At 43.5% G+C, this 144,179-nt stretch overlaps 1 protein-coding gene across 1 annotated transcript; it reads left to right on the top strand.

The window, feature by feature from the left end:
* The first annotated feature begins 34,758 nt into the window (after window positions 1-34,758).
* On the top strand, window positions 34,759-112,193 carry suclg2 (succinate-CoA ligase GDP-forming subunit beta). The gene is made up of 11 exons (XM_084463998.1): window positions 34,759-34,864; window positions 51,400-51,541; window positions 68,039-68,138; window positions 69,472-69,562; window positions 71,032-71,184; window positions 72,190-72,279; window positions 72,791-72,887; window positions 75,533-75,694; window positions 77,026-77,168; window positions 103,569-103,689; window positions 110,930-112,193. Exons 1-11 carry the CDS (start codon window positions 34,781-34,783, stop codon window positions 111,040-111,042), a joined length of 1,296 nt encoding a protein of 431 aa, XP_084320124.1. The 5' UTR covers window positions 34,759-34,780; the 3' UTR covers window positions 111,043-112,193.
* Window positions 112,194-144,179: the final 31,986 nt, after the last annotated feature.

The raw sequence follows: 144,179 nt of genomic DNA, 5'->3' as shown, positions 1-144,179 counted from the left end.
AAGAGAGAGAGTAAGCTTAGAAAAATAGAAGTAGGCTGAATCTCTGGCAGTTTGGCTGACAGTCTTCCAGGCAGAAGATGGTGTTGTTTGAGGGGGGGTTCATTTTACGGTCAGGATGGAAAAACCTTTACAAAAACATTCAGACGGCCTACTGTGTATTCACTCTATAGAATTTCCCTTAATTCGGCTTTAGTCTCTGTCTGCTCTATGGTATTGGGCTTGCGAGGCATGTGATCTGGTGGAATTCAGAAATCCCAAAACTGAAGACTTAATGATTTTTAAACTCTCACTAAATGGTGGAAAGTTATCCTTTAATAGGAGCCAAGAGCATGGATCCCTGTAATGAGGCACCTGGTCTGGCAAGCAGAGCAATAGAAAGCTGAGGTGTGTCTCTGTGGGAGCCTGGTTAGGAGTTTGAAGAGTTAGAGGCACTGTGTCGAATACATCCTTGTAAAATGTAAAATGTCCATGAAGATTATAGATGGATGATTTCCCTGGTTTTAGAAACATTACCAAACATTTTTGCGTAAATGCCAAATCCTTTGTCTTGTTTTGCCCTTTCTGACTGTAGCTGAATGGGAAAAAAGTTAATTATAAGTAATGTATGGCCATTGCTATGACATGGCTGGGGACATCGCTCACTCTGTTAAATGTCCCCTAAAAACGCCATTCATATTTCAAAGAGAAAAATAATTGGATCAATGTTTTCACTTTCTCTAACTCAACCACTGTCGATTTGCTAACCCATCATTAAACTGGGTAATTAATACATGAAAAGAAAGCTTTCTGGTGGAAAGTGAACTGTCTATATAATGCAACAGCATACGCATGCACGGTAATGCAGTAATTTTTTCAGAATTTTCCAAGATTAGACTATTAACAAATCATGAGCTTCTCCCCCTTTATGCCTTATGCATACCTCTTCAGTCGTTAACTCACTGCACCCAAATCATGTCTAGGCTCACACAGTTATGGGAATACCACTTTATAAATTCCACATAACTAATAAGTAATGGAGTACTAGTCCCCACTAAAACAAGGAGCTGAGAAGAAATCAACCATTATTTTCGATGTTGAAAGTCACATCTTTCCTCCAACACCTCACCATGTACTTTCATTCTTGTTTCTTGAAGTATTTTTGCATATATGTGATTTGGTGATTTTTTGCCATGCTAGCACCTTGTTGTCAAAAAGCAACTTCACAGGATGGCAGATGAATGAGGTTGCCTTGGCTGTAAGCTGCATCGCGCCTGACTAGCTAATCCTTTGTGTGGAACTGGGTTTCATCAGACCAGGACTCAATCTCAGGGAGCCTGCTAGCTCACCGGCTAGATTGATATTCTGCCACTGGTGTATCGGAGCCGCGTTTAAGCATATGGCAGGAAACCAGAAATAGTTCTGACCTAGTTGGGACTTCTGCACTTTGTTATCACCTTTCTATCTCACTCCAGATGCTGCTTCCCTATGCAATGGGCACTGGAGGCAGGCATTCCAACCGTCTTTCGCCCGTTAATCTTGCTGTCACCTCCAACAGGCACTCGTTTCTCAAAGACAGTATTTAAGGACTTGGGATGTTTGCTTACTCCATTATTGAAACACTGTGTTCCCATTAAACCCGGTGTGATCGAGGGCGTGATGCTTGCTCCACCACATATCAAGATGGATGTTGTGTTTCTTTGTTGTGTGGTAGATCATTGAAACCACATTAATGGTGATCTGTTGATACCACTACTTCAGTGGAAAGCTTCATCCATAAATCATTGGTTGTTTTCAAAACTGAATACAGACACAATTAATACTGAATGTTTATTGATTATTGATTTATACGTTTGCTTATTTGATTCTCTTAATTTCATCTTCCATCACTTCATCGATATTCTAGTAAAAGCTATCTCTGTTAAAGGTCTCTTAAAAGCAGGTGAACACTGAGTGTCCAAAGTTCAATGCTGCATGATATTACATTCAACCCTGTGGCTCTCATTCTGTGCTTGGTGATTTATTTGGATGTAGATCGAAGGATCCCAGCTGTAGTTCTGCCTATTGATTGGTCAGGCCAGGGGTTCTAAGAGCTTTGACAAACAGATATAAGTGGAAATAATCCATGCAGGCCACATTGAGGGGCTGTCCATTTTTATACACAAAGGTCAGACAATCGATGGTGGGTATTAAAACAAGCAGCACAAGGTGATGTTTTGACAGATCGATGCTTTAACAATCCATCCCACAACGCCAGCTGCTGCATGTTCTGACCTTTTCGCTTCAACTCTAAATCTTCTGCTTGGTACGCTCACTGTATTTATATTGTTTGCTCTTAAGCATTCACTCAATCTCATCTGAACTTTTGAATGTAACAGTCCCTGAACATTGAAACAAGATGTTCCAGTATTTATATAGATGCTATCAAGATTCCAAAATATTGTTGCTAAATTAACAATTTATTAAAAAGCTATGCAGCTGTTCATTTTATTTAAAAAATAATAATAATACAAATAATAAATGTATTAAAAAATGTCATACAGTTACTGACAAAAAAAAAATCACAAATTGCTTTGCAGCGGTTTAGGACATTGGCTATATCGGTATCAGCACAATGGACAGCTCCTTAGAACATGCTTACCGGTGTTTCAGAACCCTGGACAGCTCATTAGAACATGCTTACCGGAATTCAACTTGTTTCAGAACCACGGACAGCTCTTTAGAACATGCTTACCGTATTCAATGTGTTTCAGAACCATGGACGGCTCCTTAGAACAACCCGACCAGTATTCAACGTGTTTCAGAACCAGGGACAGCTCCTTAGAACGTGCTTATCTGTATTTAACGTGTTTCGGAACCATGGACAGTGACTTTAAACCTGCTTACCGGTTAACAAGGACAGCTCCTTAGATCTTACTTACCGCTATTCACCATGGACAGCTATTCACTGCATTTCAGCAACCCAGAAATAATAGCCAGCAGCCTTACATGGGAGCAATGCCACTCTCCTCATGGTGAGATTGCTCACTTTTCTAATTTCCACTTAATTACATGAACCCACTCCAACTGGTTCCTCACTTTGTCTGTCCTTGCCTGGCCTCCTATAAGCCCAGCTCCAGTGGTCTTGAATCTGTTTAAGTAAAGTCTGAAACTCTGGCCTTGGGCTTTTTTATAGAACATTGAAAATATGAATGCAATTTCATCTCCCTGGGCGTAGTTTGCAGAATTATTATGCACAGGGCAAATTTGATTAAAAATGTCACAATGGACAGTCCAAGAGATAGGTACCAGGTGTCATTTTTTCCTTATTTTTTTTCCCACACTGAGCTTGCTTCTCTTTTGTTTTTTCTCTCTGGCATCTAGTCGTATGAGTCACCAAGTACACATGTACTGCAGATGGCTGCAATATCAGGCAGTTGTACCACCTGATGCTGTTCTCTTGCTTGTCGAGCGCAGTGTCGTGATGTGTGTCTGTCCGTCCACAACAGCAATATATCAAAGGCAAACAAGTTTGTCAAACATACCCGCCGTTATGGTCGTTATGGTGTCCAACCGACGACATGCTGGAGCTGTTGGTTTTTCTTGTTCCTTGTGGTGAGTTTCTAATAAAGGGATTCTAATGACCCAGAGTCTCTTAGATTGCCCATGTGTTATGTTAGCAGCTCAGGTCAAAAGGCTGTGTAAGGAGGGCCGGTTGTTGATGTGAAGCTCAGGTGTGATGACTGGTTGAGCTATAAGGGCCTGTTTGCTTCTGCCTCCTCCTCTGCTGTAATTAAGATGAATAAATAAAAGATAAATAAATAAGAAAAGGCTGTTCTCTGCCTTCAGGCGTTGATCTGCAGCTCCAGGGGTTATTTTCAGCACTATAAAGACTAATACTACAAATTTGTTTTATTAACTGACACGGCTTAGATAAAAACCATTGCCTCCTTGCAATTGAAATGCATTGTCGCCACCCCTCATCTCTCTCATTAAGCCCTCCCTGTCCTCCCTCGGCCCTGCAGTTCTCTGCCCTGCTGTCCACCTCCTCCTCACCTCTCTTCTCCTCCTTCTCCTCCTCCTCCTCCATCTGTTCCTCAACCTCCCACCTCCTCATCTCCCCTCTCCTCCTCCCTCACCTCCTCCTACTCCTCCTCACCTCCCTTCTCCCCTTCTTCTTCCACCTCCTCTTTCACCTGTCCCTCCTCTAAACTCTAACTATTACTATGTTTATATCGGATGCTTTTAAGCATCAAATAAATCTCATCTGAACTTTTAAAGGTGTTTTAATGATGCAAGATGTTGCAGTTTTTATATGGATGCTAATTATGAAAAACACAGACGATTAAAAACCTTAGCAATTGCTTTGTAGACTTTAAAGTCTGCTAACTCCTCCTCACCTCCCTCTACTACTCCTCCTCCTGATCACCCCCTCACCTTCTCCTCCCCCCCTTACTCCCTTCTCCTCCTCTTCCACCTCCTCCATATCCCCTGCCTCTTCTCCCTCACCTCTCCCTCACATCCACAGCCTCCTTGTCAACCCCTACTCTACCCGGCTTACCTCCTCCTCACCTCTCTCTTCTCCCACTCCTTATTCTCTCCCTCTCACCTCAACCTTCTCCCCGTCCTCACACCCTCCTCTTCCCCTTCACCCCTCTCCCTCCCTCCCACCCTGCTTACTGCCAACCCTCCACCAAAGCACATCCTCTACATCGCTCCTTTATCTCCAGCATCACCCCTCGCTTAGCCTTCCTGCTAATTAATTCCCTTGCAGAGTAGCACTTCATTAGCCCTGTGAGCTCCTGAGAACAAAAAGTACACTGCTGTGAAAGCATATTTTTATTTGGGCAACAGCATCAGTTTTCCTCATCACTTCCTTTTTCTCGTTTTCCTTGCTCTGCTGCTTATGTCTGGAACATTGTTTACAGAATCATCTTCATTTGTGGTTTGCGGTTATGAATGATAGGAGCTGCTGTATCCAATATTATCAACGGATAAAGAAATATATAACATTAAATATATAATACATGGTTCCTCAAAGGGCAAATAACTGCAGAAAAAATCTGAATGAAATCCTTTTGTCTTTAATCATTTACTTATGTATTGTAAGTTACTATGTAAGTTCGCTTTTTCGAAAAAGGATTTGTTGGAATATTAAACTGTTCTTTATCATCCAGTCCATACCGCATGCAAGCAACCCATTATGAGGAATGTATTGATGGAAATGTGTTGCATGGAACACGTCAGAGCAATATCCAAGGTCACTGAAAGCCTGCACGCAAATACGAACACGTGGGCGCCCACATGCACGCACACGCACACACAGACACACACATGTGAGTGTTCTACATCCAATACTTCACTCCCGATCCCTCTCTGTCGCCACCAAACCCTGGCAGTCCATCCCTCCCGCCCTCCTCCACCTCCTTCTTGGCTCCTGGTCGAGCCTCATGTCATGTTAAACATCCTCCTTCTCCTCCTCCTACAAGAGGAGGAAGACTTGTTTTACAGGACTGTACCTCACCACCCCTCCTCCACACCCACACCCTCACAGTCTCTGCTCCTCTGTTACGCAGTGTTCACACTACACATGCCCATCAACGGATGTTTTATTTTTGACAGGTTGTATTACAAAGGCGATTTCATTGGACAGTGTATTTGTGTATATTTCCATAACTCGATCTGATTGGCCGACGGATCCGTCGCTGCCTGAAAAGTTGAACATTTCCCAACTTTTTGATGCAGACAACGGAGCCGAGGGTAACACTTTATAATAACTATCCGTTATAACTAGTTAATAGATCATAAGTAAACTGTTAATTAATGAGTTATTAATGACTTGTTAAGTGTTTGTTAACAGTGTTTGTTAAGGATTTATAATGATGCTTTGTAGATAGTTAATAGATCATTAATAAACTGTTAGTTAATGAGTAAAATGTGTAAAATAAAATTATAAATGACTTGTTAACTGTATGTTAATGATTTATAACTATACCTTATAAATTAGTAATAGATCATGAACAAGCTATTAGTAAATTACTTACTAATGACTTGTTAAGTATCAGTTAATAGTTTATATATGTTATTGGGACGTTATTCTAAAGTTGCAACTATTCCTCATTTATTAACTGTTAGTAAATGAGGAATAGTTACAACTTTAGAATAACGTCCCAATAACATACATAAGCTAATAACTAATACTTAACTAATATATTAACTCACACTTTACAGATCAGTAGTTAATAGTTTGTTAACCATCTACTAATACCAGTGAAACTTTGTAGAACAGCAAATGGGTGGAACAAGTTCAAGGTACAGAAATTTGATGTGATGTTTAAAATATAAAATTTTTGTACCTCAACCTTGTTCCACCCATAGGCTTTTCTGTGTACTGTATTTTACCAAAGAAACACCACAGATGAAATGTTGAACATTGTGTTTAATGTATAGAAACAGAACAGCAGTATACAGCAGTATACAACAGTATGATGTAACGGTTACCGGTGTAACGGTAAACCGCGATAAAAAATGTTGTCAATAACAATTACCGTTTTCATTTCAAATAAAATTATTATCGCGGTGGATAACCGCGCCCGCGGTGTGGAAACCGTGTGCTTAAATCCTTCCCAGCGCTTCATCCGAGCAGTGTTTGGAATAACGCCGTTTAAAATAACGGCGTTAGGTAACGCCGTTATTTTTTCAGTAACGGGTAATCTAACTAATTAATTTTTCCGTCGTTACAACGCTGTTACTGACAGTTAAATGCGGTGCGTTACCATGAATTGATTGAATAAACTGCGTAATCCGAACGCACCCCTGGCTGCACACACAAACTGCTAGTGAGGACGGAGACCGGGTGGGTTAGCGATTATGATTGGCTAAGGCAGAGTCGTGTTTCATGGTAGCCAATCGGAGCCAGTGTTTTTACACACAAGCCAGGATACGCGTGCCACACGCACACGCACACACAAACACCAAACAGATTCGATGAAGCAGTAGAAATGGCGAGTCCGGAGCAATCCGATGAAAAGTTGGTATTTTTAAGGTGGAGATATAAGCACTACTTCAAATTCATTGAGGTCAAAGGCAAGAATGTGCATGTAAAGTGAACATTATGAGGTTGCGGTCACGGCGATCTGCGGAGGAAGTGTCGGCGGGAGACGGAGAGCGCGTAATTGTTTACATATTGTTCTTTATGTCTTGAATGTTTGGATTAAACCTGCACTACTGTAAATGTTCCTGATAAATAAGCTGTTTACATGCTGAACCCTTGTTCCTTTGATGTTAAAAGTTGCACTTTTGATAATATAAATAAATATAATAAACACTTTTAACTATTTCAGTTTCTGTAGGCCTATCAGTGCTTTCTGAACATATTGAACACACTTTTAAAAATACCGCGATAATACCGAAAACCGGGATAATTTTGGTCACAATAACCGTGAGGTTAAATTTTCATACCGTTACATCCCTAATACAAACCCATGAGGTTTGTGCACTTTTTGTGCAGGACATGAAAACAAAATAAATCAAAATCAAGCCATTGGCATTATTGATATGAACATGTCTTAGCACAACTTGGACCCTCTATACTTAGTGAACCAGACCCGAGCTACAACCGAACTGCTCTAGGGCACCAGCCCACAGTGACACAACACCTAAGCTTTCTTCTTCTTCTTCTTTTTTCTGTTTTCATGTTTTCACAAAAAGTGCACAAACCTCATGGGTTTGTATACTGTTCTGCTGTTCTGCCATGTGATGGCTCAGTATGTGTGTTTCTATACATTAAACACAATGTTCAACATTTCATCTGTGGTGTTTCTTTGGTAAAATACAGTACACAGAAAAGCCTATGGGTGGAACAAGGTTGAGGTACAAAAATTTGATATTTTAAATATCACATCAAATTTCTGTACCTTGAACTTGTTCCACCCATTTGCTGTTCTACAAAGTTTCACTGGTATTAGTAGATGGTTAACAAACTATTAACAACTGATCTGTAAAGTGTGAGTTAATATATTAGTTAAGTATTAGTTATTAGCTTATGTATGTTATTGGGACGTTATTCTAAAGTTGTAACTATTCCTCATTTACTAACAGTTAATAAATGAGGAATAGTTGCAACTTTAGAATAACGTCCCAATAACATATATAAACTATTAACTGATACTTAACAAGTCATTAGTAAGTAATTTACTAATAGCTTGTTCATGATCTATTACTAATTTATAAGGTATAGTTATAAATCATTAACATACAGTTAACAAGTCATTTATATAATTATAACATTAACTAACAGTTTATTAATGATCTATTAACTATCTACAAAGCATCATTATAAATCCTTAACAAACACTGTTAACAAACACTTAACAAGTCATTAATAACTCATTAATTAACAGTTTACTTATGATCTATTAACTAGTTATAACAGATAGTTATTATAAAGTGTTACCGACGGATGCAGTGTGAACACAGCGTTACAGGACTGTACCTTACCACCCCTCCTCCACACCCACACCCTCACACTATCTGCTGCTCTGTTACAGGACTGTACCTTACCACCCCTCCTCCACACCCACACACCAGAAGATCAGAGGAGCCTCTGATACAGGACTGTACTCACTACTACCCTCACCAGATCTCAAAAATGTGTGCAGTTTCTCAAACAGTGGGTTGTGGGCCAGCACTTTCCACAGCAGCTGTAGATCAAGCTAAAAAAAATTGTTATATTCTATCATTGACTGTTAAAGCCCATGCTTGACGTTTGTTGATATGAGCACTGCATACTCACCCTGGAAACTGATTGAACCAGCTGCTGATTGAAAAATACTTGATTAACTACTTCATTAATCAATGATAATTTGTCAAATCTAATTCTGTCAATACTTGCATACTTCTGGAGGTCTCAGTAGGACACTGGTTTAACTTAGTTTAAGAAAGGCTGCTTGAGGTCTTCAACTGCCCCTTCTCCCTCTGGAAATACCTCCCTGTGGACTTTTGCAAAATTCTGTCATCTAATTGCAGAGTGTCTGAATGTTATTGGCCTATGTTATTGCCTTGGGTAACTAGTCCATGTTGATGAAGAAATAGTAGTATTAGTAGTAGTAGAATAAGTAATATTTGGAGAAGTAAAAGAGGTAGCAGTAGTAGTAGTAGTAGCGGTAGTATTAGTAATATTGGTAGTAGTAGCAGTAGTAGTAGTAATATTGGTATTGGAAGTAGTATTAGTAGTTTTTTGCAGTCGTATAAGTATTTTAGATTTATAGCAGTAATATGATGATATATGTCATTATTATTAATAATATTATAGTAGTACTAGTAGTTTTAGTAGTAGTAGTAGTAGTAGTAGTTTAGTACTATAGTAGCAGTAGTAACTTTGTATGGTCTCCACCTCCACCACAATATAGTTTGTGTCATGAGCTCTTTAAACATGAACACACACACATACACACAAACACCCAAACGCACACCCAAACACACACACACACACACACACACACGCACACACACACACACACCAACACATCCACACCCCACGGGGCCCGTCGGAGAAGCACAGTGGGGATTTACTTTGCTCTGTGCAGGGTATTGGCGGATCGAGGAGGGGGGCCTGTTGGTGCCACTAATGACCTTTTGAAGTTGAGAGTATGTGGAAGCTGCCCAGCTGATCCTCTGGCTGAAACATTACATATTAAATTATTCTCCCAGCCAAACAAGAATTTGAAGGAAATAACAAGTTTGGTCTACACATATTTATATTATTTATACCAAGAGTTATAAATAACAACATATAATAGAGAGAGCAACACGCATATGTTGTGTGTGCATGGCACAACATGTCTTGAGGTGACATTATGACCACAGCAGCAAGGACACCCATAGCAATAAGGCAACCAATGCTCCAGCACACACAAGAAACCTTTCATTAGCCCTACTGTTTAAGTGTATTGAGTGTAAGAAATGCATAATGTAGTGTCGGGGGTGTTTACTGCAGTATGCAACTATGTAGATATTACGCTACAATTCCTTCCAAGACATAATGACTCTTGGATAGTTTGAAAAAAAAAAAGCAACAGTTACCTTGACATAAGACATTACCTTGGTCTAATCAGACACAGACTGACATGCTGGAGAGAAAGAGTGAGTGAAAGTGAAAGTGAAAGAGAGAGACAGAGAGGGAGAAGGGAGACAACTTCTTTCTCTCTGAAGTACTTCTTTCTACATTTACATTTCAATCGCCGGTGGCCTCCAGAGGGCCTTCCTCCTTCCAGCATACCTTCCCCACACCCGGCCCATTGTCAACACTGGTTAGCATCCCCCGCCGCCGTGGCTTAACATCTCCATGCGTTGCTGTAACCACTCTGCTCACTTTCATTTCCTAAACCAGCACGTGGTCACACCACCGAGACGGCCTTGCACCACTTACATGCAGCACAAGATCTAACCCCCTCCCCCCCCCCCCCCCACACACACACACACACACACACACACACACACACAGACACAACCACACTCGCCAGCATGTCGCTTCCATTCTATTCATTTATCCCTCCTTCCCTTTCTTTTCCTCCTCTTTCCCTTGCAGTCCCTGGCACGCTTTCCCTCGACCACTATCTCCATCTCCATCTCCATCTCTCTCTTGCTCGCCCTTGGTCTCACTCTCTTGTCACACTCCCTCCTGTGCAAACACTTCTCAGCCTGGAGGTGTTTGCACTACAGTACCCGATGGTTCATATCAACATACATATCATGTCACCCTGGCCCAGGGCTCCACCGAACCCGCACTCACTGCCGCCGCCACCGCCGCCACCGCCGCCGCCACCGCCGCCGCCGCCGCCTTCTCTTCACTAAGTGGAGAATGAGTGAATGTATGTAACACAACACTTCAGAGCTGCTGAGTTTATTCTCTGAAGTCCGCTCCAAAGATCCACTGGCTCTCAGCCGCAGTCAAGGGTCATTTAACTTTTTCATCGTGTGTAAGCGTCTTGGGGGTGCTTGGGAACTGATTCCTATCGGGGAGCCTAATCTACCCAACTATAATCTGGTTGAAAGGGTTTGTGGGTGTTCACCCTACACTACCATGTACCCCTCCACTACGTTGCCGTGGACTGTGTGTGTGTGTGTGTGTGTGTGTGTTTGTTTCTGGAGAGGGTTGTGATAGTGAAGTGGCTATCTCTCGCTCTCTCTGCCTGTATGTGGGCTGCACTGATGCTTGCTGACATAAATGGGCCCTGCATATATAACACATTGCCTGGATATATTTGGATGTGTTGCAATAAAACATCTATTTGCTCTCTCGTCCCACTCCTTTTAACTCTCTCTCTAGAACTCCCTGAAACCTCTTGTTTCCTTTCTTCTCTCTCTCTCTCTCTCTCTCTCTCTCTCTCTCTCTCTCTCTCTCTCTCTCTCTCTTGCTCTGGCTCTCGCTCTATCTCTCTCTGGCTCTCTCTCTTGCTCACTCTCACCCTCTCACTCGCTGACTTGCGCGCTCTCTTACTCGCTCACTTTATTCAGGACTTTTGTACTGAATAAACTCTGCCTACTGCAATGTGTAACCGATTTTATCACCCCGCACAACAACTTGGACTTTTATGTATTCTCACTATATTTTTCTGGAGTTACTGGAGGCAGGGTCAAGGGTTACCTGGGATGGTTGAGGGCCGCTGATGGGGCGATCATGTGCGATTTCCCCACCCTACTTCTCTCTGGTTGGGTTGTCGATACTGTTAAGTAAGATGAAGGAGTTGTTGAAGTGAAATACAATAAAGACAAATATGCCTACGGGCCCACTGGCCTATAATCAATGATCCCCAGCCATGTTTTACCGTAACTTACACACATAAATACATTATAGCTCACACGCACACACACACACACACGCACACACACACACACGCACACGCACACACATTCCCAAAATAGGAGTGCTTAAATTGTGAGGTCTACCAGTCATTCCACAGTGTAAGGTCTAAGGTTTAGTGCCATGTGATTATGTTACATTGGATTATGAAGCTTCAGGTCAGAGTGGGGCCTGTGGGTAACGATCTAAAGCTAAAAACAGTGAAGCTGCACGGATGTATATTTGATAGACCGCCAAGGGTTACGTGGCAACCTCGCAAATTATGAATCAACCACTGTGCATTCTCTAGTGCTAAATTGGATATTAAGAGTTTGTCAGGCATTGCTTGTTTTTGCCTTACCCAAATGACTCTCTGCAGCACCTATCTCGGGTACATACAAAACTTAAATGTCAGTGCAAACACAATCGGCAGGGATTGTCAAATGGTATTTTGCTTGTCAGAATTTGAAGGAATAACACACTGTACTAACACCAGAGGAGTGGAATCAATATCACTGAAAAGATCAGAGACTCTAACTGTGAGACTAAATGACAGAACACTCACAGAACCCCCCCCCCCCTTGCACTGTTCACCCACTGATCCTATACTTGTACTATCAATGGATCATGCCATGCGATGGAACGTGAACTTACCTTGTGTGAACATAAGTAAGCAGTGCACTTACGTAGATGTACTACGAAGTTAGTAAGCCGTGAAAGTAGCTGCCTCGCCAGCTACGCAACTCTCTCTTCCACTGCGCCCTACACACTGTTTGCTAATGTTGTGTTTGTTTGCATTCATTTGCGAGTCTGTTTTGTACTGAACATGGACATTACTGGTAAAGGATTTTGACTTCATGACTGCATGACCACACCAGGTCTTTCTATGAAAGAATAACACATAATTGGTTTACACTAGCAATGTTTAGTATGTGATGCACACTTCACACAAGATCAGGTCTGACCCAGGCTCCCATCATTCTCATACCCCATACATAAATCATATTTACAACATACAGTATATCAATCAGTCTCTTTCTCTTTCTTTCCAGTAAGGAATCATCCCACAATCCCTCCGGCAATCAACTCACATCCAGAATGAGTATGACTCAGATAAAAGACTTGAGGGTTGTGAAGTTATTTTTGGGTGAGTTACAATGGCATCCAAATAGGTCCCTCTTGAGCAGGCTGACATGTTAAAAGTCATGAAACTGATGATAAACATATGTCAAATCCAAGCAAGACCAATCAAAATACTGTATTTCGTGCCTGGCAACACAAACACACACGTCACACACACACACACACACACACATAAGTACATCAAACCAACGACACACTGTTCAAAGGGTAGGTTTCAATCATTACTAAAAGATACACAGAGGCGATGGATCAAGATCTCATTTTGATCATTGCAAATTATTTGACATTTGGCAGATGGACCGTTATCTGGCTCTGATATCCCATGTTGTCCATTACTTTTTCTTCTATAAAGTCATTTCAAATGGAGAACAGACCTTTGAACAACAAATGCATTCTGATTGGATGAAGTAATAAGGTAGTCTAGCTGGTTCTATTTAGTCTGCAGTAGCAGCAGAGGGAAACCTGCAGCCAGGAGAGTGTTCAGAGCTCGGTGTATCCTGTCTGGTGCACCTGCTACCTGGCGACCAGGCTGTTTCCTCTGCCACTGTCTGGGTTGAGACGGAGGGAAAACACATGGAGGGAGAACACGGCCATATTGCTCATTATCTGGCCACTCTTTTCCCTGGGGCGAGGACACACACACACACACACACACACACACACACACACACACACACACACACACACACACAACCACACAGAAAAGTAGTAGTTGTCTTTCCCACACACACAGGAAAGACAAGGGGTAAGATACAAGATACAAAGATGTCTATACAATTGTTCTATAATTGGGCATGATTCATGGCCACTTCAAATATAGAATCCTGCTTCCATTGAATATTAGTCCCACTGTGAAGATGCATGGCCACATCAAATATAGAAAGTATTGTCTAGCTTCCGTTGAATGTGAGCCCCTCTGTGTAGATGTCTTAGTAAAGAGTTCCATAATAACCTTGAAAATGTTTCAATTCCGAATACAAGTAGTGGCATTTGTTCTTGTTGTCTCTCATTAAGTAAATACGCTGCCTTCCTGCTCCAATACTACTGAGGCTGTATATGTGGTATCTTAGTGTGAAAGTTAGAGCCAGAGAGATGAAAGTTTGTGTGTGTGTGGGGGTGTGTTTGTGTGTGTGTGGTCTGAGTAGAGTGGATATGAAAATATATGTACACATATGAATACATAATATTATATTCATAAGCACTGCCTTATGATATTAGCTGTGAATAAGATTACCACTCGCACTAGATAAAATATGAATAAATTTAAAGGTCATTAAGAAGCCACATGTAAGCCTACAGAGTTGTCTGAGCAAAACAACACTCACTCCGCCTGTTACCAGAACCACTGTTTACTTCCTTTGACACTCTTGTGGTTTTCAGAGAAGCTAAATATGCCAGAGATATTTAGACCTCGGTAATGTTGATGTGGCAATGAGTTCATTAAAAATGCATGCCTGCATGTCACACGTTATAAATGGCTCTCTCTCTCTCTCTTTCTCTCTCTCTCTCTCTCTCTCTCTCTCTCTCTCTCTCTCTCTCTCTCTCTCTCTCTCTCTCTCTCTCTCTCTATGATATATATAATAAAGTATAATTTGTGGTAACTAATGTTCACAATCAGCCCTGCAGATTTGCATTCTGCCAGTTTGAGGGAATGATTTCCATATGGGCTCACAGTACAGCCTAGCATTCAGAACGAGTGTCACGCATAACAGACTTACGGACTGAGTAATATTTGTATGTCCAAGGAAATTAACATTTCTATGTTTAGTATGGACTTTACGTGCATGTTTCAAAGATTCCAAGGGTATATAAGGGTTTTACCTGCACTTTAAGGTTGCAGTACTGTATGTAGACACCTGTTGTTTACTCTGTGTGTGTGTTTGTGTGTGTGTGCGTGTGTGTGTGTGTGCGTGCCTGCGTGCCTGTGTGTCTGCATGCGCACGTGTCAGTGTATGTGTATGTGTCTGTTTGAGAGAGAGTGCAAGCTCATGGCTCTAGTTTCAGTATTGATATTGTACTCTTTCCACCCGAGGCACCGAACTGTCTGAATGCTTTAAAGAAAATCCCCTTTGCAGCAATTAAGCTTCCTATTTAAAAAGACACAAGTGCATATACTTTCCAATCAATTACTGACAAGCCTTACCGTTCAGAAAGCCCTTGCTCCCTCACTTGAAGGTGCAAAGACATTGACCACTTACACATTATGCGCCTCCCTATTCCCGAATCCCTTTTTTCTTTTTCTTATTCCCGGCTTGGTAACCATGCCGGACATCCACAACTCCCGGGCTGAGGCCTCGACATCAAAACGGTTATAAGACAGAGGACGGCAGAACCCGGGTGCCTCCTCATCCATGATGCATGAGTCACTACCGAAGACTGTCACAACCGAGAGCGCCGGGAATGTGGTGGAGCAAGCGGGCCGGGCCGTGAGAGGTCACAACCCACTAATCTATTTTCCCGGAGTTTTCTTGTGATAAAACCGGGGCTCCTTTTCCTTTTTTGTTTGACTTTTTATTTTCTTTCTCTTTTGAGCTATGAAATATTTCTTTCTGCTCCCCTCCATACATGTTTTTAATCTTGGCTTGCGAGGTACCTGGTTAATATTTTAGGGCATGGCTCTTGCTGTTTGGTTGGATGTTGGGCCGGCGTTTATTTATTTGCTTCTCTTCTGGCCCCTACGAGCTCTCTCGTACTGCATAATGAACATTTCAGAAACCTTTCAGAAAATATATCCTCAACATCCATTCACACTATATATAGTATATATCTATATTCATTGTAAGGATGATGCATGATCCTAAGGCAGCAGCAGGGGACACTGCATTGAGTGCTGGCAGAAAGGGATCAACTCTTTCCCCTCCATTTCACCACCTTTCGCCATCCTCATTGGGAGAGCAAATTTGTCTTTCAACACTTTAGTGCACAATTGAGATAAGTCGATGCACACGTCACGAATAATCACACTGACAACAAAAGGAGTGTGAGACATGATGAGTCTCTTAGATTGATTTTTTGGCTTGAGTCATAGGTGCTAGGGCATCATAGGGTTCAAGGCATGACACTTATCAGCTTGTAGGTGCTCATTCTTTTTCTATTATTACACCGCTAGGTAATATGGGGTCGGGGTGGCTGGGTCGTTAATTAAAAGCATGTGCTTTGCAGAAGCACCGTCTACCCACGATGCTATTAAACACGTTTATAGGCCTCTGTCCCCCACCATACTTTCCCTCTCTTTGGTCTGTATGACAGAGCGCCTTCGCCCTGGTCAGGACATAACTCTCACACTCTGCCAGGATTACGACTCTGGGATACGTGTGTGTGTGTGTGTGTGTGTGTGTGTGTGTGTGTGTGTGTGTGTGTGTGTGTGTGTGTGTGTGTGCATGTTTATGTGTGTCTGCTTCCATCTTTGTGTGAATAGGTTTGTGTGAGTGTGAGTCTGTGTGTGTGTGTGTGTGTGTGTGTGTGTGTGTGTGTGTGTGTCCATCTGTGTGTGAATGGGTTTGTGTGTGTGTGTGTGTGTGTGTCCATCCGAGTGTGAATATGTTTGTGTGTGTGTGTATATCCGTGTACGTGTGTGTGTATCTGCGTATGTTTAATGTGTGTGTGTGTGTGTGTGTGTGTGTATGTATGTGTGTGTGTGTGTGTGTTTGTGTGTGTGTGTGTGTGTGTGTGTGTGTGTGTGTGTGTGTGTGTGTGTTTTTGTGTGCGTGTCCATCTGAGTGTGAAGATGTTTGTGCGCGTGTGTGTATATATGTGTGTATGTGTGTGTTTCTGTCCATCTGCGTGCAAATTAATTTTATTGTATACATGTGTGTGTGTGTGTGTGTGTGTGTGTGTGTGTGTGTGTCTCTCTCTCTCTCTCTCCGGGGCAGGGGGGGATTTCCTATCTCTGCTGCTCCTACTGAGAGGAAGTGTACCGCAGGCGGAGAAATCCATGGGGGTGAGGGAGATGTTTGAGGTAACACAAGAAGAGAACAGCATCACGGGGGTGGGGGCGATAAACACTGCCGCCCCTCAGCCCAGCTTGATGCTACGGCCATCTGATGTCCCGGCCTCTCGGGCTGACTCGCCTCTCTCCCGTCAGCGGGAGGGTAGGGGCAACAGAGAGCGGGCCGCGGGGCAGGTGTCAGCTGAATGATACCATTGGAGACCTGGCTGTCGCCCCTCACACACATCAGTTTGTTGTCCCCTCCCGCTCCACTTCTCCGGTATACACACACACACACACTGTCCGGCCCCTCGGACAGTGTGATTCTGTCTGTCCGTCGGTTCTGTTCATCCGTCTGTCCGTCTGTCCGTCTCTTGGTCCACCCGTCCTTCTTCTGTCTTGTCTGAACCGCCTGCGTCTTGCCTTCCCTCCAATCGCTCTCTCTCTCTGTCTGGTTATCTCTCTCTCACTCTCTCCCCCTCTCTCTCTTTCTCTCTCCCACTCTCTCTTTCTCCCCTCCCTTGTTTCTCCCCTCTATCGATCTTGCTATTCTAACGGCATGACTTGGTCCTCGCTCTCAGAAACTAGATCTTGTCCTGTGAAACCTGACGGATGAATGCAGACTCCTTTTAGAAACGACTTAGTAAACAAAACCACACAATTGGCTTGTTTTTCCTCCCTGAGTAGAGGATGAAAAGGGGAAGAAGGCTTACCCCCATTCCTCCCTCCCTTCACTCCCTCCCTCCCTTCCTCCCCTCCCTCCCTCCCTTCCTCCCTCCCTCCCTTCCTCCCCTCCCTTCATCCCTTCCTCCCTCCCTCCCTCCCTCCCTCCCTTCCCTCCCATCCCTGCCAAGGTCACTGCAGACCTGAATAGACCACCTTAATATGTTTTGGTGGTGCGCCACGGCTTCCCCCATTCAGTCTGTTTTGCATCGTTCTCGCCGTCCAGGTGTTGCTTTCAGATTACAGCGTGAGCCGCCGTGGCCCACGTGCAGGCCCTGTAATCAGGTTAGCTCCATAAAGAAGAGACACGGCTCTTCAGCCTCTTCATGAAATTACAGCCATTGTGGAGCGCTCCGGACTTACTTCCCTGAGTGTCTGTGACACGGATACACAGAGCTCAGGCGGAGGAGGCGGAGTGGAGCTGCGAGCTGGTGCAAGTGCGTCCCCCCGACCCGACTCCTCCATCTCCCCCCCCCCCCCCCCCCCCCCCCCGATCATCTAAACCTTGTTTCATTCACCCGTGGTATCTGGCACTTGACCCTCTGGAACGTCTCTCAGTGATTGCCGGACCCCTTGTGCTAATGCTGGGGGCTGATCTCGTCAGGTATCGACGATGCACTCACTTGTGGTTTTACGTGCTGATTTCCCGTTGCCTTGTGTCCCACGTGGGCAGTAAGGAGGCATGAAGGAGATTTGGATTAGTACCGTTTTACAGGGTGACCTCACCACACATGTGCTGGAGATAATGAAGGGTGTTGTGGGAAGTGGAGACACACCATTGTTGACTTTCATCGCTATATTTCGCAGGAGTGGGAGAAATAGGAAGAAATAGATGAAAAATAAGTGTCAGAGTCATACCAAGGGAGATTATTATGAAGATGCACACAGACCTCTCCTCAGACCTATACACTCCTATACACTCACTCTCTCTCTCTCTCTCTCTCTCTCTCTCTCTCTCTCTCTCTCTCGTTCTCTCTTGTGTATCTGCGTGTGTCTCTCCCTCTCTGTCTCTCTTAATATCTCTCTTCCCCCCCTCCCCTTAATCAGGGTCTAGAAAAGGAGTTACATAAATATGTGTGGTAAGAAATGTATTTTACACAAAGACACACAAAGACCATAGAAACAGAGAGGTAGTTAGGAGGGGTACAGGGGAATACTATAGTTACACTTCACCTTTGCACAGCACACTGCATCGTACCGCAAGTTACACGCTTATGCATGCAAGACGAGTCATGTATGTACATGCATTTGCATATAAATGCCATTTCCCCTTTTTTTTAGGTCTCTTTAATTATTTGGTGGCTATGTATTCACCCCCCAGTGCTACGTTACAGCATGGAGTGTGAGGGGGCGCTGGCTGTACACCACGCAACTGGAGGCACTCATCTGCAGCCGTCTGCCTCAGGAGTCCGGCTCTCTGCATGCCAGGGACAGTTACCCATAATGCCTTGCGCTTCCATACAATGAGACGCTTGCACGGATTTTGACAGAAGAAGATGGCTGTGAAGGACCACAGCTAATCTGCACCTGTAATAATAAGTGGATTAGAGGCTGGTCTGAGTTATTGTTTTTTCCTGCAAAGCATTTAACAATAAAAGCAATTAAAATAATGACACACAATCCTATCTGGAGTGTAAATGTTTCATCATGCGATGAATAATATACGTGATTTGGCTCCCTGGGGGGAAGTATCTCTGCTCAGCACCCCCGCGTGATGCTTACAGTCAACTCAAAGTGAACTTTTTGGGGGGATAAACGCCATCATGTTGAAAAGAACAAAATGAGACAGCGGGGCGCACATTTTAGTTATTAACTTCTGGTGTAGCTTAGCGTACCCTTCTCTTGCCTTAGAAGTTTATAGAAGCGGGACTAAAATGCAGCGCAATAACACTTCCAAATGTTAAAATAAAGGGCAATATGGGTGCAATTTGCGATATATAAAGCTTAACAGGCGAAGCCGCACTGCTATAATGCTCTGTGTGCATACTTAGTCGACTTCACATTAATAATAATCCCTCGAGGAAAACCTAGTGTCAAAACAATGTCTACGCCTCAGGATATCAACATGCATGCTTGGTCCAATTATTATTACAATCAAGATGCCTATGTATAATATACATTAGTGTTTTCATATGTTCTCCTCGGTGCAGAGAACAGTGTTGATGACTGTTGTAGAGAACTGTATGGTAATAATTAAGGATGCAAAACACAGGTATATAATTTATGCAGTGGCCATGGTGGAAAGTGGTTTTAAATGTGTGTGCGTTGTGTGAGTTTTTCCCACAAAAGAAGTGAAAGGCTCTTTTCTATGCTGCGAATCTGTGCATACATTCTCTTTTTAAGACAAAGGCTTCTTTTTGTTCTGTTTTGGCACAGCTCATCTAAACTAGTAAGCAGTTTATGTTGAAACTAAAACAAGGCATTGATTTAGGCCCAGAAACTGCTGGGAACCATAATGCACTCTTCAAATAAAATAAACTACTCTGGCCCCTGGCTACAACCCAATTATTTATTTCCAATTCTGTTTACCTACTCCGTGAATGGTGCAGTCATCTATGATAACTCAAAGTGCCTATCTCATGTGACAGTCCTTCTTAATGCCAGGATCATCCTGGAACTGATACACAAACCCTTTGGAAACACTTGGAAACACACACAAAGTGACTGCCACCTGGATCCGATTGACTTTGGGTTGCATCCCTCACCTCTCTCAGCCGTGTCAGTTGCTACAGAACAGTCCATTACATTTGGCTGTAGTGTGTGCTGCTGTGCCACTGGCAGGCCTGTTGCATGTCTTGCCACTGCGGTCCCTGTGGTGCAGCAAGTACTCTGCTGCCTGGGGCTGCTTAGTGTACATTGCCTACCAGGGGTCATGTAGGGGTGAGAACCAGGGGCAGCTGAAGTACTAGTGGCGTATAGTGTATTCTAGCCTCTTCTCCCCCTCTCTCTATGTCTCTCTCTCTCTCTCTCTCTCTCTCTTTCTCTCTCTCTCTCTATCTCTCTCTCTCTTGCTCTCACTCACTGTCAAAAACACACACACACACACACACACACACACACACACACACACACACACACACACACACACACACACAAACATTCGCCCCCCTCTAGACATCCTGCCAAAGACAGGAATGTGTTCCACTCCACCGGTGACATCTCTGACCCAGTGTGGGACTACAAGTGAAATCTATTTATGTTATTTATTTCCATCGTCTTGAGCAATGGCTGGCATTCTAAAATCTGAAAGGAGGGGAAAAGACAAAAGGTAATGGCTTTTTAATTAGGAATGCTGCTGTGATCGGTATTTCGCAAATCTTTGCCACCCATTTTGTTACAATTTGCATTAATTTGATTGAGACTGGAACACTCCCACCCTAGTAGAAGGGCAGAGAGCCAATCACACACTTTTTGCAATAGCACGGAGAAAATCATTTTGAAGTAAGTTGAAACACAATATATTTTGGGAGATGTTTGAAGCTGGAAAGCAGCTGTCTCTTACATAATGGAGATGATGATGAAGATAAACATGGTGCCAAGTGAGCTGTTAACAAATTTGACTTACTACTTTCCTGAACGAAACATAAACGTTTACGTTTACTTTATGTTTGTTAACGTGAATATGTGTATGATTGGACATGCATCAATCCCTTTAAATGGAAGTGGTTGTATTTCCTAAAATGAATTATTACCTAAAAGTATTACCTAAAAAATTAGACCTTCCTCTCTGCATTGCGTAGAACAGCCTGTGGGATAGTTTTGCGGAGAAAAAAAAGTCTAAGTGCACTCCTGAGTACCCTGGTATGTAAACAAGAGCTAGCTTAGGCAAGTTGATGTTATTCAAATTAGTTGTGTTTATATTGTGTTGCTATGTTTGTATTGCTCCAGGGCTTTCAATGTGGAGCTGGAGCAGGCTGCAGTTCACTTACGGCCAGAGGAGTCAGTCATGGGAAGGAGGTATAAAGGACGAGTATAATCGCATGCTAAGATGGATCCGTTTCCATAACAAGTCTCCTTTTATGTTTGCAGCATTAGGTCCTGGACTAGATTACATTGCATTTGGCATGTATAAATCACTGGCATCTTTCTTATTCCAATTAAGTCCCTGCTTCAAGCCAGTACCAATGTTAACATGCATGTGTGTTAATGGTTTTGTTTGCTCCTTTAACAAAAATAATCACCTTCCTATGAGCCAAATGTAGATATTTGAGGGAATCAGCCTCATTTCCAAAAAATGTAAATAATTAATTAATAAAAAAACGAATTTGTCTGCCTTGTCCTATCACAAGCTGACCAACCCGGCTGTTAGTGCCCCCCAACTGTCAAACCAAATATGCACCACTGTGTCAACTTTGACAAAACGTAGCTTAGAGAAACCCAGAAAAGAGGCTGGTATGAGATAAACTGATGCAAGCAGCAGACATTGAAAGAAAAAGTGTGTGTTTGTGTGTGTGTGTGCTTGTGTTCGTGTTTGTGTGTGTGTGTGTGTGTGTGTGTGTGTGTGTGTGTGTGTGTGTGTGTGTGTGTGTGCGTGTGTGTGTGTGTGTGTGTGTGTATGTGTATGTGTGTGTGTGTGTGTGTGTGTGTGTGTGTGTGAGAGAGTTTGTGCTTGCATGCATTTGTGTGTGTGTATGTGTATTTCCGTCTTTTTGTATGTTTGTGTGTGTTATTTTCCCCAGCAGAAGCTACATGAGCATTGGCAATGGATGAGTTGGCAGCGATGGATGAGTTGGTTGCGGTATTGTTTGCTGCATGTTCTGCTTGCCGGGTGTGGCCCCTCCCCCTTGCCTGCTGAGCTCAGCCCACTCATCTTCGCTGCTCCAGCTTCCTCCTATACAAAATAAAACAAAAACACATCCATGGTTGAGTGGTATCTTGTGTGTTATTACCGTTAGTTCTATGTACAGGTGGTGGGAGGGCTAATGGTCAAATGTCAAAGAAGTAACACACTGGGACCTTTCACTCTAATGAGGGGCTGAAGCGTTGTTTGTGTGGTATTTAAATGAGTGGTAATGTGCGTCTGAATAATGACTCACATGGTCTGTATGAGTTCTTACTTCTGTTGCAATTCCTGGATAATAACACTTCAAAATAGTTTTGAAAGGCATATGCTTAATGTTTACTGTCCAACAAGATTCCTAAATATTCATTAAGCACTGTAATTTATTAGTTAATGTAAAGGTTTTTTTTGTATATTGTATATTTTTTGTTTTTATATTTCTTATTTATTTGGTTTGTTATATCATAGGCAATAGGCAATAGGCAAGTCAAGGCAACTTTATTTATATAGCACTTTTCATAAACAAGGCGGACTCAAAGTACTTTGTCATACAATAAAATGAAATAATAAATAATGATAAATAATATAGATATAGAAGTAAAAGAAAACAAAGGCAATGTTAGAAAAATGCATTGTAGATATTTAAGATTTAGCAATAGTCCTGTACCTAGTCATCTCATCCTGGATAGCGAAACCTTGCCTTGAACGGGTTTGCTAGAAAGCTGTTCCCACTTATTATCAGCTACTGGCATTCACTAAATAATCCACTAAATGGATTTCCAACCATCTTCATCTCTGTCCACAAACATGCAGAAAGTAAGATCCTAAAACTGTATCTTGTGTAGTTCTGTCCTAGGCCACTGCACAGACATGACAAACTATGGGTCCAATATTTCATATTTATTCCTAAAGGGATTGTCGAGGGATGTCTAATGCGCAAAAAAAATACATCAACTTTTTTCTATATGAAGTTATACAATGAACTGCAATGTTGTAGTCCAACATTTTTTCATGTTCTCTTAAAGGGGGAATAGTATGCCACCAGGTGTGAGTGTGATTAGCCAGTCACCTAGATGTATGATGGATAGATAAGTAACATTTTCTAAAGTCCACTGTGTAGGCTGGTAGACTGATCTATATAGCATACATCTATGTGGACACTCCCACTTGTGATGTATAACTGAATAACAGAGGAAAAGGAAGATTTTTAAACGGCTTGTAACGGCTAATCACACTCACATCTGGTGGCAGAATATCACCCCTTTAAACAGCGCTCGGAAAAACATTCTGTTCCTTTGCAGAGCAAGCAGTGTATGGAAACTCCTTGGAAATGCCTGAGAGCGCCTCCTTCTATACCTGCTGCAGAGAAAGAGCAGGAGAGAGAGAGAGAAAGAGAGAGAGAGAGAGAGAGAGAGAGAGAGAGAGAGAGAGAGAGAGAGAGAGAGAGAGAGAGAGAGAGAGAGAGAGGACAATAAAGAGAGTAAGATGGAGAGAGAGAGAGGGGGAGAAAAGATGAGCGATAACGTCAGGGAGTGATAGAAAAGGAGAGGGATGGAGCATGGATGGAGGAGCAGAGGGGTTAGAAACACAAAACAACATCGAAATGATAGAACCAGTGAAATCCAATTTAGAGGGCTAATCAGAGGCGTGGTAAGGGAGCAGCAGAGGTGAAGGGTGGAGGGTGTGTCTGATGAAATTCTGTGGACACACATCAGAGCTGATGCATTTCCAATGGCATGGACCAGAAAGTGATTGTATGCCTGCCTTTGGCAAACCAACAGAATAGTGGAGGAATTTGACATAGTTATTAAACACAGAAGCTTGGTTCAGGTTCAAATCAAATTTTTGAACTCTCCTCTTTCTATGTTGTGTTTCTCTACTCTTTATGTGCTGACTGGCCAATTGTGTATGACGGATGAACATATAACAAGCTTTTGATTGTTTTGCCATTATCATAGTTCTCATCACATTATTGTAAATAGTATCTATCATGTTTCATAGCTGAAAGGTTATCATCCTTTCTTCCACAAACAAGCATATTTTAAAGGCTGACATCATCACGCCCCTGAAAAAGAGGGGCATTGTAAATGCTCTTTCAATTCATATATCATGTTTTCATTGGAAAGAGGGAGGGCGAGAAAGTGTATAATCAACTATGTTTAACACCAGGGACTCGTAGCGCTGTCACTGGGCGTATTTAAGTGTGGCTAATCTGTTGTTGTGAGTCGGCGTGACGTGTGTGTGTATATCAAGCTAGCGGTTACAGCCCTTGTTATCATCAGAGAACATCATCAGGGACCCCAGCGGACTCAGAGGCGAGGCGAGGTGTCTTCTATTAACAACCACCCCCCACCGCCCCCCAACCCCTTCTGCCATTATGTCACGCCCAAAGGGGCACATTGCTGCTCCTTCTGTCTATTAGTTTACACTCAGTTTGGAAGCCGAAAAAATGTGCAAGAACCAGAGGGTCAAGTGAAGTTTATTCGAATGGCCTTTATCATAGTTACAGTCTCAAAGGGATTCGCAGGCCCGCATTCAGATGAAGTTTGACAGCTACCGCTAGCCCCGTAGCCTTCAAACAAGCAAGGACAAACACGCACTGAAATCAGAAAAGGATGGAACCTTGAACAGAGCACATAAGAGTGCCATACATGAGAGGTGGGTACACATGGGATATGGTAACCGAAGCAAAAACACATGGACAACTGGACAAATGACTCATTATAAATAGGATTATACCACTGAGGTTAACTGATATGATAAATAAATAATGATAACTAAATAATAATTGTCATTATGATAAATAATGATAATGATAAATAAGGTTCAATGTTATGTGATTGTTAAAGTTAATGATAATGTTAATGATAAATAGGTGTGGTGTCATTCAATTGTTAAGCTTTCTAGAGAAAAATCTGTCCTTCTCATCATTCTATTATTGTTTTCCATATCATTGCCATAGTCCTCTTCCTTTATTAAATTAGTGTTTTCTGATTTGTAAATTTGAATTCAGATCTATATTTTCACTTAAATTACATATTGTGAAGTGAAATTATCTTTACATTTTGGTAAGTTATGCAATCCTTAACATCTTCAGTATTGGGTGGGTGTGGGGTGGGTCTGCATGGCTCGTACATATTTTTCTTATTATTATGATTCTATTATTCAGCACTACTCTTATTGAGTGTCCAGCAGAGTTCATTGCGGCTGAGGTCCAGGTGGCAGCTGGAGATGCACCAACAGAGTTCGGGTCTTGTGTTGTTGTCGTTTTTTTTTCTTGGTTTGATATGCACAACAGGGAGAGAGCTCCAGCTGAGATTAAAAGGGGACGTTATTCATAAATCAGAGGGTTGTAAATGTGGGTACAATCGACTAATGTGCTAATATTCGTTGTAACAATGGGGAATAATGGAAAAAGGAATAATGAATGTTAAAGTGAAAGAATATTTGATCACCGCTGGGATAGAAGTAACGATTTTCTAATGAATTTAGACTGTATATCAATAGAAAGCAAATGAATGTCACACAAAAATATTAATCCTTAATCCGTAAAAACAGAAGTCCAACCCAAGCAGATCTTGGAGCACTTGTCGTGGCCCGCATTTGATTGCTGCATTCACAAGCACCCAACCGTTCAACCGTACCAGAACTCAACCATACCAGGGGTTCAACCATATCAGGGGTTCAACTGTACCAGGGCTCAACTTTACCCGAGCTTCAACCGTAACAGGGCTCAACCGTACCAGGGGTTCAACCGTACCAATGCTTAAACAGTACCAGGGCTTCAGCCATACAAAGGGTTCAGCTGTACCATGGGTTCAACCGTACCAGTTTTCAAATCCTCTGTTCTAATGCCACACAAATAGTAAAGGACCGGTCAACGATGCCTGATGTTCTGAACAAATATCACAGACTAGTTGCTGATCCGCTTGGGATTCTAGAAGATGCTCAGTCCCTCGACACCGATGGTCCAACACAAAGAGCATTATGCATGAAGCGCAGAAGGACTGGGAGGGCCCCCCATGCTGTCACACAGCATGGCATTCACGCAGCCCACCCTCTCTGCAGGAACAGAGAGTGTATGATACACGTATGCATGCAGGCACGCACACGCACACAGGTGCACGCACGTACGCGCACGCACACACAGGCACGCACACAGGCAGGCACACGCACTCACAGGCACACACACACACACGCAGGCACGCAGGCACACACATCAACAACTATCAATCAGGGGGTTAAGAGGTGATAATTCCTGCAAACGTCAGCCCTCCCACCACTCCTCCACCTCCTTACAAATCAGATTTACAGCCACTCTTCAGTCATTTTGCCCTTTTTACACCATCCATCTTGTCAATGAGGGAAGGTGGAATACATAAAAAAAAAGAGTATGGAAGACTTTCAAACATCATTGTGTGTCCTATTATGTTGGAGTGTCCAAGTGTCCTTCTTCATCCACACAAGACTAATTCTAATTTATTCTTCCATTTCCAATTCCTTTCCTGCAGATGTAAGCAAAAACTCTTCCTACTATTCTACCAGGAAATTTTACGGATGGGATTTAAGATAAGGGTAGCCTTACGCACACCAGCCAACCCCTCCCATCTCGCACCCCCACCCACTCCCAACCCCGAACCCCCCCCCCACTCCATACCTTCCAAATCCCTGACATATCAAGCAGGTGTGTTGTGTAGATAAGTTTGAATGAAAAAGGAAATCAAGGGAGGCAGATAGCAGCTGATCCCACAGAGAGCAGCTCGATGCCATGTCCAGATAAGACAAAGCTGTGTGAACATTCATATTCTCCTTAACAACACGCCATTATGCCCGGATCCTATTTGTTCCTGCCAGGATAACACACACGATGAGAATAGAACAGGCCACCTTCATTGGTAGATCTGTTTGTTTATGCTATCACTACCCCCCCCCCCCCCCCCCCCAACCAATATGAATCATCATCATCATCGTATCTGAGTCACATCTCATCGAGGCGTGATTGGTGCTGTTTCCATCTCCTGCCATGTGACTGGATGTGATCTGTGACTCTGTGTTCCCTCGTGTTTGAAAACATGCCATATCACTGACATATTTGCCAATTCCATTGTGGGTGAGGAGGGAATACTCAATGAAATACCAATATCTTGGAAAATGCACCCTCTATATACCGCTGTTCACTAAACAACATACATCGCCATAATAGAACTGCCAGGGAAATGGCTAAAGAACTTTTGGTCTTTATGGGGACGAAAATAGGACCAAGACATGCGCGTCACTTTAGAATTCTGTCCCGAGGAACCAGGACTCTGGTTCAGGCTAATATTGGTTTTGTGTCAAAAAAGCCACTTGAAAAGTTGGATGTGTTAATCTTTCTGCTAATGACCTGGCGCAAACCTCCTTAGTATTCTGGCCTGGGTCTCCTGTCTACAGAGGCTGTCTCCACAAGGTTAATTAGTCAAGGGTCCTGCGAGTTTCTTGCTCATGCGATGTGGGCTTAAGATAGTGGAAGGTGCCTCTGCATGCAGCAAACAAGGTTATAAAAGCCCTTGATAGCTTCCTCCTGGTCCTTTGCCTCATCCCTATGCATCCGCAGAGAGCCAGAGAGCACATCTCAGTGCCTCGCTTACTGTATTCATTGGCCTGTAAGGTGAAAGGGGTTGCCCCCTAGGGAGCTGGAGCTGTAGGTGTTAGCCGTTGAGATGACATTCACAGCTGCTAGCTTGCGGTCATCGCATTATTAAGTCATACTTCACTGTGCAATGGGGAAACAGCAGGCGGGTAAACAACAGACGTGGTATAAAAAGGTGAAAACAGCAACGTTTCATGATCAAATGCACAGTATGTGGAAACAAAGCTAAAACATGATTGCTCCTAATCCAGGTATTGCTTCCCAGACTATTCTCCAATCATGACTACTCTTCAATGATCTTGCTCTATTATCCACCCCCCCCCCCCCCCCCCCCCCCCCGTACCATGGCCACCAGGTTAATCTCCGCAGGGGTATCCGTCAGCATTTCTTCTTTAGAGTGAGAGAGAGAGGGATAGAGAAAAAGAGAGAGAGAAATAAAGGAAAAGAGAGAGAATATGTTGAAGAGAGATTGATAGAGAGAGAGAGAGAGTGAGAAAGAGAGAAAAGAGAGTAAGAAAAGCCTTGAATCAAAGGATAACACTTGAAGAATAAAACCCCTGCTCAAAGGTCACGGTGTCACAAAGTGACGTTGCGATCAAGAATCACACTGACTTGTGAATAAAGAGCGTCTCCGTGCTCGTTCCCGGAGGCACATGCTGTGGATGGCTGTCCTACGGACCATAAAGTACACACCGCCCTCCAAGCCCAGTAGCCCCCCACCACCACCACCACCAGCAGAGACAACCCCTACCTCCCTCACCTCCAGCACAGTAGCCTCTTACCTCAAGACCTCCAGCCCAGTAGCCTCTTACCTCCAGACCTCCAGCCCAGTAGCATCTTACCTCCAGACCTCCAGCCCAGTAGCCTCCTACCTCCCACCTCCAGCCCAGTAGCCTCTTACCTCAAGACCTCCAGCCCAGTAACCTCACACCTCTCCCAGCCCTCCAGCCCAGTAGCCCCCTACCTCCCCCAGCCCTCCAGCCCCCGAACCCTCAAGCCGCTATCCCTTGGGACCGCCACCACCTTGCAGCTTTCCAGCGGCCACGCTGTGATTTATCACACCGATATCCCTTTCGGCGGCGCCCTGATTGCTTTGATCCCTCTATTGATGCCTCCTCTTCTCCGATACCTCATGCATGTCCCGACTGCGCAGTACGCCTTTCCCTCGAGCCACAGGACAACGCTTTGCAATGCTTCCGGGCAAGATTCTTTGGATGTTGTACAATTTAGTTTTGTGTGAAATGGTTTATGAGCTAGTGTCCATTTTTCAAGGTGCAGGAGGAGGAAGAGGAGTGGCTGATAAATCTATATCTCCCTGAATCCCTTTGCCTTCTCCTGGTCTCCTTGTGTACGAAGGAAGAAAAAGGCCTCAAGATAAGATAAAAAAAGAGGGGGGTTGGGGTGTGGGGATGTGAGGCACCCTGCTGGGTCTGTGAGGACACAAGAAGCAGGAAGGGTGCTGATATGCTGCAGGTCTGTGCTGGGAATGAAAGGCGACCGAAGAGAGGCAGCCAAGAGTTTTAAGGGATGACCTGGTTGCCCTTTCGTTGATGAAGGTGGCCCAGCGTGTGCTGAGAGACTTGTGAAGTGATCTGGCTCCTATGACTCTGATATGCACATCTAAGCACTTTACCAGCCTGCACGGCCAAGCCCCACACACCAGTTTGTTTGCAGGGTGTGTGCATGTGTGTTGTTATTTGTGTCTGTGTTGTTATGTGGTGTGTGTGGTGTTATATGGTGTGTGTGTGTGTGTGTGTGTGTGTGTGTGTGTGTCTGTGTGTGTGTGTGTGTATGTGTGTGTGTGTGTGTTGTTATGTGCTGTGTAAGCGTGGGTGCGTGGGTGCGTGCAATGCGTGCATGTACTTAACAGGGTCTGTTTGTCAGGTGTGGCGTGTGGTTTTGTTTTTGTGTATGATGTTCATGTTCCTGCTCCCAGAGCAGCCAACCATGCTGTGTGTAATATTGAGAGCAGCAACTTAAAAACAGAGCCATCCACCAAAACAAGTGTTTTAGATCCCTCCGTTTAATATTGCTGAGGTGAGGTGTTTCTCAGCATTAACACCGTGGAGGAAATTATCCCAAAAATTCCTCCTTCTCCTCCCTTTGCAGAACAACCCCCATGTTATTTATCTATGAACCGCATGGCACATCTGTCATATATAGATCTCCTGAAATACCAATAAACGCTCCTCCATGCATACTCTCAGATGCACATCAATCAACGGATCAAATGCATCCCCTCCTCATTCAACATGATCCCTTCATATGTTATTATCCCATCTCCCTGCCTTTGATCCGTCCCCGCTATCCCTCATCAGGGGATTTGCCGCGCAACCTGCATGACATTGCACACACCCTTCAAGGCTGGAGACTTCACAGAGCCCTGTCTGATGCATCTGTCTTCAAGCATGGAGAACCAGCCACAGTGTTATTCTACAGCACATTAATAGTGGGCCTCCAGCTGAGTGTACCTGACAGACATCTGGAGGAGGGAGATAGCATGTGGCATGCTCCTGTTGCATTGATTCCCACTTCAGCACACCTTTTTCTTTATGGATTTTTTCATCCTGGCAAGTAAAAAGTTATTGTCGGTGATGTTAAGGTGAGGTAGAAGAAATTGGGTCGAATCTCTATTTTTGCGTTCTGTTTCTCACATGAATACGGTAACATGCTCCTCAAATCAGAATCCTTCCAAGAGGTTTGGGAGGGAGTAACAAAACGAGGGACTTCAGCTCATACATATGCATTGCTTTGACACAGAGTGCCGAATGCCAGGACCGAAAACAATGAGTAATTATGTTTGCTGTCTGTCATATGAGATGAGGTGAAGATGAAGATGTGGTGAGCTCTGGGTGGTGACTACTGTCTCCTCCTCCTTCTGCCCTCCCTTCCCTTACACCTCCCTTTATCTTCTCCCCGTCGAATAGCAAGCCTTTGATGGCATCTCCCTTCCTGATTTTAATTTCCCCCACAGCAGGTTTTTTCTTTGTGTGACTAAGCTGCTTGATTCCCACCCTGTTGACTCAGCAGTTACGTGCATTAATTCCTCATCTGTCTGACTCATTTGGTATACGGATGGATTGAAAGCAAAACCTTCCTGGGCTCTCTAATGCCACCCAAAGCTCTGTGTAAACATATAATAGAACAGAAAGTTAAAGTTTTGCTTTGGCTAGGATCGCAGAATGGTTACAAAGACATTATTAATTTTTTCACAACTCAGACAAAGTACCCTGTGTGCCTTAAAGCATAGTATAGGAATATTTAGAGACAATCCTAGCTGAAGCTGAACTCACCAGTGGGTTCTGGTGTCTGGCTATGTCTCATGCACTTTCTTGAAAGCTAAGCGACTGGGCATTGGAGTGCAACAGGGCTGAATTTGCATTCAGTCCACGGAGAAAGGGGATCCTTTAAAGTAAGCAGTGTGTGACTGCAAAACAGATCCGCAAAACCCTTTGGATTCCCTTCTCCAGGGTGAGAGGCTCTTCCTCCTGTTGCATATCTACAGAGTGCCAGTTGAGATGATCCACCTAGAGTGGTGATGGAGCTGGCTTTAGATGGAGGAGAAGACGTAGAATAGAAGAGGATAATTCACACAAGAGAGAAAAAATAAATCCCTTTATTTCTTTATTTCTCTTTGATCACACACTGTGCAAGCCAGCCAGTGCAGTTAATGAGATGGACACAACCTTGCTGTCTTTGTTTTCGGTGACTCAGGACCCTCCATCAGTGCTGTGGTGATTTAGGGTTGAACTGGTTTGAACCGCCTTACAGGCATAGAGGATAAAGAGGAAGAAGATGAAGGAGATGAGGAGGAAGACGAAAGAGGAGAGAAGGAGGAAGAGGAGAAATGAGAGGAGAAGGAATAATAATGAGAGAAATAGTAAGAGATAGTGTCAGAGAGTATCAGAAAGAGAGAGAATCAGACACATCGACAGGGAGAGAGATAGAAAGAGAGAGATAGACATACACAAACACACACACACACCCACACACACACACACCCACACAATGACACACACACACACACACACACACACACTGACATATACACACACACACTCACAAATAGAGAGACAGTCAATAGGGATAAAAATATATAGTAATGATAGAGAGAGATAGAGAAAGAAAGAGAAAGAGAGAGAGAGAGAGAGAGAGAGAGAGAGAGAGAGAGAGAGAGAGAGAGAGAGAGAGAGAGAGAGAGAGAGAGATTAATAAGTGAGAGATTGTTGTCCAGATGCTAAGGGAATCCCACACAGTGAGCTCTGTGGGTTGTTAGCTTAGCACCCTGCTACTTAACTGTGAGCGAGCCAACCTCAAGGCCTTCTGGGAGCTGTGGTTCTTTCAGACTACTTCTGGCAAGCTGAGTAGGAGTGTGTGGATCATCGAGGAAAAACACAATTATTCTGAACATTCACACACACACACACACACACAGTGAAAAACTGAATTATAGGTTTGTGAAAATAGAAACAATAGAATATAATATAAATATAATAAAAATATATATAAAAAAGAGGTCTGGAGTATAATCAGATAAAATCTGCTTTATGATTTGCATATCTTGATATGATGTTTTTCACTGAAGAAATAGAGAAATAGATCAATAACCAACTTAATTACACTAATAATAATCTGCCTAACCAGGAAATAATATTTGAACCGATATTATATCTTTGATCTACGTGTTTCATTCCTACATTTGAGTGAAATGCATGTGACTGCAAATTCAGTAAAATTAAGGAGATTCATGTTTAGTTAATCTTTTATTACAGAGGCCTGTTAAGAAACTTTTGCTATCATGCTAATGGTTTTATGTAAAACAGGAAATGTGAATAGCATAATATGAAAATAAAGGCAGAGGAAATGCAGATTTTCAGAAAGGACATTGATATTCCAGTGGTCTTGTCAGAATGTTTTGCTGAATAATCTGTCAGTCATCCTTTCCAGCAGTTGTGTTCACACTTGTTAAAATCAAATGTTAAAATCCAAACATTCCATGACACACGGAGACAAAGCATTTGTTTACCCAGATTCTGTGACCATACAGCTCTGGCTGGGTTGAAAATTAATGTCCTTGTAATATGGATCCCCAACTGGGGAACGCTCCACGCAGCGGCGAAAGGAGAAATGGAAACATGGAAGTGAGGAAAAGTGTCGTAGGAACATGAGCTGTGATCTACCCCAAAAGAATGTTGGAAAACCAACGCTTGTTTGTGCTCTTCAAAAGCAGAAGAATAAATAAAAGAGAATAAAATCATCACACTCTGGCTGCACACGTGTCTCCTCCCCCCACCATGGCAGGGTCGGATTCAAACACAGTGTCTCTCATCTCTCTCTCTCTCTCTCCCACTCTCATACTTCCTCCATCTCTTTCCCTTTCTCCCTTTATCTCTCCCTCCCTCTCTCTCTCTTCCTTTCTCTCTGTCATACTCCCTCTCTCTCTCTCTCTCTCCCTCTCTCTCTCTTTCTGTTTCTTTCTCTCGCTCTCCCCCTCTCACTCTCCCTCTTTCTCTCTCTCTCTCTCCCTCTCTCTCTCTTGCCCTTCCCCTCTGTCATAATCACTGCTTTTTACGATCACTTTGCCCTCTCTGCCCTTTCAAGATGCAGCGTGTAATGAGGGCTCTGGAGGACAGTGTGAGTGGACTATTTAGCTATTCAGTCAAGATCAGCCGCTACTCCATCCCACGCTGTCTACCTCTCTCGTCTGCCTCGCTGTGCCATCGCCCCTCTGCTGAGAACAGCGCCTGCTTTTCTGCACTCACAAGGTCATGCATGTGGATCCAGCCTGTGTGGATGTCTGATGAATATTTGTTGGCGTGGGCTTGAACCACCCTAGACCTTGATGTGCAGTCGTTCAGTATAGGCTATATTACACTGTAAATAAACTTGTATTTCGTGTTTAGTGTTTGCCGCTGCTGATATGAACATTTGAATAATGGGATATTTATACAGTTTGCGGCTGAAATAAGGTGATTACATGGGTTGTTTTATGATGATGATGATGGGGTAGGTAGGAGTTGAGGAATAAGGTGGGGGGGAGGGTCATAAACATGCTCAAATTAATTAAGAACATCAAGTACATTATAAATAGCCCTCACACCCACCCACCCGCCCGCACACACACACACACACACACACACAGACACACACACACACGCACACGCAACACACACACACGCACACGCACGCACGCACGCACGCATGCACACACGCACGCACACATGCACGCACACATATCCACTGCAAAAATGTGCAGTTTGCTTAACTCAGGAGGTAGAGCAGGTTGACTTGTAACCGGATGGTTGCTAGTTCGATCCCCAGCTCCTCCTAGTGTCGATGTGTCCCTGAGCAAGACACTTAACCCTAACTGCTCCTGACAAGCTGGCTGTCGCCTTGCATGGTTGACTCCACCGTTGGTGTGTGTTAACCGTTGTAAGTCGCATTAGATGGAAGTGTCTGCTAAATGCCCTACATATACATAATATATTCATATAAAATAATTACATATCAATAAAATGTTATAAAATAGACGTGGTCAAACACAGAGATCCTTAGAAATATAAAAAGCTTATTCAATCACACTTTTTTCTATCTTTTAATATTATATATATATATATATATATATATATATATATAATTCAATGAAATAACAGGCTCGTACAGATAGTTTATGCATATATGATAATTTTCAGAAACGTCAACGCGTTAAAGACGTATAGGCGCTTTGGCATACGAACACGTGGCTCTGACGTCATTTTCACTTCCGTCCTTCGTGTCAACATGGCGACTTCCATGGTTTCTCAGGCTGCTCTAAGAGGACTGCAATTATCAAGCTCAAAACATCTTTTCCTAGACAAATTCAAGGTACTAACATGATTTACAATATTGCGAGTTTGTCCTATACCTGTCAGTTGCGTATCCTGTTGTTCCTCTTCGTTGTCCTTGTCCTTACGTGAGTAAAACGTGTCGGCAAGCCTCCTGGTAGTGTTTGACAGATCAAAGTTTATGGTGCAAGTTTGCTGGCAGAGGTGATGCAACAAGACTAAGCGAGATGTAGTAGTGTACACAATGATGTAGTATTCAGGATCTTTCACTCATATTTAATAATCAGACGTCTCGTTTTTAAAATGTTATTGTTCATGTTGAAACATTTGTATGTTTTTAGCTTTAAACATTATCTCTGAAAAACCATTCATGCCATGCAAGTCCTGACCTCGGTAACGTTAACCCTGTCTACTGATAGCGGTGTTTAAGATAAGCCTATAGTGTAAAGGTTGACAAAGCATTGCACTTTGATCCCAATGTTGATCTAGCGTTTATTCCTGGATAGTTTAAGTAATGCTTGCATTTAAAAGCATTCAATGTTGTCTGAGATGTTTGAATTAGTGGAGATGGCTAAACTAAACTGTATAGAGTACACTGCAAACAAGCTGACGTTGGCTTTTGGTTTCTCCCATGTCCTTTAACTGATCACCTACTGTGCCTTTTGGGTTAGTTTGTTAGGTCTCATTTAAACATTTTACTATGTAACAAAAGTTACATATTAACAACACAATAAGAACTAGACAATTCTCAATAATAAAATGTGTCCATTCATGGATCCATCCAGGGTATTTTTTTATCTCTTTATAGTTTTGTTGTGGTCCACTCTTTTCCTCCCCGTGGAAAAATCTCAGACAATAACTGTCTTCTGAAAAGGACAAATATATAACTGTAGCTACATGTAACTCAAGCTACTAGAGCAGGGGTCGGCAAGTTTGACCTTGGGGTTTCTTTTATTTTTCATAAGACTTAGTTTAGTTAATATTTTACATAGATGTAGGCTAAGGTCCAAAGCACACAACATTCTCAGGACAGACAATGATTTAAATTATTTTCAATATATACTGTAGTTACCTGAAGCGAGCAAACAGTACTGCCACGATTTGCATCCTGCTGATGCAGCTGTGTGTGTTGTAAATTGAGCGTGTTGAATTAATATACAGAATTATAATTAGACCTGCTCCCGATAGCCTACCACTCATCAGTACACTTAGCCTAACCTAATAAATGAACTCAAAACAATTAAGTTCACGTTATCTCTCTTAACCTATTCACCGTGATAGTGGATTAATTAGACCTCATGCAAACTGTATTTTGTAATCAGTGATTTCAATTTGATATTTGCGTGTCTCAAATTATGATGTATTTTCAACTAGGGATTGAGTTTAGGAAGCCAAAAAATTGGTTTCCTTCCTAGGAAGCAAAACAAATGTCTAACATCATACTGTCTAACATTAAACTTGCTAACATCAAACTGAAATCACATCAGCTACTTACACCATACACCATAGATAACACGGCACCATGGATGACTAGGTTATCTATGTAAAACACAAAGGCTAATAGGTTGTGTTAGGTGTACTTTATAGTTCAAGGGTGATGTGCATATAGTGATGCACAGGGAACTGCTGTCTTGCTGCATTTTTTGTTTGCAAATTTTTCACCTTGTCATCCATCAATAATTTGCTGTGGTTGTTAAGAGATGCAGGATAATATTACATTTCATTAGTTCTCATAGTCAAATCTCTTTGCTAATGGTTGTCTAGCTCTAGCCTACTTGCCTACATACTCCAAGAGATGGACAGGTGAAAACCACAACATATGTCTTCAGGATCGCAAAGAAAGATATATATGCTAACACAATTTGCAATAAAGTGCAATATTTTGCTAGTTCACTATGTAAGCAGAAATTGTCAAATAGTATATGTTTTTATTGTGTAAGAATATAAATAATATTCGGCTGCATTATTCTACATTGTCCATTGAGTAATTTCTCACATTTTTAAGTAGGAACTACATTAGATTACATTGTGCAGGATGAAACATATACTTATTAGCTGTGCAGCTTCAGCAGTATATTTTTAGCTACTGTGATGTGCTCATGAATTGTATTTCTCAATAGTCAAATTAGAACCGCCATTTAGTTTTGTTCTTTCTTTCGTTTCACTCAATTTCATTTAGCTTGAAGCTGTGTAAAAGCCTGTTGTTGATGACCGTAGCGCTAATGCCTAGTAGGCCTTTGCGTCTTTACATATGTGTCACAGTTACTCTGTCATGAGAGTTAATCATTATACAACAGCATGTAGCTTCAAGCCTGTAGCACTGAACCCGTCCAGCCATGATTAAATGTGTAATACTGGTAATATTTCTTATTTTAACTTATTTGAATGTCCTTAGGCTATAAAGGAAAACTTCTGAATATTGAACAACATCATTTACATTATTGATTATATAGCTCCTGATTGTCTGGGTCAAAAGTTGACTCATTTCAAATGCTTTGCAGAAACTTGTAGAAATGTTTGCTGTAGTTTTGTTCATTACTCAGAGGCTGTGATGTTAACGCACTTAGTGCTTTTATTTGTAGTGCATCCCTCAGGAATATGTGTACTGTTAGAATATCGTATTGCATGTTCACGTGCTTCCTGACAGAACGTTCTTTCCGAGCAAAGATTGTGACGGCCCCTTAGTGCCGCGGTCGCACCATACAAATGTATTTTTATCTGGCAATTGATCTCTGCCTTATTGATTTGTTAAATTAGCTTGGACGTTTTACTCTTCAACGATGACTTGTAAGAGAAATGAGCTTGGTTGTTGAGCTGGCTCTCCAGCCAGAAGTCCATTTATTCCGGTAGTCCTCAGTCTCCTGAAATACTGTTCACCCTTCATCAACATGCGGGGCTCGGTACATTCTGCAGCCGCCTGGCTGTCTGCCAGCGCTCTCAACAATTGATCGTTTTACTCAGTGTTGCATGCAACGCGCGCACGCACGCATGCACACACACACACACACACACACACACACACACACGCACACACACACACACACACCCCTACCTGTCTTCAGGTGGTAAACTCATGCACAACTTCCAATCTCGCCTGTTATTTTTCTCCCTGACACACAAACAACAAACACAAACTTAGGCGTTTAAAGACTTTCTGTTACTCTTTTTTTCCCCTCCATAGCTCTCTATTTTTGGGGGTCTGTTTCCCAGGTGATAAGAGTAATGATTGGGGATTCTCTCTGGTCTGTGGCACAGTATCAGAGCACTTTGCTGATTGACAGGCAGGTATCTCCACAAAAGATTCACATCGGCTCTGGCGTCACCTCGACTCTGCTGGGAATTCAATTTGTGCAGATTTGTCAATAACAATGAGCGGGGGGGGGGAGGGGGAAGAGGCCGCGCATCATGCTATTTCATATGGTTCTGCTACGGGGAAGCTCTTCAGGGCCAGAGAGTGGGACGAAGTTTCTATTTTTTTCTTGTTCTTCTTCCCCCGCCCCCCCCCCCCCTTCATAAATCAAATCTCTTGCACTCTTGTCTGCTCAGTGAGATAATCCTAGGGCTGTTTTTCACTGTCACCGCGTCGTGCTAAATTTGTAAACATTTGCAAACTTCTACTTTCTTTCATTTTTTTCACTCCCCTGCGATAGTGAGGTGCACAGTAGTGGCCCGGCAGCCACTGCCACAGCCCAGCGTGTCGTGCAGGGGGGAACAGTGGGGAGGACAAACAGCAGCTCTGTCAGACTAACTGCATATTTTACAGGGCGGGGTGTGGGGGGTACTTTAGCTGGAACTTCAAACGACAGGCGGCTCCCCCATCTGTCTCCCCGTGAACACATTTACATCCCCAACCCCTGCAAGGGATACTGGGGACCGAGTTAGCTCTAACTGGATTTGAATATCGTTTCACTAAGGTTAATGGCTGGTTCTGTAGCTGGTGAGGGGTGTTTAGACTTTTTCAATAATTTAAAAGGGCTGCAGTCATTAGCAAGACTTGGCAAAGCCTCTAAAGTGGAATGAGTGAACAACCTCCTAGCCGCTTCCTGCACTGTTGTTGTTCCTCTTCATAAGGAAGAAAATCTAGTAAGCCTGAATTTCGGCACAGCGATTAAATGATCATGGTATACATGAATCAGTAGGTACATTCTTATTGTTCCAATTTGCAAAGGTGCCATAGTCAATGCCTTTTTCTTCTTGTTAGCATCTTTTGTAGCGATATTCGTTTTAATGTCTTTGCATTATGTATACCCTTGTTGTTATGCTAGTTTACAGCGGTGTGGGGGGGGGGGGGGGGGGGGGGAGTTAAGCATATGTATTCTATACATTTCAACATTTTATGGACTTCAGCATACTGTATAAAATCTGCATACAATAAAAAAAATACTTGATTAAAAATAATAGTAAGTGTTTATCTCGCAAAATATTTGACCTTCAACTAATCTGCACACGTTGGATCACAGGCCAGTATAGGTCCTATTTTAAATTGCATACAATTAGATATGAAATGCCTGACATGTGTATGTGAATGTTGTCAAAGTATGCAGTATGCTGCTCCTTCTGTTGCAGCTCCGTTATCTTGCATTTTGCCCTGACACCTTCAAATAAGACTCTGTCTTATTAAGTATGCTAATTAATAAAGCCCCTCTGTGGAGACCCAACAGTTGCCGTTTTCTCTCTCTCGGCAGTCTAGGGGTGGATTAGGCTTGCCAAGGATGCAAATCTTGCCAATCTAAATCCTGGAGCCATGCTCCACTGCTCCTCACTTGAGCCCAGGCTATTAGAGACAGGTACGCCATTCCTCTCACCTTGTCTGGTAAAGGCTTCATGCTGGAGTGTCGTACACCCATCCCCCTTGAAATGAGCTAAGCAGCAGAACTTTGAATTGTTTGGGCAAGTCATAGCAGCATTTATACATTTAGCTTCAATGTCACTGGATTTATCAGTCATCTGGTAAATGATTGATGGCTTTTTCTTTTTTACTTTCACACAAGATTGACTTTATTTTATACCTTTGCCACAATGTTTACCTTCTGGGACTTTGCTAAAGTGCTACATCAGAAAGTATAATTAATCTTGATGCCTTTCGAAGTAGAGCTGACTTCAAATGCAGTCGGTTAGTCTAGTGCTATGCTATACTGGCAAATCAGTCGTCATGCTCTTTTAACCCATCACTTAAAAATGGTTCAGTGAGAATTTGCAATGAAGGGACGTGCACCGTATCATTATCGTTTCTCTTCATTTTAAGAGCCATTTGGGCAATGCCGAAGCTAAGGACAGAGGAGAGATGTTCTCTTGTCAACACTAAATTAGTTCATTAATTAAAGAAGACTATCAGTCTGGTTTTTATTCTGCCCTGATGGTTATTTGAATTAGCCTATTTCTGCTTCACAGCGTGTGATGCCTCTACATGGCTAGCTTGGTTGTGATTCATACTGGCCTGTTTTTTTTATGTAACAGCCACATTAACTATGCCTCTTTGCCTTCCCTTCACCATGTGTCACCTCTAACATAGTTAACGATACAGCGCACGCATCCAAATGAACAACACTTTCTTTATGAGTTCACGCTAAGTAGCAAACTGCCACCGAATTAGATGAAAAACCTTCCCATTCCAATCAGATGGCAATGATTTTTAAAGTGGCTCTTAGATGCAGGAGTACGTCATGCTCTACGCTCTATTCATGCAAGTGACATGGCTTTAAATCCCCATTTTAGGGCCTTATGCAGATGGTTAGTTGTGATCCTGAAAGAGGAACAAATCAATTACTTGCAATTGGTGAACTGGCGATTCAGCTAATTTCTTTAATATTTGATAATTCCCCTCAAGGAGCATTCTGGGTAATTAACTCTGGAGCCATTTTTCGTCACTAATTGTATAGCGTCATCTCAAAGGAAAAAGGTTCTCGCCATGACTAGTAATGAGGATTTTAGACCCACTAGCACATGATGATGGCGGTTTAGTAGGCCATTTGTTCATTCATTAAACAGAAGAAAATGTAAAGAGAGAATTTATTATCCACTGGCCCGGACTTGTGAACTCTCTTATGTGTTGTTGTTGTTGTTCTGAGTAGAAAAACAAGAGCAAAAAATAACCCAAAATGAGTGGCAGTAAATTATATTAAATGGAGAGTATAATATAATCAATATTTCTGTTCAAACAACCAACCATCTTTTTTCAGATTTAATATTGCGAAATCAACTCATTGAGATTTTGTTGTGCTTATGGAATGAGTACGAGACAGCATTTTGACCTGGCTAATGATGTTAACCCCTATAGGAGCCTATGCATTCTGTCCTGTATATCTTCAACACAGCCTTTCATTCGATGGGTGACGGCTTCTCTATATTCATAAATGGTAAAATGTTGTACCTAAGCACTTCATGAAATAATGACCCACTGTTTTTTGTTCTGAGGTGCAAATTACATTGATTCTTCTTGACATGACCTGTCGTGTATTGATTTGGTCATACAGCAGAAGTAGAGTCTGAAGGCTCACCAGCTCCTCTCTCAACTGCTCCTCCCTCTGCCAATACTCCACTGGTGTGTTGGCAGCATTGCTATTGGCTGACTATAAACCCCCTTTGAATAACATTTATTTTATGGCTTGGTTATAAGGCTGATGAAGCCTAGCCAGCTATGGATAGAGATGATAATACCTTCATGCTGGCAACTGCCAAAAAAGCAATGTTGTAACTTTCCTTATGTTGGTGATGGCCTGTCTGGCTCCACTTTTACAAAAGAAACGGGTGAATCTTTGGACCGTGTTATCAGAGCTTCCTTGTGTTTGAGCGATAGATTGACGAGCATCTTGGCATCGACTAGCTGTCGTTTATGGGCCTGATTAAAGGTGATTGCCTGCTTTGCAACCTTTTCCCTCTTAGTGAAGGCTTACGACCCTAATAAATTTTCCTCTGTAGCAACTGCTACTACCGCGTCCTCTGGTGACTGTTTGACATTGTTCCACGTTCTCATAGTAGAAAAAGACAACTGCTTTAAATTACCCGGGCTATATTGATTCCATCTCTGGGTTAACTAAAGGGCAAACGGCAAAAGCTATGTTTTTTTGGTCAGCCTCATAGCTTAACTTTGCAAAGTGCCAGGGTTGAACATAAACTCCCTCAGAAGACCTCACTGCCTTGGGTGACATTGTGGGGTTCAGCTCCCAAATGAGTCTGCACAATTTTTGTGCTTCTCTGGTCCCAATGGGGGAAGGCTGCCTTGCTGGGTACCATATGGACCGGTCAGAGAGACGCCTGGGGAGCACTGGCTTTCCGTGTCCCCTCCATCACTGCATCTGTGACGAGGACTTGGCAACCTGATGCAGCTGCTGCCACAGCACCGTCTGCCCTCCGCGTGCCTTTGTGTAAGAAGGACGGTTTACTGGGAAAGCTCTGGGAGGACCTGCCCCGATCCGCTTTAACCAGTGTGCTGAGGTTTACAAACTTTTCTCTAAATGTTGTATTAGGTATATTGTCTACAACTTCCAGTTGCTGTGTTTATATTATATTATTATTCTCATCAATTGAAATAAATGTTATTTATAATTTTGTGTTTATTACATTTATTTTTGACTGATTCATGATAATATACACTATTTCCTTCATTTTGTCAAGCTATTTTAATTTGGTATTATGTTTTTATTATGTCGGGCTTCTGTCAACAAAGAAACTCCTAAGGCTGGAGATCACTGCAGTCATGTGGATCTTGTAATAAATAATATCAAGGTGTTGTTTGTTGCCAGGCCTAAGGTGTAGAACCCAGCAAAGGGAAGGGAGTGATTTTGATTTTACGCAACATAGCAATGCAATCTGCTCCATACAATTGAGTGCACCCTTCTGCTTCAATATATATGGAAACCCTTTCAGGCCATTTTGTTTTAAGCAAATGTTCCGCCATGATGCATGATGCGTTGTGCTCTGGTAAGGGTCGTAAATTTTAAGTTTGGTCTTTTCAGTGCACAAGTTTACTTTATAATATGCCATTGACTACAATATAAATGTATGGACTCGTAGGACGTCGCATTTCAACACATTCATTCATATACAAGTCAGTTCATACACGGGTGGTCCTGTTATGGCCTGACATTATCTCTCAACTCGTCAAATCAGCCGTTCTATAAGCTGTTGGTGGTTTGGGCCACTTAATTTTCCCAATGTGGAGTCGTATACCATATTGGCTATGATTTACTTTGTTGTGCTATGTATTATTATCTTTAGGGATGCACCGAATTGAAAATTCTTGGCCAAAACCGAAAATGAGGAAACCAAGGCCGAAAACCGAAACACCGAAATAAATTATTATGCCAATTATTAGTAGGCCTACCATTGCATTTATAGCTATGACTGTGTACTAACCTCACTAAAATCAAGGCATTGCAATTCAAAGAATAAATCAATTACAATTAAAACTGCGCGCAGTGATGAACGGGACCTCGCGCCGGCTTGCAGCCGCCACTACGAGGTCCCGTTCATCACTGCGCGCAGTTTTAAAAAAAAATCGCGCCGGCTTGCGGCCGCGTCACGTGCCGTCGTAACATGTGTGCTGGCAAGATGTGCACATGTTAGGACCGCACGTGACGCAGCCGCAAGCCGGCACGAGGTCCCGTTCATCACTGCGCGCAGTTTTAAAAAAGCGCAGTTTTAAAAAAAATTCGCAAATTTATGTAATCTGTAGAAGCAGAGGTGCCCTGTGGTGTCCTACTGATTGTTTTGACATTAACATGTAAGACCACATTTAACTGAATTACATGTTGTAACAACTTTAACTAACATTATTAACCCTACATCAATGATCCGATAAATTCCCTAGGAGGAGTTAGTTGAAATACAAGGCGAAAAAGTGAAAGTATTCCATTCAAAATGGCCAACTTTGACAGCACGCCACGGCCATGCCCTTCAATGTACAGTCACAAATAGCACGATTTTGTTTCAGCACCACTTCATGACTGTACTGACCAATTTTGAAGCAGATCCGATAAATTCCCTAGGAGGAGTAAGTTTAATACAAGGCGACGGATTTCAAAAATGGCCAACTTTGACGGCACGCCACGGACACGCCCTTCAACGTACAGTCACAAATAGCACGATTTTGGTTCAGCACCACTTCATGACTGTACTGACCAATTGTGAAGCAGATGCGATAAATTCCCTAGGAGGAGTTCACAAGGCAAAAAAGTGAAAAAAATTCAAAATGGCCGCCAAAAGTGAAAATTAGAAATGCAAATAGCCGACTTCCTGTGGGGTTTGGGGCATGGGTCCAAGAGGCTTTTCTGTAGGTATGGGCACATTGTACGTGAATACTGAGTTTCATACATATTGGTGAAACGTGGCGCAGGGGCTGCTTTTTAAAGTTCCTGTAGGGGGCGCTACAAAAAATATAAACACGAATTTTGGTATGTGAGCTATCGGCACCAGTTTACACGTGTGCTGTGAATTTCATATTCATAACTATTACGGTCTCCGCACAGTGATTTTGAGGCTCTGGCGGCCATGTTGTTTTTTAAATCGACTTAATTTTTGGTGAGCAGTTAGAACTTTGGTACTTAACGGCCACTAAGTCGGTCCTGCTGAAATCAAACATTGCGTCTATGAACTGTGGCGATTTTAGTGTCAGGCCACGCCCATTTCGATGCCACGCCCCATTTGAAAATATGTTGACTTTATCTTGTTCAGAATTTGATTTTGAACAACTTTTGTATTGGGGCCAACATCATAGGCGTCCAACTTGACGTTGATATGAGCAATTAACTATTTTCGAGGTTTCAACCACACCCCTTTTAGAACTCATTGGTGCTCTAAACTTTATTGTACAGACTAATCCTTAAGTCAGATTGAAGATAATGGGCCATATATGATATGTGCCAAAGGATTCTGGTCAAAGTCGAAAAACCTGGGATCCTTGGGGAATTTACTGTTTTTAACTAAATTCAAAATGGCGGAAAATATGGCTACCGGAAGTGTTCAGTTCAAGAGACTTTTTTGTTCATCATGAGGATATGCATATGTGTGCAAAATTTCATGAGTGTAGGTCAAACCGGTGACGCGTGCTGCTTGTGCAAAGTTTGCACTTTTGAACAGTTGCTATAGCGCCACCTAGGGGCGAATGTGAATTTGAGGGCTAGAATATCAAATTTTTCACCAGTCCCCACAATTGCACCAAAAAAATTTGAGTTTTAGAATATGTGCAGGGGGGGAAAAATGCAGTCGAAGTCGTGGAAAATAATAATAATAATAATCACGAGGGTTTCAATAGGGTCCTTGCCAAGTTTGGCTCGGTCCCTAATTATTAAAAGTATAAAAATATTTATTTAGCACTGAAAAAACAACAACACCGTTTTCCGTTTTGCACTTTGCAGACGGTCCCTAAGCTCGCGGATGATAGACGACAGCTCATAGAAGCTGTCGGCACTTTGCGGACGGTCCCTAAACTCGCGGCTGATAGCCGACAGCTCATAGAAGCTGTCTCATAGCGAGCCGTCGCTAAAGACGGCTCGTTAGGATGAAAACAAGGTTGTAGCTGGTTCTCTAGATTACTACATTTAGCTAGAGGTGTCATTTGTGTGCTGGCACAAGCGTGTGCTGGCCGCAGTTTTTGTTTGCGTCATCACAATTTCCTGTTTCGGCCGTGTTGTTTCGGTGATAAAAGTGTTTCAGCCGAAAATGCGCTTTTGGGCCATTTTCGGCCAAAAATCTTCGGTGGCCGAAATTTCGGTGCATCCCTAATTATCTTGTTTCATCATATTTCTGCTAACTAGTGCCAATGCTTGTGGCCTTACGTTTTTTTTTTTAAGTACGCCAAGCCCAAAGCCTTTTTGGGCTTTGTAAATTCTCTAAAAAGTTATGATATATAATCCTATTGATATTGAGCAATGAGCATATGCCTTCCTGTTGAAGATGTTGCAATGACCTTGTTTTGTTTATTTACCAAGACGATATCTGCTGATGATGCTCCTTTACTGGTGTGTCGGTCAGGCTTTGGTATGCACTGATGGTCCTCAAGTCCTTTTTGCATTTGCTTGAGTCAGTGTTGACCTTCAATTTAACCGCTTGCCGTTGGAAAGATTAAGCGAGAGAAGCTGATACTACGGAGAAGTAGAATGCTTGGAAAAGGACAATCAAAGGACTTTCAGCGTTACTTGCTCACAATCAAGACAATAGAGCGCATCAATGACCCTCCAATCCCCGCCCTAAAGGATCCTTTAATATTCAATAGCATTTGAAACTTCCATGTCCTTAACTGGCAAATACTTGAGACCAAATAAACCTTCAGCATGTCCTGTTGTGTGTTGTTGATTTTATGGTAATGTTTACAACACTGATTTCTGCTTCAAAGTTGTGGCGGGGAGATGATGTTATTGTTTCTATTAAGATCAGATTGATGATAGCAATGTACTGCAATGGCATCGGTTTATGTTACGAAAACCATGGCAACAATATTTGGCACTGAGGTTCTATGCCAAACAACAAGAAAGTAATTTAACTTTCTATTGAGTTCACATGAAGTAACACATGATTCTGTCTATATTTGAGAATTATTCAAATTTTGCTTGCAGTATTGGAACCTCCAGACTAGGTTAAAACAACCTAATTATAATTGGCAGGGGAGAAATTATCTGCAGTGGTCTGCATCACTAACCAGTGTACAGTTTCAATCAGGATGGATAAACGGCAAACCAAAGACACTGCAAAATACACACAATGTCGTATTTCCCTTCAATGCCCTAGCTACATTCTTCACATGCACATGTTTGCAAATCAAGCTGTTCACATTCCTCTGTCTCATTTGAAAATGCAAATGTAGTCATTTATTTATCGTCCTATGCAAAGTGCAGGGCGCTGAGCGTTGATGCTTGAGGAGGCATAGGTCTGACTTCTAAGATGATCCATCTTTAATTGCTGCCGACTTCACTGCATGCCGCCTTTTGTTGTTCATGATAATCCACTGAGGTGGATTTGGCTTTTACGGTTTACAGGATATGAGGTCCGCCCTCACCTGCCCATATCTTGCTTTAGTAGTGGAAAAAGGTTGCATTTTAGGATTTCCCCCCCCCCCCATCAAATTTGCAATACTCCTGAGAAAGGTCCTGAGTGCATTTATATGTAGTAAAGTGTGTGTGTGTGTGTGTGTGTGTGTGTGTGTGTGTGTGTGTGTGTGTGTGTGTGTGTGTGTGTGTGTGTGTGTGTGTGTGTGTGTGTGTGTGTGTGTGTGTGTGTGTGTGTGTGTGTGTGGTCGGTCGGGGGGGGGGGGGCTAAACTGGAGCAGTAGTTAGATTGCACTGGGCAGGGTAGTCTCCAGAGCACTGATGAAGATAATTACTGTAGAGAGATGATCTCCTGGGAGGGGAGCTCTGTCTAGCTGCCGGAACGCCACCCCGGCTGCCTGGCAGACGCGCTGGCATCCGCCACTTACAGCTCTCTTACCGAGCGCAGACAGCGAGCGCTCGCCTGTTTCCGCTGCTGTCGAGAACCCCGCCACCGCATGGCCGGTCCTCTGTGCCTAGATCAACCCAGAGCGACGATAGGCGTGTGAGAGCAACCATTAGCAGGGCATTCCTCAGGTTACACTTTATATACTCTCTAGGCAGTGGGGTGTTTTTACGCGACAGCAGTAGCTTTGAGCTGGCTTCCATTAAGCCTGTTTACAGTGTCAGCTGAGTGTGCAAACAAATGGCTTTGTTTTGTGAAGTATTATTTTTGTTCCTTTTTCTGGCCAACCCAAGACGATGTTGGGTTGCCACATGAGGATCAGACTTTGATCATTATATAAGCTTGCACAACGGCTCCTTTTGAAATGTTTAACCGCACGTTGTATGTTCTATATTACCTTTTAAATGGAAGAAAATTGCCTGCATACCGACAAGAAGTAAGACCTTACAACAAAACAATATAATAAAAAAACTATTTGAAAAGTATAGGAGGAAACGGTACAATTACGGCTAGGAGAGTGGCAGTTATCAGCAGCAGCATTGTTCTTCAAGCCCCATAAGACCTCCTCTGCAGAACACCATTAGTCTATGGATGGTGGTGCAAAGCTGTGTAAAAGTGCCCTGGGTGCCTCCTACTCCAGTGTTGTTCAGCCCAAGGTGTCTGTGGCTGCCTGGAGGGACCCCGCAGGCCAAGCTCGACTCCCTCCCTCAGCAGCCCCTGTTCCTATTTAAGGAACCATCCGCATGTTCTTTAAGCTCCTTGTTACCGTCGCTTCGTCTTTGAACCCATGGCTGGCCGGGGTCAGCAGGTGAGGAATGTATTCCAATTGCTACTTTGGATATATGAATATAAATGTGTCTATAGCTGGATAATGTGTGGATTCATGGGAATGGAGAAAAATGGATTGTGACAGGGGAGTCTGATGAGTAAAGATAGTTTGAACATATTGAAGACGGAGACATAAGCTTGTGGGTAGAACAGAGCTGTAATTGGCAGTCCACTTATTTTAAAAAAATGTCTGTCTTCTGTCACTTTTCCACAACAAATTAATATATATTTTTTGTTCCTCATCTCTTGAGTTCACCGTGCTGCACAGACATGATAAATTCTCGTTTAGAGTGGCACCGCTCTTTTTAGTTGCCTACAGGACACGGGATTGGCCATCAAAGCACTTGATTCGTCGAGACATAAGCATCCAGGGACCCTGGTGATGACTCAGCTGCATGCTGGTTAAAAATAAAACTTACCAAAAAGTTATGATGACCTCGGCCCCTGCCAAGAGGTTGGCACACAACGGAGTAGCAACAGCAGCAACAACAACATGCACAAAGAGGGAAGCAGTCCGGTTATACAATGCAGACAACAACGATGACGACAAGCAGGTTTTTTTTGATAATCTTTTGAAACGTATTAGTCAAACCGATTCCAGTTATTTGACAAAGCAGTCCAGGTAGTCTGAGCAGAGGAGTTAAACGCATGCCTGCCCTGCTCATTTTCAAACACATTCAATGGATAATTGTGTATGTCAGGGAGAGATGAGCAGATGCATGTTCTTTTTTGTGTACACGACTGAAAGGCATTTATTGTGTATGTATCCCTCATTGCTGCTGTGGGGGGGTGTTCTGCTACGGAGAAGCGGACGTGAAGGAGCAGGCGAGGGGATGAGCACAGCTTTGGTGGAAGAGCCACACAAGGGCGCACACACCCACACACCTCTGCCGAGACACTGTCACACTGCCATTTGTTTTCACACAAAGAACACCTCGCAATGTGTGAGAATGGTTGAAGTAGGTTATGCTTTTATATCTGTTTTTTTTTGCTTTTTGTTTCTCCTTACAAGCCAACAGCGCCAGGCTCTAAAGCGAGGTCAATTGCTAGTGTTTGAGCTTATGTTCACACGCCTAACGGCGTTCAAAGTAGGACACCAGACGGCTTTCGGGGCAGAAGTGGATGTTGTTAAGATACAGGCATTATCAGTTAAACGCCTCTCTCCTCAAGCAAAGTCTGCATCACAATGCCCCTCGGCTCACCGTTGAACACTGCTTGAAGGCTGCAGTAAGGGCAGGTGATGTCATGTACCTTGTTCATACAACCGAATGGAACAAGATACATAATGACACGCGCACAGCCCATTTTGAAAACCCAAACTGTATGAATAATGACCAGAGCATGGCCATTGTTAGTGCATTCAGTTATGCAAGTGAAGAGTTGAATAAGGACCATTCGTTCCTCTATATTTCTCCTGCCAGGTTCCTAGCGAAGGCTTGTCCTGAACAGGAGGCAGAACAATGCAATCCTGCTGCAGCACAAACGGGCTCCATTTTGTTGCACAGCTTGTCCACCTGCAATGCTTTGCTGAGAGCAAAAACATATTATCATATTATTATAATCATATTATCACCATTCGTGCTTGTCCCCTTTTTACAAAGCCACTTGTCAAGTCTTGTAAGAAGAATTTTAGATTCCCCTCGCTCAGTATCTGTTGAATATCAGTAGCGGTAGTGGTGAATAAGTGTGCGCCCATCTCCATTTTCTTCCATTGTTTTTCCACCTCATGAATGATGGAGAGGGAAAGGACTTCAAAAGAGCGGCCTTGCCAAGCTATTCGCACCACTGAGTCAGATGGCAGCTGGCACAAAAAACACACACTTGACGGATGCAAATGCAGCCACAGCGCACGTTTATCTTAGAATTTTCACTTTGTTGAGTTTTTATTAAAGGCCTTCACAAAGTTGGAACTTGTATGATCAATTCCTTGGTCTTGGTTTGCTTTTGAAGAAGAATTCTTACATTATTCATGCATTGATACTGGGGCTGGGTTGGATTAGACTAACATCCGAAACAAGGGAGTGAACTTGCTCATGTGCCATCAAATATTCCCGCTTTAAAATAAAAAAATGCTTTGCATTTGTAAATATCAGTGAATTAAACATCCATGCTAGCCATATTGGTGACTGCTGTTTTTCTGTTAGTCTAATCATTTTGTTAACATAAAATGTAAAATTCCTTTTTTATAATGTAGGCCTAATAATTAATGTAGTTATATAAACACGATCCATAGCAACAGTACTGTGCTATCTTGGAAATGCACACCCATGCACCAGCTCTGTAATCACTTTGCTATCCCTTCAGTTATATTAAGCCCTTCTTTTAGTTATCAAGCCCCATGACTCTGAAAACGCTTCTCTAGGTCTGCCCTTGTGAATATGACGACAGTTTAAATATTAAAATGTTTTTATAATATTCCACTTTAGGACCAGAGCATGTTTATTGGCCTGCAGCATGGCAAAGGGTCCAGATGGTGTTGAGAGACTGCAGACCCCTAGCCATGTAAGCCTTTTTAAAACGCTCAGAGTAACTGCTTCATGGCAGCGGTGCGCCACCCGCTATAACTCTCACGTCCTCTTGGTTGCCTAGGTCAACGGATTCCATGAGGCCAAAAGCCTAGTGCTTTATGATACCATTTATAGCCACAAGCGCGATACCTCAACCATGTTATTCACCCTGTGCAAGTTAACTTCTGCTGCTGCTCCTCTCCTCCGCAACCGCCTCTACCCGGTCAGAAAAGACCACGCTCGTCTCGTGCCCTGTGTCATGGCACGGCGCACAGGGCGGGCCAGGTGCCGCGATTGCACGCACCTGCAGTCACGGTGATGTGTGACTGCACTCCCGAGGAGCCCCGCTCAATAGGGCCTGTGTGACTCCGCTGCGTTATATAAAAAGCCAATGCCTTTTTAATAGCGCTAACAGCTGGAGTTGACTGGGCTCGTGTCTGCTGATGGCACAAACCTCTCCAGAAGCTGCGCCGCATCCTGTGAGCGGAGGAAGCAGGGAAAAAAAATAGCAAAGCGGTGGGTGTTTAAGGGGCAGAGGGTGGGGGTTGCGGGGGCCAGGGGGTTGAGCAGGTGTTTCACATCTTGTTGGAATAATGTGAAGAAAGTTCTCATATTGAAGAAGATGAGATTTATTCCAACCCCTTCTCCCCCATTTTCCCACCCTTGTCTCTGCCAAGAGCATTTCCCCCCCCCCCCCACAACCTGCGTACAAGTCACCAATTTGACTTGACGACTCTCCTCTGCCTACCTCCCTAACCCCTATCCTCTTCCGCCCGTCCTTCCCTCCTCCTTCTTCTTCCTCTTCGTCTTCCAGGGTTCCCGACTGAGCTCCAGGCGATGGCTGAACCTCCAGGAGTACCAGAGCAAGAAGCTGATGGAGCAGAGCGGCGTGGCTGTCCAACGCTTCTATGTGGCCGACACGGCCTCCGAGGCTCTGGAGGCAGCCAAGAGACTCGGTGGGTGGAGAGGACACACACGCAGACACGCGCACACACACGCACACATATGCATACACACACACTCGTAATGTGGTCGTGCGCTGTACTTATGTGGACACAAGGGCGTCATCTTTCGATGGGGCTCGGAACAAGAACGCCTGCAGATTTTTTTTATTTTAGAGACCTCAAATCCATCTCTTCAGTTAATCCCTTTGTAAACTTTGATTACGATACTTTCCATGACTCTTTTCCTTGTTCTATGTCATGTTACTTAAGGGGAATAAATGAACTACAACTGCCGGATATATAACGTGCACATGGTTGTGGCTAATCTCAGTTGAAATGGTATCCAGTTTAATTGTGTCTCAATGCCTTTGGGTGCACACAGTCCTGTGTTTTTTGTGCTCAGTGGCCAGTGTTCATTTATCCTTTTCCAATCACACTCATTTATTTCACGCCCTCGCATGTTGTTTCTCACACATTTAATGTTGTGTTCAGTGTCTGATCTTATAATTTGATTAGTATCCCCCGCCTTCACACACATCCGCACGTTAAAAGCTGACATCTTCAAGCCATATATTAACATTAATGGGAACACATTCTGCGTAATCCCCCCAATGTTGACTGATTTAAACTTATTCTTGAATTATATTTGTTGGCTATAAATCTAGAAGTTCCCAAACACAATCTGGCCTGGTTTCAGTAAGTAAAGCACATGAATCCATGGCAATGCAGAGATCCCAGAGAGAGAGAGAGAGAGAGATCGATCCTTGGCCAGTGCCTCTGGGTCTGTAATCATCTGCTTATCTGCTCTCACACACATGATGGGCTTCAGCCAGTATCTTTGACAGCAAGCATGTACACACAGGCTTCCCCCATGTGCCTATATTCTACTGATGCACCGATCCACCGGCCACTGATCATTATTGGCTGATATACTACGTCCTAAACGCATGATCGGCCAATCTACTTAACATTTGCCGATTGCAGGACCGGAACGTGACTCAAAAACGATTGTGCAGAAGACACACCGTCTTCTTGTTTTGACACATTAATATTTAGTCCTGCATTTAACATGATTCCTCTTTAATTATCTGTCACCTTCAATAAAGGTAGGCTAACCTCAATCATACACAACCGCCTGTTTCATTGATCGCAGTTATATTCCTCTCCTCGAAGAAAGGCCTTTGCAGGCGAGGGCCACTAGGCAGTCATACAGACAATCGTGTGCTCTTTTTTTACGGCCAAAAACACAAGGTGCATTAACACAGCAGAACTGTGAGTGTAACACCCGCTCTCAGGTCTAATACACCGTTCATACTGGTAAGAGTCGTGAGGCAGAGTGAGATAAAACGGATAAATCTGGTAACACCAATGTGATCCGGCTTGGTTTTGCCAGGTCACCTGCTGTGAGAGGTTTGTATTTGTATTTTTGGTGAGCTCAGGATGATGGAGAGGTTTTGCCCCTTAAATTCAGCCACTATGTTCAACTGTCCGCCAGTGCAGACATGGGCGATGTGGGGGTGCTTCACACTGGTCAGGTATGCGGGTGTGTATGTGTGGGTGGTTGTGTGAGCTGTCCAATTGATTTATGTGTGGAACTGTTATGCCGTCATAATCCTTCAAACTACTCACATCATGTGAGTGAGTGCTGAACTTGCTGCTTTGCATCGAACTGGAGCAAAAAAAAAAAAAGTACAAACTTTCTCTCATGTATTCCTCAACCCTCCACAAAGTCAGCTAGGTCTTGATTATTCTGATGCCAGAGGTGAATACAAAGGTCTGTTTCACTTTCAAATGTCATGTCTCTGGGAAAAATCTGGAAAGTATATACAGTGTATATATTTTTTTAATACAGGGTTCCAATGCGGCTCATCACTGGCCTGAGCCACGGCTGACGAGTGCTAGTTAGGAGTAAGCATTGGGAGCAGATGGGTTGCTCATAGCCTGCTAATGGCTCATGGAAAGTGCAGTCGATTTCTCTGGGCCCATACTGAGTGAGCTAAGCGGGGGCAGGATCTGATAAGCCTGTTTGTTTCTCTCTGTTCCTCGATGGAGGGACACAGTGAGCGACACTGTGCCCCTGCTGTCTCTCCGAGCTAATGACCCACTTGGGCTTTTCATGAACCCAGGCTTTTTTCTTTTGTGCTAACACATGCAAGTGCATTCATAGAGTTGAAGGAGGGCACCTTTTTGCTAAAGTGCTACTAGATCTTTTGCTACTGGATCCGAATGCGCGTGTATATCCGTGTCCTCTCACCAGGTTAGTCAGACTGGGACGAGTGCGTTGGGCCACTCGATAGAAGTGGTTGTAGTGGCGAAGGAATCTTCATTAAGTTTTTTCGCCTGAGTACTCGCAGCTTGAGGTGCACAAAAGGGTGCCGTAGCACTGGCAGAGAGATGAGAGCAGAAATGTTCAATCTTGCAATTAATTCAAGCATTTCTGAAGCAAATCGTACATCGTAAAAGATGTGCGCACTGCCGTGCCGACTCGTTGCCTCACGGCACCTTGACTCAATGGTACTCATTTGAATATTTCATGAGTCATGCATATGGATCTTGATAGCTATGTGTTTTTTTTTTTGTATGGCAGAGTAGAATCTGCACCTTTTTTCGGATGAAGCCCCTTAATAATATATAGACGCCTTATTAAAAATGTTCTCTGTTGGCCTGCCTTTTTTAGTGTACACCCATCGTCTATCTCAAGGTTTACAGATATCTGCAAGAAGAGGAAGGAAATAAACCCGTAATGAATATAGATTTGTTTTCTCTTGAAGCAGATGTGCACTGCTGTGCAGACGTGCGAGTCGGGACGCACATGCGCACACCTGTGCCAAGCCACCGCCAATGAGAGTGTGATTATATGGTCTACTTTGTGTGTCGCCATCCGCTTGACAGATGCATCTGTTACGCAAATCTTGATGGATTCTCAGTGTGAATTCCAAATCAAAACCATATTTTGCCTCTCTCCTCCTTGCTTTATGTCGGCTGTCTGCTCGCCGGTGATTGACGAGACGGAGATGGCGAGGGTGTTGCATCAGATTCTTATCGCCGCCACATGTTGACAATTGTTTGATGAATGGGTGTAACGTCTTTTATTTATTTATTTGGTTATTTTCCAAATGTGTAAAATATATTACCTGCTCGCCACAGAAAACGACAATGTCTTTATTTTTTTGCTTCGCTTTCAGTACAATTCATTTTTTTTCTTTTGTTACGTTTTGCCCACGTTTTGTGATGCATGTGGGGGCGGGGTAGTAGTGGCGGTGGGGCTGAGCCGACTAGCCCTGTCAGAAATAGAATGTTATTCTGACTGAGGCAATTTGTCTGTGCATGGAGGGAAAAGGGGGAAGAAGACTGTTAGCTGGTTATTTTGTCATCTGAGGGTCTTCTCGCTTGGTGTCAACACAAAGCAAGAAGGGACACGGATAAGCTAGAAATACATCTCTATTTATCTTATCTATATGTGCAATGCTGTGAGGCTTTCAGGACCCAGGCGTTTCACATCCCCTCGAAGTTTGTTCTTATCTGTCTCTAGCTCTTGTTTCTAATTTCCATGTATACTCATAATCTGTATTGCTCTTTCACCCCCACACCGTCACCTGTGTCTCTTAGCCCCGATGCTACTTATTCAGCAAAGGCTGACTGCCAGAATCACAATTAACAGAGGTAGAAATCATTTCAGCGGGTTATGAATATTCAGTGTAAACAGGGCGTTTTTTTTAAACACCTATCAAATCTCATGTGAGCTTATTAGAAAGATGGTTGGTTTGATATGCTCGCTCACCGCATAATATGACGATGCCCTGACATTAAACCAACTCTTTGATTAAACAGGTGTGTGTGTGTGTGTGTGTGTGTGTGTGTGTGTGTGTGTGTGCGTGTGCGCCTAGATGTGTCTTACAAAAAAAAAATCGGTGTCTTTCTGTCAGGATTTCAGACAATTCATAGCAATAAGAGTGTAATTCTTCATATAGGTACTTCAGTATTTGTTATTCAACCCAGGCATTCCTTTTTATATAATGCTTGACCTTTTCTAGTCTTTGAGTGAATGTATCTCTTTTATTAGTTTGCTTTCAACTTAAGAATTGAAATTATTTTTTTATCAAGCATAATAAAAAACATCAATACAGTGCTGTGGGTCTAGCCTGATGCATCAGCCGCTTACTTCATTACATTTCATATAGCGTCTGAACACGAGCCGTAGAGATTCGTTTGCTTCCGGGAGGCGGTTGCTTCCGTTTGCTTCGACTAATCGCTGCTGCTTGGCGGTGACGTATGCTATGCGTTTATTTATTTCCGTTTATTATGTCCTGGTCATCACTAACGCCAAGCTGGCCTGCTGTTACACCCAGTATCCCTGCCTCCTTAATCTGGTCTTCTATCAGGGCAAGCAGGGGGGACACAACGATGACAATAGGGTTAGCATTAGCGTTTGGCTTGCATAATGTCTTCGCCACTAACGGGGCCAGCTGGTAAATTAAACTTTTCCCAAACCCGGTAGGAAGAAGTCCAAAAACGTCTTTGCCCTCCAAAAAATTCGTCAAACATGCTTCTTGTTCTGGCTTTAAGTCTTCAATATCCGGAATAGTTTCAAGCACAGAGCGTATAGCTTCGCCGACATCCATCTCGTCAACTGTTATCGCCCGTCATCGCCACATCTGCTCGCTGATTGGTCCGTCCGCTCTGGCGGACGGAGCAAACCGAAACGCATTGCTAGTTCCCTGACTATATGGTTGAGGCAAATTAAATTTGCCGGAACCAGTAGGCGGCGCTAGCCTGGCTACTGTGGGTCAGCGTCTGGGAAAATGTTCCTTCTCGCTGGGATGACTACGAATAATCGAGAAACACAACATCCGTCTTCATTTTGGTGGATTGCGGATTTCGGCACCCTCACTCTCAATTATTCCTTAAATGCCAACTGATGTTGTGAGCGGTGTTATTTGATTGTGATTAGCCTTTCATTATCTTGCTTAAAGATTCCATGTTCATCAGTATCCATTTACATGTTCTTTTTGGATGCTTTCTGATATTACAAGATACGAGTTGACCTTTTTCGCAGCTCTTATTTCACAGATGTCAAACTCAGAACAGTTTTTTTTCCACCTCTCGTCGCAAGTTGCGAGTAATGTAATTATCCCAAACCTGAGCAACATTATGTCGATGGCGCTGTTCCACCATGGTCAAAATCACACTATGTCGCCAGTGATTCAGCATCACCGCTTTCTCTGGCAATGGGGGGGGGGGGGGGGGGAATAGAAGCGTTTACACTTCTGACTTGGCATGGCACTGGTGTGCAAAATCATCTAGAGGGAACCATATGCTTCTCTCGCTGCCACATACGCCACCTAGCCGGTACCATCTGTCCTGGAAGCACTGCTCAACACGACTGCAGGCACCACCACGCACAGCACAAAGGACTTCCTCATACATGTATGATGCGGTGGGTCTTCTGCGTGGTTCACTGGATGTCCACGTGGAGCCACGTTGTGTTGATTCAGGCGTTTGGCTCGAAACGACACGCAACGCAGCGTGTTGTGAGTTGATGAGTGCCATGTCTGTGGGAGAACAGTCGGTTCTGTAGGTACTTGCTAGGCATCAGAGCCTTTTAATTCAGTAATTGTTGGGCTGTGTGTTTGTACTTGCTGGTGGGAAGCAGGCAGCCTATTTCAAGTAGGAACGCTATGGTCAAAGGGCCACGGGTCATGGTTCTGTTGCAGATGCTATCTGGCTTGCAACCTTTGTGTAACTTGTGTACCGGGAATCACTTGTTAAGACTGACAAGCCAACTGTTTCAACATTCTTTAGAGTTAAGTAAAACATGTGTTCATTTGTAACTCATTTGTCAACTTTGAACTTTGAAGAAATAGTCAAAATGCTCCACCACCACTTTTGTTTAGTAGGCAGATCAGGCCTTCCATTTGACTATTGAACTTGAGTGGGGGGGAAAGCTCTTTGTTCTCAGATATTTCCGTTTTCCCAGCCACACCCAAAGGCTTCGTCTTCCAATGATCAGATCATTAATCGACATGTTTAGCATGACTGATGTATTTACTCAATCTCCCCAATGCTGATAGGATGGCTAAGGGTTGTTGAGAGTAGAGTCACTGGCTCAACGATAACATCATCCCTAGTTTCATTAGTCTTTGTTTGTATGCCTACGTCAGCAGATATTATAGTTATTCCCCCAATGCCAATTCCCTAAGTGCCCATTTGTGTGCATGTTAAACGCCCACAGACCTATGTAAAGCACACAGCTGCACCCTGCTAGTCCAAAGGGTTGGAAAAACCTTATATGCAAATGCTGTCATGCATGTATACACGCAAACAGCATTATGAATTGTTGGTGTTTTTAAAGTCCTGTGCATAGAAAGTTCTTCAACCTTAAACCAACAAAATGGGAAACTCGATGTTCTGCAAATTATTGGAAATTAGCGTTTATTTATTTTGTTCTACTCTTTCTCAAAATCAAACCACAGTAGGGTGTTTGTTATTTGTTATGTTCTTATTTATTTTGTGAAGGCAGTGCTTTGTGCAAGAGGCACAATGCTTTGGGACCACACAAATCAAAATGTAATTTTGGATTCCTGGCGCTGGATGAGTATCAATATGGCAGGGCGGCACATTACAATTATTCATGCTTTTGGCACCCACTGTTTTGCCAGAATGCAATACGCAAACTCTTGCTTTGTGATGGAGCCATTATTTGGATAATGTTGGCCCTAAATTGCATGTTTTATTAGGGCTATTCCATGCTCCATTGAGCAGTAAATTTGTAAGAAGGAATACAATTCATTTTTTTCTCCCTATTGCTTTATGCCTCTTCGCTTTCACACCGCATCCATTCCATTTTTTTTTCTTAATGGTCATATATGGTCCTCGGTCCATTCTCCTTCAATTCAATGGACTTTCTGTGCACAGTAATGATACAATTCAAGCAAAAGAGACATATTTTACCATGGACTTTGCATCCTAATTTTGAAGACTGTATACAAGGACTTTTTCTCCTCCTAAACACTAATTGTTATCCTTTAAATTAAATTTAATCTGTTGGGTTTCATTTTCCCTTGACCATAAAGAAGCTTTAGTTTTCAATTAATAAATATGTTTTAAGTGGTTTGTCACACAAAGACGTTTACAGCAGTCTGTCCTACCCATATTCAAGGTCAGTTGAGCCCCTGCAGCCCCTCTCACTGCTGATTCTTAAGGCTGCAGGTTATGTAGTGTGACGGTTCCTCCTGCCAAATTGGCTGAGGAAGACGATAAAATGCAAATGATGGATAAGGAACTCTATAGAGGGTCTAAGGGATGGAACTTAAATTGTACCCAAAAAACAATCACATGCGTACCTTCTTTAATTGGCAGGTAATTTCTGCCTTGTGTCGGCATCTGGATAACCTGATAATCATTCCTTGAGGTTGAAAACGCTGTCTAAAGTAGGTACAGAAGAAGATGCATTTACACATTTTACCAGTGTGGTGTGGATGTACACCAAGATGACAAGGTGGTTATAGGACCTGAGCTGTTCAGTGGAATGCAAATCCACATTTCACAGGCCTGTTTATGTAGCGTTTCTATAAAAAAACATTTTACAGACAGTCCATAATGTGACCCGAAGTCTAGTGCCAGTTCCTATTACGGAACTGACTTTTCTCCGCTCAAAGAACTGTACGACTATTATCGTTTCCAATGAAACTCCCGAGCCTAGAATATAGTATCGCTATTAGCTTGTTACATCAGTTACCTCTACACTGCTGCTTTTTTTTTTTGTTGCTGTTTTTCTGCATTTTACCTTCAAAGTCTGACTGTTTGGTTAATTTCTTTTTACTATCTATATATTCGGCTTCCAATTCTCTAATCCACTTTCTTTTTGTAGTGTGTTGCCTCTCTCGTTAAAAAAAAACATCTGCCTTTCAAAGTTTATAACAGGGTTAGTATAATAAACACAATAACAAAAATATGACGTATTTCCATTTTATGCTCCACACCTTCTTTCCTTTCTCCAGCCCCATCTCTTTAGCAAACAGTGCCACTGGAGCACAATGGGAGCCACTGTTTGCCACTTTGATCAGACTGTGAGGGGGAGAAAATGAGGGCACTCAGTTGGCGGGAGGGGGGCGGGGAGGAGAGAAAGTTAACCTGCCAACCCCCAACGCAGTGGGGCTCCCGCTGACAGCCCTGGTACCTCTGAAGGTGCTAACTAAGCTAATGCGAGCACGCAGGGCTTTTACGTTTGTTTTGTTTGTTTTTTCGTCTCGACGCTCCAACCTGCCGAGGTGCCACGCTGTCCATAAGTGTGGAGATGGGGGGCGGGCTCGGTGGAAGTGCAAGGTCATTAACATGGGCAGGAAGGTGCGCATGCACAATGGCATATTTGCCTTTTTAATATCCCAAGATTTATATGCGCTTGTGGTCGTGTGAAGACAAACGCGCCTGCATGCCCGTGAATAAGCTAAAACCATTTGATCCTTAATCAACATGCAGTCAGGTGCACACTTAAAACAATCAGGAAAATGAATAGGCTTCTTTTTTGCGGAGCCTTTAAGTCATTGTATACATTAGCTCACTCAAGTTCTTTCCGCACTTGAAAAGCCTCTGCATCTGAAATTTTCTTAACAGCTGTAAATAGGCTTTGGAGGGTAGAGGCCTGTCTTTCAAAGAGCTCATTTCTATAAGCAGCTTAGTGTTTCCACCTCCTCATTACGCACCCTAACACATTCATTTGGGTTGGGTAGGACATGGAATTATTCCTCACCCATCCGCCGTCATATTACGATGATACTCATATGCCAGAAGAAACGCACATGTAGCCTATTATTTGTAATGACCGCACTTTGCATAAACGCAGGCTGCTCAAATGCATACAGTACGTGCAATAATTCAAAAACTTTATTACTTGCGAGTGAAACAATCACCTTGGAACAGCCTTGCCCATTGGTAAACATTATCAACAACAATGCATGCTGATGGCCTTCACAATGGAGTAGGGTTGGGTTTGTTTCTTATTATATAGTTTAAATGGAAACACAATTTCATTATATTTCTCTAAAATGGTGCCTTGGAGCTACTGCGGTCTTCAACAAGAAGCCAACCATTTGGAAGGAATGTCTTGTGTGGTGGCACAGTGGTTAGCTCTGCTGCCTCACAGCAAGAGGGTTCTTGGTTCAAATTTAAACCATTAAACCGACTACGACTGGCGGAGGTGTTGTGCACCGAGGTCGCTGGCGCGGCTTTAGGACACTGATAGTTTATGCCATAGCGTAGCCATCATTAGAGAAAGTGAAGAAGGGGGTTTAAGCAGGTACGTCTGAGGTGAAAAGGTAGCCTTGGGAGGGAGATTGTTAGAGACAAGTTGGGCCCAGGGATCAGAAATGTCAAGATGTCCGTCCTGCAATTCAGGCAACTGGTTGCTTCTTTTCTAGCGTTGTTTTTAAAGATCTGCATTAAGCCATATATATATATGGATTTATCTCTATGGCATGAGGGACTTATGAGGCTGTAGATTTAACAACCGTTCCTGACTCAACAACATGCCCTGTAGCCATTATCTGCTGCGCGGGAAGTAAAACGCATATCCATATTTTATTCATCATGTTCTATCGCTGCTTGGAATTTTTATTTTATTCTTTCTTTGACCTTTACTAAGTTATGGAGTATTAAAGGGTAAAAGTTTATGGTGGGCTTATTAATGGTACATCTCTTGGCGTTTTGAGAAAGGTTGTTATACAAGTGGCCTGTCACTTTAAATCAAATAAGTTTTGGGATATTCGTTTCAGTTGACAAGTGATAATATTTTTATGTTTGATTTACCTACCAGGTGGACATTAAAGCTTGAGTTTACTGAGGTATAAATATGAATACATTCAATCATGAAAATGCTTTAATTTGAGATCTTCTGTCTATATAACCCATATAACCTGCATTCCAGGCTATTCTTTATGTTTCCGATAATGGATTGAATATAGAATTGTTGCTTTTTGCAAACAAAAGGGACCACATAATTGTTCCAAATGACTATAGAACTTGATTCTTTCAATGATTAAAATACTGCTTGTATTAAGGCCTTTTTGATATTTTGGAATGAAAAAACATGCATCGTCCTTTATATTCAGAATATGGATTGTAATTACTAAGAACTGATTTAATCTTGTTACACAAAATATATATTTCTTGGACTATGACTATATTCAGATGCTTTGCATCATTTTGCCATTCAACAAAGTCAGTGGTATTTTCAATTAAAAGCATAATAATTAGGTGCTTGAAAGACCTATTCAGTATCCCCCTGGTTATTTGTTGAATCCTTCCAATGCTAATACTTTCTTTGTGTGTTTGTTTCGGCACCCTCCCAAAGAGTTTGATTAGTCTGCTCCTTTTAGCCGCCACATTACTTTAATTACAGCAAGCATGCATACTGGGAAAGCCATGGCACCATCTCCCCTCCCTCCATCTCTCCCTCCGTTTCTCTCTCTATATGCCAACTGTATTCACATCTTCGTCTCTGAAGATTGGAGCACAGCCTGCCTCTCTTTCTCTCTCTCTCTTGATGCTCAGCATCCTCCTTATTGCACAGCCTCTCAGGCTCAATTACAGAGCAGACCTGTGGAGTCTCCAGCGTCCCCCAGGCTGCGTGGAACAGGAGTAAGGACCTTGAAAAAATGCAAATAAAATCGCAATGCAGGAGAGATAGCGAGACGTGCTGAGGCAGAAGTGCGATCTGCTTAAGCTATAGCTGCTGTCGTTTGGCCAGGGAATTGGGAGTTGATTTGCACCCATTACTAGAAAGTGAGTAAAGTGAGTGTGTGGATGACCGTGTTACGCTGATGAGATGGGAGTGGCTGTATGATGTTAATTCCCCCCGGGTGCCTGCGTGTCCCCATGAAATGGAAACTTAAATGGAGAGGAAAATCGCCATCCCTTTTTCCTCACCGTGGCTGTGCACAAAGAAATGCATGTGCAGCCCTTTACCTCCCATCGACCTAACAAGGATATTTTCATTCCTTTTTGGCTTTTTTGTTCTCACAAATATTCATTTTTGAGCTGCAGTGCTGAGCTCCTGAAATAAAATTACTAAGCCGCTCTGAATTTACAATGTTCACGTCTCCAAACCCTGCAGACAGTGTTTAAAACACTTTCTGTGTTCACAATAGTCTGTCGTCCAAACCCATTCGGTCGCTTTAAGGTCTCCTGACTTTCCCCTTTACCATTCCGATTTAATAGTGTATCATCTGAGCACAGTGAACTTTGACACAGGAACCCACTGCTCAAAGGTTTCTTCATTTATTTAGTTCCAGATGTGTGACCTTAATTCTCATTGTATCACAGCAGTGTTTGGCTTGAGTGTTGCAAGGATAAATTTTCTTTTATGCTAAGCTCCATCTCCACTACTGCTCCACTGTAATTAGGCACTGAAAACCATTGTGATGATTGAAGGCAAGGCAAGGCAAGGCAACTTTATTTATATAGCACTTTTCATACACAAGGCAGACTCAAAGTGCTTCACATATAAACATTGTCATACAATAAAATAAAATAATAGATAAGTAAAAAGTAAAATAGATAGAAAATAAAGGCAAAGTTAAAAAAAAAAAAAAAACATTTTAGAAAGGCAGAGTTAATAAAAATGCATTTTAGAAAGTGAGAAAATAAAGGCAAAGTTACTAATAAAATAAAAAATAGAAGCATTGTAGATTTAAGATTTAGCAGAAAGCTAAAGCAAACATAAAAGTCTTCAGGCTTGTTTTAAAAGCTGTCAGAGTTGGGGCAAGTCTTAAATCCTCAGGGAGTTTATTCCAGCTATTTGTTGCATAGTAACTAAATCCTGCTTCCCCATGTTTCGTGTTGACTCTGGGGATAATTAACAGATTGGTCTCAGAGGATCTTAGTGGTCTAGAAGACTTATGTAGTGGAAGCATATCAGTTAAATATTTTGGCCCTAAACCATGTAGGGATTTATAGGTTAGCAACATGATTTTAAAATCAATTCTCTGACATACAGGGAGCCAATGTAATGATTTAAGAATTGGTGTAATATGTTCAAATTTTTTGGTCTTTGTTAGAACTCTAGCAGCAGCATTCTGAACAAGCTGTAGTTGCCTTAGAGTTTTTTTTGGGAGACCTGTAAGGAGACCATTGCAGTAATCAAGCTTGCTAGTGATAAAGGCATGTACAAGTGTTTGTAAGTCTTCGGTAGACATGAGCCCTCTAAGTTTTGCTACGTTTTTAAGGTGATAATATGCAGATTTTGTAACTGATTTGATGACTGTCGAAATGTAAATCTGAATCCATGATAACCCCTAGATTTCTGGCTTTGATTGAGGTTTTCAGGGACAGAGAGTGAAGGTGTTGGGTAACTTTAAGCCTTTCGGTTTTAGCGCCAAATACAATTATCTCGGTTTTGTCCTCATTTAGTTGAAGGAAATTTTGGCACATCCAGTCTTTGACTTGCTCAATGCACTGGCACAACAGATCTATGGGCTGATAGTCATTTGGTGATAGAGATACATAGATTTGCGTGTCATCAGCATAGCAGTGATGGTCAATATTGTTATTTTGCATGATTTGCCCTAGTGGGAGCATGTAGATGTTGAATAGAGAGGGTCCTAAGATCGAACCTTGTGGGACTCCACATGTCACGTTTGTTGATTCTGAAACAGAGTCGCCAATGGAAACAAAGTAGTTCCTATTTTGTAGGTAGGACCTAAACCAATTTAAAACTGTGCCTGAAAGCCCCACCCAGTTTTCTAATCTGTCCAAAAGTATTGTATGGTCTACAGTGTCGAATGCAGCACTGAGGTCTAGTAGCATTAGTATTGAGATTTTGCCAGAGTCTGTGTTAAGACGGATGTCGTTTACAACTTTAATAAGGGCGGTCTCAGTGCTGTGAAGGGGTCGAAATCCGGATTGGAAGGTGTCATAGCAACCAGTTGATGCCAGGAAGTCACTAAGTTGCTGGAGGACAACTTTCTCAATGATTTTACTTATGAAGGGTAGATTTGATATTGGTCTGTAGTTGTTAATAATAGAGGCATCTAGGCTCCGCTTTTTTAAAAGGGGTTTGATAACTGCAGTTTTTAAAGCTTTTGGGAAAGTGCCTGATTGGAGAGAGTTGTTAACTATTTGCAATATGTCTATTGCTAGGCAGTCAAAAACATTCTTAAAGTGGTTGGTAGGTAAAGTATCAAGGCAACAGGTGGATGGCTTCAGTTGTGTCACAGTTTCCACAAGAGTTTTAGAGTCTGTGACATTAAAGCATGTCATTGCCACGTTACTTTTGCCTGAATATGGTGGTAGTCCAGCATTTTTGTTTAAAGTGGAGACATTGATGGCGCGTCTAATGCCTTCAATTTTATCAGTATAAAATGCTGCAAACTCATTGCATTTCTGAGTGGAATGACGGTCAGGTGGAATTTGTGTTGGGGGCTTGGTCAGTCTGTCAACAGTTGCAAATAGGGTTTTGGCATTATTAGTATTGGTTTTAATGATATTGGAGAAAAATTGAGGCCTTTTCTTGTGTGCCATTCTGCTCTGTACCAGGCAAAGTGCCCCCTCTGATCTTTGAGCACTTCCCCATACTGGATTATGATTGCATAAGGTCTCCAAATGGAAGTAGCTATATATATATATATATATTAGGGATGCACCGAAATGAAAATTCTTGGCCAAAACCGAAAATGAGGAAACGAAGGCCGAAAACCGAAACACCGAAATGAATTATTATGCCAATTATTAGTAGGCCTACCATTGCATTTATAGCTATGACTGTGTACTAACCTCACTAAAATCAAGGCATTGCAATTCAAAGAATAAATCAATTACAATTATTAAAAGTATAAAAATATTTATTTAGCACTGAAAAAACAACAACACCGTTTTCCGTTTTGCACTTTGCAGACGGTCCCTAAGCTCGCGGATGATAGCCGACAGCTCATAGAAGCTGTCGGCACTTTGCGGACGGTCCCTAAACTCGTGCCTGATAGCCGACAGCTCATAGAAGCTGTCTCATAGCGAGCCGTCGCAAAAGACTGCTCGTTTGGATGAAAACAAGGTTGTAGCTGGTTCTCTAGATTACTACATTTAGCTAGAGGTGTCATTTGTGTGCTGGCACAAGCGTGTGCTGGCCGCGGTTTTTGTTTGCGTCATCACAATTTCCTGTTTCGGCCGTGTTGTTTCGGTGATAAAAGTGTTTCGGTGGCCGAAATTTCGGTGCATCCCTAACCTTCTGTCAGTTAAACTCGTTATTAACGGTGTTAATGCAAACCCATTTTAACGGCATACATATTTTATCGCGATTTAACGTTTTTTAAAATTTAATTTATTTTTATTTTTTTTATTTCTTTCTTACTCTTTTATTGATGGACAGTGTTACATTGTCTCAGCGATTATTTGCTCCAAGTGTGAATGACTGCTCCAAGTGAGAATGTTAGTGTGAAATTGAACACTACAGTATATGGCAATGTTGTTTTCAATAAAAAAAACATTTGCACAAAGCAAGCCGATCCACTTTTCCATGTTGATACGAGCATTAAAATGAGAAAAAATAACGGGACAAAAAGAAATCAAGGTACATTTAGAATAGATAAAAATGTGTGATTAATCGCGAGTTAACTATGACATTAATGCGATTAAAATATTTAATCGTTTGACAGCACTAATATTTTTGTTTTGTTCATTGTCACATTGAAGATTTAATTGGAATGATGGGTATTGTTTTATTTATTGTTTTATTTTACAGCAGGATCATGTTTTCTTTGTCCATTTACGGGTCGTTAGTATTGTTTCAGACCATGCTGTGAGATTAATCATAAAATTCTGTCAAAGGCATTAACATTTGCCTCTCTCACACCCCATTGCCCCTCTTTGCACAAAGCATAGCTCTTGAGCTACATTTTTTACAATAACATGGTGTATGTATGTAGATAGATAGATAGATAGATACCTTTTTTTTTAATTAAATGTTTTAAGGTCTATCAAGCTATCCAATCTTCTATTCAGTGTCCTTTTTTATTTTTTTATACAAAAGCCATTTCCTTCTTTCCGTCCCCCTCTGGTGCACATGCCTGCAGGACTCTTATTCATCTTGCTTTGAACTCATTTTTAATTTTGCGCGGCAGCAGTTTTTTTTTTATTAACATATTTATTAATTTATCATTTCTCCCCGAGTACCCTGCATATCTGCACACCTCGTTTTCTCCCTTTCTGGCTGGCTCCAGTCCCCCTTTTTCTCTGTCCATTTCCACTGTTCTCCGTGCCGCTAAGCTCACAAATGCCTCACTAATGGAGTGTTAGTTTAATCTCAGTGACTCTGTCAGAGGCCATTTTCCCTGGTTCTTGTCCTCACTAATAACAATACGGAGTCTGTGTGGGCATTTTAAAGCCATCTTTATGTTAATGGCTCTGGAAGCCTTCCGCTCCTCCGGCCCCACGCCAGCCAAGCGGTAACCAAGTCGGGGGCGGGCGAGGGGCTCTCCAACCCAAGGTCAAGGTGTCTTTATGGGGCTCGGCGTGGTGCGGCGAGAGCACTCACTCAGTCTCCACCTCCCAGCCTGATGGCAAGCACCTGTCAGGAGCAGAGTCTCCCCCCACCTAGATAATGATAGCTGTAGCAGAACCAAGCTCCCATCAAGTGTACTTATTGCATTTGAATAGAGGCTGTGGTCAGGAAGCTGGAAGTAGTCCTTTTAACGACTACTTCTCCTTGGGGGGCATGAGGGCTTTTGGTCAGAGTTGATGTAAGGTGCCTGTGTAACCAATGTCATCATGTAAGATCTATGAATGTTTTGTTCTGCCAGTGCATTCATCGTAATCAACTATTAGTTGATTAATTGATTATTCGATAGATAAAATAAATGATCTTATCACCAATAATGTTTTTATTATCAATAATTTTTGATCTCATTTGTCACAAGTATACCAACATGTTGCTGCTTGATGCTCAAATATTTTGTCTGTGGATCACTTTAAATCACTAGATCACTTTAAAATAAATACTAAAGTTTTAATTGGCTGCTTGTCAGATAAATAAATGCAAGACCTCACAGATGTAGTCAGACCACTTGTGAAGGCATTTGCCAGAGTATTTTTTTATTAATTCAATTTAAAAATAAATCTACAAAATAAATCTAGCCATGAGGAAGGATGGATGTTTATATTTCGTATTTACATAAATTTGTCATCATTGTAGCTTTTCAGTATTCCTTTTTTTTTATAATTAAGAGTGCAGCTATACATACATACATACTATAGGAGGCGTTCTTGACGACAGGCGCTGCACTGTAGACAATTTTGTTGGCTCCAGGCTACCATCACTCATCACCCTTCCCTGCCGTCTTCTGTCCCCTGCTTCATGATGACAGGAGAACCAATGGGAAGCCAAGGTGATGAGTTGGCTAACGCTATCCACTGATGCAGAAGAGATGGCCATGTTTCACAAATGAAGCATGATTGGCCCTGCTTCTGTCTCTCTACACCTTACCCGCTCATCACACCTTGTATGGTGTCTTTTCTTGTCCACAGATGCGAAGGAGATCGTGCTGAAGGCCCAGATCCTAGCCGGTGGCAGAGGGAAGGGCGTGTTCGATAGCGGCCTTAAGGGTGGAGTGCACTTAACCAAAGAGTGAGTATGTATTGTGGACTGTGTGCCTGCTCTCCTATCACAAGAGTGCTATTTAGGAGGTGCATCCTTCAGTGCTCCACCGAACCCACCTCCTCCATCTCCCCCAATCCTGCATCTCATGCCCCTGCAGCTTTTTGAGTGGGATGACTCAAAGAGCTGTCTAAAGGATACTCCCCCGACACAAAGACACAGTCTGGACTACTTATGCTGTCAACAAACAGATTTCCTCCGTTCTCAAAGTCCTTGTTTTGCTACATCTTCCCTCAATTAAACTTTGAAGAAAAAACAGAAAAGTGAGAGTGGGTTTTTAGTGTTGGCAGACATGTTTATGCATCCCCTGCTGAGTTTTTCCCTCTCGATGGATGATGGAGTTCTGGGCCATTGCTGAGGCTTCTGTTGTCCTAGCCTGGCATTACAGGATGCGACAGATGTATTCCACCGTAAACACACTGGAATATTTCTCTGCCTTTCTCTCCTTTTGAAAAAGTCCAAACAGCTCAACACGGCTCAGCTTGTGTTCAGTTTCTGAAAATGTCAAGCTAACAACACGCTATCTGGGAAAAAAAATAGGGATTCATGACAGATGCACCGGATATGCATCATCGCTGTTTGTTATCTTTCTGTATTTGTAGCAGTTTATGTACTTTTGGTGGAGGTTGGCGACCAGCGGTTTACCTTCTGCTCATCCATCAAAGGATGCACAAAGCACTACTTCTCTAAATCAGGGGTTCTCAAACTATACAGGGCCAGGGACCCCTCATAGGGCAGAAAAATGTTCAACCCCTCATAACCACAACACAAATGTAATCATATAGGCTCTTATCTATTTGTTCTGTTAGATGCTTTTGAACTCTTTTATGCTTCAAACATTCAGTGCTAATACCACAATAGTGTTGAATAATAATTTTATTGCATTTTGGCATAACATAAGAATACGATTTTTTTTAAGAAAAATTATGAAATGTGTGTACCACAATTTAGGCCACATACATACAGATAGATTTGGGACATTTGGTTATTATTCACAGCAAATAACAATGAAGGACAGTGACAACAATCAGCGAAAAATGATCTTAAATAGCAAAAGTAAGGCTGAGCACAACCGAAAGCAAAATAAAAATCTGTAGTCACACCACAGTCTTTTAAACGCTTTGTCCGAATATATGTCGGGTTAATCCTCAGCAAACCGCAGCACGTCTCTGCTCGGCATGAGAGATGCTCTGAAAATGTGGAGGCAATAATCAATATATGTCTCTGCTTATCTGTCTTTTCTTGACTATTAATCCATTGTGTTGATAAGATGCCTTCATAACATCTCGCCCTTCACTCACAGTCCCACGGTGGTGGGTGACCTAGCAAAGAAGATGCTGGGCTTCAACCTGAGCACCAAGCAGACTCCTAAGGAGGGAGTCAAAGTCAAAACGGTGAGTTCCTGTGGTGAGTGTACGCACACCTCTCACAGCATTCTTTGTTTTATGCGGTGGTGTTGCACCTCTATTTCAAGGTGCTTTCACGCCGTCCTGTTGAATTAATGGCACGGAAAGCAACATGCTTCTCTTGTTGTGGTTTATTATTTTTCTCTGTGGAAGACTGTAGGTTTTTCCTATTTAGTTTTATGGTCCACTTCCATAAATAAAACATGAAACCATGTCCACCGTGAATTCTAAGTGTTTAGTTAAGAGCTATTTCTATGTGCCTCTAACAAGCAGAATTATTAGCTTCCACATGCGCACAGTGCGGGCGGCAAGGGCCTCAGCAACCCCTGAAAACACGCATTTCAGGTAATGAAGTCCCCTGCCCTGTGGCTTGTCTGCCCCCCACTCCCCCTCCCCACTACTCTCCATCTCTTCTTACCCCTGCTCTTTTCCTTCTGTCTTTCCCTTCCTGTCACTCCTCTTAACAGAAATATGTCCTAGAGCTCTCCATTAAGAGTTGCTTTCATTCTTGCCAGCCAGCCGCGTAGCTCCCTCCGATCCTGCCCTTACTGCTATGTTTTGGAACACACTCACGGGTGTCACTTTGCAGAGGAAATTACCAGCCACTAGATCAATGCAAAGGCACTAGGGCAGAATTTCTAGATAACTAAACTGCACGGGCGATGATCGACTACCAAGACGTAGTACTCTGGCTCCGACGCTGTTACAACCGGCCTGTCAGATAACAACCAGTAGTCCGCTGTCAACCTGCCAGTGAAACCCCTGTCTATCCCACTGCACCACAGAGCAGGGCAAAGGGCTCTACCACTACGACTGAGAACAAGGGCAGTAGCCCTTGTGGCTCCTGGCTCGGCTACACGGCTCCACTGTCAGAGGGCACAGATGGAACAGAGACCAGGAGACGAGATGGATAAATAAAGACGACACGGGGAGGTGTTGATGGAGGCTACTGAGGTGGAGATCAGACTGGATGTGGACACGTTCAGTCTGAAGACAGAGAGGAGCACAGACAATATGGAAAGCAATTCGCTTCCACGGATAGCGTGATGGTTGCAGATGAGGTTGTTGTTGTTGTGCGGATAGAAGGGGCTGTACATTCTGTTTTGGCCAGAGAGGATTGTCGACGCCTACTCGGTGGGGCAGAGCAACACAGCTGGAGGGCTGGCCTTGTCAAACGTCTCATCAAACCGCCCTGCCTAATAGGAACAATACTGCCTCCACACTGCTGTGTCTACCATGCTCCATATTCAGCTCTTTCATTGCATTCCCTGTGTGACTCTGCTTCAAACTTTACCTTTATTCGACTTTTGTCGGGTAAAAGTCATCGTTCGTCAATCATTCAGGTCCCCTTGATCCCATGTACACCAGCAACCTTTCCCGTCCCTTGGTCTATCTGCAGTCCAGGTCATTCACTCAACGTTGTTTCTTATGGTCTTCTGACCCATGGCCATGTCCAGGTGATGGTTGCCGAGGCCTTGGACATCACCCGCGAGACCTACTTTGCCATCCTGATGGACCGCTCGTGCAACGGGCCGGTCATGGTGGGCAGCCCCCAGGGAGGGATGGATATCGAGGAGGTGGCGGCCAGCACCCCGGAGCTAATCTTCAAGGTGAGTTCAACCCGCCGCATTACAATTTTTAATTGGTTTAGCGCATGGAGATGCAATCAGCAAGGCCTCAAGATAGACAGCAGCCATTTGTTCTTATTGCATCGCTGCCTAATAGCCACCGCGGAGATACTGCCATTTGTTTTGTTGTGTGTACCTGCATGGGAGGCAGGAATACCATTTGAATTTATCCTTTTTGGCACATTGAAATGCAAAGCCGACCCACATTTCTGTCAAATCGTTTGAGTCCAGAACTGAGTCTTGTTTTGGAAAGCATGTGGACATCGCTCTGTTGATTCAGTGGTTCTACTGGGCCAGGGGTTCTACTGGGCGAGCGGCACATGTAGTTCCAACACTGCCCCCCGCTTCTTGGTTCAATCCCCTATCTTCGCAAGCTGCCTCAGGCATCTTTACGCAGTATCTCCAAACCTATATCTGCTCCGCAATGACTTGAATCTGTATTCACCGTAAGCAGCTTGGGATGAAAGTGTCTTGTAAAATACTAAACAGTGCGATTTACCATCAACCCAACAGCGAGGCCTTGCTGTTTATTCAGTTGATCCGAGAAGCCAGATCCCGCGTTGAGGAATAATTCTGTCGCACCGAGGTTACCTGTGCAAGCTCATCAAAGAGAAATTGAGCGAAAGTCTTTGCCACAGTGAAATTTACAGCCCTCTGAACAGCCGCCGTGGAGCTGAACATAAATAACTGTGAATAAAGCCAGAAATAAATGCCCCACCCCGCTGATTTAACAACTTTTTTCACCCATGAAATCAAGTGCTAGAGGATTCTCTCTGTAAGAGTTAATGCTGTGAAAGTCTCATAATTAAACCACAGCCTTTGTGTTGTCTCCAATCTGCCATGTCGTCTTTGTGTAACGTAAACATTCACTGTCTTTTCAGAATCAGGTCCAATGTTCAAACCTGCTAGTCCTTGTGGTTCTAGTGGCTATCAACGTCGTGGTCGCACACACCGTGTTTGAGTCCTGTGTTTTCTCTTCTCATGCAGGAAGTCATCGATATATTCGAGGGCGTTAAAGACGATCAAGCACTACGCATGGCATCCAATTTGGGTTTCAAGGGACCTCTGGAGAGTCAGGTAATGCAGTTTGCTGGAAGCTTCCACAGCCCCAGTGCAGAGGAACAGACACACGCGTTCATGTTGGAACACAGGACATTCGCACAAAAGGCTCCGCCGTGGATCATGGCGCTTCAGATTTGGATGCTCGTAGTGGACTGTCATTTTACTAGTCTCCCTACCAGATGGTCTATTGTCATATCTGGCAGAGGCGTGTTTGGCCTGTAACTATTTGGTGTGTTCATGATATTCAGCAAGCACTGCATTGCACTAGACAGTGCTTTCTGAACATTTGCAGGGCTGCGTTATCAACCGGCAGTTTAATTTTGGTACGATGATTAATTGAGCTCCTGAATAACGTGTGTGTGTGTGTGTGCGCACCCATGCACAACATTCAAAGTGAGGAGGAATACGTGCTCACTCTTAATTCATGGTGAAAGCGGTTTGCAGTGTTTTATTGCCTGTGCGAGGTGGGCCGGGTGGCAGGCAGACGAACTCCTGGGTAATTACTGTCCTGTGTGGCTTTTCGCAGGCGGCAGATCAGATTAAGAAGCTCTATGATCTCTTCCTGAAAGTCGACGCCACTCAAGTCGAAGTGAATCCTCTGGGAGAGACTCCCGAAGGACAAGGTACGGTGTACACTGCTCTGGGTTGATACGAGTGTGGATGTGCGTTGGTGCTGCTTAATATGTGCAGCTGAATACATTGTTTCCTTGTGAATAAGTAGACTTGTTCACATTTTTGAAGTAGACGCGTTCATAGTCTCAAATTAGGCTCTGTGATATTTCCTTATCCTTTTTGAATAAAATGCTGCTTTTTGCTTGCTTACACCGTGTTCACACTGCATATGTCCGGATCTCATTGACTTTGCATGGGGCGCTCTCGAAATGCATTGTAGGTCCGTCCGTTCTGTCGGCTCCGTTGCCTGCATCAAAAAGTTGAGAAATGTTCAACTTTTCAGGCAGCGACGGATCCGTCGGCCAATCAGATCGCGTTATGTAAATATATGCAAATACACCGTCCAATGAAATCGCCTTTGTAATACAACCCGGGAAAACACACGCCGTCCGTCATCCGTCGACGGATGTGTGCAGTGTGAACGCGGCGTTATTCGTACATGCAAATGTAATCCAGTTACAATTCACATTGAGTATATAGGCTCACAAAGCTCTAAATGCACGAAAGCTCTTGTGCCTTATTTAGAAGCAGTCAGAAGCAGGTTTTCAACTGGACCTTACGTGGAATTACTCCTTTTCATACCATGTTGTCATTAAATAAAGTGAATAGGCAAACTTCTCTCACTAACTGAATGAGACGCTACAGATTGAGACGATATGAGACGATACAGATTGATTGCTTGAGATCGTCCAATTTCAATGACTGTATTTATACAAAATCCATTCAGAGAGGCTTCTGAATTGTGGTATTATCCCGGTCTACTATCACACAATCTTCAGTTTCTTACATCCTGTGAGCTGTGCATGCCAGTTAACTGTCCCTGGGAGTGGGGGGGATAAAAACATGACAAGAATATCAATGACACAGAATAAATATATAATAAATATAGATACGTTTGGACGAAAAAATAACACTCTATGGGATGTCTCTCGCTGTCTCTTGCTTCTCACTGCTAAACTCCTGAAAATGAACGTCCCACCTTCTCTCGATGATGACGCCTGGTTGCTAGGTGAGAGTTTCCATATTGAATTGAATTGAAAATATTTTTATTTCGAACAAGTAAGAAAAAGGAAAAACAAAAAAATAAGCAGCAAAAATGATGAAACAAGTGGACAGTTAGAATTAAGGAATATTTACAAACAATGAAAACCACAAAAGAAAACAAACTGTCTAACACTTGCTTTACTTGTTCGAAAAGGGGGGAGAAGAAGAAAAACTTGTTTAATCTCACCCCTTCTCCATAAATTATTGAACAATAATGGTGTATCAGCTTCCTAATTACTGATATATAATTCAGTATAAGTAAGTGTACACCTTAAAATGGCTTTTTGCCTACGTCATAGGACAAGCCTTTATGTGGTAGAACATGGTGGGAACAATGTTCTAGGTTGAAATCCTAACTTGTTTTTTTAACCAACTTGAGCAATTACCAAAAACGAAACCAAAAATCATTGAAGACAATAGAGAGTGAGCCTGCCAGACTTCAGTCCCGCTCGTTTTAACTTGGCCAAAACAATTATTTTGCTCCTTACCAAGTTGGGGGAAATAAACAAAGCATGAATGCCCATGAGAAGAATGTTCCGTCCTCACTAATTGCTGCAAGGTTTCATCTGTTGTTACCTATTAGAAACATAACGCTGAACTTGCCCTGAACTGTTATTCTCCCGTAGTTAGTAACTGCGGTTGTCTTGTCTGTAGTGTTGAACCCTGGTTATGCTGCACACTTCTTCCCAGACATGCAACAAAACACTGGGATTTTTCAGGTCTTTGATGTTTTAATGTCTTCTCAAAAATGGCTTGCTGATGTGTGAGTGGTTGCCATCACAGACTGATGAGATACGTTTCATAATTCCTTATGAATTGCTAGGCCGCCAAGGCTAGCACACAAAAGAACGCAAATACTCTGCGTGCCTGGTAGACCTCAAATCAACAGATGCCGGATCATCTTTAATTTTGAGGGAATTTTCAGTTGGATCTTCATGGCAAGGAACTTTTTGTGACTAGTTTTTGTAGCACAAAGTTATAATCTTGAGTCTAATCCATTTGTCAATTTTAGAGGAAAAATACAGATAGTTACAGCTTGCTTCTTCTAGCCATTAACAAGTATATCTGTGTGTTACTGCGATAGATGTAGAGAGAAGTATGTGTCCATTCATCAATGTTTGCCTCCCAATCATTACATCTACCAAATATTATCTCTTTTCTGTAATATCAGATCAATGTTTCCAACCACTTCCTTTGGTCTCTTCGCAATGCATTATCGCTTGGTAGTGTAAAAATGAAATGCCTGTTTAGCATTATAGCTTCATCCTTTCGGGGGTTGTCAACATAAGCCTCAGTGTGCCAACCCGTGAAATAATTAAGCCTAATGAGACTGAGGGGACATCCGCAGTTTCAGTTTAAGCTCTGAAACATTAGTGTTTTGTATCCGTTTTTTTTTCTCTCTCTATAAATGTTAGTTCTAGTGTGTGTGCTACTGTTTAGTCATTCTGTCTAGTGTGTGTGCTACTGTTTTGTCATTCTGTCCATCTGGTTCTCGTGTGTCCCGCTGTTGTGTCTTCCCTTCCAACAACTCCCCCCCCCCCCCCTCCACTAGTGGTTTGCTTCGACGCCAAAATCAACTTTGACGACAACGCAGAGTTCCGTCAAAAGGCGGTGTTTGCGATGGACGACATGTCAGAGAGCGACCCCACCGAGTCGGAGGCGGCCAAGTGGGACCTGAAATACATCGGACTGGACGGAAACATTGCATGCTTCGGTACGCTCACAGGAACACACACACACACACACACACACACACACACACACACACACACACACACACACACACACACACACACACACACACACACACACACACACACACACACACACACACACACACACACACACACGAATGGAATGGCACTGGGTCGGGGGTGGGGGGGGGGGTCTTGCGCACCATAAAAAGTGAATAGCAGCCGTCTAAACCTCTTCTTGTGCCACACTTGAAGGGTCCCTGGGGTAATATAAGTGCAGCTCTCTGATTGCAGTGACACAAGTGTGGCGGTTTTGGCGGGTGAAACTTCGAGGCAAAGTAAAGGCTGCCCGGGCACGGCATTACAAACGGCTTCCGGAGGACTCCAGGAGGAGTGCTGCCGTAACCAATGCATTCTAATTATCCATAATCCACCCAGAAAGTCTCCAGCGAGCCAGATTGTTAGCGTTCTCATTTAACACCCCCTCTCTCTTCATAAATCAAAGCGTTAACGGTGTACCGCGGTTCTAACAGTCGCTCCCACTAGCCCTTTAAACACATTAGACCTGTTCCGTTAGCCAAGTAACCCCCACTCAACACCCCCTTGTTGGGACTACTGTGGATGGCATCACCGCCACTGGCAACTCCGGCACGTTTCTACAGCAAAACGGCTGTCTTTTAGGGGCCTTCAGGTTCCTTAAGAACTCTATAAACCACCACCGCCATTACAGACAGCTGTTAAGGCATATTTCCCTTTCATTGCGGCCTCTGTCAGGGAGCCTAACTGGACCCAGGCTCAGCTTGGCTAAACCAAATGATGTGAGACAGTTCGCACACTGAAACACTTGGCTGTCGGGCCGCTCAGCATGGGGGCCACACACGGGCGCCAGGCTGACCGGACACAGTGGGAAGCAAAAGAGAGCAGCCAGCGCTCTCATAATCAAAGCTCGCTGCGCTAAAGTCAAGGGCACAAAAAGGAACAGCCATAATCCACTCTATGGCAAAGTGTTGGATGTCACTGATTAGAAGATGTGGAGTCGAGGCCGGCGGACCACCACTCTGACTCTGTAGCTGAAGGAAACGACGTTGACGAAAAACCAAATCAACAGAATAAAGAAGCACTCTTGACTTGCTGATGGTTTGTTCCTTGAAATCAGTGCTCTAAATAGTAGGTCTTATTGTCTTGAGTGTGTGCAATGTACTTTGCACTGTTTTACATTCTATTTTTGTATTTTTCTGGGCTTTTGAGTTTATCATGCTCACTGTCACTCAGACAACACGCATTGTTGCAGATTATCCTGAACATTATTCTGAAATGCTTACACATGCTCATTACCTCTGAATTCCGACAGTGAACGGAGCCGGGCTGGCCATGGCAACCTGTGACATCATTGACCTGCATGGAGGAAAACCTGCCAACTTCCTGGACCTGGGGGGCGGAGTCCAGGAGAGACAGGTGTACGAAGCGTTCAAGCTGCTCACCGCCGACCCAAAGGTAGAGTGCATATGATGACCTCAAGCTCATGTCTGGGGATCACGACTCCCAATGTTATATTACTCTCAATGCAATAAATAATGTACGCAAACCGAAATGTTGGGTGCTGTGGAAGTGCTTCATACTTACACATAGAGTTCTGTTGGTTCATCTTACCTGTTGAGCTCACTGTATATTTATAAGGACTATATAAGTAAGGACAATACCGGTCTGGGTGATCCAACCATCATTACCATTTCTCTTGGCGTCACTAAAATGTTCCTCTTTTGAAATCAATGTGTGTTGGTCGGTGTGGAGTTTGTGGACGACATAACAAAGAATCGCCATACAGGTGCTCTGATTACAAAGACCAAAGCACTCTCAAGCCAAATATTGCTTTTGTCTACATCTGTGGCAGGTGCGCCACAGAATGCTGTGAGTGAAATAAGGAGAGACGGACCCAGAGCCGTATGGTCCTTTTTTATTTTATTTTTTTTACAATAACACGTGTTGTTGCACACCAGAATATTTTCAAATTAAACGCCGGTAGTCTTATGTGTACTCACGCGAACACAAGCACACATGGACTTCCAGAAGCATACAACGTTGTCAGGCAACCAACTGTAAAACCCGACAAACTCCTGTGCATAACAAAAGTGTCAGCTTGCTGTATTTTATTGTGATGACATTTTCAGCAATATTCTTCTATACCATATTTCACTCACCTTACTCAGCCCCATATCTATAATATAATAAGGAATGGGTATGGCATGGATGATATGATTCTGTGCCCACAATAATTCTGTTGTGTTAACTCCTGTCAATGTTTATAGTCTCCACACTGGTGTAACCTTGTGTTTAATGAGTAGCAGGAGACGGGCAATGTTTCCATGGGCAACACAGTGTAAACCAGAGTAAATAAACCAGCGAGGCATACTGTTTCTATAAAGGGATAAATGTTAAAAGGAAGAGTCTAACAGGCCTGCCGGCGATTCATTGGCTTAATCTAGTTATGTCTTGCATGAATGTTTCAAACATGTTCATGTGTGTGTACGCACGCACGCACACGCACCCACGTACGCGGCTAGGCAAATGGGAAAGGGTAAAATTAACATCTGATGAAGCGGTGAAACTGCCGGAATCTTTTGCTCTCTATCCAGCCAGTTAACTCTCCTTCAGTACAAGGGCAAACATGTTTAAAAACTAACAAGGAACATTTCAAATAGTCTTCATGACGAGTCCCCTGCCAGCCCAGCCCCACCCGACCAGACTCCCCTCCCCACTAAGTCTCCTCCCTCTCCTCCCTCTCCTCCCCCTCCTCTTCATCCTCCTCTCCTTCATCCCCACTGAGGAGCAGCTGCCCCCCCCCCCCCCCCCCCCCCCTTTGCCTGCTGCTCACAGAGACGGTGACAGGTAGCTCCTCCCCAATGGAGGAAAAGGGAGAGCAGGACCGACAATGAGCATGGCTGGAAGCGGCATTAGCATTTCAACCAGGGGAGCTGAGAGACCTGTACTGATCTGTGGAGGGAATGTTAATTATCTTCTGTGATAACAAATTAGCATTTTTTTTTTTTTCCCCCCTTCCTCGAGTCATTTTCTACTCAAGTCATTTTTTACTCCCCATCGCCATTGCATAAGCAGGAATTACATTATACAAACATTCTGGTGAGCTGATTTTGACTGTGACTGTACAACACGATGCCATGAGTCTTTGAAGGGCTCCATTTGTCGACTTAGTTTGCACAAGATCATGAACAGAAGTTTGTGACTGGAACTTGGTGTATGCTCTAGGACTCTAGTGTGTGTCGTGGGACAGATCACTGCACAATGGCTTTATTGCTTGATTTAATGCAAACCTAACCTTTGAATAAGCCCTGTGTTTTCAGGCCAGCTACATGTGTAGGAGCTATGGAATATGACGTAAATATTAAAAAAATATCTAAAACAATGATAATAACCAAAACATTTTTGCATTAAAGGTCATATTGGTAGTTTTCTCTACTTTGTTCTCTATTTTCTATTTGCTCTTTCTTTCTCCATTTTTCTCTAAAGCCCCATGTCCTTGAGGTGTGTGTGTGTGTGTGCCAGCCCTAGAGATAGGTTGGGGTTGAAGACTGCCTCTGTGGGCACTATAGGTTGGGGTTGAAGACTGCCTCTGTGGGCACTATAGGCTGGGCAGAACCAGCTCTGTGGCCACCTGAATGCCAGGTAGAGCCAACCTAACTCAATAGCAAGTTAATTAGGGCAGATATTTGAAACAAAAGCATAACATTTTTATTTTTTTTTAAAACTTGTTTTTCAGAGAGGTCTTACAGTATTGCAGCATATTAATGAATTATAAATCAATTAAATGTATTTTTTTGCCAACACGGCAATATAGGATTGTAGCGTGATTGTCATTGTGATAGTTGAACATATTTAAACTTTTTTTTTAATTAGTTATAATCCCAGTGGCTATTTTAAATTAGTTAAAATCCCACAATAAGGATGTCTCCTTATTGTGTATATTGAGAGCTAGCTTTATTTAATATGTATTCTATTAAGTGTTGAATATTGACACAGTGAGGCTGCCATTCAGTTGCCCCCCTCAATGGGCCAACTATGGATCACTTCGCTGCTGGTTGGACGTCACGGACACTACATCCATGTTTTGAACAGTCTAGGTACTGAACCTTGTGCGAAAATTAAGAGGCAAGCGACACAGGGCCTCCCGTTCATTGGTTACTGACTTTTAAAGCGCCTTGTTTTAAAGCGCCTTGTTCTGAAGAAAATCATATTGTGTCATTTTTTTCTGAGAGATCATTGGAGACGGCATTTATGATGATATGATAAGATTAGGGCTTGGCAACGATTTAAAAGTTTTAATCGCGTTAATTGCATTGTATTGGTGAGTTAACTCTCGATTAATCGCACTTTTAAAATTATATTTTAAATCCAATTTAAGTTAAATGAGATTATCAAATGGAAAGACACTTTATCATTCATACCAAATGTACTTAATAAGCAAAAACTAGACGAAGTGATCTTGAGGGAGTTTTATTGACTCACTCAGTGTGGATTGAATATGAAACTTACGGAACACCATTGTAAACCAACAGTTACAAGTGTAGTTCAATTCAAGTAGCACCACAGATTTGGAAATTGTTAACAGGCTGTCACTTACTGCAATTGTAATCAGGCAGTCACTTATTGCAAGTATAATTGAATGTAAAGTAAGTGGAACTAAAAACAAAAAATTCTGATATGAATGTTGACATTCTGTGGACAAAACCTTTCAAAATCAATGTGAAAAAAAAAGTTGCTGCTTATTTTTTTAACTTGCGTAATTTGTATTAATCACGTTAAAATAAGATTGCGTCAACTCGTAATTAGCGCGTTCACTTGCTCAGCCCTAGATAAGATATAATGGCTTTTATCTGCATTGGCTGTTAAAAATATAATTTAAATGTAAATTATGATGGCAGTGAAGACTGCAGCACACTGTGTGTGTACATTGAGATATTAACATGTGAAGTACTATGAATAACCTATACAGCTGAATCACGTCTATCTAGTACGAGACTATTTCATTTTTTCGTCCCTGGACTTTGTAAGCAGGGGCTGCTGTCCATTTTTTATTGTGAAAAAAATTGACTCCACTTTCTCGCTATCCACGTGTGGTTATTGACAGAACAGCTCCATGTATTGATGTTCCCTCCACACATCACCTGTAGGCATGCGGTCGTAGCGGGCAGCAAATGCCAACAGCCAAATAACCTTGTTATTGCCTGGTGCCTGCGTCTGGCGTGAGCAAAGTGGATGGATGTTATACCTTATTTGGCAACCATTTTGACCCAAGGCTTACGGCTGTTGGTTTGTTGTGGTTTTTTTTTCTTTGCTCGACTCAGTGGATTATAGTTATTTTCAAAGACAAATATGATTTTCTCATACATCTGTATGCCGATTTGAAGCTGGCCGTATGTGTGTTTGGAATAATTCCAGTGTGGTGGAGTAATTGTCACCTGCAGGCGTGTTGAGTGTTTCCACATGCTGTGCTGTGTTGCCGATGGTGATGGAGGCGTGAGGAGCGCGGAGGCAATGCAAAGTACAGACACACCCTGCATCTCCGCCGAGAGGTGGAGAAGCACAGATTAACATGTTAGCATTAGCTCAGTTGACTAAACCCCTTCCCTCCTTGGGTGTACGGGCATGCGTGCGTGCGTGCGTGCGTGCGCGTGTGTGTGTGTGTGTGTGTGTGTGTGTGTGTGTGTGTGTGTGTGTGTGTGTGTGTGTGTGTGTGTGTGTGTGTGTGTGTGTGTGTGTGTGTGTGTGTGTGTGTGTGTGTGTGTGCGTGTGTGTGCGTGCGTGCGTGCGTGCGTGCGTGCGTGCGTGCGTGCGTGCGTGCGTGCGTGCGTGCGTGCGTGCGTGCGTGCGTGCGTGCGTGCGTGCGTGCGTGCGTGCGTGCGTGCGTGCGTCTGTGTGTGTGACGGTTGTTCACACGGCATGAGGAACAAAGCCTCCAGTCCTACTGCTGCCCTCCCCCCCTCCTGGTGACGTGCAACGCTCAATGTGTCATCACCTGCCCCGCCTCTAGTATGGGGGATCGGCCTCTAGCATGGTGGGTCCTCTACGCGTGTGTGTTTCCATGTAGGTTCCTTAATCACGCTCTCCTATGATCATGTTAGCATATTGTGTGTTTTCCAATGAACTGCATCCTATCACCCCTGGGCAGAACTACAGGCTGTTTCCTTCTTCCTGGCTCACTGCTTCTGAGTTGACTCACCTGTTACCTCCCTCCCTCCCTCCCTCCCTCCCTCCCTCCCTCCTGCTCTGAGCACATCACTTGGTTGCAGTAACTCTTCTCCAACCAGCATGGTATTCATTTCTTACTTCACGTTGGCAACACATTATTTGAGGCACAGTTTGGCTTGTTTTCTAAATTCAAACTGTGCATTTTGAAAAATAAAAAACCAAAATAACCCTCACCCTAAATATAGACTGCAGAGGGAATTAGATAAACACTATTTATTTTATTTTCATATCATATTTTGGCAATGTTGACATTTTACCAAGGCAATATATTCATTGAAATGTATATATATTTTTCCCATACTTGGCAAATACTTTTTAAACTCCCCCCCATGCTTTCTGTCATCATGGATTGGTATAGTATGGTCTTTTTATATTTTTCTTTGCCTTCTCTGATTCCGCTGCCTTTATGTCTCTCCGGCTTTTGGCTCTCTTTCTCTAGCTTCGCGTCTCTCCTGCCTTTGATCCACGGCAATCCTGTTAAGGCCACTGGCTAGGAGTCCTCTATGGCTGTCAGCTGAGCACCTCGGGGCTCAGACCCTGGCCCTCTCGCCCTGTATGCAGATCTTTGAACCCAGCCCGGGTGCAGCGACAATGCACTTCCTCATGTTTGGTGGGCTTCAGCTGTGGGGGTCAACACCACAGACACTGTCTCCACGTTTCAAAGCCAATGTGAGCTTCGGGATGGATGGTGTTTCTGAGCGGCGGATAAACGCGTGGCTCGTTCTTGCGGCGGATAGGCTATCTAAGCCAGACGACCTCCATTTTATCGCCCCATGTCCTCTGCGGTGGTGTGTTTAAGACACGCACCAGTGAGGGGAAATAACACTCTCACGTGTTCACCTCGCATCGCCTTTAGAGACACACACACACACACACACACACACACACACACACACACACACACACACACACACACACACACACACACACACACACACACACACACACACACACACACACACACACACACACACCAACCACTCCAGGGATCCCAGAAAACATGTCTCCAGAATGTCGGCTGTGATGTGGGAGCATAGTGCAATACTGTTTTCCAAGCTAGAGGGATCGCCACGCCACCTGGAGACAGAAGCCTCTGGGAGCCCATGGGTCCCCAGTGCCATAACAGCAAACAATGAGAGCAGCCTGTGAGATGGAAACAAAGGTAAAGCCGAAAGGCGGCTCCCAATGTAATGGACTTTATTCCCCATTGCACAGGGTATTAGGCTGCAACTAAAGAGGGGTCCGGCCATAGAGGCAGTCGGAGTAGAGCCATGCGTCGCATTGGGACTCTCACGCTAAGGTCGGGCTCAAGACAAAGTGGAACATTGGCAGAACATGCAGCCCGTGCGATGGGTTGTGTTCGCCGCGTCAGTACAGAGCATCTGGATTTAAGGAAACCCAGATTGGGGAAATTAGTTATATTCTGGCTTTGCTACAGATTTTCTTAGAGCCCATTTGAAGCCCATGATGGTGAAGGATCAGATGGGCAGCTCATGAAATTCATCAGATGTGTTTCTGATCTGGAGGATTCGATAACCCAGGCCCTCACCAATGTGGATGGCTGCTACTCCTCAGCGAAACCCTTTGTTCTGAGTTCTCCGTGACTCATTAGTTCATAGGCTCCATGAGACGAATCAATTGTGAAGTGTGCGCATTTTCAAGGGCAGCTCTTTGAAGTGCTCCGTTGGTTATATATAAACAAATACTGTAACAACACGTGTAATCCTAATGAAGTGTGCCATTAGGTGTCCACAGTTCGGTGAGCACACAAACCTGTGTAATTAGCATGGGTTTTCCACAGCTGTCTATAGGCAATGGCAGCATGCTCACTAAATTCCCTGACCTCCTCTCCAATTAAAAATATTTAAAACATGGTTACAACGGCCGAGAAACAAACATGAGCACTCACCATAATTGCGTCCATGGAAACAACGATGTGCATGTGGTCAATCTGCCTTTCAATCAAATGTCTAAACATGAACTACATTTAAGAACCCAAACTGATGCCTGTCGCCATAGAGACAGACAGGCTCCAGTTTTTTCATGTCCACAAGGTCAGACCTGCCAGCAAGGGAGTACACTCACATTTCTACACTCTCCATGTACAACACCGGACATCAAAAGTGAACACGTTGAGTCCGGTGTTGTACATGGAGAGTGTAGAAATGTGAATGTACTCTCATACATTCACATTTCTACACTCTCCATGTACAACACCGTACATCAAAAGTGAACACATTGAGCACATGAAATACACAGATGGACATTAATGATTCTGGTTGTTGTAGATGAATTATGAATGTTAAGTTGTGTTGATACATCTATTTGCGCAGACATTACTATCTTGACACATAGCAAACCTTTTTTTTTTTTTTTGTTATTTAAAACCGAGGTTTGCACGCAATGAAATGGGTACCTATATTGTGTTATGTTCAAATGTCGACACCCGGCGTCTTTAAATACTAACATCAGCGTTCAGTCAACAATAGTGATTGATTATTGAACATGGCAGGATCAGCGCACAATAACACACCGTGGACCGTGACAGAGGTGGAGATGCTCCTGTGTGTAGCCCTGTCTGTTAATGTGTCACGTGGATAAGTACATCACTGCAGTTTCGTGCATGCGATTGAAGAGGTACTTTATTTCGAGATGGAAACACAACTTGCCTGGAACCAAACCAAGTTGTGCCACACTAACTCGTGGCGAGTTGAGCTGGTAATGTTGGTGGAAAAGAGGCATTTGAGAGCTCACGTCCCAATAACTAACTTCATTAACATGCACAAATTAATTAAATAATGTTTCAATCTGTTATTATTTATAGCAATGTGTTTAACAGCAGATGTGGTTGGGTGAGGCAGTAATTGAACACAACAATATCTAATCATAGCAGTGTTTCACCTGTAGTGTAGTGGTTGTGGCCTGTGTGTTCACCCCTTCAGGCAAACAATAAATAATACATATGCTCTGGTTGAAATGATGAGGCTTAGCTTTTTCTCATCTTCCATTTGAAAAGGACACAGCACAAAAACAACATCAGTCGCCGGCCCCATGAACAGCCTGGAAGCTAAAAGGTCGGAATCTATTTGAGAATGAAGGCCAGAAATGTTTTTGTCATTTCTAATTCAAAGAAGTTAGAATAAATCAAGCAAAGGGTTATGCAGCACAGGTAAGTTATATTGTAAGCCCCCAAACTAAATGGCATAGACATATTGATAATAAATGACATGCATTCTGAAATAAAATACATTCTTTGTTGTATAATTAGAGTAAGCATGGTTCTCAGTCCAAATTGATCGCTTGTTGAATTTAGACTGTACAGAAAATCAATGTAACATGCAAGTCAGTCAGATATGCGCAATTTAAAATGTAACCCCAGGATAACTCTTGCTATTTTACCCCCATAGTCCCACTGTAATATGCTTGGATTATAGGGTGTAGTAGTGAGTATTACTCATCAGTTGATTATTAATGTGGTTGCTACTGCAAGCACATCTACTCTTCTAAGTTTTCTTTATTCAGTTTGCTTGTTTTTTTGTGCAGTTAACTGCTCCTGCATACTTTCAGCTACAGAAACTATTCCACTATCAAAACGTTCAGCTCTTTAACGACATGATGGCTATCTCTCTGTCTTTCAGCTCTTTAAACTTTTTAAACTGCTCGGCTTTTCTTTTTACAATGTAAGTCAATGGGAACTACTTCAGACATCGTAACTTGGTTAATTTTCAACATTAACCTTTGTTGAAACCATTTAACAAATCAACAGATTTGTATCTTCAATAATCTGAAAACCGAATTTCGATTACCTTTATACTTTTTTCAGAATCACAGTTTAAGTTCCATATCAGCTTCGTTTCTCGCGGGCAGTGTTGCCAGATTGGGCGGTTTTTCAAGCCAAATTGGAACACTTTTTACGACGTTCAGGTAGCAGTGACGCTAGCTGTGACGTTAGCACTGACGTTAGCATTTTAGCAAGCACACTCACAGTTTGTTAGGGCAAAACACATTTTAAACAGTTTCTATTGTAGTTCTTTGTTTTTGTCCATCTTACTACGGTTAGATCTTTTTCCTGCTTCTTCTCCCCAAGCAAACTTTAAGTTAACACCACTCAAGCAAACCCAGTGTCATACACAAATGAGCTACAGTCTTGCAAAATGTAAACAATCTATCTAGGGTGCTTGTGTGTGTGTGTGACACAGAAAGTACTGGAGCTACTGTGCAACCACCAACTCTGTGGACAAATGGGGAGAGGGGGGGGCGGATGTAGTGTCCCTCCTCCCCCTCTCCTGAAGGTTAATTTGAGGAAGTGAAGAATGGTCCAGTGAGGTGCCGTGGAACTGATGACTTGTCAGGTTGATCTGCCCTTGAGGGAGATAATGTCTTGTCTCTCTCGCCCTACACGGTAGGAGGTAGGAGGGGGCCGCCGCATGCCTATAAAGACTAATTTTCTTCAGCGTATTCGATAGCCCTATTACTTAACCCTGACATGAAGACGTGTGTGGTTAATGTATTCACGGCGCCGCCTAAACCCCTGCCTCCCGTCCCCCCTGCTGATTCCTGAACACGCCCCTGCACAGAGTAAAGATGTGGTCCCGCGTGCACGGCTGAGGGAGAAGCAACCCCGCCCCTCCTGTCTGCCATTCTTCATCCATGGGAAATCAATAAAGGATCTGGGATTGGAGCTGGGGCTAATTGAGCTCTACTCTCTGCTCTTTCACTTTCTGCCAGCAGTGTTTTGTCATCACAGCACCTGGTTCACACCGAGGGGGGGCCAAGAGGAGCAGGGCCAGCCAGCCAGAGATCAGCTGGCTGGCTGGGTGATGGGTGGCCTATGGAGATGGGTGGCTGGGTGCAGGCATAAGGGTTAAAGTAACCTTGTGTATTGCAGAGGTACAAACTTCACAGCATGATGAAGTTTTCCTTTTCAGCCCCCCCCCCCCCCCCCCCCCATGTACACCCTCTTGTGGGCCTGATGTTTCGTCACGTGTTCCTCATGATAGGATATTTGGGACTGCTGGGTGGAGAGCGTGCTGGTTCACTATCGGGCCTGGCAAGCTTTCCATCTCCCGGGGTTCCATCTCTCTGGCACTGCTACCTGCCTTGACTGCACAGGAGGACACAGCAAACGTACCTCCCCCCCCTTTTATGTCCTTTTATGTCCATTTTATACCGTCTTCAAAATGTGAAAGTCACAGAGATGGCGTTGGTGAATAAATTGCTTTTTGACTATTATACACATGCTATGGACTGCATTAGTCTAACCTATATGACCGCTGTTGCTATGAATATCACAGCAGGAAAGCGGGGGTCCTGCTGTGTCCCACGTGACCATGGATTACACATGGCTACGGCTCAGTAAGCCACAGTGGCACCAGTCCTCCCTGGCCTGGTTCCGCCGCAGCTCAGTCCCTGGCCAACCATATCCACGCAGGAATGACTGTTTTATCGATTTATTTATTTATTTCATCTCTGCTTAATTTAGCGAATGGAGATTCCCTCCACTGGACCATCTGCTGTTCCTGCCTCGTCCTTCGCTAACTCTCCATCCCTCTCTCCATCCCTCTATCCTCTCCCATCTGTCTGGGCTGTAGAGACCAGGCTGCCTGTCAGCAGCGGCACCAACACCACCCCCCCACCCCTGCCAGAGGGGAGGGTGGTGGTGGAGGTGGTGCTGTGAAATGCTGCGGTTAGAGTGTGGCTGTTTGAACTCCTCCCCAGTTCACACTCCCCTGGCACTGCTGTCTACACGTGCTCAGGGCTAGCGAGGGGCCAATGGAAGGCCCAGGCGGTTAGACCTCCCCTCTCTCCTCCCCTCCCTCCCACACACACACACGCATGCCGCACGCCGCGAGCCGCGATCTGGAACCACAGTGGCGTGCAATGTCGGCGCCCGCCACGGCTGTTGACACAGCAGAGGATGTTTTGAAACGACTCGTCAAGGTCGTCCACGCCACTCCGGTTAATTGCTGGGAGAGTTGTTTAATGGAGCCCGAGGTTGAGGTGGCCAAATTCGCCGCCACACAAAAGCTGACATCAGGCTAAAGACGAACAAATTATGAATATTTTATTAATTTCTCAATAAATTTATTTATTGGCAGGGGCATTCGTTTGCCGTTTCGTTTTGAATAATGAACGTTAAAAATATCAACACAAAATGAAACCGTTTTCTTAATCCTTTTTTCTCGCTCTGTGAAAAATAGCTTTTGTACACAAGCAAAAAAAAAAAAACTGCCTCCACTGGTATGAATTTCTTAGGTCCCCCATGAATACCTCTTTGCACATTTTTTCCCTGTTTGAGCTTTTTGCTGTACTGAATGCATACAGCGGAGGCGCCGGCAGTCTTGGAGGGAGAGAGAGATTATTGTCAGTGTAATTGGCTTTTCCAGGCTTGATTTGATATGAGTCTCTTGTCTGATCAGCACACCTCTTACCCGAGCAAAATGGAAAGACGATGAGGTTCACATGAAACGTATGCCTCGTCACGTCCACGGGGAAATCACCCCCCTGGTCGTATATATTTTAAATATATACATGTATATAAAAATATCTATCTATCTGCAACTTGATATCCATTTCGCTTGATAAACACATTCATCAACACCACCGGGTTTTTTTCGACAGATCCCATATTGATTATTTCCCACAATCCCATATCGGTCTACAGTAGACCGTATGGTACAAGAGTTAATGTTACACACTTCATTCACAACCCTGATGTTCTTATCTGACTCTGCAGGAGTCAGCCTTGTCTGCCAAGTTGAGGAAAACATGCACAACATGCAGCTCTGCCTTTATCTCAGGCAGCATTTTACATTTGCAAACATTGAGACGGACAAGAGTCATAATAGAGCCAACAATAAAGTAAGGAGGCATATTTATTCCTAGCAGGACACTATTCATGAATGACGACCGCCTTGCAGACAGCGCCTTGTGGCGCTCAGGGGTTTGGAAAATAAATACATTTACCAGACTGAAGTAAAAGCTGCTTCTCTTTATTCTGGTCCATTGCCTTGCACCAGCATAACCGTGACAAATGTTATCTATTTCATTTGATAATGTCTAATGCAGTTCAAGAGAAATTGCATGTTTTCTACTTATGTGTTTGGTTACCATGGTTACCATGGGTCATTAAAAAACACTAACCCTGAAATTAATTTGGACCACACAATATACAATTCACAATTATACATTTACTTACAAAGGTGGTTGTTTTTTGTAGTGTTTATTTCTGCATTGTTTCTGGCAGAATGTGTTTGTCAGAAATATATATGTATATATATATTTATATATATTATGTGCAGTTGTGGCTTATTCATGAGTTTTTTCTGAAAGTTTGGATTGTAGCTATTGCTATATGTAATGCCATAGGTTTCATCCCTTGGTTCTTTGGTTTAGTTTGATCGCTCAATTTATGCAAGCAGGTGTATGCTGGCAGCTTCAGTAGCAGCAGTTAAGGGTGTAATGAAACATATGTCTACTGATATGTCTTGCTGCATCAGCTACAGCTTCAATTTTGTGCCACCACCAATTGTAATGCACATACTTCTCATTGGAGCATGCATCTGCTTTTCTGGTGATGTGAATGAGATGGAAGTGCAAGAAGTCATGAAATCATCCAGCGTGGACACCGTTGGCTTCCCTCATACTTTAAGAAGTGAAGAACTTCTTTCTGTCTTGATTAAACTAAAAGTCTGGCTTCCTGCTGCTATGGCTCTGTTGTAACTCTCTCGTATTTCTTCCAATGGGGTGGGATTGTTGGTTACTGCTGGCCACATTCTGAGGTGTTCACTGATTACTGGAACCATATGATTGTAGATCAATGTGTTCAGCAGTTTGTAGCAGGTTGTACCCCGCCGCCTTACAAACTACCTTAGGTTTAAAGTTCATTTGAATTCCATCTCCAACAACTGCTAATCTCGTCCCAACAATTTGTGACCTTTTTTATAAATCTGGATTGGATGGTTATTGTTGCATTCACCACACCACTTCCTCCTGGAAAACCTTCTGATTGTAACCACGAGGGCCCTGGTTGGTGTATGCTTTGCACCATTATCCCGACTGTGCGATTCCCAGCCTTCCAACACCGGCTGAAACCCTGACTACCAAATCAGTTTTTTCCCCTATTTGGAAGTCGTGTTGTTGGCGCTCATGTTAACCCATTAACGAGAGAGCTGAGAGACTAGATGGAATGCGGATTCAAGCTGAAGGAAGTGTCAGTGCATTGTGGGTGAAGAGAGTGTTGAGGGAGGTGTGTTGGAGCAGGTAAAAAGGTGTGTGTGTGTGTGTGTGTGTGTGTGTGTGTGTGTGTGTGTGTGTGTGTGTGTGTGTGTGAGAGAGAGCAGTGATTACACTGTCCATCAGGCTGTGGGACGGACTGCATCAACCTTAAGGATTGATGTTTGACAGAATAATTAGAAGTGTCCGGGCCGGTAATCATTGGAGCTCATCTTGCTGGAGAGGACTCCTATCTGCTCAACATCTCACATGCCAGCCAGCACACACATGTCCGTTTATCGCACACATGCCCACACACAAGCTCATCTGAGCCATCCATGGTTGAGTGGTGTATATAGGACATAGGCTTGATGGAGTGCTGCGGTGGGAGTGTGTATGTTTACTCTTATGGAACTGAAAGGGTTTTATCTGAGGAGATGGGGGGGAATGGGGCCTTCTCAGTCACTGGTTCTCTGAGAGCAGGAGTGGAAAACACTTTTATTTATTATTTTCAATATGTGGGAGGTTTATGGACTGGAAATGCATACGGGGAAGAGTTTTACTACTGTTTGTTTACTACACTTTGTTGAATGAAAGTCAATATAGAAATGATTATATGCCGGGTCACCTTAGATGGAAGTCCAGTTCAGGACTGGTGGACATTAAAAGACATGTGCATGGGCACAAAACATGTGCCCATGTTGTTAAATTTAATTCTAAGTGGTTGATATTATGTATTATGTAAGGTGGTTGCAAAAGACATCTTAATTCAGTTGGTACACAAAAGAGAAGTAAAGTGAGAACCTGTGTTTTTCTGTATATAAACTTACTAGTGCTGCTAATGTTGTGTTTTTATGTTAGGCTCTTGTATGCTAGTTATCAGCATTACTGACTGTCTTAAAAAATGGAAAATGCTTACTTATCGACTTATTTCTAATTATACTTTTTCCTCACCGTCGGCAGAAATTCCTCACAAAGTTATAGTTGAATGCTCTTATCTGCATTTCGTTCTAAAATATGAGGTTGACCCTGAGGATTCCCTGTAAAATAGTTTTTGTCGATTTAAAGCTTGCAACCGTTCTATGTTGCGTCCCGTGTATCGTGATCAAGAAATACTGTAAGGTGGAGGAAATGGTGAGTGTGTTACACAAAGCCACCTGAGGTTTGTGTCCATCTTCAACAAGTGCGGAAGGGTTGAATTACCGCAGGTTACCGTCTTCATTAGGATAATTGCCTCTTCGATGCCCCCTGAGGGTCAGAGGTCAGACAACGGCGTCCTTCCGGCAGTCCTCCCGCCTCCAGCTCAAACCGACCACATGACTCCTCGTATTGATCAGGGTTCCAACTGTCCCTCCTGGGCCTTTTATTGGCTTCTCTGATCCCTATAATACCCGAGCAAACCCTTAATGGCTAATTGATATGCTGCATACTTCCCCAGAGCCCCTTCAAAGGTCTGCAGGACTGAATGTCAGCTCAAGAGCTATTGGTCATCCTCCCTTCGCCCCCATCTCCCTGAAAGACTACGGTCCACAGTCCCCGGAAACATCCTCCTCATCTGCATATCAGAGGCAGCGCGCTTGTCAACACGTGACGCCGGGACACACCGGGCCTGAGAAGACGCCGTACCGCCATCTCCCACCGGACGAGTGCGAGGGGAGGCGCACACTAACTCACTCATTCAGCGTGTATCCATGTTTGCCGTTTATTTATTTCTTCCAGAAAATTAAACCCTGATTGAGCCCATCTGTTTTCACCAGGGCTTGCAATGTTTTCTGGCAACCCAGCGCACGCTTACCCAGACCCCACAGGACCGGGTGGGGGGGGGGGGGGGCTGGAACTTGTGAAAGCAGAGGGCAATATGTCAATTCTATCATTTATAAATTGCTCAGCTTGAGCGGAGTAGCATTAAAATTAAAATTGAAAACAGTAGTCGTCTCCTTTCAATAACCACTGTGATTTGGTCATTGACGGGGGTGAATAACAAATGAACGAGCTCCATAAATAGGGACTTCTATATATAGCCCAGACACTTTGTAGTGGATGGTGAGAATGCTAAATCAAAATAACCTCACCAGAAATACTGCTTTCAGCTGGTTTCACACCAGCTGAATTGAATCCCTGGATAGGGTTGGAAGGTATCACTTTTTTCCTGCTTTCACTCAACTTCGTCTTTTCTCACTGGATTTAAACAGATTTCAATGCAAATTAAAAATCACATCCAGCCAAGTTAATTTAAGTTCTAACTCAAGTTAACTGTGCCTAATAATATATCTAAATCTCATTGGTTACTCGGGAATGTCGGGGATGGCTGATAGGCTTCCGGTTGCTGTAGGATCCGGATTGTTTTTCCTGTTGCTCATCGTAAAACGATCCCTGTGCGTAGGTTAACTATTGTTTATGTATCGTTAAATGCATGCACTTCACCAAAGATGGTCTGTGTAGAGCAGCAGGCTTAAAAATGTAGGTATGCAAGCCGTCGGTGGGTGAGAAACAGAGGTTGGGGCGATGATTTGCCTTGCAAAGCACATCCAGCTGCCCTTTCCATGGCTCATTGGTGACCAAGATCAGGTGCAATCTGAACTGGAATCATTTGGATAATTGACCTTCTGTGTGCATACATTAGAATAAATTAATTTTGATTGGCTGTGTAGCATTAGGAACAAAGCAGCAAATGTTGGCTCTTTTATATTCGGCTGACGGTCTTTTTGTACCCAGTCTCCAAGGTGATTACTTATGCCATTTGGTAACCATTATGCATTACTTTAATTTCATAAGAATAGTTATACTCGGAAGAGGTGGTGTGTCTCCGCTCGAGTCAAAAGGCTTTTCTACATGTAATCTGGCCTAAACAAACATGTTTGTACATATAATAATTGGTATTTGCCGGTCTGTTGAACGGACATATGCTTGTTAATGACCATCACAATGCATTTGTTTTTCCTGCTTATTTTTATTTATTCTATTATTTCACTGTAAAAACAATATTTTACATTAGATGCACCAGGGGCATTTCTAGGTTTCTGAAACATCAGGGGATCAGCCCAGAAGGAAAAGGATAAAAAAAAAATTGCTGTATGCTCTATTGCGCATGCAAATTTACCTAAATAAACTAAATACAGTTTATTATAGCTTTAAATAACTACCTGACTGCTGTGCTGCTTATCCCCAGACATCTAAAGTTCCATTCAAGTTATTTCAGAGTAAAATGAATACAAGTGAGACAAGTGCTTATGTTTTTAAACCGTTTATTCTCTTTCTAGAAGGACTAGGCTACTTTATTTTAAGATGCCCCTGGAATCCCCATGTTTCTTTCTAGTGTAAAGCACACGGGACATCCAACAAATAACTAACTACCATTAGTGACTAGAATAATTTCATCACTTCTAGACTGAATTAATGTAATGCATTCCATGGTTACCAGTAAATATACCAATAAATACCAATAGTAAAAATACCCATTTTCACAAACTTCCCTTTGTCCAAACACAAAAGTGCGTCATTCACAACACACCAACAGTCAACATTCAGCAAAAGTGAACTATTTAATGACTGTTTAATGAGTTACACAGTCATGTATGTATTCTTTACATGTTTTTCTTCATTAATTTCTTATTAACTGATTAACTGTTAGTTAATCAGTTGGTTTTCAAAACGTTTACAGACATTTGAATTACTGACATATAATAAAGACAGTGAAATCTAGAGCTTGTGCTCACTACTAACCTGTTGTAAACACTGAGTCTGACTGCTGAAGTGTACTGACTCACCTGTTGTCGTGTGGTAAACGAGGGGCATTCAAGGACCGTCTGAAAGTTTTTTGTTTTTGTTTTTTACCAAAAAATTTTATTCTAATTAAATGATATCCGGGGCTTTAGCCCCGAATAAAACAGCCTAGTGATGCCACTGAGATGCACTATATGAACATGGTGAATGCAGAAGACAGTATCTCTGTTCCTTGGTATAAAATAGCTAGATAAATAACTAATAGCTACGTAGGTAGAATAGTGTGTGTGTGTGTGTGTGTGTGTGTGTGTGTGTGTGTGTGTGTGTGTGTGTGTGTGTGTGTGTTTTGAGGCCTATGTGGACCAGGCCTGTGCATCTCATTCTGGCTGATGGACAGCCATTAACCCTTAGTGAAGAGGTTGAGGAACATTTCTGTCCGCCTGTCACCAGTGACAGGACTTCCTCTGGGGATGAGTAATATGCCAGCCTCCAGTGTCTGCCCATGTGCTGTCTAACGCATATCGCAGCCCGGTGTGTATATGGCTATCTGTGCGAGTGTGTCTCTGTGGACATGTAGATGCAGCTATTGCCCTCAGGTGAGCTGCAGGAGGTACGGTTCCCATCCCTGACTGACATTCAGCAATACGCCGCCAGCCAGAAGTTTCTGACTTTCATTCGGTTCCCAATGCTCTGTCGTTTTCGTCCATTTGCCCCCCCTCTCTCTTTAATTGGCTCCTCCGACCCTACTGTCCTTTTTGCCATAGTGCTCTTGCTCTTCCCCTGCATCTCTTACTTCCTTGTCTTTATCTCTGGCAGCTTATTTGGCCTTTCATCTCCCTCTACAGCCACCATTGGAGTGCTCTCTCTGTAATTTCGTCTTTTTATATTTTTGTAGGCCTTGCCCATGATCATAAACACTGAAGTATGTTTGTGTGGTAAAACTTGCCATTCTTTCTAAATTGGACCATGTCCCTGCTCTTCCATTTGATTAGAAGGTGATTGTTATGTCGGACAGCCGTGTGTGTGTGTGTGTGTGTGTGTGTGTGTGTGTGTGTGTGTGTGTGTGTGTGTGTGTGTGTGTGTGTGTGTGTGTGTGTGTGTGTGTGTGTGTGTGTGTGTGTGTGTGTGTGTGTGTGTGTGTGCACACTGGAGCACTGAGAAACCGTGCTTGATATCCGATATCTAGCCCCACTGTTTTAATAGCTACTTCAAACCAGCCAACAACAAAGCGCTTCCACCACTGAGACAACATAGTGCACTCTCTGGCCCCCCGATATCCATGACAAAGGAAAAGGTGAAGTGCACTTCACAGTGTCCAACAAAGTACACTTCAGATATGGATTTGAAACCCCGCCGGCCCTTAGGACTCTGGCGAAAGAAAGGGGGCCAAGGCGGTTTGAAAAAACAAGCAGTGGGACCACGCATGAGCACTGTGGAGAAAACATGGTCATTGTGTTTTACAAAAAACAATGATTGAATGAATTCAATGTATATGTCAATGTGGAGGTGAGTCTTCAACAGTCTTCAACAGTTAACCCAAAGGTACTGTTCAATGGCATTTCTACAAGCCGTTGAGATAATTGGAACCTAGCATTAGCATTGTTTTCAGCATTATTTAACTAAGTGTTTTGCTGTTGCTCACGCATCGTTGCATACCTATGCAACGATGTGTGAGCAACAGCAAAATATTTGTAGCCACACTTTTTTTTTGTTCATATAATTGTGTGATATTCTTTACACAAACAAAATTATGTATGTGTGAAACACTGGACCATTTTTGAGCACAGTGTTCAGATCCTGGCCAGCCCGCCCTTCTCCTGTTATTCACTTAACCTGCTTTATTTAAACCACAGTGAATATGGTATATTTATTAATGTGAGTGCAAGTCCTTGCATAAGTCTTTCCTCTGGTGGTTGAGTGCACTAGAAGGCTACATTTAACAGTAGCCTTGTTTACTCTCTTCTCTTTAGTCCTACCAAACATTAGTAAATAGCCGAAAGAGTGCATGTCTAAGGCAAAGCTTATGCTATTTGGGATAACCTTGTTTCTTTGGGTTTGAACCAGTTTGCAATATGGACTAACACGATGGCTCTGTTAGCTTATCAGCTCAATAAAAGTCTGCTGCGTTGCGCTTCATTATTCTTTACCCTTTCTTTATCAGACGCCATGGTACCCGTTTCTCTCTGCAGCTGTGTTACATTGAGCTTGAGCCAAATGCATACTTTTCACCCGAAAAGTCGCAATATCTTTTGGTCCGCTTGTAACCAAGCCTCATGATGGGTGCGTCTGACTTTGCCTTCATTGTCCCAATTTGTAGGGTTTTGTGAGTATGTTGGGGACTTTCTGTATTCAGAAAACTCAATAGGTGTTCTGTCCACTCTGGCTGTGCGACTGTGGCACGAACAAGGTGGCTCTGCTTGTTGGGTGGCGTCAGTAAGAGGCGTTTTGGGAGTGTTGGTGGATAGATTCTTGTAAACAAAGAGGTACAGGCTGACCAGTATTTTTATTTGAAGGATACATCGGTTATAGAATGTGATTTTATTGATAACATTATTTCAATCACTATCGATCAGCATTGAATACAGATATGGTCATTATATGCTACGCGCTAGTTGAAATGGTACACATTGCGACTTATCTTGCAACATATCTGACAAGGTATGACCAAATAAAAACACAGTTGGACGTTTCACCTCTGGCATTGGACTGTAGACCATTTCATTGCCAATTGTTACAGCATTAGGGGATGGAGCTTGTGGACATATTTGTCCCGGCCAAAGGACATTGGAGGCAGTGGCAAAGGAGACAACACCGGGAGGCAGCTGTCTCAGCCTCTGACCCTCCTGGTTACACACAAAAGATGGCAGACCTTGAGGCCGTAATGGCCATTTCTAGAATCCATTCTCTCTTCACATGGGCCCGTTCCTTTCTCTCCCAACTCCTCTTCTACTACTTCCCACACACAATGTCATGGCTCCAGGCCAAGCCATTTCCTCCTTGATTGGTTTCTTCATTTTTTATTTATTTTTTTCACACCGAAAGAAGAAAAGGCAAAAGGGGGGGGGGGGGGGGGGAGAGGAGAGGTTGAGTATTCCGTGAAGGGATGATGTAGTCATGTGAGGCGGTGCTGATCATCAGGGGACTTAACAGTCAGAAGGACATCGTGGGGTCGCAAGTTCATCACCGATGAGTCAGGCCATAGAAATGCAGCCAGGGTCCAAAGAAATGCAGCCATTGACACAGGCCGATGGCGGATGGATTTGATAATTAAGTCAGTTAAAAAACATATTAGAACGTATACTTGGTGGGTCGATTTTCCATTCTGCCAGGTAAAAACGCTAAATACTAAAAGTAGAATTTGGCCTCTGAAAACGGTATCTTTGTAGAATTGTGTGAATTGGCGGGGCTGTTTTTTGTTTTTCCTTTAATCCAAGTAGATGAATGCTTAATCTGGGATATTAATTGTGGCCAAAATATGGGCCATCAAAACCAAGTCCTCCGTCCCCTTTTGTTCTCTGCGGAAGTCGCTGTCCGCACCTGACTGTGTCAATCAGGTCGGCGGCTGTCAGTCGCTGCGGCGCTCTAACATGGAGCCAAACCTCAGATGTTGTCTGTCAAGAGGTGTCTTCAGTGGTGTGACATGGTGGCGGCCCCGACATAGCGGAGTCTGTCTCACTGCACAGGCCCTGGAAGGAGCTGTCATGCTTCACCAGGCCGGATAATTATTTCCCTCTTATCCTCCCTTGCCAGGCCCAGTCCCACCCTTCAGTGGAAGGCACCTCTCGGTACCCCCACCCAGCACCTCCGCCTCCTCCTTTCCATCTTTGCCTTGCAAGAGCCGTTCTGTCTCAGTTTTACTGTTGCACCCTCCTTTTGTTATTTGGGTTTTCTCATAGTCTTGTTTCTCCAAGAACGGCTTTTACAAACATGCTGATGGAGTTGAACTAAATTGATCCTGAAAGTCACAACCAACCTTGAGTGTTTATATTCCCCCAGTTAGTGTTTGAGTTAATAAGACTTCTTTATGTAAAAACATCATTAATTGCACTTAAAATGTTTCAATTTATGCCATAAAAGTCTTGCATTTTGAAAGAAATGCAAGTGTTTTTCTATTGTAGCAAAAAAAGATGCCATTGTTCTGATCATAATGTCACATGCTGACAAAATACATTCCTATATGTGCAGTGTGTCACAACTATGGAAACCTCAATATAAAAATCATCATATAAAGGATGTAAATATGTCATTGAGCTTTTAATTTAAATATTTTCGGAATGCTAGTAAATCGCAGTTATCAGTTATCCTACAACACACAAACAACGCATACTCTATGAAAAAGATTTTTCCGCCAATGAGAATGAAATGCAAACTGAGCCCACCTCAGCCATCGATGAAACAACTCTTCTCTTCCTCCCCATGATGTGTGATTACAGCCAGTGGACCTGTGTTGATTTGAAAGCTGTGCATCTTAACCTGTGGCCTCATCAGAACCAAGCGTTTTAGCCCCCCCCCCCCCCCCCCGGGCAGATCGGCGTGGTTTAAACAAGGGCCAGCAGAGCAGGCAGTGACTGTTCAAGCTGTCTCCAGAAGATAAGACCAGACAATGTCCCTTAATAGGCCACAGAGAGACGCCCGGCTCCAGCCTGGCCTTCGGTACACTCCTTCCTGCTAGCGGCTTACAAAGACAACAAGATGCCTTCCCCTTTTCTTTCCTGTAGACAGATTAACACTGCTTTAGCCGGCTATGGACACAAGAAATGTGTGCGCTAGCGATTATTCAACACATTTCGCCACAGGGATCCTGGCAGAAAAACCAGAGAAAAACAATTCTTTAAAATTCCCTCAGGGTTGGAACTTAAAGGGGGCGAAAAAAAAGCGTAATCTTTTGCTGTTTTTAAGTAGATACAGCGGATTTTAAGTCATATTTCACCACTTGATTGTATTTCATTGTCTACCCATGCATTATCATTTGCTGAGCCACTGACAGTGATTTGCCTATGTGTTTTTATTTCTGTCCAAACAAAACCTCAATTACTGTGTCGGTTTGTTTAATAATTAGAACTGTACCGGCGAAGGCGTCCTCAAACGTTCTTTAGCCAGCGAAGCCAAGGGAAAGCCACTGAGAGCCAATGCTGATCTGGAAGCAGCCATGGGGCTGTGAGAGCATGTCAAATCATCTGAGCTACGTTTCTTTCTTGTCCTAAATGCAGTTAGCTGGCTATATAATGGCAGGCAGAAAAGCTGATTTATACTGTGAAGGCCCCTCTTTGAGTTGGACAGGAAAAAAGCCTTGACAGGCTGGCAGAGTTCTGGCTGCTATGATCCCATTTTGTGAAATTATAATCATTTTTACCGGGGTCCAGGTAGAAGGCACCTGCTCAGCCCACAATGGGGCATGGAAGTACACACAGAGAGCCTCTGAAAGAGTGGAACCTGGCCCATTATGCCGCCCTCCTTTATTCCGTGCTCCGATAAAAGACTTCCACTCTGCTGCCAATGGTTCCTATTCCTATATGGCCCTCGTAGCAAAGTGTCTCGACCGCCGTGCAACGGGAGGTGTGACATTAAACCACTCCGACATGATCTATTGTTCAATATTATTTTGTCCCAATCTTCTATTTCCCCTGCCTTGATCAACTCAGGCCTTGTTTTAAGAAGAGTTTGAGACTTTAGATTTTGCAGAAACGTGAAGATTGAACCTTCCGTTGCTCGGGCCCATTCATAAGAGTGGCATTTAAAGGCTCCAAGACAGAGCCAGGCGCTTGCTGGTGGGCTCCATTCAGCTTGCCAGCGTTCTGTGATAAGTCAAATATATTCTCTGGGAGTATTTATTTTACGGTCAATGTGTTGAGGGCAATGAACTGAAAATGACTTATTGGCCTAGGCAAGTTTGTACCTCACTCTTAAAAACATGGACATTTATTTTATGATATTTGACATATTTGGGCACTTTGTGATTGTACAAGCAATAATGTAATGTGCTTTTCTCTTGTAGCCGCTGTTCTGTTGTAAGCCAAACCTGAGTCGTATAGAGAGCACATGGAAGACGGGCGAGTGGAACCACATTCGTATTTTCATAAAACTGCATGTACTACTTTACTGGACAACATAAATCTAGTGGGTGTGTATCATTAATATACATCTGTGTCAATAGGATTGACACAGATGTGCTTGAGGTGCTTGAATAGATGAAATATGGTGTTTCTCAATAGAGACAGTTGAAAAATTGGTTGCTGCTGATAAAGTGGGAAACAGACTCCCTTTTTGGGGGCTGGAGACGGGATTCAAGTCTCTGCTGCCCCCCAGTGGAAACAATGCATCTGGTGATCGCATGCGTCAGTGTGTGAATGTCCATATGGGCCATTTAATCACAGCACAGTTAAACCCTACTCCTCTACACACGGCAACAGAACCATTGAATACTGAAAATCTCATCTTTGTTAATGTGAACACGGTTCTCGTTTGATTCATTGTTCTGGCAGTCTCACATGTTGTTACCACTTTTAGAGTTGAAGTGCATTAAAAGCATACAAATGACTTTCCCTTAAATTAAAATGAACCTCATTTCCTACCAGGCACACTATAGTATCATTTTGTAGTAACTTCACTTGTCTTTTAAAGATCCCATGGCATGCTACTTCATGGATGCTTTTATATAGGTGTTAGTGGACCCCTAATACAGTATTTGAAGACATTCAAGAAATGCAGCCTTGGTGCAGAATTATAGCCACTATGAGCCAGTCCCACAATGAGCTTTCCCCAAACGTGAGGTTTTTTTAGAGGCTGGTCAAGGTGGAGGGTGGGGGTGTGGAGCTCTATTTCTAAGTAATATCATATTATATATAGATATCTATATAATATAATATATATTATCATGGCCAAAAGCTGTGTGTGCCTCCGGATGATATCATGAATCTCAAACGGCTGCGTCGGGTTCTCCGACGTCTCTGGTTCTTCCACTTCCACGTCAATCTTAAGTACAGACTGAACAGCGAAATGGGAGGAGAAAGGGATTGTTGCCCGCGATTGTCTCCCGCCGGAGCCCCGCTGCCTGCTGCCCGCTGCCCGCCACCGAGGCACCACCGCTGCCTGGTGGAGCGCCGCGGCGGTGGTGCCTCGGCAGCGGGCAGCGGGAAACAATCCCTTTCTCCTCCATGTCGAAGTTCCCAATTCCTTCTCAACCATGGCCGAGATAACCCCCACTACGAATCTCGTTGTGGAGAGATGTCAGAGAACCCGACGCAGTCTACTCTTTTCACCAAATGGGAGATTTACGCAAGCTTGCGTTATTGTGTTGCGTGGTATGCATGTAACACCAACAGCAAAACGGTTATCCAAATAACAAAGAAGTGTACAACACTTGCGTTACAGTGTGTATATTGACACACACACACATGTGGCGCTCGCATGGTCGTAGCTCATTGTCTCATTGGTGGGCCAAATTCTCTGGGTGGGCCAAGCAGAGAAAGGGGAGGTAACCTGGCCCCTTATGACAACATATACGGCCAAATTCCAAATCGGCGCGTTTGAGCTTTCATTTTTTCAAAGGCGGAACAGTATACCTACTGCTCGTTTTACACCTAATGCCATTTCTAGCCACTGGGGAACCATAGGCAGGCTAGGGGAACTCATTGAAACAAACTTGAAACCAGTCAAAAGCTTTTTCGCATACAAAGCCTGAAGAACAAAATGTCATAAGAGGAAATACACAAGACAAATCTCATTAGATATGTTTTGAAGCATAAAAACGTATTTATCATCTCCAGGGAGCTTGATTTTGGCAACGTTGGCCCAGCGAGAATCAAATGAACAGTCATGCATTATAGTTGATGTATATGTGAATGCGAGGAGAACATGCCCACAGATATTTCCTTATTCGCCCTGAACCCAGTGACTTGCTGTGCCGTAGCAGTGCTCACCACAGAGCCATCGTGTTCCATTCAGTTGCATAAGGAAAACAGCAGTGAACAAGTGTAATTGGAAGGAACATCACATCATTATGGTGGCCTGTATTTTGGTGGAGATATCCTGTAGTTATCTGCAGGCACCGTAACATTTTGTAACACTAATTAACTGTGATTAATTAATATACCACATTAAAACTCCACCATTTACAAGAAGACTTTGGGATTTGGAAGTCACATACACACTGTTTCTTGTCTCAGAAATCAAGTCCTCTCCCTGGCTGTGGTTTTGTTTACACGTCTCTAATTGGCTGCAGACCGAGGTGGCGCTGACCGAGGTGGCGCTAAGCAGGGAATGGCCTTGTGATCCTGCCTTCAGCCATGACAAGACCAGTGTCATGGGAATACACAAACACGCACAGACACGGAGAGAGAAGGCATTCGCATAGCCTTTTGCCACAACCTTGCATACCTCCTGAAGGATTGGCATTTGAGGAGTGATAAACTGGTTCACACCTCTTTGTTACTTATATCCAAGGCTCTTTGTAACACATTGCTATGGGTCCTTCTTTTTGATGCGAGCTTTGCTTTGTGATAACACACAAAGACCCGTTAATTTCTATGTCAAAGGCAATAGACAAATTCAGGATGAATGGGTCAATGGGTCCCACTCACGCAACTGTGTTGTGATGTTGTACATGTGCCCGCACCAGCCGGCTTGCACACGTTTGTGCATGCCGCCGGTCTCGGTGAGTGCATGGTGTAAAGCTCCCTGTTTGCTATGGTTTGCGATCAGTTTGTTTACGACAGTGAGGAACAGCGGCCCTATGGGAGCAGGGAAGGAATGTCCTTAAGTGCACTTGCCGACTGTTCGCAGTAGGGTTGAAAGATGGACACACCTGTAGCTACGCCGGTAGCTTTCACACAGTCACACATTGAAAATATAGGAATGTGCGAAAGGTTTCTACCGCCATGATTGCATGAACTATCAGGACTTCCTTTCGATCAACTCGTATTCATTTTGTTTTTTGTATGGTGTTAAGTTTGCACCAGTTTGCATCTGGTTGTACAATTTCCTCCACTCGGTGGTTCTATGTTGACCGAGAAGTCCAGGCAATAACTTGCTTTGCTGCCTGTGTCTGAAATGTGCTGCGTTCATGTTCTTTTTTTTTTTTTTTGTCATTCTCAACTATTTGGAAAGGAGACGGTAGGCATTGTGACATTGATCTCGTTTCTGAAAGCTATCCAAGTCCTCGGCTCAACCCTTTCTTCAATCGCACGCACTGAAAACACACCGACGGAACGATAAACGTGCACTTCCACACATTTCTCCTCCAAGTCTGCGAACAGATTAAAAGAGATTATAAACAAACATGGAGGATTAATTCTCTGTGCTCCTACCCTGTTTTCCTTTGAGTCCGCCAAGGTAATTACAGGGAGCATGTTGTTAGTGTAATCACCTTGGCCACACTACCAACGCAAGCACGCACAAACGCACGCACGCACCACCCAGACGTCTTACTTCATAAAGGGTTCCTGGCTGCTCAATTTGATGAGGAAGTTTCAGAACTCGATACCATTGAAAATATGTTGTTATATTTTCAAGTGTCCATTTCTGTGGGAGATGTTTCAAACTGCCAGTTATAGCTGTGATTAATTTGAAAGAAGGAATTCAATTTTTAGAACAGTGATCCCTCAATCCTTGATGCTGTGATATGACACAACGAAGTATGAAATATACGTTTCCATATCCGTCTAACCACACGTTTGTGTTCCTCTGCCCCTTCAGGTGGAAGCCATCCTGGTCAACATCTTCGGGGGCATTGTGAACTGCGCCATCATCGCTAACGGCATCACCAAGGCCTGCCGCGAGCTGGAACTCAAGGTGCCCCTGGTGGTCCGGCTCGAAGGTGGGTCTGTCCGCACGCGCAAGCGCACACACCGAGCGTCCCTACGCCCTCAAGGTCCGGCCCGTCTGACCTCTGGCCTCTCTAGCCGGTCACACTTTCTTTATTGGTGATCGCTGTCACAAACACTGAACCTTTAATGTGGGCCGCTATCGCAGACTCCTCATCGACCAAGGAAGCCAGCTTTTAGGAATATGCAGGCCGTCATTGATTTTTCGTCACAAGGACACACTGGCGGGAGGGCAGGTTTTATTTGCTTTGTTTTAAACTTTAGTGGCAGGACATGAATCATTGCATTGTCACCAATAGGGCCATCCATTCTCATTGAGGGGCTCGGGCGACTCCTGCAGTAGCAACCAATAGTGCATTTTTCACCCTTGTCATGATCCTAAGCACCGGTGGCCAGCGCCGAGCGAGACAATGGAGACCGCACCCTGATTGGATCACCCTTCACCCCCCTGTATGCTAATGAGCGAGGCTCCGGAGGTCCTTGTGTCTTTCGGTCTTTCTTTACCCCTCATTTAGCCGGCCTGCGCCTCAATTATCAATTCCCACACACAGCCAGCTCAGTGTGTGCAGGTCAGGGCGGAGAGGCTGGACAGAAGGGAGTGCTATATTGACGTGGCTAATTCAATATAATTTTTCATCAAGTTGTAGCAGTGTTCTCATTAATGTGCCCTAATCTAGCATATTGTAGGTTATAGTACCGTGTTAGTCCATAGTATTTGATAAGCAGTGTAGAGCCAAAACATTTTCACTTCCAATAATAAAAAAAAAGGTTACTTTATTATGTTCTCTCCATATTTACACAATAAAATACATGTTTTACCATCAGAGACGGCCCATTTTGGAAAAGAGAAGTAATCTGTGTGCCTAGAAATGTGAATGCTTTAATTGAAACGTGTTTTGACTGACATTTTCTGTGTTTTTCAGCCTGTTGTTGACGCTCAGTTGCATTTTTTATTTTCTACTAGACCCTGAAAATGGATTTATGGTAGACTTGTTTGTAAATTAAAAACTCACACCAACTCTCGGGCAGTCTTTCGCTGAAGACATTGGTCGGCTTTCCTCGGCGCATCCACTAATTAAGTAGCCAAAAATCTCTCTGGGAACTTTCGGCCAGTTAACGGGAGATGCATAGCCTACTTGTAGACAACCATTTAACAAGATGAATGAGATACGACTCAACAATTCAGTAAGAAGAGCGGAGGAAATTCATGATCGCCAGAATCTTAACAAAAAAGCCCTGCAGCTGAGTGCGTCTGGCTTGTTGAGCAGACGCTGTTCCTCCAACCTCTACTATACATATATACACAATGCTGCTCTATACTCTATTCCTTAATGGCCCAATCATATTGCTTCACTGGACTTTTAGAAATGTTTTAAAAGAACTGCTTGAGGCTACAAAAGACTCAACATTTAGACCTTTGAGTAATTAATAATATGAATTTTGGTGGCTTTGTGAAATGAGGTAGGTATGAAAAACAGCAATGTTTTTGTATTTTTTGTATTATATGTATTTTTACTCAATTTAAACCATGTATCAGTAAGAATGACATATAAATTACTGTATACAGTATGAACAACCAATGGCAGCTCATTAGCACAGACATTATATCATCCCATCCTCGGATATAGAAGTTTGCTCGTTCATTGCTCGTTCCCAGAGGGACTCACTGAGCAAATTCAAATTGTGCTCTTGTGAGAACTCTGGATTTCCAGGGTAATGTTTATGAGCAGCGGCAAGAGAAGTGATAATCTTTGCAAAGACGTCTTTTGTACTTTTGTACATATTTATTTGGTATCATATGGTTTTTGCAGAAGCATTGCCTCCTTTGAAATGCATCAAATTGCACCGTGCATCATGGCAAATGACATGGCAAAAACAATCAAGCCTTGTCTCCAGAAATTCCATATGTACTTACTTACAATATAAGGATATTATACTTTCATCGAAAGTTGAAAGTTGTTCTGATGTGCATGGGGTTATAAGCCCATTTTGGATATTTCAATTATATATTCTATTAAATAATCAAGTATTTCTGTACGGCTCTAGATATCTTTCATAGAAATATAAAAAATTGTAAATGAACTCGTAACCTCCAAACTCTGTTTTTATTATCTTAAATTATTAATTCCTTCTTGAGAAAACAAAAAGGCTGTTCCCAACAACTGCTTATGGTATAAAAAAAAAAAGCGTATGTTTGTTGACTCTGAGATTAGCTCTGTCATCGCTATAGATAGCCCCATAATTGCCCTCTGCATTTTTATCTTAACAGCCAAATGGAATTCACCCCGGCTTGCAAATGGCCTCCGCCCAGAAGGTCAGGGCTCGCTTTTGGTCTTACCCCTCTCTTCTGGCTCGAGGGTTAATCCGGGCTTTAGCTGGTGGTCATAACACGGGGTCTCACACACACACAAGTGGGGATTTGTTGACAATCAATCAGCTCGCTAGTTAGGCTGACCAAAGGGCCACTAAGAACCAGCCCGGCACTCTGCAACTGGATCAGAACGGATTAAGTGGCAAACTTTTAATTGGGGGAAGCTTCTTTTTTTTTTTTTGCTCCGTCTTGATTTCATTTAGGGATTCATGGTTTCCTCTGCTGCTAGTATTGGTAGCAGCAGTGGGGGAGGGGCCAGGGGTGTTGTTATTGTGTCTGTGTGGACATACACACACACACACACATTGATTTATTTAAGACATAACTTGCCTATCGGGAATAATCAGTGAAAGATCCAATCTTCCTTAAGCAACCCAATCCACAATGGAGCACATGCACGACAGAATACACAATTTATTCAAATGTTCACAGCACTAATAACTATTTTAAAGAGCAGAGCATTTAAAGCAACAGCATTTTAAGAACGTTATTTTAAGAAAAGAGTATTTTAAAAACGTAGCATTTTTGATTATCTAATAATCGATCTAGCATTTCATTATCTTAAGAAGAGGGTTTTGTTTTGTTTTTTACAGCAGAGCATTTTTAACAACAAAGCGTGTTTAACAAAGAGAGATATGTGATGAACTGCTGCCCCCTTTGGCCACTGCAGACCCCAGGGCCGTGGCCCTCTGAAGCGACTCGCTGCCTCCACAGAGGAGAGAGAGAGGCTTGAAGCAACGCTAGGGGTCTGGGGGGGGAGAAGGATGACTGCTTTCGCTTAACTCTCTTCCATGGCTTATTGATTTGCCGAGTGGCTGTCTGTCAGGCAGTGGAGGCAATTTTCGCCTTAAAAGGGAGATTGAGCCTTTTTTCTTTCTCTTTTCTTTTTTTTCCTTTGTACCGCCGTACTGCTGCTCGATAATTAAGAGACGAGGGCGGGTAGGGTCAGAAGGGGTTTTGACACCTTTACAGAATAATCTACTGCTGATTCTCTCAGACACACATACTCGCTCGTCTACTTTAAACACGTACTGTGTGCATAAATATATTTCTAGTTTGTATTCCTTAAAGAAAGTATTTTCCTTCAATTTATTGCTATGAATAAGACGTAAAAACGGGGAACACGAGCACAGAAACACCGTTACAATACCCACCCAGACCTACGGCCGTCAGCTGGAATAGCTGTAATAACATAATATGGCTGCTTGGCCTCTCCTGCCTTCCCATGTAAAGGGCAGTAAACCCGCTCGCCCTGGGCCCTGTGTCATTACATTTTTCACCATAAATATTTCATGTGAAATGTTTTTATTGGTATGGACCCGAACATGAAACGCTTCCCCCTCTGGCTCTCTGCTGTCTTATGTTTACTGTAGCCTTTACCTTGTGCTTAACCCCCACCTCGCCTTCTCAACTCTCTTGCTGTCCCTCTCTCTCGCACGCGGCCTCTCTATCTGACTTTAGCGGTACGCCTGATTCCTAAAAATGACTGTAATCCTCTACAGGCTATTTACGGTGCATTTGAACATCTCCCCTTGTTCTGATTTCATTGTAACACATTTCATGGTGACAAAAGGTGCTTTTAAAGTGTACCTTCTAAATTCATGTTTTTTGGCATGCACTCTACGCACTCGGTTTCCTGAGTCTTGCGATGCCTTTACGCAAGCTCCTTTCTCTAGTGTGTGTGTGTGTGTGTGTGTGTGTGTGTGTGTGTGTGTGTGTGTGTGTGTGTGTGTGTGTGTGTGTGTGTGTGTGTGTGTGTGTGTGTGTGTGTGCGCGCGTGCGCGCTGGTCATTCCAAATAAATGAATTAAATGTGTGCGTTCGCCTGTGTTAATATTCATGGCTCCAGCAGCTTGACAGTTAGTAGGTCTCTGGCAGCACCTAGTGGCTACAGGTGAACACGCACACAAATGCACACACACACACACACGGCCACCCGACACACTCACCGTAAACAAACGCATACCTTCATCACGGCTGTATCGAAAGCGTTGACTTCAACCACTGCCGGGAACAATCTGTCTCCTCTACCTCTCTCGGCTACGCACACACGCACGCCTACACACACAGGTCGCTCAGAAACAAAGATGATGCATTCATTTATTCCCTCACTTGCTCACTCCTACAGCTGTGCCAACTCTACAGCACACATATACAAGACCGGTGCAACAGTAACACATGAATAGAGGCACTAACAAAGCAATGAGGATGTTGTGAATATTCATGAAAATATGTGCAAGTGTTATTTGTCTCTCCCGGTGTTGGAGGATTCATCTTTGCAATTTATTTATTTTTGTACATTTCCACAATTTGCATTTGCAGTAAACACATATGGAAACACAAGGCAGTGCACGTGTATGGAAATGCATTGAGCCGTATTGTAGCTCCTACTGTTTGAATTTTCTATCTGCAAATCTGGACCTTTCCTCGGCTGTATGGTCTTTCAACCTTCGGCCTGTGTGTGTTTCCCTCCAGAAGGATGTGGTTGCAGGGACATGCAACGTCTCTCCACCACTACCATCTCCCACCCTACCAATCCCCACCCTACCAATCCCCACCCTACCAACCAACCACCCACAGCACCCACCCGACGACCCACTCAACCACACCCGCCACAACAGCTTCCCTAGCACCTACCAACTAAGCCCACCCAACATACCACCCAGCCATCCACAACACCCTCCCTACCACCCACATCAGCACCACCAGCACCACCAGCACCACCCAGCCTCCCAACCATTATCAATGTTGAGCGAAAGCTTTGCCCTTTCGGAGGATAATATATCTGTGTGGGGCTGGGGGACGATAGGGAAACAGGAGACTTGAATATACGATGCCAGTCAATTAGAAAACTGCTGTGGACACGTTGTCCCCTGTTTATACGTCAACCGCCGTCTCTTCCTGGCCCGGCTTTAATTAATTACATCGCACAATTGATTGTTTGCCGCGCGGTGCTCCTGAAATGTGTTTGGAATGACTTATTATCTGGCCGGACAAAAGCGATGAAATATTAGGCGTTAAGTGGGGCCGGTAATAGAATTCCTCATGAAAGGCCCATTGATTAGGCAAGGCAAGGCCTCTGGAGGACTCTCATATCATGCTGTCTTAATTACACGCCAGCCAGGACTCGGGTCACTGTGGAAGTGTCTGTGTATGAGCGAGCGTGCACGTGAACACGTGCACAAACACACTCACACAGAGAGAGTCAACAGAGCCCACTCATCTGACAAGGCCAAGCCCGATTGCGTGCAGATGGACACAGAAAACCTGGAAAATTCTAATTGCGAATAATTTATTTTTGGTTAGGCGATGTATACGCCTAGCTAAATCATATTAGCTTATCTGAATCTCTACAAATTGTAAATTCAATGAGGTTCGTTGGGCGGTATGCTTGGAGAGTGATGTGGATGGCTGATAATTCAATTATATACTTCTGTTTTTCTGTCCGGTTTTGAATCTAATCATTTCCTGAGTTCCATGGCAACACAATTTCCGCAGCCCCCTATATAAACTGTGCACTCTGACGAGATGATTGGCTGGTGCACCAACATCTGTCCGACCGTCGTCAAACAGCTTTTCACTCACGGCAACCAACGTGTTGAGCCCAGGAACCAGCCAGGGGAAACGCGGCAGCTGGCCCCACATTTCTAAGAGTTCTGCCTCATTTAAGCTCTTTCTTTCTTCCGGCTTTCTTGATCTACCCACTGCTCTTGCCCTACCCACTGCTTACTGCCCTACCCACTGCCCCTGCCCTACCCACTGCTCACTGCCCTACCCACTGCTCCTGCCCTACCCACTGCCCTACCCACTGCTCTTGCCCTACCCACTGCCCTACCCACTGCTCACTGCCCTACCCACTGCTCCTGCCCTACCCACTGCCCTACCCACTGCTCCTGCCCTACCCACTGCCCCTGCCCTACCCACTGCTCACTGCCCTACCCACTGCTCTACCCACTGCTCCTGCCCTACCCACTGTTCACTGCCCTACCCACTGCTCCTGCCCTACCCACTGCCCTACCCACTGCCCCTGCCCTGCTCACTGCCCTACCCACTGCTCCTGCCCTGCCCCTTCCCTACCCACTGCTCCTGCCCTGCCCCTTCCCTACCCACTGCTCATGCACTACCCACTGCCCTACCCACTGCCCTACCCACTGCTCCTGCACTGCCCTACCCACTGCCTACTCACTGCTCCTGCCCTGTGTGTGTGTGTGTGTGTGTGTGTGTGTGTGTGTGTGTGTGTGTGTGTGTGTGTGTGTGTGTGTGTGTGTGTGTGTGTGTGTGTGTGTGTGTGTGTGTGTGTGTGTGTGTGTGTGTGTGTGTGTGTGTGTGTGTGTGCGTGCGTGCGTGCGTGCGTGCGTGCGTGCGTGCGCGCCTGCCTCCTAGACTGCCACTCCACAAGGTCATCCACAGGTCATGAGTACTACCAGAGATTCCAGCTGAGCATCTGCCTGCTCTGACCCCCCTCCCACCCCTAAAACACCCACATATACACAGTGTGTGTGTCCCCCCCAGATTGATTTGCGTCCCACAGATGCAAATGTTGACATTCACCCAGCCACCCACACAACAATACACCCCGAGTTGCCCTTTTATTTTCTCTTTCATCCCCCACCAGCCCATTCACTGCCTTTGGATCAGTGGTTGAATTTGCCGCCACTCACCCATAACTCCCTCCATCTGTCACTTGGTGTGCGTTGATTCCATCTCAGTAATGTCGCATGCCGCCTTTCATGTGGAGCCTCCTAGCGGCGACACAACCGGTGACAGATGGGCCACAGAATAGCTTTTTGTTTGTCTACTTTTGGTTGCCTCTCTTTTGTTTGTATGGTGATCTTTATTTAGTTTCATCCTTCCTCCCTCCAGGGACCAACGTTCAGGAGGCCAAGAGGATCCTGGCCGAGAGCGGCCTTCCCATCACGTCCGCCGACAACCTGGACGATGCCGCCAAGAAGGCAGTGGCCGCCATTAAGAAATAGTGGCCACTATCGGGAAATGGTGGCCACCGTTAAGGAAGTGAGACCGCCATTGAGAACAGTGGCCACCATTGGGAAGTAGTGTCCACCATTGATAAATAGTGACCACCATTGATAAATTGTGACCACCGTTGTGAAAATGGTGTCGCTGCCATTGCCTTTGCCTTAAAACTGTGATCCACCCCAATGGACTAATTATCTTTTTCAGCATGCCTTGTAGCAAAGGCCCCCAATCAAGAACCGTGGCTCATTTCACAGCCTCCAACCTAACTTAACATTCTGGGTGATGTTCTCATCAGAGAATTTTGATGCACCTGCCTGTCAGAAAAAAAAAAAGTTAGTCTCTAAAAAAAAGTTTTTCTCTGAGTTTGTCTCTGCTATGATTAAAGCCATTTTATTAATCACATTGATTCAAGATGAAATAGATTTTTGTGATCAAACAGGACCACTATTGATCAGACGAATACCTGCCCTTACTAATGAGGCATCTAATAAGCCCTCTCTTTCTTACGGCATAGTGCTCATTCTTTAGGGATAGTAACTAGTAAGTTCAAACATTTATTTTACTGTTTGTGAAGTCTTGATTTTTACTAAAGAAAATATGTGTAAAATACCAATTGCCAGACAGACGTGTTTTCATTGTGTGCCAATTAAATCAAAGCAGAGGGATAAGCACAGGGCCGGAGCGTGCTTAGTTTGATCACAGAGTGGTGTTGGGTTTTGCTCGGTGTGAGCTGTAAAGTAACATTGAACTGATTTACCAGGGAAGATCCACAGCAAGTCAATGCCAAAATAAGCCAACAATTAGTGTTTTATATCGTCTCTGAAGCAATGTGTAAAGTATCAACAGGTATACGCAGTACAAACGTACAGGGTTTTGCTAGCAAAGGGCTGCTTCAGTCGGTGGTAAAGCTCTTGTGGTTGCACATTGTCTTACCTTTTTGATTAAGGTAAATGATGTTATTGTAGTTTTGCCAACTCATGAAGTCAAAGGAGAAACGTATTGCAGCTTCACTAAGAGACAAGCTGTAAAACGTTACTGTTGTTTATTCGTATTATTCCTAAATCTATCTGGGTGAATTGTGATATCATTGTTGCAGTGACCAAACCATGTACTTAACCGGACAGATTAATAAAATGTGAATACCTCAGAAGTGTTCTGTTCTCTGTGGGATGTTCACTCGTAACACACAAAAGCCAAAGAGCATAAGTCAATGGAGTAGAAGCAGAAAATCGAAAGGTAATCATATTTCCTGTCCGTGAGTGTGGAGGGGGGGGGCGTTCTGCAGAGTTAATCTTCTGGATAAATATGGGATGTCAGCAAACGTGCACAGAAGTACATAATAATGGGCAAAACATCTAGCCATGGGAAAACCTTTTTCTGATATGGTTGGTTTGATACGCCCCCTGCTGCAGCAATACATTGACCCCTGCCTCCTTTAGCTTATGAACACAAGTGTCTGAATGCAGGAGATGTAGCTGATATTTTGATGTTCTTTCAGAGCGCTCTTGCTGTTGCTTTTGTGTAAAAGCAATATTAAAGAATCCAATCAGTAGCGTCTAATCAAATTTCGTTTCCCAAGTCTCCTCTAGATGAGTATCTTTCAGTTCAATAGGACGGCATATCTGATGACAGTCCCGTCGGTTGTTAGAATGAATTGTTTTATAGATTGTCATAATTGAAGTGCAGAAAACCAAGCCAAAACATTCGCTTGATACGCCAAAAGTTCTCTTTTTGTCAAGATTTCCACGTACCGAAACATTAAGGTCTTCAGCCGCTGTCAGTTTTGTACGAATGTACCCCCACTTTCCCCCGGAGACACTTGAGCACGAATCAGCCGTCCTTCAGCGGATCCCTGGGTGAGTGTTGGAGAGGCCGTGTGCCTTACCGTTCTGTGGGGCTGACGGATAGATTATCTGTCAGGGGGATCAGAGTGGATGTCATGGCATGTGCAAAGGTTAACTGCATGAACAACACACACACCGAAAGTACACAGTGCGCTGAGCTCTTCCGCCTCTCTCATGGTTCAGTGTGCAAGACTTTATTTGGGTTTTACTTTTTGCAATCTACTTTCATGCACTACAAGGTTATGGCTGAAACAAACATATTGACCATTGAGGAACCGCCGGTAGTTCTGTGCAAATTGAGGATTGACTGGTATAACTTTATATTACAGACTTGCTAGGAACTGGGGAGTGTCTGAGCTGGGAGTCTTCCAACATTAAGATTGGTCTTACTTGGGAATAACCTAATCTCAATATATAAATAGATTTCCGCAACCCATTCTAATCACTACTGCATCCTTATCTTCGAGTTGTCATCCCAAAACACCACCGCAAGTATTTCTTTCCTTTTATTTTGATTTCTTATCTTTTTTTTTTGTTGTTGCTTGTGCCAAGCACCGCGCCAGACCTGGGGCTCCAGCCGTAGAAATGGGCTTGAGGCTTCAATAATTGCCTTATTTCATGCTCTTCCCGTGGTGTGTCAGAAATATCCCCGCTGATGGATTGGATAGAGGAATTTAAGGCCTGTTAAAGTGGGCTTCTTCCAGCGCTGATATTGTTTAATTCAGTGTCAAGCTGGAGGTCACGACAAAATGTGCACACTGATTTACTGGGCAAAATTAGTCCCGCTGCCTCATATAAATATAGATGAGCTGCAGTGAATGTTTTGGAGGTCAACCCGAACACGACGATCGTTTAGTCTGCGCTTTTAACTCCAACACCGCAGAAGGTGATTGGAGGAGGTGGGGTTGGTGTGGGTTTTTTAAAAGGGCCCTTTGGGTGGACTGCACCTTTAATTAAAGGCGATATATTATGTAAGCATCGTATGAGTATTAGTGTATGAGGCCCTCTGTGGCCCATTTTATTTGGCATAGTAATCGTCCATTTTGCTTTGGAAAAGTGCAACCCTTTTATGTGCCTCAGAATGGATGTCAGAATGGTAATTGCCACTTTGTAAAGTTGCCTCTTGTGTTAAACCTTTGTATGAGCGCCGGCGCTTCCTCTGGAAGGCATTCCTCCTCCAGACGACAAGGTCAGGCCCATCTCTCCAGATGTATTGGATATTTATTGAGTCATTTGGAAGCAACAACTATATACGCATTAGCTCATAAAATGGTCTGCGGCTGTATTTTCTACAGTCAAGGATTGCTCAAAATTCCTCACAATTCCGGTCTATCTATCTCAAAGAGTGTGTGTGTGTGTGTGTGTGTTTGCAGCGTGCTTGCAGTGTACTTGTCGCTGTCTGCATCACCAGCACCCTGGCGGCAGCAGCACCAAGCGTGTGTTGCGTATCACCAACGTGTTGGATCCTGGAATGGGATGTTTGTTTGTTCCCCGATTCTCACAGCTTCTCCTGTTGAGAACTAAACAGATGGACCGATAGGCAGCAGAAGGGGCAGGAAGTCTCATTGTCGTCGCGGCCGTTGTCCTCCAGCACCGAATCAACCATCGCCAGGGAACTGCTGTGCGGAGGAGGAGAGCGAGGGGAGTCTGGCAACCACAGTCACAACTGTGGAGAGTGAGAGGGAGCTGTGGACGGCAGCCACTGTGTTTCGTGTGCAACGCGGGGGGGATAATGGCCCCACTGCACTCGGCCTTGGTCATAGATGGGCACTAAAAATCCATTTTCCCCCAAACTGTTGTCCTGTCTGTCTGTAACTGAAGGACTCGCAATCGATTGAAATTACCCAGGACATCTCTAAACATGAAATCTAGTGAGGGTGAGATTTTAAAAGTTCAGGCTCACCTCCTGAATCATCCACTTTCTGTTAAAAGTGCCTTTTTTTATCAGTTTCTCTTCTTTATCTGTATTTCTTCCCAGTCAATACCATTTGAAGGTGTTTTTTTTAACTGGGCTTAATTCTATGTGGCTCCCTAAAAATTTGCTTCCCCAACGGTAAATGGCAGAAAGATAAAGGGGCTGAGAAACAACGACCCCAGACGTCAATAATTGCTTTTCCTTCCACCCAAGAACCGATACATGTCCTCTACCTGACAGGAGTGAATATGATACTGAATTTTTAATAGTTTGGGGAGCTGCGGGAGTTGGTTTATTATTGAGTAAACCAGAGTAAAGTTGAGCTCCAAGTTATTTATAATGCATATAGATCTCTTTAAGCCTTACCTGTACATTTGGTAGTCAATCAAACACTTGCAAACTCTGCAGTATGTCAGTAAAACAGGGAAGTTGTAACTTAAATCCCTTGTCATGCCAGACAAATGCCTTAAGCCGCAAATCAAATGAAAATGGGTAAAAATAATAATAATAATAAAATAAAACAAAAGGTAAAACATCTTGTGTTTTTCATCTTCATAGTCTCCGAGGACGACAGTAATTAAAGCTCGTTTGCTGTGACCTCTGTTGTCCTCCTCCCCGGCCCGACCCCCCTGTCTCCCTGATTAAAACAGCAGAGTGTGGTTGCAGATCGCTTGATAATTAGGCTTCCAAGCGGCGCTGGCGGAGCCACAGCAGGTGTCCCAGTGACACGCACCCGCAACGCCGCGCCTCGGAGACATCTGGCACGTTGTGAGAAGATAAAGGTGGCGCACCAATCCTTTGGGGAGTGGGGTGGGGAGTGGGGTGGGGTGGGGAGTGTGGGGTGGGGGACGGCGGCGGCGGTGTCTCTCCACGAGGACGTCCGGGACGACAAACTGCAGGAATCCTTCGAGATGCTCTTTGTTGTTTGTTTTGTTTTATTGTCATTCCCTCCGAGGTGTACAATTTGCCTTGTTCTTTTTAGTTTTTGGCGACAGCTTGAATGCACATTTTATCCTGGCGGAACAGCATGTTGTGCTTTGTAGTGAGGAGAGAGGTGCTCCACGAAGAACAAGTCACAGGAACCGCTTCCAGCCCTTGGAATCAGTTGGAATCGGGGGGGGCGGTGCGCTATGCATGTCCGGTCTGTGTTTGATGGGGTGTTTCTTGGTGTTTTGCCGCTTGCGTTTTGTTCTGAAGGTGACTTTAGGAGTGGATACTGATAACAATAGCTGCAGGGTTAATCTATGAAAACCTGTGCTTGTCGGGTCGCATCTCCGTCAAGCGAGTTCAACGTGCCGCGCGAGGTTGCGAGGACGTGGGGGCTGGGCTGCCCGGTCAAAGTGGCCTGTCACCAATGATCTCACGGAAGTGTAGCCGAAGCCCCCTTCGCGCCACACCGACGGCAGACGGACCGCTGAAGGCCGCAGACTGAACCGTATTCCTGCCAAAATCTAAACACACATACACATATAAATAGGCAGAACGAGGAATGCGATGTGGTTTGACGTGTGTGTGTGTGTGTGTGTGTGTGTGTGTGTGTGTGTGTGTGTGTGTGTGTGTGTGTGTGTGTGTGTGTGTGTGTGTGTGTGTGTGTGTGTGTGTGTGTGTGTGTGTGTGTGTGTGTGTGTGTGTGTGTGTGTAAGAGCGCTGGTCCTCGTTTCCTGATGCATGAGCTCAGGGTATTAGAGGGAGACATTTGTATCTGCTTGTGTTTTTATGTGTTCAGAAGGCACGTGATGTCCAAAACGTGTGCAAGCTTTGGTGTAATCAAGCGTTTGTCCTTGTGGTTCTGGAGGGACGTGAGACGCTTTGCAGCAAGACCAGCTTGATGGCTGTTTGTGTTCCAAAGTCATCTTGGCTCCATTCATCTTCACCACACGTCTGTGCCAGGACGAACATATTTATGTTGACTAATTCCAATGTTTTTTTAAAAACTCTTGTTTATCTATGGTAGCAAAATGAGGGCTTTCTCCGTGATACAATTCCCACTAAAAACCTATAAATACCTTTTGTTTAGTGCTTAATAGAAAGATCAGTGGGTGATGGTAGCTTTGTTTTTAGGTTGCATTTCTATTCTAGAAATTGTTTTGTAGTATCACCGTGTTTAAGGATATCTTTTATCGTATCTTTTATCATATCTTGTATCTTATATCTTTTATGAATATGTGTATTATCATCTTTATCAGACATTTGATCTTAGATCTTCAATCCTATCCCACCCATTCTTTGTGTGGGTACGTTTTGTTATAATCTTTTATAAACAAACAGAAAGCTTAACCTTTCTGCTCCCATCTTGAGAAAATTGGAACAACAAATGAATGTTTTTTGTATTATTTTCCCCCATCAAACAGAACCTTTTCCAATTTATTTACTTGATTAAAATGCTAATAAGAGGGTTAAGAATTTCTCGTTCTTCAGAATTTCAGAGCTTCCCGTCTATCTTTCTCTCCGCATAGCGAAGGTGTTTCTGAAGAATTCCGATCCTCCTAATTAATTGGAATTTAGAAGCATGCAATTTCTTTACTCCTTATACCGTTGTTAAACTACAAAGACAACTAGGAGCAGCTCTCTCAGCTCATAACAAGATAATATAGACCCACCTAAAGATCAAAAACGTGTGTGTGCACGTGTGTGTTTGCACGTGTGTGCATGTGTGTGTGTGTGTGTGTGCACGCACGTGCGTGTGTGTGTGCACATGTATGTGTGGGCGAGAGCGAGGGTGGTGCAGTGCAGAGATCAAAGCAGGGCCTACCCTTCCACAGGAGCACATTACCTCCATCCATGGGATATTTCAAACATTTCCTCTCGTGAAATTCTCCATTACATGGGTCAACAGAGGGCAATAGAGAAGAATAAGTACCCGTACTGCTTCAAGAGAGCCCCTAGCACTCTGCATCGCTTAGACACACACACACACACACACACACAAAGATACAAGTACATATACACACACACACACACACACAAATTACATACACACACATGACTACACACACACACACACACAACTACACGTACAGACACACTCACAAATGACACACACACACACATACACAAACCGCACACACACACACACACGCACACACAAAAAAATGAGTCAGAGCCCACAGATATAACACGCATACACACACACTGGCTGTCGTCTGATTTGCTGTTAGCGAGTCGGCCCCACCGTGACAAGGGGCCCCTATTCTTCCTCTGACCAGGAACCATTTTGCAGCCGTGTCAGATACGGAGACCCTAATGAATTCACAATCACAGTGGTTAAAGGGAGCCGGCAGACACCCTGTCTCCACACATTTACCCACACACACGCACACACACTCCCCCCTTTTTCTGTACAACAGGAACGTTGGGGGGGGGGGGGGGGGGGGGGGGGTCGAACAACAAATGCACACGGGTCAGAAACTCATCTCCTCAGCGAGATTAAAAACTATTCGTTCAACGTTCAAAGCAGCACAGCGTTATTCTAGCTGATTCCGGGCCTCTTCATGCAAATGGAGAGCCGTGATTAGAGGGAAGGGTGAAGTGTGTGTGTGTGTGTGTGTGTGTGTGTGTGTGTGTGTGTGTGTGTGTGTGTGTGTGTGTGTGTGTGTGTGTGTGTGTGTGTGTGTGTGTGTGTGTGTGTGTGTGTGTGTCGGGGGGAGGGAGGGGGGGTGTTGCTCAGGAGTTGCAGCTGATAGTGAAGAGGACACTCCGTCCCTGCATCAAATTACCATAGAGACAGAGTGAGAGAGAGAGGGGATGAGACAGAGGAGAGAGGATGAGACAGAGGAAGAGTGTGAGAGAGAGAGAGAGAGAGAGGGGAAGAGTGAGTGAGTGAGAGTGAGAGATGGAGAGCTAGGTTGAGGAGAACAGAGAAAAAGAGAGAGAGTGGACAATAGTGAGAGAGCAGAACATGTGAAATTATTTTTTCAAGGATTCTTTGTTTAAATCCCAATCCAGAACACAAATGCTCATACACACACACATACACACACACACACACACACACACACACACACACACACACACACACACACACACACACACACACACACACACACAGGCCTTATATCTGGCATCATCAAACCACAACCTACTATTGTGACACAATCTGTTCTTTAGTCTTTTAGCTAACAGTGCATGTAGATGTGAAACCATCCATGTTATTAACACAGAAACATAATAGCACATACATCCACTCTGTCTCACCAGTAGCTGAAACATAGTTTTGCAGACCACCACAGGAACCCCCTCTTCCCTGCAGTCCCTTACACAGAGCGCCCCATCAAATCTAAAATGAATCACCAGTACTCAATGTTTCAGCAGTCATGACTGCAGCTGAAGCTCTTTAAACCAAGGGCTGGTCCCGCTAGAGCAGAGTCAACTGGAATCAAATGGGCACTATTTGATCCGTGCTCGTTTCCTCGTTAACCTTAAATTATGCAAGCTTGTTCAGTTCAGACTCCCCTCACTGTGCACAGTTTCTGCTGCTAGCCGAAGCTCTTTCATGTTGGATCAACGGTCTGAGGGTCATGTCTGCTTTTCATTGTGACAGATTCCCCCAATCTTGTTTCTATGTATCCGGGCTTTGTACTAGCTGTGAGGTTGCACCTCTTTCCCTCTATAAAAATCCAACGGTTTTATGATGGTATGTGTGTGTGTGTTTAAGTGCTTAGCATACATAGCAGAACAGGGTTGATTGTGATCAGAATATAAAGGAATATTATATTAAGACGTGCATAATAAAGGGCACTGACTACTGTGTTATTTATGCATTGCTATTAAGTTTTGCGTTCCAATTTCCTATTCCCTATATAAAACCAACTTTTACATATGGAATTCAAAAGGGATGGAAATAATTATGTAATCCTGAGATTGTTTATCACTCCATCCGATCAATACTCCATCATATCATGAAGTGAATAGCGAACGCCCTGTTCGATTTTGGTCATTTCCTCGCATGCACTGTCTGAAAGCACTGCTGTCTGTGCCATGGAAGCCGCAAACTACGCCTCACGACCAAGATGCCGTTTCTTATTTAGTGGTGCTGTCCAATTCTTCTGATAGCTTTGAAGCCGAGAAATATATATCTTAAATGCAAAGTTTCTGTCTGCTTTATTCAAATGATCCCTATTTATAAAGACGAGAGATCCGGGGGCTTTTCCACTGCTGCCGGCTGCTCGTCTTAAGATAAGATAAGATCCACTTTATTAATCCCACACCAAGGAGCTTGTTTACAGAAGCTCAATAGTCAAAAGGAGAGGAAAAGGGTGATTAAATACTTGTGGTGGTAAATACTTAAAAAATAATAAAATAAAGATAAAAACGACAAACATCTTTCAATTGTATACAGACATAATTGCATACAGACATAATCATGATTGTATGCATAACTGTCATACACACATGGTATGCAGGATTATACAAAAACTATACAAACACAAAATATTGCCCTGTAAATTCATCATTGTAAATATGATGAACAAAGGGTCATTGCGATGTATAAATATAAACATAATTGCAGAGGCAGAAAGGTGGTCAGAGCTGCAGTTACTGGCTGCCACTCGCGCAATGCCATGGCCGTGTCCTTTAGCCTCAATGCCAGTGGGACTGTGTCAGTCCCTCATTGTGTATAGGTAAATAATTGGGTGGTCACAATAACCCATTGATTGTGTTAAGTAGCAGTGAAAGTAGGATTTAGCTCCACTCACCGCCATGTATTCAACACTGTGGCCGGCTGTGCTCCGGCATGGAGCCTTTCTCCTGACACATTGCAGTCAACGGGATTGGCATACATAATAATGGCTCTGGTTGTACTGAAAAAAATGTTACCTTCACTGTGGTTTAATAGCAGATATCAAACTCTATAGAATGTGTTACATCTCGTTCCAGGGGGTCACTTCAGGGACACTTGATCTGGTTGCCTCCAAAAGTGGCCTGTCTATAGACAGGGGGGGTGGGGGTCATGCAGTTCAACCTGGCTGCAATGAGCCATGTTTACGACACCTCAACCACCAAGCAGCCCCTGTGATGCCGGATCAAACACATTCTGAAAACCCTGCTCAGGGAACCTTTTTGAATAACAGCACAAGACAGGCGAACACACCTTGGCAGGCCCGCAGAGAGCCTTGGCTAGCAGCTCTCCAACACTGGGTTCCAACCATGGCCTGAACCCTGTTGGTGTTTGGGGAAACAGAGAGGCGATGCTGGGTGAGGGAATGGACAGTGGGGGGGCGTGTTACATCGGCAAGCCTCCAGGACCTCCAGGCTTCTGCCAGATGGGTGGAAGCCTGGAGGTCCTGAAGCCTTGTAGTCCCTTGTAGCCTGCTACAATAGACTCCACGGATACATGACAGAAGCTTGAAGGCTCACTTGACCAACATCAGCTTAGCTTAAATGAATGCGTTGCATTTTATCATCTGCAAAAATACACAAAAGTAGATCAAATGAAGAAATCATAGGGATGCAAGCAAGTCGTTTAATTGAATTCTAAATGTCTAAATGCTAGGTAAATGTAATGTCTTTTTGATTGATTCATTGAATGTATGCAACAGTGTTACTAAAGCTACACTAAATTAAATTAAACATGTCTTGTATTTTCACATTCCAGCGCCTGGTGACTGTTCTATGCGTATACATATTCAATGTATGCACTGAGTGGTGTGTAGAGCCTGTCTCTTACAACGTAACATCATGTCCCATATCATGTCGCCGAGGTCAGTGTAAACAGAGCTGCACGCGCTCCACACTTCCAGCAGTCCCCCCCCATCCCCCCGCCCTTCCTCGGGGATCTGACTGCTACCTGCGTGGCTATCGGCATATCGTCCCCTGAGCTCTTTTAATATGCTGTGTGTACTTATCTGCCCATCCCCAGTCCACAGCCTTATCCGGATCGATGGCTGAGGATTAGCGTAGCGTTAGCGCATCGGATGACACCCCCGAGGACTGCAGAGAGGCCACAACCCGTGGGTACGTTGGAGCAGGAGAGGGAGGAGGCAGTGGGGGGGGGGGGTTTGCCCTACCAGGAGACTATTTGTTCATCGAGATGGACAGATGGGTGGACTGAGGGACAGTTCATCAGGAACATGAACGGATGACTATGGAAAGATTAGCAGTGAACATAGATAGATAGAAGGATAGATTTTGTTGGCGGTAGGGGTTTGGGTGGGGAGGGGGGTCTGACGGCCCTTCACAACGCTAATATGCAGAAACAACACTGCCTCAAAAAGCTATTGGCCTAAGCAAGACCATACTTTTCCCTGAACTTTTGAAAATGATGCAAAAAAAATGTAGGAAAATGCTGAAGTAAAGTGTGGTTCTTTCTTTCAGTGTTTCTTTCTTTCGGCGCAACTTGATGGGTGTTATCATGGTAATTTCTCTGAGTGAGAAATACATGAGAAATGGTGTGTGAGCGCGTGAATGGGTTGAAATGCGCGTGTCTCACGCCCAAATGCGTGAGACTTGAGAGCCCTGTATTACTTTGCTAGCGTAGTGTGGTGTTTAGTTGAAACAATAGCCTTTGGTCCTTTACCATCAGAAACTACAATCGCTTTCCCCCCCATTTGTTCAGCTCTGCAGTGGGGTGACGTGAGCCCCCCCCCCCCCCCCCCCCCCCCAACCACCACCTGTTCTCTATCAACCACTCCAGTGCTGCTCATCAGTGAGAACAAGAGAGGCGGCGCCGGGGCGGGGACGGGTGTGGAGCTGGTCTCCTCGAGTGGAAGGGGAAGCAGATGTCAGTTTGCCGTCAGTTTGCCGTCGCGGGGGAGCAGCTACACAACGGCGGCAGGGTGTGGAGACCCCGCCTGTCTCACCTCCACCTTCAGCCGTCGTCCTTGGCAGCCGCACCCAGGGACAGCCACAACTTCCACAACCATTACACCTCCGCTTTCCACAATGACTCAGTCAGCAGCGTATCCAGCATCTGGTCTGAGCTGTGTACTTTCTGTGAATGACAGAAGCATTGGTGATTTTTTTTTGCTATTAATAGAATACTCTATTCTGACCACATGGAATATGTTCAGGATGACTGTGATGAACCCTGCTGTCCTAAAAAGGTGATTGTAGCGGTACAAAAGCATGCATATCCCGATGTGTTAAAAGCATGCATGACACATTCACTTTCCTTGATGCTAGAAACACTATTTAGTCACGCTCCATTTGTTTAGCATCAATGAGACGGTACCTTTATATAGCCGTGAGTCTGGCAGGCAGGCTATACATCGGGCGCGTGGGCCGCTGCTTACTGCTCCTGGTACGATGCGGTGCCATCCGGTACGCTGACGTCACGTCACTCTGTGGGCTGAATCACCCTTTGATCCACTCATCTGGAACCATGGCCAGGCTTAGGTCTATGTTTATTATCGTGTGTAAAAAAGTAAATAAACAGCTCTGGTTCATTTGAACCGTCGGTATGTCGTTAAGAGATCGACTATGAACCTTGTCCGCCAACACACAGACACGCACGTTTGCACAGCAGTGGATGGCATTTCATCAAATATTAATACAGAAAGAAGAAGACAATGTGTGAGCAGTGTAATCAGGGGCAAGGTTTTACTGTCAACCTCCTCCTCCAGCTCCCGTTTCGCCCTCACCCTCAGTGTGAAGCACAGAAGCCCGTGCTGCAGTGGTGTCTGTCTGTCCAGCAGCAGCCAATAAGATCCCTCTGTGTAGGGCGTGGCCCCCTTGGTCTGACTGGTAGTTAGCCCGGTAGTGAGGTTGTGGTGTCTCACAGCAGCGTGTCTTCCCTCCCTGGTGGGACTCCATCGCCCCACTGTTGGATACGCACTGGAATCTGCTGACCACAAGCTCCTCTCGCTGCAGTAAGAGTACCCCCACACACAACACGGACAAACACACACACACACAGGCTTACACCCACACACAACACAGACAAACACATACACAGGCTTACAGGCACACACCCACACACACAAAATCACATTCACACAGGCTTACACGCACACACACACACACACACACACACACACACACAAACAGACACAAACTCACACACACGCACACACACATACACAGGCTGACACACACCCACTAACACGCATACATGCACTTTTATATTCAAGAAACTCATTTACCCAAGAAAACAAAACGCACGCACAAACACACACCCCTTAGCCCCAACACACACTCGCACACCCTGACCGTAATGGATTGCAAAAGGGACAGTTTGCTTGAGCTGGTTGCACATAATTTTTCAGGTTATTAATTACTTTCCAATTACTTAAACAAATACGCTACATTGAGTGCCTAATTTCCCTGTTAAGCTGTAGCAGATGGATGTGGTTTCATTAGCACAGACTCTCGCCCCACAAAGCCCTCTGTAGTCGAAGAATGCCGAGGTAGAGGAATAACATGCGCTGATGGGTGCGAGGCTGTGTGGACGGTGGCGGAACTTGTACCATGTCTTAACAGCCCATTAGCCAATTGCCGAACCTGACAGCAAGGTCAGGGTACCTTTTCTGCTGGGTTGTTGTGTTATACAAGCTGCTGCACCGAGAAGTGAACTGCCATTTTGTCGCCTCTGTGTATTTTTCCTAAAAAGGTAACATTGTTCAAGCTGCATTTAAGTTGCTTCTTTTTCTTATTAATGTGTTCCATTATAAAGGTCCTGAACTTGGGCGTTGACTTCTACAGTTGTGCAGGTGTATGTTAATATAGGGTTGGGTTAGGGACCGTTCGGAATTTATGGAATGGACCACCGGAGAAAAATAGGGGGGTTATGTCTTAATATTCTTTGTTGAGGGGTGGGTCACCCAACAATTTTTAGTCTGAGGGGGGGGGGGGGGGGGGGTGGGCGTTCCTCAATTTTTGTCATGAAACAGCAACATTTCAAAGTGCTTAAAAAGTGCGTTTGGAGCATATTTTTCCATGTAGCTCTCAGTCTCGGCCCCCACCCCACCCCCATGATGAACCACACCTGACCCTTCCCCCTTAATCACAGGCATGTTATGAACAACGAGCCAGGGCCCGGTTTCCCGAAACCTTCTTAAAGCCTTCTTAACGCGACGTCATTCGTAAACCATCTACTTTAAGTTCTACCTTAACATCACGTGTTTCCCGAAACGTTCTTTGCTACGAATCTCTTTCGTAGCCTACGTCGTTTGTTGTTAAGGTTGGTCTGAAGTGCTCGTAGAACCTTCTTGGCTCTACCGTAGTAATGTTGCTCCTGACGCTAGTCGCCACCACTACAGTAACCTTTAGAAATCCCCATTGCGCATGGAACTGCCACATTGGCAGTGTCGTGTTTCACCAATATTATATACAGTACAGTAGCCTACATATATAGGCTACGGTACAGCAGGCGAGGTCAGCTCAACTCGCTTACGATAATTTAAAAAACTTGCAAATTCAAAAAATGATTATTTATTTTACAATTCACTTCATTTCATTTGTACAGGAGGTCTGGAACTGCTGTAATTGGCAAACGTTCACTCACTTGGAGGCGGGTGTCTGTTGAAGTTTAAAACTATTGGATCTGCCCAGTGCCACTCTGGATCTGCCATAACCAATCGCAATAGCGTTTGGTCGTGACGTATGTCATACGCCGGGACCGGCCGGAAACTACGTTGCGCGCATGCGCAGGCTGTGTACACAAACAAAACAAGATGAAGCGTGAAGATGTCTGTCAATGATAGCTGCAGGTTTTGTTCATCTAATTTTAGAGTTCAAGGAACAATTACAAATTCTACATTAATATTCGATAGTAAGGACAGAGATAATGTTTGCAGTCAACTGTCGAGGCTGGGTCTTGTCATTGACAATACGTCGCTACTTCGACGTCATCGTTCTCAGCCACTTCCTCTGTTCGCTGATTGGTCAGACAGAAATTTGTTCGGGCAAAATCCCACTAACAAGCCCCAGCCCCAGACTGACTACTGAAGGGAAAATGAAATTTGGGTGGAAGTAGGTGGGCGGGCGGAGCCAGGCTACATCTTTCCCTTGACGGTGCGCAAAGCCCGCACACAGACAGGTAGCAAAAAGCAAAGCAGTCTCAGCATAAACAGTAGCCTATTATATAATAGGATAATTAAACTATTCAAAATTTAGCTTTCAGTTCAAAATGTCTATTTTCATAAATACTAAGTCAGACACGCTGTCATGCACCTGCGCATGAAATGGAAAAGCACGTTTCAGCATGTTCTTTCTGGACAGCGCCCTTTACGAACAACGTCCTTTCCCGGGGCTAGAGTTGTGCGGCACAGCCTCTAGAGTAGAGGCTGTGCGTGGTTGTGTGTGTCCGGCGTGGTTGTGTGTGTCTGGCGTGGCTGGAGTCCACGGATTCGCCTCGAAAGGCGAAAGAAGACTCCTAAGAGACCGTTCGGGAACCACGCCTATAGAGGTAAACAAATGATACGTCTCAACGTAGGAGTCTTCGTAGCGCGCTAGGAGTGGACGTTATCGGGAAACCGGGCCCAAAGCTCTTCTGAACGCGCAAAGATTCCACAAGATGGATCATATCTGAAGCTGACTGGTTCCACGTTGCCTAGCAAAGTAAACATTCGTTGAACGCTTCTACTACCAACAGAAACACTAGGAACATAAAGCATGTCAAATGTAAGTAACATAATTAATATACCTTTCCCATATCTGACCCAACACTGTCTCTGGGACTTGCTGGTGGTTGACTGGTGTGCATTTACAGTAGCTGCAGGCATTGCCCTGTGGTGGCAGGTCATAGTCCACGCATTCGTCACACTTCAGGCACCTACCCCTCTGCACGCCACGTTTATCCTTCATGTTCATTTTTTGCTGGCTAGCAGTTTCTCCTCCTTGGCCTTGCGCTGTGGCTTTCGAGTGAAGCAAGAGAGGTCTGTTTGGATGCCCCCCGTAAATATACGGGGGTTATGCATAAAGTGATCAGAGGTCCGAAAACCCACCCTCCGGTGGGTCTTAAAAAAAAATAACGAACAGTCCCTTAGTATTAGGGTTATAATAGTGACAAGATTAGGGCATAGCATTAGTAATGTGTGTTAATCTCAGAGCGCTTGCCGCTCGTCCGCGATCCAACCCCCCCGTCAACAATTTGGCCTCAGAACTCCTGTGCACGTCCCTGCTTAGGGCCCCCACAGACTCTAGAATCGCCTCTGTGTGTGTGTGTGTGTGTGTGTGTGTGTGTGTGTGTGTGTGTGTGTGTGTGTGTGTGTGTGTGTGTGTGTGTGTGTGTGTGTGTGTGTGTGTGTGCGCGTGCCAGCCAAACTCTTCAGTCACAACTAAAACTCTGATGGGAAATCTCTCCGCTAATTAAGACACATGAATAATTCAAGTGGCGGCTACGCTAATTAGCGTTCCATCAAGTCTCAGCGGCGGCGGTCCCTGTCGCCGCCGCGCGCCGCCGCCGCACCACTCCGCTTCAGCCACCACTCCGCTTCCTCCCCCGGCGTCCTGCCGGGGGAGGGTGCGTGGGGGGCTGAAAGGCAGACACCTTGACACCCGGCACCCGTCTGTCACCGCGGTCCGCTGTCCTGCGCCCTGCCGCCTCGTAATCTCCGTCTTAAGCGCCGTTTATTTATTGCCTGCTGACAATCTGCTGCTGAACGACTTGTAATTATTCAAGCGGATGACATCGCACGGCGATGATGTAATCCCCCTCCTCACTGTCCCCCGCTGCCGGCCAGCGCTGATGAACCGCTGGTGGTGGGCATTGGTCTTACGGGCCGTGTTAAATATGGTCATACATAATTGTCATACATAAGGCTTTTAGGCTTAAGGAGTTTGCATGTGTTTATATGTGTGAGGAAGGTCATGTGTTACAGGATGAAATAACATCTGGCTGCATTGTGTGCAATTGAATGCTGACATGCTTGTGGCACTACTCAAATGGAGGCTTCAGGTGTGTTTAGCTGGCTGCTAAATGAGAATACTTACATAGCAAATAACTTTGCTATGCCAATGTTATTTGAAGACCTTGCAACTGAAGGGACATTTTTTATTATCTGTTATCTTTATATACATGTTTATTAATGCTGATTTCACATTTAAGCAAAAGCTTATAACTTTAAAACACATTACCGTAACCACATTACCCACAGTATTCTCCTATTCTCACATTATATGTGGTGGCATACTTTTAACATTCTACGCAGGCCTATTGTAACATTTTCAGTAGAGGTTATATGTAATACAAACCTGTTTCTTCTGTCATAAATTTCTCAATGCCTTCAAAAATAGCTGCAATAGCTCAAACAACAAGTCAAACAAATACAGGTTTTAAGTTCAGCTTCTCATTTACTATAAAAAGTGTGTGAGTGAGATTTCAATCTCTGTCACTCTCTCTAGCACTCTCCCTATAGTTTACACACACACACACACACGTATCCCACACAAACAGCATGCACACATACAAACACCACCCACACACACACACGCGCACACACACACACACACACGCACACACACACACACACACACACATACAGACACCACCCACACACCTATCCAGCGGCAGTGTGTGTCTGTGCTGGGTTGACCTTGTCACACCAGGCTTAACACACAGCCTTGGTGCTCAGGGAGGGGGGACTTCTCACCATCGGCCGGAGCCTTTCATATACTACACCCCCCCCCCCCCCCCCCCCCCCCCCCCCCCTTCTCCAGCGGGACCCTGACTCACACAAAAATAATGATTGATCCGCAGTCATATTATATCTCTCTCTCACGTGCACACACACACACACACACACACACACACACACACACACAAAGTAATAAGAATCACCCACCCATCACCCACCTAAGCTCCTGGCTTAAGCCTGATTCAGACCAAATCAGGCATTGCGGGGCAAAACCCAATTGTTTAAAGTTGGCGATAGTTCAAAGTTGTTTGATATTATCGGACGTGAATCGTGTGTTGAAGGGGCCCAGACTGAAATCGGAAATGACGCTGGTAACAGCCAAGACAAAAAGCGACCCGTTCGTCCTACAGGATGACTCCGATATCTGGATAACACTTTTAACAATCGGAGATGAACCAATCATTTTCTTCTTTGTCCTTAAAATGTCATTTTTGACTAAACGCAGGCTAGTGTACAACAGCCGTGTAGTGGGTACTGCCGAATTCAGCCCGGCTATAAAAGTTGCCTTGTGTTCAGGATTGCCTCACTGACGCACAGCCACTCTGGGCCTCTGGGTTTGTTAGTGTGTGTGTGTGTGTGTGTGTGTGTGTGTGTGTGTGTGTGTGTGTGTGTGTGTGTGTGTGTGTGTGTGTGTGTGTGTGTGTGTGTGTGTGTGTGTGTGCGTATGTGTGTGAGTGTGTGTGCATACTAAAGATGGCCCTTAAAGTGGTTATGAATCTCTTGATGTGGTATCGGGGTATTGATGTGTTATTGGTGTCCTGGGTTTCATGTGGGCTTGAGGTTGCCTAATATTTTCCCCAGCTATTCATGTTTGTTCTATTCTGAGGGCAGTCATGATCTGTATTAAATATGCATATCCATCTGGTTTCTTACAACCTTTAGATGCTCAATGATAGAGGGCATTTTTTTTTTTTACGCCATATTGTTTTCTCACCCTTTACCCTAATCATGAAAAGATTATGTAAAACATATTATGTTTATTTAATATTAAGTTCCATTATTTGATTGTTTTGGACTACATATTAAAGTAAATGATGTGAAGGCTTCCAGTAATTATAGAATTAATGTATACATATACATTTTCTTGTGACTAATAAAAGGTGTAGATACCAATAATGCATTTTAACATGAATACGCATATCATACCCTGAAAAGCATTGTCATTTCACATGAATATGCATATTATGCATATCATACCAGGAATATCTTTGTTATTCACATGAATACACATATCATACCAGGAATATCTTTGTTATTCACATGAATACACATATCATACCAGGAACACCTCTGTTATTCTCTGCATGGTGCCACAGTGGGCCACCTCAAAGCTGCAGGGACCTGGGATTTGTTCCTCTGTTGGCTCTGTCTGTATGTTCTCCCTCAGGTTCTCATTTGGGTTCCTCCTGCTTTTCACTGTCCCATTTTCTCTGGACTGCCTATGGTCACAAATGTGTGTGTGTGTGTGTGTGTGTGTGTGTGTGTGTGTGTGTGTGTGTGTGTGTGTGTGTGTGTGTGTGTGCCTTAAGCTTGTGGTAAGATTTGACACAGCTCCAATTACATTCTAATTATTAATATTGAAAGAATAATATAACGCATTACAAAATAATTAACTTGAGCAGTATGAAAGTACAGAGTGCCCACAGGGCTGTTCTAAATGAGCGTGTTGTTGTAAACAAAAGCGCTGGAAACGCTTTGGGCACAGCGGGGTTCCCTCCTTGATTACCGAATCAACAACCTTTATTTCTTTATTGAGGATGAACTAATTAATGTATTGTGATGTTGTGGAGTGGATACACAGAATATATTACAAACGTTTAGATGTACAATTAAATAAATGAGCTGAACGCAGCATCGCAGCCAAGGACCATGCAGTAGTTTTATTCAAAAGACCCCATTTATGTGATTTATCTCTACACACTATAAAAACTATACACTATAAAAACTATACACTATATAGCGTTCCAGTCTTTAGTGTTAGAGTATATAACTCGAATAAAAGAGATTCTGATTGTGGAGCATTGTGGTTCCATTTTCTGACTATTTTCAGGCCATATCTGCAGCATATTAAATTGAGACTGCAGGATCCCTGGAGGGGTTATCAATAATATCACCAACGTATATCAAGTGATCTGCTCTATCAGACGCACATGCATACATAGAAGCTTGAATGACTCACTTTGAGGCCATCACTGTACATACGCACAGAGTCACACATGCAATACCATTCATTCTCTGAAAATAGGCATAGAGGTATATATATATACAGTATATATACAGTATGTATATATATATATATATATATATATATGCAATGGTTCAGACCACTGAGCTGGATACATAGGGGGGATATAAACAAAACCTTTAGAAAGAGTTTATGTGTCAATTATTTCAAAAGCAGTTGGCTTCTATTAAATATATATTTTCCATTACATACATTTAGAAATAATTAAAATGGGGGGGGGGGGGGGGGTTGGGGACTTCATGTTTTCAGAAGTTGGAGGGGACACATCCCTTCCTTCCCACCCGGGATCGGCGCCCATGTTTTCAATACTGTGTGCAGTACTAGGCTGAAATTGTAATATTTTCTATCATTGTAATTTTCTATTCGTTAACATCAATGATGTTTTAAGAAAAGGAAATATGCAGAACAGAATTCAGAGACCCTAAAAATAGTCAGAATTAACTGAAATCCATATTTGGTTCACTCCATTATGAATACATGATGGCAGCGAATAGGCCAAAGTCTTAAGGACTTTCACAAAAAAATCTAAAGGGCTCAAATTTACCCTCAAACAAGGCTCGAAGGGGAACAGTCACTCTCGCTGTCTGCTAATGAAAGGGAGTCTGCTTCAGCCAGAGGAAGAGCAGGAGGATGAGCTCAAATCTTCTGCTCACATCATCTTTGAAGACCCTATAGTGCAAAACCAGGCTTACATCTATAGCCCTCCTTCAACCAATTAACATGCAGGACCTGCTTTCTGTGTCAATGCATGTTGGCTACATTTGGTTACTTGTTCCCTGAACAGGAGCACCTATATCATGATAGTTCAGTCAGAGAAAGGAAGGCTTGGATTAATTCATGCAAGTTCCCAAATACAGACAGCCAAGCTCCTAGCATACATACATTATCATACATAATACATTATACAAATCCCCCCCAAATTGATTACGCTTTTCTTATTTATTTTTACTTGAACGCGTTTTTTAAATGTAACTCCGCCAGCCCGTAATCGGGCCCCCGTAATGCTGCCAGTCCGACATGTTCCCATTCCGACAGTCCTGTGCGCGTATGCAAATTAGCCATGTGCGCCAAACAGAAGAAGGGCCCTATCTTGCGCCCGGCGCAATTGACTTTCTACACCGACGCATGTGTCGTTGCTAGTTTGCACCCGGCGCAAAGCTGATTTTCCCCCGCAGCAACCAAGCACCACTACACTTGCATGTTAAATATTATGATGTCAAAGATTATGCATACGTGTGAAACTGCATAGAAATAGCGTGTGGATTGTGGATACATTTTTTTTCCATAGGGCTGCATGAATGAACATGAATGAAGTATAGTAAGCTATGCCATGCGTTAAAATAATAATAATAATAATAATAATAACAATAATACATTCGAGAAAGTATATTCCAGGCTTCCAAAACAAAATCTAGTTTTAGGGTAAATGATTGGTTAAATTATTTGGGAAAGAACAGCTGATACAGCGGTAAATTGTAGGCCTACTTTTAAATCAATGCATCTGCAAACACCGTACAGCAAACACATATGTTCTTGACAAAGACATCGTGTACAAGCCCATTACTTTTAGGATTGATGAGTTGGCCTATTTGATCGTGAGAAAACATCGTTTTACCGCGAGTGAGTGTTTAAAATAATGAATGAATGCGGGTGATGCTTGGTGCGCGTGTGTGTGCACGCCCATCTGTCTAAACACACGCAAATTAAACACGTAAGTGTATGAGAAGGAAATCGAGTCAGTCGACCTGCGATAAGCAGCTGATTCTGAACGAACTCGTCTTCGAGATGGACGTGTTCTAACGCATTTTTAATCAATGAAATGTTAACACAACAGTATATATCTGACCATTTAATTTTCGGGGAATTTTAGGGGAAGCCGAGCTTCCCTTGCAGTCGAGAAGTCGCCACTATGAAAGAATGCAATGTATCCAACTAGCGGGATCTACAAACAAACTAAGCTCCAGCGAATTACTACAATGCAGAAGTAGTGGAGAATGGCGAAACGAAACACAGCAACTCTAGCCTACTCTCAACCAAAATAAAACTAATCGCAAACCTAAGTTAGGTTACTTTTTAGCAGGATGGAAGTGATGCTGATGCGGCTCTCAGCTGTGCCAGAGCGTTCACAGTTGCTAGGGAGACCACCTGCCGTCGCCGCCCGGTGCAGCAGTGTGAACTGCCCCGTTTTTAGAACGTCTCAGCCCGTCTCGCCGCAGGGAGTCGCAAGGAGTTGCGAGTTGCCAGCAGTTGCGTCGCGAATCTTTGGTCTGAACTGGGCTTAAATGTTGACTGGGGGGGGGGGGCGATCGTGATTGTTGACGGGCGGGACGGGGGGGACCGACGATCGGGATTGACGGGGGAGGGGGGACGCGTGTTTTTTGTTTTTTTGGCCATGAGAAATTGGATGTGTGGCGTGTGTAAGCAGGCAAAAACGTGTGTCACACGGTGCACCGTGCAAGTTGGCAGCTCTGAAATGTATAAATCGAATTACGTGGGAGCCAGAGGGAACCAAGCTCCCAAAAAGGCAACAAAGTCAAAAAACTGAGGGGGTCTCTCATATATCTGAAGGTGTCTGCCATATTTGGCATTGTAATTTCATCTTAAACAACGCTCATTATCCATCCCCGTGCGGTCTTACCTATTATTAAATAATAAAAAAATTTTTTTTATAAAAATCTATATATAAAAACAGATTTAAAAAAATATATTAAAAAAATATGGAAAAAAAAATTATATCATAAAATTATTAAAAATATATATATATTAAAAAAAAAATTATGAAAAAAAATTATATATAAAAAAGTTATGTAAAAAAAAATTCAGAAAAATTTTTTATCTAAAAAAAATTCAATAAAAATAATTATAAAAAAAAAAAATTCAATAAAAAAAATTATTGAAAAAAAAATTATAAATAAAAAAAATAATTAAAAAAAATTGGACCTGCGCACAAATGTTTTTTTTTGGACCTGCGCTCGCATCTTGTTTTTGGACATGCGCACGCGCATCTTTTTTTGGACCTGCGCGCGCATGTCCAAAAAAAGATGCGCGTGCGCATGTCCAAAAAAAAAAGATGCGCGCGCAGATCCAAAAAAAGATGCGCGTGCGCATGTTCAAAAAAAAGATGCGCGCGCAGGTCCAAAAAAAACATTTGTGCGCAGGTCCAATTTTTTTTATATAATTTTTTTTTTTTATAATTTTTTTTATATAATTTTTTTTTCATAACTTTTTTTATATAATTTTTTTTTCATATTTTTTTTTTAATAATTATTTTTTAACTGTCTTCTAAATTAAGGAAATGATACAGGGAAACGAATAAATCATTACACACCACGAGTGAACTTAATAAGCGATCGAAATACTTTTTTCAACCACCGCCTCTTTCCCTTGACATTTAGTTTTCACCTGACAAATGCGACCGATGTAATTAAGGCAACCCGGTCTCACAGGAATCCGTGAAATGAGTCAGTCTACGTGACGTATAGTAGGCTAGCCTATATTTTAATCTAACATCTTTAATGGTAAGAGACTGCACGGGGATGGATGAGTGTTTTTTATGATGAAATTACAATGCCAAATATGGCAGACACCTTCAGATATGAGACCCCTCAGTTTTTTGACTTTGCCTTTTTGGAAGCTCGGTTCCCTCTGGCTCCCACGTAATTCGAACACTGATTTATACATTTGCAGGGCATGTTAAATAAGTGCGGTGTAAAACCAAAGATAATACCGTTAGCATCTACAACTTGTATTTAATAAGCCTAAATTGTTGTGCTGTGTCCTGATTTGCTGAAGAGAAATAGCCACATCGTTGCGTTCTAAAACTGGACCTGGCGATTTGACATGTTCAATCTTTGGGGACTCCTTGCAACGGCATCAGCCGCCTTGCGACAACCAGTTCACACTGCTGCAACTTTTCCCCTGCGACGTCCCAAAAGAGTCTCGTTGCGTCGCGAATCTTTGGTCTGAACTGGTCTTAGGAGACAGTCTATGTGGTATCAATGATGAATTTACCTTGACATGTTCGCTGTAACTGTTGTAATTAGAATAGTTGTTTGAATAATGGACTAGGCCAACATGGACGCAAGATAACCTAATGTGCTATGATGATATTGCTTTTGATAAGGGTGATGTGTACCTTTTTCTAAATGTTTTCTATATATATATATATTTTTTAAATTTAAATTTAAATATGGTTTCACTATTAAAATGTGACTATATGTTTCTGTATACAAATGTTATATCTCCTGTACATGTTTGTATATAATTATATTATAGTACCTGTGGTGTAACTTTGGTGATTTGGATACACTGTGACCCCAAACACACTCATGTGTCTTGGGGTGATTGGGTGATTGGCAGGCGAGCCTATAAAAGGCCGCTGCGCCCTGTGACGCATCACGTACAAGGAACACGGATGAAGGGCTAGACCCGAAACGTTTCCCCTTGTTTATGTGTCCTGTAATTGTTGTTTCGGCTTTTAAAATACTTTTGGAACTTCTCAGCCCTAGTGTGCGATCTCCCCATTCTTCACTTGATAAACACTTAAAACATTAGTTTGCCAGCTGCTGGTCAGAGATGACTATGGGCATCAAGAGAATTAACATGAAAAAGTCCAGTGTTAAATTTCACATGACATGTCATTCACAGCTGCTAGTCAGTGATCAAAGTGTGAATTTCAAATTCAACAATATGGCCAAATATTCAGGTATAACTTGAAAAACATTCTGCAGTTACACTTATGCTAGAACAATAATCCCTGCTCAGATGCATCTAAAATACAATTTAAGACAATAAAATGTGTGATAAACACTTAAAACATTAGTTTGCCAGCTGCTGGTCAGAGATGACTATGGGCATCAAGAGAATTAACATGAAAAAGTTCTGTTAAAATTCACATTCACATGTCATTCACAGCTGTCTTGACACGTATGGCTTCACAGGTCTAACTTGAAAATACATTCTGCATTAACATTTTGCTAGAACAATCAATGTAGCAATGTAACAATGTAGAAAAATATAAATAAAATAAATCTGTCAAATTTCACATTGCCTTATTAGCAATAACTACATAACTTACAAATGGGTGTAACACACATTTTACAAACTTTTGAGTTATTAACCAGCAATTAGTCTGAGAACACAACACAAAACAATTATGTGAACTTGTCAAATTTCACAGCTGCTAATCAGAGCTGACTCCAAGAGGGAAAACCTGTTTCTTTATTTCACTTTTCTTTTTGCAACGTTTAGACAAGACAAAGCTTTTTCTTTAGAGATCGCACACAGAGCATTTTGGGCCATTATCCAGGAACACGTGTTTCAAAGGTGTACTTAGGTCCTCCGGATAGGAAATATTGAGTGCATAAAGGAGGCCGAGAAGGTAGGCCATGGGAGTATCCGGAAGGTCCTTTACTACTATGGATTCCTCTAAGATGAGTGCGATGTTTTGGATCTTGGGGGATGAGGCTTCAGCCACACAGGACATACAGAATTCCCACAGTGACTCCCTTGGCAGCCACGTCATCTGGATCAGTTTCCTGTTTGAGGACATTAAGAAATATGATTTTCAATTCAAACTCACATCACATACTACATGTCTTGTAGGGAGCCAGGCATCTCAAATTGGATTGTCATATCCAATATGAAGTTGTCTGTCATTTTAGCTTTGTTGTTGAAGGACCATTCCGGTGTATACTGATCCATATCCCCGTCATTCAAGCCTATCTGGTGCTGTCCATGGGAAAAATTAGAAAATTTGTAAAGCTGACTTAATGTGGTATTCAATAACACACAATAAGCAAGCACTCCGATTGGTCAATTCCCATTCTAGAGTGTTTAAATGCCTGGTGAAAGAACAGACAAAAATAATGTGCCTAATTACAGAAAGTATCGCTACGCTAACTAGCTGAAACTACTTTCATGAGCCTAGTTTCCATAACAACGTTCAACTGTTACATTGTTTCACTTGCGCAGTAGGAACAAGGCGCTTTTACTATAGGAACTATTTTCTGATGGAGATGAACTCGGGCAGAAAGCTTGAATTTGAGGGCAAATTAACCCACAATATGAAAACATTTTACAATATTGTTGATAATGAAGATGGTTTGTGTTATTGATTTGCAATCTTACACTCGATGGTGTTCTTGAATGTCATTATTAGTACTTGAAGCACAGGACTTCGGAACTCGGCGCAAGCACCTCGTTCCTACGGCTGTGCTTTGCGTACCAATGACATTCAAGAACGCCATCTTGTGTAAGATTGCTTAAAAGAACCGATCACAGGTGGCCAGAGTAGGAAATGTGACATCCACTATCCCTCAGCACAAGTGCTTCCCAGGGCCAGAGCCGTATATAGAGAGAGTTCCGCCAACTCTGTTTAGAACGTTCAGGACAATTCTGTCGTGGATTGGTTCAAAGGTAGTCACGTGTTTTGTGTACGCCATATTACAGACCAAACATTAATCAATCGTCATTACCATGCTATCAAGGCAAGTGCGACAACTTACAAGAGAGAAATATATATCTGTAATATCATTACTTTTCGAAAGAAAATGTCGTGTTGTGTAGCCTATGGTTGCTCTCTAAGGCCCGGACATGGTAAACGCCTGCATCATTTCCCTCAGGACCCTACTAGGAGGAAATTGTGGGAGCAGAGGGTCAGAAGGATGAACTGGAAGCCGAATAATTTTTCCTTGTTGTGTGAGGTAAGAACATTTCTATCATGGACTTTGTAAAGAAAACACATTTGGAAAATATTATTGTACCCCATCAATTCATGGCATGCTTCGAAAAAAGTAGACCAATTCCCGCCGCATGCACACCATGCAAACAGCATGGTGCCAAAGCGCTTATGTAATCCATGCAATAACTATGCATTGGTTAGATGCCATTCTGTGAAAATCCATTACCATCATTTACTTTCTCTTTGAAATTGCATTAAAATGTCTGACTCGGTTTGTAGGACCACTTTGATGAGACACAGTTAGAGTCACAGAGCTGATGGTGTTAGGAAGCTCAAGCCAAATTCCATCCCAACACTGTTCGTCTTCACCCCACTGACACCGCCCAGCAGACCCACCAAACGAAACGGACTGAAGATGAACCATCTCTGAATGCAAACATTCAGAATGTATTCTGAATGTATTATACACTATATAGTGTAAGAAGTAAAGATATTAAAGATTGTCTAATACAAAATGTATACTTTTACTGTAATATTTTAGATGTTTTAATGGCTCTTCCCTGATTTCACTGTTAATATTTTAATATGAATATTGAATATGAATTTTCCTGTTGGAGGATCTTCCTGAGAGTCTGTTGTTTAAATGTTGTACAAATTATTGCGTACTGCTAGGATTTGAATGCAAACATTCAGAATGTATTATAAGTTATAGTCTAAGAAGTAACCAAAGTTATTTTTATATTGCTAACGTCTGATTCATTTTTTATGAAAGATAAAACTCTTTAATTGATAAACAAAATCATACGTGTATGGTCTTTTTTCCCTTGGGCATTAGTCATCAGTCAGACTTTTAACAATAGACACAGTCTGATCATGACACCTAAGTATGCTACGAGAAGGGTTAATTTGATGTTTAGGGGAAATATTTATAGTCTAGATTAAAATAAATAACCAAGAAGTTGTAATTTTTAGCCAATGTCTCAATAAGTAATCGTAGGCTACACGGCGACGGCTATCGGAGAAGGTAAGGTGAACGCTGTTGTGGATTTTGGTCCAGGAAGGGCCGCCGAGACAGGATCGCTTTTAACTCACTTTATTTGGTTAAGGTTATTGGTCTATTGTCTATCGTCTATGGAACAAAAGGAGAGGGATCGTAAATAACACGCGCGGAGCGTCTCAGAGCTTAGCATGCAGGAAGATACGCCGCTGAGAGATTCTGTCTTCCAAAGGCGGAGTCTGAGTTTATGTATCCCAGGTGTTCTTCTTTGGGTTTTCTCACTTCCTGTGTGTGTCCGTTGCTGCCCCTAGTGTAAATGTTTTATAACTTTATCAATTGTGTTCAGTGCTGCCCTCAGGCGATTAGGAGGGGAAATTACCTCTAAACTATGCTTGGTGCTACTGGATATGGCTAAGTGAGAGTATTACAGTAAAAATGTATCGCTAGGGAATATTACAATTAAAAAATGTCACAATTCCCTCCTTGGTCATCTCAGATGACCATTCTACAAACCACTAATATTACCAACAGCATATATAAAAAACAAGAGAAAAAAGCAAAAGAAAAAATATGTACATACCCATGGGTTGGTTACAATGGAACAATCATCAACATAATCAACACTACACAATACAATCAATACGTCATATGGTCATAAAGGCATAATCATAAAGGCACATATGTATTCATCAATGGAAACTTTGTCAAAACACTTCTAGGCATAAAACAATATTAAATTCATATACTTTCAACATTACAAAAAATTGAGCAGCATAGGTAAATGGTTAAACCTTTTTTTAAATTCACTTGTTTGTCATAACACAGAATTTATACCCTTTCAGTATGCATCGAAAATTTACCAAATATAACAAAAACAAAACAACAAAATTTTTCAGTAAATATTGAAAATCTACTGAACATAACAAAAAGTAACACAATTTTTTCAGCATGTACGGAAAATCTACTGAACATAACAAAAAGTAACACAATTTTTTCAGCATGTATGAAAATCTACTGAACATAAAAAGTAACACAATTTTTTCAGCATGTATGAAAATTTTCCTTCGAGTTGGATAGGTTTGAATGGCTCAGTGAGTTTTATTTATGTAGAGTTTTGGACATTATACATTTAAATCTAAACAACATTTTGTAATATATTACATGACTCTCATAGGTTTGTTCAATGTTTCCTCATTCAAGTAAACCAGGTATATTGCTTCTCTTAGATACATGCACATAACTTCTGGGGACCGGAGACTATTCTATGTAATTTAATCTGATCACATCGGGCCCTTCGTGTTGCTGTTCACTCATTGTCTCCGGAGTAGGTTCGATTCCTACATAAGCCTGTAAGACATCTGGCAGTCTTGGAGCACTCACTGCTGTGGTGATCAACCGATTCAGTAGTCCTCGTATGCAGGGAATGCAACAACAACCGATAATAACCAACACAGTTATTGCTACTATTCCCATCATAAAGACTGAGTGAATTGGACCCATCCATTTACCAAGTATGTTCTCCATCCACCCGGTGATGGGGTTAGTGATGCCCGAGTTCTCCGCCCACTCTAATCTGAGGGCCTGTAGGCCTGCCAATGCTCTGGACACTGACCCATCTGGAGCTGTGTTATTGGGGATATAAGTACAACATGCAGTTCCTATCATCTGGCACACCCCTCCTTGCTCAGCCGTCCACATGTCTAATGCTAACCGGTTTTGATAGGCCATACGAGAGGTAGCATCTAATTGTTCTGATATTCCCCTAATCGCCTCGGTGGTAAAGTTGACAAACCGCTGTTGATTATAATATATATAGTTTATCCAGTCAACATTTTTATTAATGGTGGCCCACCAAACAAAAACAGATTCAAATCCTGCTATTACTTGATTGCGGGCTTTATGTTCGTCGGGGACGCCTCGGGGCACACCTATGGAGTCTATGTAAATATTTTTATCAAAACTTCCTGGGACCAGTTTCAGTGTTCGTTTCTGGCGAATAAAATTTGGGAAGTCTCTATTCTTCCATATTTTAAGATTCATAACATCTTCGCTATCTGGTAAAATATAGATAGGCATTACAAGTTGAATTACAGCGCATGTTCCAGAGAAATTTATGGGGAGAACCCCCCTGATGATTTGTCCTCCGCAGAACCACCATATGTCACTACGAGCATGAGTCATATTAGATAACAGATCTATCACTCTAGTGGTGTTACATACTCCAAGAGGAAGGGACCCCACTTTCTTACCTATGCCATTACCTTGGATGCAATGGTAGCCAGGAGTAAGATTAACTTCGAAGCTAGGGGGTATAGCTCTAATTAGGGTCTCAGGATACATTATATCTAATAAGCCTTTTACATTAGTCGTACATCCAGCGATGTGGCCGTCTACAAACAGTTCTAGTAAACATGCAAACCCTTCTCTTGAGTTAAACGGGGTAATTCTAGCGGGAGCTGTGGTTAAAGTGGGTCGTCCTTCAGCGCAGATTATACAATCGGTTTTTCCCTGAGCTTGTGCCGTGTAATTCAACCATTTTAACCATATATTTACATTAGGTCCCCCTGTTTCTACTTCCCACTTATCCGCTTCAATGTCTTGAATTGGGTCCGGGTACATTATCTTGGGCAGTGATACAGGCGTTACTACCGGGGCACCGTTAGAGCCTTTGGGTGCTAATTGGTTGTCCCCACATTTCTGTGCCTGGAGGTAGATTTGAGCCTGTGGGTCCTTTCTCTCCATGTCTGCTCCCAGCAGTAGATGAAATCCTCTGATGTCCTCTTTTTTATGTGGGAGTCGTCCTATCCCGGGCACGGTTAGTCCTGCTCTTAATGTTAATGATATCTGTTCTCTCTTGGTTGCTTTATTTCCTCTTTTCCAGATTTCTTCATATCCGTAGTCCTTCCTGCACAGGGATATCTCTTTTTGGACTCCCTCCCATGGAGCTTCCTTAGGATAGTATCCCTCCTCGTATCCAGGGTGTGTGAACCATGATGCTTGTTTCCAGACACTGCAGGCTTTGGGGCCTCGGTAGAATCCTGTAATCTCGGTTGCTATACACAAATATTTATCAGCTTTGTAAAATGAGTCTTCACTTTGTCCACAGTCCATTAGTCGACAAATATCCAAATATCCGTTGACCATGTTGCATCTTTGTGCATTGGAATCCGGACGGATCCCATGCATCTGGAGGTATCAGCCATCGTCTTTTGGATCAGGACCATCAGCAGAAGTCCTACCAGGTATGTCCCTGGGTGTCTATTCGGGCTTGTCATCTTGGGTCGGGGCAGGGTTGTCCTTGGCTTGGAGTGTAGCGAGGTCGGTCAAGGTTTCAGTCCACGATCTGCCAGGAGTGTCTGCTTTGCGGCACCGGCTCAGGTGGTGCCACTGGGCTCCTCTTCGGTCTGCTACTGAAACAGAGAATGGTGTTGCCAAAAGCACTTTGTATGGTCCCTCCCACCGGTCCTCCAGGTTCTTTCGGTGGTGCTTTTTCACCCAGATCCACTCGCCAGGTGATACTGCCGGTGGGGGGTCGTCTTCTTTTTTGGACTGTGCCGGGTCGGTGATCTGAGAAAACAATCTGTAGGATGCTTGAGTTAGTGCCTGTAGGTATTCTTGCATTACCTCGTCGAACCTGTCTGATGGGGGCCCCTTTGATGGTGGGCTATGTGGCCCCTGCATGGGTCGCCCTGTGACTAGTTCATGTGGACTGAGAAGGGTAGTGCTGGAGGGAGAGGAACGTATGGCCATTAATGCTAGTGGTAAGGCTGTTATCCAGGTCATCTTCTTTCCAGTCTTTCTTTTTCCAACTTCAACTGCCAAGTGGTTTGCCTGTATCCGACCCAGGGTACGGGTTTCCACCTCTTCTGGGCTGTCTCTTGTTCTCTCCTGTTTGTTGCTTCGGAGAATCTTGGTCACCTGGTTCTTGATTGTCTGGTTAGCTCTCTCTACCAGGCCTTGTGATTGGGGATGATATGCTGAGCCAAATCTGTGATTCAAACCTAGGTATGTTTCCACTTCTTGGAGATGGGTGTTGGCGAAGTGGGTACCATTGTCAGAGCAGATTAATTTGGGGTATCCCCATCGGGGAATCAGTTCCTGCGTCAACCATTTGATCACTGTGTCTGCATCTTCCCTTTTAGTGGGGATTGCTTCTACCCATCTGGAGAACCTGTCGACGACTACAAGCATGAATCGTTTCCCATCTACTCTGTTTTCTTGTCCCATGTCTGTGTAATCCATGTAGATCTCTTGGAACGGGAGCTGGGGCACGGGAAAGTATCCTCGGTTTATCTTGAATCCTGGTCTTTGATTGCAGGCTTGACATGTTTGACAGTCTTGGACATACTGGTCACATGTGGCTTTGAGTGCTGGATGCCACCAGTATTTTTCAATTCTTTCTCGGGTTTTCGCTCTTCCTTCGTGTGCCAATCCATGTTCTTTTCTCAGGAGGAACAACAGGGCCTTGGTGGAGACAACTGGCTTCCCCGTGCAGGAGTAGTATATTCCGTCTGGGCTTTCTCTGGCCCCCTTGTCTCGCCATGCTGTCTTCTCATATGGTCCTGCTGCCTCTTGCATTTGTTTGACCATCTCTTCATCTGGGTGGAGATTTGTTTCTTCATTGGCCATCATCAGGTGTACAACTGGAGTGTACCCTCCTTCCTTTAGACGTTCTACTGGCACGAATCCTCCCGCTTTCTTTGCTGCTTCATCCGCCGCGTGGTTTCCTCTTGCTTCCGCTGTTTGTGTCTTCTGATGTCCTCGACAGTGCATGATGGCTACTTCTTGAGGTAATTGAGCTGTTTTGGCCAGCTGCAGGATCAGATCTGTGTGTTTCGCTTTGGTGTTAGCGCTGGTAGTCATGTGTCTGTCGATCATCTGTCGTCCATTTAGGTGGGCCAGTTCATATGCATAGTTGGAGTCGGTGTAGAGGTTGAGTCTTCTTCCATGGGCTATCCGTAGTCCTTCACACATAGCATGTAGTTCGGCCCTTTGTGCTGAGGCGGGTTGTTCCAATATGCCGCTGGCCAGAGTGCTGCATAGTCCTTTGTTGGTTTGTTCCACTACAGCCCAGGAGGCCACGTTTTCTCCGTTATTAGCTTTGTAGCAGCATCCGTCGGTGTACAAAGTTATGTCCACTGGATTTAGGGGTTCTGCTTCTAGTCCTGGTCTGATTTTCACAGCTTTTTTGATTTCTTCAGAGCACTTGTGGGGTTCTCCTTCGTTGGGGCCCGGCATGGTGTCGGTCATGTTGACTCCCTGGGTGGTGAAGGTGACCATGGGGTTTCCCAATATTCTCTGCAGTTTTGCGTTTCTGGTGGCTGTGGTGATTGTGTAGTCCGAACTGTCTAGATAGGCTTTCACTCCATGGGGTGTATGGACGACCACTGGGTGTGACATTACTATGTAGGCCGTCTTGTCCAGGCTCTTGGCGATAGCACATATTGCTTTTCCACACTCGGGGAGTCCTTTTTCTGGGGGTTCCAGGGTGGAGCTGTGGTAGGCTAGGACTTTTCTCCTTCCTTGGTGTTTCTGCCACAGGATTCCGTTGACCACGCAGTTTCTTTCTGATACATCTAGGTGGAAGGGCTCCTTATAGTTTGGGGCGGCCAGTGCTGCAGCACTATTTAAACTTTGTTTAAGTCCGGTGAATGCCTTTTCCGCTTCAGGAGTCCATTTTAAGGGGGCTTTCAGGTTTCTGTGTCCTGCTTGTGTGACGAGTTGTCGTAGTGTGGTTGTCTTGTCGGTGTAGTCGGGGATGTAGGTTCGGCTGTATCCTGTTAGTCCCAGGAACGCTAGTATCTGTTGGACCGTTTTTGGCTTTGGATAGTCTTTGATCGTGTTCTTGTGTTCTTTGCTGATCTCTCTCTTATTCCCTC

This window comes from Micromesistius poutassou, assembly GCF_964030765.1.
Source record: "Micromesistius poutassou genome assembly, chromosome: 2".
Classification (NCBI taxonomy): domain Eukaryota; kingdom Metazoa; phylum Chordata; class Actinopteri; order Gadiformes; family Gadidae; genus Micromesistius; species Micromesistius poutassou.
This window is presented reverse-complemented; position numbering and strand designations above follow the sequence as displayed.

Coding starts and splice junctions, on each gene's coding strand:
- suclg2 (XM_084463998.1), top strand. CDS start 34,781: ATGGCGACTTCCATGGTTTCTCAGGCTGCTCTAAGAGGACTGCAATTA. Junction 69,563..71,031: donor AGGGAGTCAAAGTCAAAACG/GTGAGTTCCTGT, acceptor GGCCATGTCCAG/GTGATGGTTGCCGAGGCCTT. Junction 75,695..77,025: donor CGGAAACATTGCATGCTTCG/GTACGCTCACAG, acceptor GAATTCCGACAG/TGAACGGAGCCGGGCTGGCC.